At 41.5% G+C, this 142,571-nt stretch overlaps 6 protein-coding genes, 4 long non-coding RNA genes and 8 other non-coding genes across 22 annotated transcripts; 9 read left to right on the plus strand and 9 right to left on the minus strand.

Annotated features, from left to right (window-relative positions):
• Positions 1-3,570: 3,570 nt before the first annotated feature.
• Positions 3,571-16,192, minus strand: LOC131705251 (zinc finger protein 345-like). Of its 4 annotated transcripts, none has more exons than XM_059007616.1 (4): positions 16,076-16,192; positions 14,988-15,251; positions 12,953-13,454; positions 3,571-5,214 (listed from the first exon to the last, which is right to left on the minus strand). In XM_059007616.1, the coding sequence occupies exons 2-4, from the start codon at positions 15,207-15,209 to the stop codon at positions 3,848-3,850; spliced, it is 2,091 nt and encodes a 696-aa protein (XP_058863599.1). In that variant the 5' UTR covers positions 15,210-15,251; positions 16,076-16,192; the 3' UTR covers positions 3,571-3,847. The 4 variants fall into 4 exon arrangements, with proteins under 4 accessions (XP_058863599.1, XP_058863598.1, XP_058863597.1 ...); XM_059007615.1 differs by lacking the exon at positions 16,076-16,192 and adding an exon at positions 15,815-15,939; XM_059007614.1 differs by lacking the exon at positions 16,076-16,192 and adding an exon at positions 15,787-15,939.
• Positions 16,193-17,282: 1,090 nt separating this feature from the next.
• LOC117395705 (5S ribosomal RNA) lies at positions 17,283-17,401 on the plus strand. The gene has a single exon (XR_004543634.3). It is a non-coding gene; the product is annotated as a 5S ribosomal RNA (ribosomal RNA).
• A 3,733-nt stretch (positions 17,402-21,134) lies between these two features.
• trnan-guu (transfer RNA asparagine (anticodon GUU)) lies at positions 21,135-21,208 on the plus strand. The gene has a single exon. It is a non-coding gene; the product is annotated as a tRNA-Asn (tRNA).
• An 861-nt stretch (positions 21,209-22,069) lies between these two features.
• Positions 22,070-22,141, minus strand: trnaw-cca (transfer RNA tryptophan (anticodon CCA)). Its single transcript has one exon. It is a non-coding gene; the product is annotated as a tRNA-Trp (tRNA).
• A 5,841-nt stretch (positions 22,142-27,982) lies between these two features.
• Positions 27,983-29,655, minus strand: LOC131705129 (zona pellucida sperm-binding protein 2-like). The gene is made up of 6 exons (XM_059007377.1): positions 29,616-29,655; positions 28,950-29,130; positions 28,720-28,861; positions 28,406-28,499; positions 28,209-28,313; positions 27,983-28,120 (listed from the first exon to the last, which is right to left on the minus strand). Exons 1-6 carry the CDS (start codon positions 29,653-29,655, stop codon positions 28,056-28,058), a joined length of 627 nt encoding a protein of 208 aa, XP_058863360.1. The 3' UTR covers positions 27,983-28,055.
• Positions 29,656-31,093: 1,438 nt separating this feature from the next.
• Positions 31,094-34,054, minus strand: LOC131705257 (uncharacterized). Its single transcript, XM_059007641.1, has 10 exons — positions 33,972-34,054; positions 33,830-33,888; positions 33,650-33,739; positions 33,094-33,221; positions 32,870-33,016; positions 32,674-32,754; positions 31,837-32,007; positions 31,633-31,729; positions 31,317-31,537; positions 31,094-31,241 (listed from the first exon to the last, which is right to left on the minus strand). Exons 1-9 carry the CDS (start codon positions 33,995-33,997, stop codon positions 31,518-31,520), a joined length of 819 nt encoding a protein of 272 aa, XP_058863624.1. The 5' UTR covers positions 33,998-34,054; the 3' UTR covers positions 31,094-31,241; positions 31,317-31,517.
• A 2,721-nt stretch (positions 34,055-36,775) lies between these two features.
• LOC117968973 (CMRF35-like molecule 5) lies at positions 36,776-61,336 on the minus strand. 2 transcript variants are annotated; one of them, XR_009310269.1, is made up of 5 exons: positions 61,270-61,336; positions 58,202-58,531; positions 54,121-54,244; positions 45,397-45,471; positions 36,776-37,658 (listed from the first exon to the last, which is right to left on the minus strand). XR_009310269.1 is itself a non-coding variant. In XM_059007647.1 (4 exons), the coding sequence occupies exons 1-4, from the start codon at positions 61,307-61,309 to the stop codon at positions 37,586-37,588; spliced, it is 567 nt and encodes a 188-aa protein (XP_058863630.1). In that variant the 5' UTR covers positions 61,310-61,336; the 3' UTR covers positions 36,776-37,585. The 2 variants fall into 2 exon arrangements, 1 of the variants encoding a protein (XP_058863630.1); XM_059007647.1 differs by lacking the exon at positions 45,397-45,471.
• A 15,347-nt stretch (positions 61,337-76,683) lies between these two features.
• On the minus strand, positions 76,684-77,306 carry LOC131705271 (uncharacterized). Its single transcript, XR_009310272.1, has 3 exons — positions 77,091-77,306; positions 76,858-76,975; positions 76,684-76,773 (listed from the first exon to the last, which is right to left on the minus strand). It is a non-coding gene; the product is annotated as an uncharacterized LOC131705271 (long non-coding RNA).
• An 11,003-nt stretch (positions 77,307-88,309) lies between these two features.
• Positions 88,310-88,719, plus strand: LOC117415465 (uncharacterized). Its single transcript, XR_004546418.3, has 3 exons — positions 88,310-88,403; positions 88,487-88,545; positions 88,636-88,719. It is a non-coding gene; the product is annotated as an uncharacterized LOC117415465 (long non-coding RNA).
• Positions 88,720-88,942: 223 nt separating this feature from the next.
• On the plus strand, positions 88,943-90,605 carry LOC117965227 (uncharacterized). Its single transcript, XR_004661342.2, has 5 exons — positions 88,943-89,060; positions 89,174-89,254; positions 89,920-90,089; positions 90,199-90,295; positions 90,391-90,605. It is a non-coding gene; the product is annotated as an uncharacterized LOC117965227 (long non-coding RNA).
• Positions 90,606-90,708: 103 nt separating this feature from the next.
• LOC131705274 (uncharacterized) lies at positions 90,709-91,617 on the plus strand. The gene is made up of 4 exons (XR_009310275.1): positions 90,709-90,837; positions 90,932-91,140; positions 91,255-91,372; positions 91,452-91,617. It is a non-coding gene; the product is annotated as an uncharacterized LOC131705274 (long non-coding RNA).
• Positions 91,618-97,715: 6,098 nt separating this feature from the next.
• On the plus strand, positions 97,716-97,787 carry trnae-uuc (transfer RNA glutamic acid (anticodon UUC)). Its single transcript has one exon. It is a non-coding gene; the product is annotated as a tRNA-Glu (tRNA).
• Positions 97,788-98,338: 551 nt separating this feature from the next.
• On the plus strand, positions 98,339-98,411 carry trnak-cuu (transfer RNA lysine (anticodon CUU)). The gene has a single exon. It is a non-coding gene; the product is annotated as a tRNA-Lys (tRNA).
• A 4,910-nt stretch (positions 98,412-103,321) lies between these two features.
• On the minus strand, positions 103,322-109,780 carry LOC117963001 (uncharacterized). The gene is made up of 22 exons (XM_059007612.1): positions 109,689-109,780; positions 109,547-109,605; positions 109,367-109,456; positions 108,811-108,938; positions 108,587-108,733; positions 108,393-108,473; positions 107,559-107,729; positions 107,366-107,462; positions 107,050-107,270; positions 106,827-106,977; positions 106,524-106,732; positions 106,293-106,410; positions 106,009-106,208; positions 105,817-105,931; positions 105,537-105,706; positions 104,781-104,833; positions 104,579-104,706; positions 104,312-104,501; positions 104,081-104,222; positions 103,739-103,832; positions 103,552-103,656; positions 103,322-103,459 (listed from the first exon to the last, which is right to left on the minus strand). The coding sequence occupies exons 1-22, from the start codon at positions 109,712-109,714 to the stop codon at positions 103,350-103,352; spliced, it is 2,805 nt and encodes a 934-aa protein (XP_058863595.1). The 5' UTR covers positions 109,715-109,780; the 3' UTR covers positions 103,322-103,349.
• Positions 109,781-112,862: 3,082 nt separating this feature from the next.
• trnaf-gaa (transfer RNA phenylalanine (anticodon GAA)) lies at positions 112,863-112,935 on the plus strand. Its single transcript has one exon. It is a non-coding gene; the product is annotated as a tRNA-Phe (tRNA).
• A 135-nt stretch (positions 112,936-113,070) lies between these two features.
• trnan-guu (transfer RNA asparagine (anticodon GUU)) lies at positions 113,071-113,144 on the minus strand. Its single transcript has one exon. It is a non-coding gene; the product is annotated as a tRNA-Asn (tRNA).
• A 3,402-nt stretch (positions 113,145-116,546) lies between these two features.
• On the plus strand, positions 116,547-116,759 carry LOC117969934 (small nucleolar RNA U3). The gene has a single exon (XR_004662711.2). It is a non-coding gene; the product is annotated as a small nucleolar RNA U3 (small nucleolar RNA).
• A 14,453-nt stretch (positions 116,760-131,212) lies between these two features.
• LOC117963020 (uncharacterized) lies at positions 131,213-137,537 on the minus strand. The gene is made up of 22 exons (XM_059007611.1): positions 137,479-137,537; positions 137,338-137,396; positions 137,158-137,247; positions 136,574-136,701; positions 136,350-136,496; positions 136,155-136,235; positions 135,464-135,634; positions 135,260-135,356; positions 134,944-135,164; positions 134,718-134,868; positions 134,420-134,628; positions 134,185-134,302; positions 133,901-134,100; positions 133,709-133,823; positions 133,414-133,583; positions 132,685-132,737; positions 132,482-132,609; positions 132,215-132,404; positions 131,985-132,126; positions 131,644-131,737; positions 131,443-131,547; positions 131,213-131,350 (listed from the first exon to the last, which is right to left on the minus strand). Exons 1-22 carry the CDS (start codon positions 137,502-137,504, stop codon positions 131,238-131,240), a joined length of 2,808 nt encoding a protein of 935 aa, XP_058863594.1. The 5' UTR covers positions 137,505-137,537; the 3' UTR covers positions 131,213-131,237.
• Between the last annotated feature and the right edge of the window lie 5,034 nt (positions 137,538-142,571).

The following is a 142,571-nucleotide window of genomic DNA, read 5'->3' on the forward strand; positions in this document are numbered from 1 at the left end:
GCCATGTGTTTCTCAGTGAGCTGGGATCGCCATGGCAATGGAGTGTGATCAGACACTGTGTGCGCCCTTTCACAAACATCAAACAAAATCAATCAATAAAGAAATCAATACAGGAGTGTGACGGAAATATGAGTTCAGGTTGTAAATCTCCCTCTCGACCTGTGAGGGTACAAAGTAGCGAAAGGGAAAGGCTTTGGACAGGTTGTCCTGACAGTTCATTCCCTGGGTCGGGAAGTCAATCAGCCTGGAAAAAGACGAAACTCCAGTGTGAGAATGTATTGACCTGGAAGGTAAACGAGGTAGCAGCTGCAGGCAATAGAATCAGCTGCAATCGTATACCAAGGGGTCATGCATAACCGCATAAAAAGGGCTGGAGAATTGTAAATCTTTTCCTTCATTTTTGGTTTTGAAATAGACCCGGAAGGACCCGTGCACTGTGTATTAAGAGTATCGTGAGTGTTTGTTTTGTTTGTCTTGTCTATAATTGATACTTGTGTGTTTATAGACGACGAACACGTTCTGGAGCTGTCACTAAGAGCCAGCACTGAACCCGGAACAGCACTGCACTATTTGTCACTCTTTAAACTGTATCACCCACCACAAGCACTACAGCACGCACCCAGGACTGGTGACCGTGGTTGTATATTGTGGGAGAGATACTGTGTTTATTGTTTAGGGCTGCAATCCCTGTTACTGTTCTCCGTGTTTTACACATCGCTTATTATTTGGTCACCAGACCTGGATTATAACTAAAAATAAAATTTATATTTTTCCATACCGGATTACAAATCTCTGTCCGTTTATTCCTGCACTGCATCACCTCTGCACCTGTTCATAATCAGCAACCACTTTGCCACAAGGAGTTTGATACCTTTTCCCCTGGCTTGTTAAATATCATTCTGATTGAAATAATGAAAACGCACTCCTAGCAGCTCGCTTAAGGTACATCTTGAAAAGGCCTGTGAAGACAGTGAAGTAGATGTCCAATTTATAACAGTAAGAAGCAGTCAAAATGTGACCAATGAAAAGAAAAATGACAGGTCCGTTACTTCTACAGCAGCAGCAGCAGCACATGGGAAGGTATACCACGAGGGTTAGGGCACTACATACCCTTTAATTCTCAATAGCATTGAAATGATGACAGAAACAGAAATATTACTGTCAGTTTAGACAAACAGATCAGTTATATTAGACAGCAGTGATATACTGAGAGCTTTGACTGGGGAAAAAATAGAAGAAAACAGTCAAAGTGAACCCGACCCTATCAATCACACTGGTGCTCACTCACGGCTCAGATCTCCTCTATCTGTGACAGCAGCAGCAGCAGGATTTGTATAAAGGAAGCTGCTTTGTATACCGGTGCCTGCCTCACTGCTCCAAACACTTTGAGACACACAGTATTGATGAGTCACTGCTCAGCCTTTCAGAGTCACTGAAACACACAGTACAATGATGCCATTGCTTCTACTGCTGGGGACACGGGGGCTCTTTGCTCAAGGTGATAATTAAATAGTTATTTATAAATCTGAAAGCTTGACTTGAGTTCATTTTAAACAGAACTTTTCATTGAAGTAAATCTGTCTAGCCGCTTCTATACATTTTGTTTGTATTCTAACACAACACTATTTAATTTGACTCTTGCATTATTATTTTATAATAATTTTTTGTTGTATTTTTTTAGTCCAGTGCAGACGTTGTTCTGACTCCGTCTCCAGCAGCTCAGTCTGTTCTCCAGGACACACGGTCTCTATCCACTGTACAGCCAGCAGCTTTGTTAGTACCAGCTCCATCCACTGGTACCTGCAGAAACCTGGAGAAGCTCCTGATTTATTCTACTTCTAACCGTCACTCTGGGACTCCAGCTCCATTCAGTGGCAGTGGATCAGGGACACAGTTTACATTGAGCATCAGTGGAGTGCAGGCTGAAGATGCAGGAGATTATTACTGTCAGCAGGGCAATAGCTACCCATTCACACAGTGATACACGTCCGTACAAAAACCTCCCTCAGCTCTGCAGGAACTGCTCTGGCTCATAGACAGTAACCACAGGGGATGAGGCTGAGAACAGCTGCAGAGCTGCTACAGTCGGACTGCACAGAGCTGGGTTTGATTAGGCTGTGTCAGTGGTATAGCCTGGATTCAAACCAGCGCTCTCCGGGCTATAGGGCACATCCTGCACTCCGGCACAGTGCCTTTGCTGAATGCTCCACTCGGGAGCCCCTGAATTTTATGATTTTTATTAGATTTTTTTATTTTATTAAGTAAGCAATATTAATAAAATAATTTCAGTATGAATGTAAAATGTTGTTTAATGACAGTGATGACATTTGAATGTGTCCAACGTGAAAGGTAATTTAAAGAAAGACCAGGTCAATGATCTAGTCTTAGAGCCCACCATGGGGGACATTAGTGCTGCTATTACTTTACAATGTGAGGAAGTAAACAAGAATCTATTTGCTTTACTTCATTCTTTTCTTGTTTTCATCATTTAAAAACCTGCATACAGAAGAGATGTGTTCATACTCAGAAAAGTAGTCCAAAGAGTTTGATGATAAAAGCAGCATTTTAATGACAAAGAGCAATTAATTTGACCTCCGAGAGACACAGAGCAGATATTAATAGTGACCACAAGAGGGAGCCAGAGCACCACTGCTGTCCATAATGTAACAACACAGTAATAAGACTATTGAAATAGGCCGTAGCAGTGAGCTCCCCAGTCAGCCCAGTTCTCCCATTGTTAACACAAGGCTCCTCACACCCAGTCATCTAAACACTGTGTCTGGAGGAAGGAGCTGCTCACAGTGATGCATGCTGGGAAACACTGACTCTAATATCTCAACATCTGCAACTTCCACCCCTGACACTTCTAGTATATTTGTTGTCTTACATTTGATTTCTATAAGAACCCAGACTGACGCAGATAGTCAAAGTAAACAGCTTTTATTTCCCTAATCAAATACAGCTCATCGCTTAGCTTGTGCCCTGCTTGTTGTGTTATCTGGTTTTACACTTTGAATTTGCACAGGGTGGGGCTAGCAGCAACACACAGTCTAAAAGCGCATCTACATTTACTCTATTACAGCTGCCTTGTGCCATTCTATGCAAAATAATTAACAATAGCAGTTTGTTTCCTCCTTCAAAGGGTTTACCAGGAGAGCTGCTCTGTGATACAGCTGTAGCTCAAAGCAATCGATGGAGCTGAATTCAGCATTCCTGGACTTCCAATAAGAGCATTTACACTGTGTCCTAAATTTGCATTGCGCATTTTACTTTGTAGTTTGGACATATCATTTTTTAATAGCTTTATTTATAAAAAAAAAACAAAAAAAAACACAGTGTTGAACATGAGCACTCAGATTCTGATCCAATCAGAAATGATCTCTTTCGTATTACAATGTGAGTGTGTGTCTCAGTCACTTCAAGTCATAGAAAGAGGATTTCAAGAGGAGCGATAAAGTGGAGCGAAGCGATTTTAAAAAAAAAGGCGCCAAGTTAGAAGCAAGAATTATGTGAATCTTGGGCCCCAGCACCTTTCCAAGTGTGCCTATTTGCATGACAAGATTGGCCTAATTTCTTCTCCTAACTTGGATTTTTGCATTTGAGATCACCCCTTCAAACAGCTGTTTGTCTAACTTGTTTTTGTCATGGGATATATTTAATATAGGGAGGTAATCGCTCCATAGTGGTTGGCTTTGTGCTAAGGGCGAGGTCGTTACACTAGTAAATTCCATTTAAGGATTTGTTCTGACTGTCTCCTCGGCTTGGGCAGCCACACTATTCAGCAGCACACTGCTGTGCTGAAATGCCAGGAAGCAAAATGGATAAAAGTTATTTTTATGCAGGAACATTATTTACATTTTCTTTTTTTTTTCTCTCCTGTGTGAATTTGCTGGTGTGTAACAAGCGATCTTGACTTACTGAAACTCTTCCCACAATCAGAGCAGTGGTACGGTTTCTCTCCTGTGTGAACACGCCGGTGTGAAACAAGGTGTCCCGACCGTCTGAAAGTCTTCCCACAGTCAGAGCAACGGTACGGTTTCTCTCCTGTGTGAATACGCTGGTGTGAAATTAAGTGTCCTAACTGACCGAAACTCTTCCCACAGTGAGAGCAGCGATACGGTTTCTCTCCTGTGTGAATGCGCCGGTGTACAGCAAAGGATGCTGAGTGACGGAAACTTTTCCCACAGTTAGAGCAGTGATACGGTTTCTCTCCTGAGTGAATTCGCTGGTGTGAAACAAGGTTTGCTAACGAACTGAAACTCTTCCCACAGTCAGAGCAATGAAACGGTTTTTCTCCTGTGTGAACCCGCTGATGTTTTCCAAGTTGTCCTGACTGACTGAAACTTTTACCACAGTCGGAGCAGTGATATGGCTTTACTCCTGTGTGAATTCTCTGGTGTTTTTTAAGGTCTGCTGAATCCCTGAAACTCTTCCCACAGTCAGAGCAGTAATATGGTTTCTCTCCTGTGTGAATTCGCTGGTGTGTTACAAGTTGTCCTGATCGACTGAAACTCTTCCCACAGTCAGTGCAGTGATACGGTCTCTCTCCAGTGTGTATTCGCTGATGTATTAATAGGTGTTCTGACCGACTGAAACTCTTCCCACAGTCAGAACAGTGATATGGTTTCTCTCCTTTGTGAGTTCGCTTATGCAATTCAAAATTTCCTGACAGACTGAAACTCTTCCCACAGTGAGAACAGCGATAAGGTTTTTCTCCTGTGTGAATTCGCTGGTGTTTTGAAAGGTCTCCTGAGTTCCTGAAACTCTTTCCACAGTCAGAGCAGCAATGCGGTCTCTCTCCTGTGTGAATTCGCTGGTGTGCTGTACGGTGTCCTGATGAGTTGAACCTCTTTCCACAGTCAGAGCAGCGATAGGGTTTCTCCCCTGTGTGAATTCGCTGGTGTATCACAAGGTCTCCTAAGTTCCTGAAACTCTTTCCACAGTCAGAGCAGCAATGCGGTTTCTCTCCTGTGTGAATTCGCTGGTGTGCTGTACGGTGTCCTGATGACTTGAACCTCTTTCCACAGTCAGAGCAGCGATAGGGTTTCTCTCCTGTGTGAATTCGCTGGTGTATCACAAGGTCTCCTGAGAGACTAAAACTCTTTCCACAGTCAGAGCAGCGATACGGTTTCTCTCCTCTGGTATTTAATTTCTCTCCTCTCAGTATTTTTAAATTCCTTAACTGGGTCCTTGCTTGAACTGCTGGACTGGAACCTGGAAAAAACAAACAGGAGAGAAAAATCAGAGACTGTTTTAAGTAAGAAATGCAGCAAATGTTCCTTCCTCATTATGTCGTTTCATGACCTTTTCTGGGTTAGGTAGTGTAGGTAACTGTAGTGTAGTCCGCACCAGGGAGGCTGCAAAACTGATTTGATTTCATCCATCTGAACGCATGAAGGAACCTTCTAACTTCTCTTTAACTGAACTTTAGAGGACAACTAAGGATGAGTGAGTATACGTTTAATTTATTCATCACAGGAATAGTAACCTACTATACTGTTTTTTCTGGTGTTGTTGATTATTGTTTATTATTTGTCAAAAAGGGTCGCAATAGGTACCTATCTGTTATTAATACTAGCCCGATCAGCTAGATTAGGATAGGGAGATTGTAGGGGGTAACAGAGCTATAAATTTCTAAGAGGAATCTGTGCACTTTGATTCTGGGGCCCTGTGCCGATCTCGGAAGGTTTGATCAGGAGAGTCAGCCTAGAACTTTTAGTCTTTTTCGAAAAACAGATTTAAGGGGCGGTGTAAAGTAGACAGAGATTGGGTGTTTGAAATACTATACCAGAGTTGCCAGGTCCGCGGTTTTCCTTTAAAAAGACAGCCGCGGGAAATATTTAGGAGTCGCTGGTTGCTACTTTTTGGGCTACTTTCAAGAGGTCTCGTGGTTTTTTGGGCTAGTTTACTTTATACATATAAAAAAGAATAACTATTAAAAATGAATAAACTTTTGCAGCCTACCCACCGCAGTGCACACAAACTACGTAAAACTGTGTTTCCCAATAAAATAACATATTGCGCATGACCACAACCACCACTGCGCATGACCATGCGAGTGAACAGGCGTGAGAGACGAACGATTGTGTTAATTGACAGTGAAAAGCAGCCATTTTAAGAAACAGGGTAGAAACATCGAAACCGCTAAAAAGCAGGAAAAATAAAGAAGTAATCTAAATACTGAAAAAATACTGCAAAGACTGAGAAAGAAAAAGGGTTACAAGAATGGATTAGCCGTGTACCTGGCGATGACTCAAAAGCAGCGTGTAGGTACTGTAAATGTGAAGTGTGAGCACATCACAGTGATCTGTTAGCTCACAGTAAGACAGAGAAACATATTAGAAACGCAGCTCCCTATTCAAATACAAGAAGCTTATTTGACACGGGATTTAAGAAACAAGTTGACAATTCCGTTAAAATATGTGAGTTGAAGCTGGCAGCCCATATTGCTTGCCTTTCCAGCATCCTCACCGTAGATCATGTGGGATGCATAGTCAGGGAAGTTGCACAGAAGGATATTAGTCTTCATAGAACAAAATGCTCAGCACTTATAAAATGTGTCATCGGACCCATTGTTCATTAGGAGATGCTTGAAGACATCGCCAAAGAGCCACACTCTCTAATTGTGGACGAAAGCACAGACATCAGTGCAAACAAGCAACTCTGTGTGGTGTTCAGGTACTTCAGCAGAAAACTTGATCGTATCATGACATCGTTTGCCGGGATTGTTAGCTTGCCAGCCGGTGATTCTCACAGCATTGCAACAGCCTTGTTCAAATTCTTAAAGGAAAACAAATTGGAAGTGGAAAGATGCATTGGTCTGGCAACAGACGGTTGCATTACAATGTGTGGGAAAATAATTCAGTACTAACAAAGTTAAGGGAGGTGAATCCAAAAATTGTGTACATCAAGTGTGTTTGTCATTCACTGCAGCTCTGTGCATCAAAAGCAATGGACGTACTTCCTCGAAACATCGAGTACATGGTATCACAGACGTACTCGTGGTTTTCCCACAGCACTCAGCGTCAAAAGAAGTACCGCGATCTCTATGCCACCATTAATGTTGGAGAAGCCCCGCTGAAGATTTTGCAGCTTTCTGACACAAGATGGCTTGCAATTAGCCAGTGTGTTGATCGAGTGCTTTCTCAGTACGAAGAGCTAAAGTTGCACTTTCAGCTTACAAAAGGACACTGAAAGGAATTACAATGCTGAACTGCTGTACCAGATGCATTCAGACCACGTAAACAGAATGTATCTGGTTTTTCTTCAGCCCCTCGTCACCGAGGTCAACAGAATAAACAAGCTGTTTCAGCCTGACAGTGCCAATCCAGCGAAACCTCTTGCTGATTTAATGACATTTTACCGCAGTTTGATCCAACGAATCATGAAACCTCACGATTTTCCGACATGGTCATCTGTAATGGATTTTGACATAACGTCCGACAGAAACAGCTTGCCACTTTCAGCAGTGGACTTCGGGATCAAGTTCCAGTTAGAACTGTCAGAATCAAAGATCGAACCTCAGAAAGCACAGGATATCAAACGCAGATGCAGAGATTCTGAAAGAGATCAAACAAAGATTGCCTCCCAATATCCAGCAACTTGAGTCACTTACCGTTCTCAGCCCAACTGTTGTACTCAGTTCCAAAAAGCCACAGCTGGCAAATTTATCATTTTTGCCACTTTACAATGGAGATCTTGGCAAACTCAAACAGCAACGGCGAGCTTTGAACAATGTACACTGGGAGCACACTGAAGACAGCCAAATTAAAGAGTTCTGGGTTGAAGTGGCTAAACACACCGATGCAGCTGGTGATAAAGATTTCACTGAACTTGGTCTTTTTGCCTTACCTCTTTTAGCCCTACCATTTAGCAATGCATCAGTGGAACGTGCTTTTTCACAAATGGCCCTAATCAAAACCAAACTAAGGACCCGCATGCAAGAGAAATTGTTGGAAAACATTCTTAGGGTCAGAGCATATATGCAGCGTAATAAGTGTTGCTGCAACCAATTTCAGCCATCCAAAGCAATGCTGTCACTGTTTACAGGTGACATCTACGAAGCAAATAATGCAGAAGATGGTGCCGACTCAGAGGAGCTTTTTAGAAACTAAAATATTATATATATATATATATATATATATATATATATATATATATATATATATAAAGTAAAAATGTTTTATTTTGTACATACTTTTTTCTTTTGGACTTTTTTCTTTGTACATTTAAAATTGACTTGAGATACACCTGCGTGATGATAACAGCTGGCCCTTACACAAGGAGTTTGAAGGTAAGAAGTTAAAAATGTTTTTTATGTGTTATTTCAATGCATGGGGCATACTTAACTTTTTTGTGTTTAAAAAAAGGCAAGCTGTTGGCTCTTTTTTGCAATTTGTTAGGTGCATTTAATTAATATGGCTGTTTAATTGATTTAATTGATGTGATCATCTAATTAGATTGGTGGCATAACTTTAAAAGATTGAACTGTTTTCTTCTTTGGGAAACAGTAGCAGCATTAAAGGATAGGGCTACATGTTAATAATAATAAGCTTGGTTTCAGTAAAAAAAAAAAAACAAATTGGGCTAGTTTTGAAGTGACTTTGGGCTATAAACACTGTAGAAATCTGGCAACCCTGTACTATACAGAGTATAATGGTCCTGATCCCATTCTGGTTGCGAAGACCAGGGAGTCAAGTTGTTTATTGCTGATTTCCTGAGAGGGACTGTACATACAGTTAAGCTTGCCTATGTTGGGGGGCTCCCGAGTGGCGCATCTAGTAGAGTGTGCTCTATAGTCTACAAGTCGCGAGTTCGAACCCAGGCTATTCCTTTGCCGATCGAGGACGAGAGCTTCCAAGGGGCGGCGCAGAGTGAAGAGATGGGGAAGACGAAGGGGCTTCCGGGTCGCGTCCGCCACTGAACAGAAAGGAGACGAGAAGGAAGGAGGGGCTTCTGTTCCATTAGCCAGTAAAATGAGAAGAGGCGGAAAAGGCGGCGGGGCTTCTAGTCCGGCAGCCAGTAAGAAGGCAGCTGCCATCCTGTTGGTCAGGAAAGAAGGAGCTCTCAGCCTAGCAGTCTAAAGGGGAGGAGCTACGGCCAGCCCAGTTACCAGAGAAGGAGGCGGAGCTCTCAGCCCAGCATTGTCAGGGGGAGGAGCTACCGCCAGCCCAGTTACCAGAGAAGGAGGCGGAGCTCTCAGCCCAGCATTCTCAGGGGGAGGAGCTTCCGCCAGCCCAGTTACCAGAGAAGGAGGCGGAGCTCTCAGCCCAGCATTGTCAGGGGGAGGAGCTTCCGCCAGCCCAGTTACCAGAGAAGGAGGCGGAGCTCTCAGCCCAGCATTCTCAGGGGGAGGATCTTCCGCCAGCCCAGGAAGGGGGAATGGCAGTCGTGTCAACCAGAGGGGGCGGAGCTATGGTTCCCACGGGGAGAGAAAATGAGCCTGTCGGAGCGTCTGGAGCCGACAACACCCCTGCCTGAGTGGCCGTTTGCCCCAGCAGCAGCAGAGGAGTGGCTGTTGCCACCACTAGCAGCAGTGTGGCCACTGCTACCACCACCGCCAGAGGGGGCATTAATCACCACCAGGAGTGTGGAGGTTGCCACAACCACCAGAGGGGGCGTTGCTGACCCTATGCCCTGCACCGCATGGGTTAGTGCTGCTACATGGGGACATGGGGCTTAAGGGAAAATGTGGGGGTTAAACGGGCGCCTCCTAACAGAAGCCCAGGGGGCAACAATAGGATAAAGTTAGAGACAGCAGGCAGCAGACGGCAGGGCGTCCAGGTTAGAAAAGGCAGCCATGTCCGTCTGGTATTTGACAGGTGTCAGGGTCGGGGTCGGCTGGACTCTAACTCTACCCCCCCCCCCCCCCCGCCCAGATGTTAAACGTTATTAGGAGGGAAGGAAGGTAGCCTTTTCTGTCGGAACGGCTTTCGTGAAAGTGGGAGGAATATGATCAGGCTGTTGTCAAATGATTGGGCTTTTAAAAGAGAACCGAGTGCCAGTCAGTGCCAAAGTCATAGTCTTCAAAGTCAAGTGTCAAAATGCTTGAGTGACGTTATGGGAAACATATAAAAGTTCAAAATATATGTGAATTGCTTTTGAAAAAAAGAAAGAAGAAAGTACCAGAAAACTCTGACTATTCAACAAGGTCGCTGTAAGAGATAGCCGTCTCTTTTAAAGAAGAACATAACATTAAGTTTCATATTGCACACACTATAGCTTCTAGAGGGAGAGTGAATTAGAGGACTGGGAATGTTAATCAAATCTCTTAACTGTTTCATCGATTTTTACCTACATAATTGGGTACAATTTGGTTTCGACAAACAAACCTACAATAAATTGAACTGTGTTTGGGGTCTCAAGCTGTGTTGTACGGACTGTGTGAGAATGGAGAGAAAGAGATGTCCAGCTGCATTCTGGGACTACAGGCTCTCACCACACAGACACTCATTTGAATGCCCACTTTTTAAATAATATACTTTGAATACTTAGAAGTGATTAGGAAGAAAATAACATGAATTTGGTGATTGATTTTGCATAGAATTAATTAACACATAAAGCATTTTGTTGTAAGAATCATTTAAATGGTTTATTTCTTACTTCTGATAAACACTGAAAGACCTTGGCTGTTAACTCAATCTGGTAGTTATGGACATGTTCATTAAATTACATTGAAGTTTTACCCCAATTAGCCAAATTTGATAAACTACTGTGGATGGTCTTTAGGAGCAGGTCCATTACGATGTTTATCTACCAGTTCCATTGAGAAAGATCCATGAGAATAAATGCAATTCATATTACAAAAATTAAAAGTAATCTGAACATTTTAAAAGTAAGACACATTGACATTGTAATAAGAAAACAAGTTTTACTTTAGCCATTAACTAATTAATGGCTTGTAGACTGAGATTATGGAAAAGCTAATGATTAAAAACTTTTTACAAAAGGGGCCTTGGGCAGCAAATTGGACGGGACCACGTGAAATTATAGACACATGTGGCGAGGGGAATATGATGGTTTGTAAAAACAAGGAAACAGCCGACATATAAATGGTTTCATGTGGATTAGTGCAAATTGTTTAAAGGCTGATATTGTCTAGAACACATTCTAAATTAAAGTCTTAGACCTATATTTCAATGGGGAGGTTGGGGCAAAAGTCATGCAATATACATTTAGGGTTTTCAAATATTAACAAAGAATAAATCCTTCACTTGATTTTTCATTTCAGAAGCTGCTGTTCTGTGTGCATTGGTGAGCCTGCTAGCAGTCACCGAAATGCACCCTTGGCCGGATCCCTCAATGAGATATCAACAAGCCGATTACTGCTTTGCTATGAACTAAGATCTAGTGGAAGCAGTGATTAACAAATGAGGAGAACTCCACAGTGATGTTAATAGAGGGGAAGCGAGAACCCGCAATTGATACAGGCAGTACCTCCAGAACAAAATACTGATGAACAAAAACACATAACACCTGCTGGGGGGGGGGGGGATCGGACATTCCCTTTAAGGAGTTGCGAATTCATCCCTTCAATGCAAAACACACTGGAACTTACTGGTTGCAATATACTAGAGAATAAACTTGGACCACTCTCAATGTGTTTCAGCTTTCATTTCTGAAACAAAAACCCATTATTATTGCCACGACCACGACCAAAGCAAGGGGACCGCCTAGGAGGGCCCCACCCCCAAATTGTGTATATGACGTCTTGAAATGAATCCCGATTCAGACTCTTCACAATAATCACCTCCAAAATATATTGATTTCTGCTGACCAATTTACTGTATGCACAGACTGACAAAGTGGATGTATTTCCTCATGTGTGTACTTGTTCTGCCATAACGGCCCTTTTATTGAAGGATGGGTCCTGATCATGGCATGCTTTTTTTAATTAGTAAAAAATATACTTTTTTTTTTTTTTTTTTTTTAAACTCAAGCAAAAAAGCAAACCTACAAAAAGGACCCTTCACTACAGCATTCACACAGCGATATTACAGGCTGAGCTGCAATTTGGCAGCATACCTCCATTTACATAGAAGGTAAGATCATGCAGTGTTAAAACATGCTGCCTGTGTGTCACACTTCAAAAGAATATACTGTATGCTGCACACATTAAATAGGGATTCGTTTTTTAAAAAACAAAAACATTCTGTTCTTTAAATCTGCAAGAGCACAACACATAAAGCCTGCCGGTAACTCACATTTCAGTATGTTACTCAGACAAGTTAAACTGACAGTTTGTTTCAAACTTTTTGTTCCATGTAATGATACACATAAAACAGTAGGCTACAGTATTTGAATTAAAGAATAAACCATTTTAGCCAGAACTCTCTAACTTATTCTAATAAATTAAACTTTGTTTTATAATATAAAGCAGAAATGCTGTTAACATATGGTATTTGTAACAGTATTTGTGTTTTTATCATTTATATTCTGAGGTGAAATTAACTATTTAAGCTATTTATTACCCAACCTGTGACATAAAATATACAATATAGTAGCCTACGCTGGTCAGACAGTTGGTTCGAACTTCAGCCCCCTGTCATCAGCTGCAGATGTGGGCAGGACCAGATTTCAGAACACGAAAAAATAAGGGGAGTTTTAGGACTGTACCAGTAACATCTATTACACACATTATAGGGTGTTACATACTGTCCTATATAAAATGTGGTGTCTGTTCACACTGAGAAAAATCTGCTTCACACCGGCACTGTGCCTCCACTGAACCACCTTGAGAGTGTCGCTGCATTTCCCAGCATTTCCCATTGACACTGAAAGTGATTCCGCATCAGTGCCGCCACAGACACAGTGATTTGCTTCAGTGTAGACAAGTATGCGAAATGAACCTGGATGCTAATGTGGAGCCCTGCTATCTGTTCTCAGCCTCTCAGTCACACTGTGGCCATCACTCAGTGTAGAATGACAATGTCACAGCTAGTCAGTCACTCACCTGCTGGACTGCACTCTGAATGTGAGCTATCATCGTCCTGTCCACCTCCTTGCGTGCTGTTGGGAGAGCCTTCCTCTCCAGAGCCTTGCTTTCTCACATAGATTCTCTCCAGCACCACGCTACACTCCCGCAGGTGTACCGGACCCAGCTCAGTGGGGGCTGCTTTCAAGTCTTCGGATTCTTCCTTCCCTGGTTTCAAGAGCACCTCCTCTTTCAGGGGCTCCAGTTTAATACGCACCATTTCCAGCACCTCTTCTTTCATAGGAACTGGTTCTTCTGTCTGGGAGATCTCCAGTTCGTTGCGCTCAGCTTTAATTCCAGACACCACTGGCTTGATGCTGTCACAGGGCGTCTCACAGAGCTCCTGTTTAATGGGGAGGGAAGCCAGTCCAGTGAACTCCAGTCTAATGGGGACCAGTTCAAGTTTAGGGAGCTCCTCTTTAATCGGGACAGATTCCATCTTCACATTGTCCAAGGCATCAAACGTGGTTCTGCTTGGTAGCTGTCAGAAAAAAAAGAAAAAAAGATTAAGGGCTGGTTTCATATCACAGACCCTGATTAGCACTGATGCTGAGGCATGTCTACACTGAAGCAAATCACTGTGTCTGTGGCGGCACTGATGCGGAATCACTTTCAGTGTCAATGGGAAATGCTGGTAAAATGCAGAGACACTTTATTCTGTCACTGACCCGTCTCTCGAGGTGGTTTAGTGGCGGCACAGTACCGGTTCTGAAGCAGATGTTTCTCAGTGTAAACTGCAATGCCACAACAGACACTGCATTTTACACAGAACAGTACGTAACACCCTATTATATTTGTAATGGACGTTAATGGTACAGTCCTAAAAAAAACATTTTTTTGTGTTTTGAAATAGGGTTCAACCCATCTGCAGCAGGGAGCCGAAGTTCAAAACAAACAAACTGCAGTGTACAAAAATGAGGGTCGATAGAATAAAAGAAGTCATTGTTAAATTACTAAATGATGCTTTAATCATGTCAGACTTTGTGTAGATCAACTTATTTAAAAATGGATTGATTTGATCGATTGCTCAAAGTAGGTGTTAATCCGCAGGGATCCTAGAAATCTGTTTATAACAGAATACTGTGGAAAAATGCGCAATTTGCATTTTGGCAGAGAATTTGTATTTTTTACATTTTGTGAAGAATGCAAAGAACATCTATGAACCCCACCAACTGAATGAGTTGTAAATGTTTTAATGTAAGCACCAGTGACACTTCTGCAATGTGCACATCATCACCCTGTTGTGTTTGATCAGCCGCTACACCTACACTCTACAAGAAGCCTGGGAAAGTACTGGATGTACTTCATTCATCCCGTGGGGATAAAATAAAATAAGGGTTTTGGAGGTTGCCTGTGCTTTGAAGTTTCGGTTAGGATTGTTAGGATTATGGTGAATTATAAAAAAAAAAAAAAAATTCATGTGATGAACGAATAGCAACTGCCCACCAGCATCGAGTATGTGAGACCTCAGCCCCCCTCAGGCAAAGTCAGCATTTTAAAAGGGGGCTCAACCACCCCTGTGTTTTGAGACATGTCAGGGCATCCCTGCTGATCACAAATGAAAAGAAAAATGGTTTCACATTACTAACGTGAAATACATTGAAAGCACTTAGATCAAAATACCTATACAGTTTGTATACACAGCAATGCAGTCGAATACGTTTGCCTAGAGATTTATTGGTATAGAACTTCTGACAGATATATCTTAGTCAGTCTGACATACATAACCAACCCATAAATAATTCTTTAAAAAAGAAAATCTTATAACTGCTGTGACTACATTTTCACCATTCTGGTGTTGTGGTCCCGTTCATGGGTTCTTTGTTAAAGATCACTTAACTCTGTTATTTTACGGTCAAAACTACAGATATATATCTATAGATAGATCTAGAGCTACAATCAGCAGAGTTCAAGTGAGATTTCGGTCCATCATCTTGGGTGATGATAAGAACACGAGAGAGTACACATAGTTCTATATATGTCTCTGGAGGGGTTCCAGTTTAGTAATACACACCATTTCCAGCACCTCTTCATTCACAGGAAGGGGTTCTTCTGTCTGGGAGATCTCCAATTCATTGCGCTCAGCTTTAATCCCAGACACCTCCGACTTGATGCTGTCAGATGGCATCTCACAGAGCTTCTGTTTAATGGGGAGGGAAGACAGTCCAGAGAACTCCAGTCTAATGGGGACCAGTTCAAGTTTAGGGAGCTCCTCTTTAATCGGGACTGATTCCATCTTTAAACTGTCCACAGTATCAAATGGGGTTCTGCTCGGTAGCTGCCAAAAATAAAAAAAGAAAGATTATAAGTCCTGTCAAAGAGGTTTAAGTGGGGGCTCCTGACAGGCACACCCAGTAAAAGCGCTCGCCCGAGTGCAGTGGATTTGTATTTCACTTTCAGACTCCAGAATTTAAGATGGATTTAAAAATACCAGAATTATTCTGATCTGACTCTTAAGGTGGATTTCACTTTTAAATCGCCACAAAACATGAAGATGTTTAATTTAAATTACTGATTGCGCATGCGTCTATTCAAAAACACTCCTGCAAATTCGGCGAGTTTTCGGTTTAACCCTGAAGCAGAAATCGTGTTAACCATTGACATACACACACACACACACACACACACACACACACATATATATATATATATATTAAACATGGATTACATTGTCAACGTGTAGTTTATACTAACGTTTCAGAAAATGCGCAAACATTTGACTACATGTTGTATTCACACACAAACAGGAAACAGGCTGGTCTCGTACAAGCAGTGTTATAGATTGGTGGGTTTCCACAAACGATCAGACTCACACTGTGTATTACTTCTAAATGAACACACTTTATTGAAAATCACACATCCGGTACCACGAACTCAGCTCTTCCCAGAATCCCGCTCTCCAACATCTTCCTACCAGACCCCATCTCCCTGTAACAAAGGTTCCCACCGAGTAAGCGCTACAGTTCATTGAATCACCAGACTGTTACATTTGCTTAGTGGCAGGTTAGTAATATTACGAAAGCACACAATTACTTTAATTGCTTGTTCTTATATCACTGACCAATATAAATCCAGGATTTTATGAAATGGTTAACAACTCACCCGCTACTAATCTTCAAAACTCAAACCCGCCGCAATACTTGCGCTTTAAAATGATGCGTCCGGTTCAATTGAGTTTTGGGAAACCAAGCTTGTTCTGGGGGCAGAACTAATGCTTTACTTCTGATTGGTTACTTGCGAGTCTAAAAATGTTTAATGGAACATTTGATTGGCCAGATTATGTGACAAAAAGCTGGTGGGGAAAGACCGGGAAAAATGTAGGTGTGTCTGACATTGCGGTTAGAACTACCCACTGAAATGCATAGAATTATATAAAATATTGTATAGAAGAACAGAGGCTGTATCGAACTACCGATATTTAATATTTTTTAATTTTGCAAGATTCGTACATATACAATATTTTAATACTAGTGTTTCCAAAGATGGTTTAGTCAAGTTTTTCATGGCAATGCAGTGTTGGTGATACAGAATGAGACTTGAGTTTAAAATATGTCTGCCTTGAGCAAGTGCAGGTCTGTGTCCATCCTGACCGAATCATCTGTCGAGTATAAACAAATGACCACTAAACCTACTGCTGCCCCTCGTCAGCGGAGTCCAATGACACATCTAGCCCTTTACCATTCATTACACAATACAACTGAGATGGGCTGTTTTAATAACGGTGTGTGGATTTGTGGGGGGTCGTCAGAAGGCAGGGTCAGGACACAAGATTTATTTGAATTTGAGCTCATTTCTGTTTCTTTACGTGTTTATTTTCCCTTCAGTATAAAGTTTGCTTTTCAGGTGTGTGTGTGTGTGTGTGTGTGTGTGTGTGTGTGTGTGTGTGTGTGTGTGTGTGTGTGTGTGTGTGTGTGTGTGTGTGTGTGTGTGTGTGTGTGTGTGTGTGTGTGTGTGTGTGTGTGTGTGGTTTTATGGCCGTGCACATGCGTTTCTCTTTTTTATTTGTTCTTATCTCGTGGTCAGTTTTGGTGTCGTTTAAATTTGGTATTTAGGCTACTGAAAGAACAATACAGACGAGAATCTTGCATGAAGTTTGTCCGACCACCCGCAATTATCGAAATAAATAAAGTAATATGTAAATATTGGAATGAATAAATTAATACGTATGGGAATAAATACATTTATGTCGATATTTATGTATTCATTCATTCATTCATTCATTCATTCATTTTAAGCAATGCTTTTTTTCTCGTGTAGCAGTATTCCGGTATTAGTTACTATGAAACATACTAAACCACCACAGCTTTCCGCTTACGGCCATACCACCTTGAGAACGCCCGATCTCGTCTGATCTCGGAAGCTAAGCAAGGTCGGGCCTGGTTAGTACTTGGATGGGAGACCGCCTGGGAATACCAGGTGCTGTAAGCTTTTCTACCTACAGCTTGAAAGGGGGCGCTATTTCCCCACATATTTCGAATAATATTCTCACACTTGCTCCAACTAGAATTTTTTTTTACATTTTATTTTAACATTTAACATGAAACTTTTAACATAAGTAAATGATATGAACTCAATCCATTCCGCCCTTTTCCCATGTGTGTGTGTGTTCGAGTTTGTTAAAACATAAAAAATTACATTATTTTTCAGTTTGATAAATAGACATTGTTGTGGAATTACGTGATTTCAAAGACATTGAGATTCAATGTATTATCAGTATATCAGCCTATATATGTACAGTAAAATGGTACATGCATATTTAAATATGCTTTTTCTATTTTCTAGCTGCCATGAAAACTTACTGGTGTTCCTTAAAAAGAAAAGCAACAAATCCAACATTTGGAACAGACGGCATCTTGAGGAGAGAAGAAGAAAGTCAATAAGAAATGTAAGTGGTTTTACTATACGGTTGCAATTAAGGACAAATATTTTAACACATTGAAATGGTCTTTGTTTTTGTTAACTTTTTTTTAACTCAAATTTTGAAAGATAAAAGTCAAACCATGAGGTAAAATATTACTAATTAACAAACTGTCTTAAGAATTGTATAATTGTTGATGTAGACCTGACTTGGAACCTGGAAAGTTTTGCTGAATGTCTCGGACACTACTTCAAAAATTCCACATTGTATTGGACAGGATTAAGCAATATGAAAATGTCAGACGCATGGAGAGGTGTCATTCAATAGCTGAAATGCTTTGTAAAAGAAAATGTCAAAATGAAATTTGTTTATTGCTAATTTTTCCAGAAACTACAACATCGTCTCCAAGTCCTGTCAACAGCTGAGAACAGTAGTTAGGCCCAGGCGATGGGCATCACCAACATTTAAAGAGGTGAAGAAACACCTTGACTTACAATCCAGGGCGAGAAGCCCACAGGCAAAACCCCCCAAAAATTGGGTCATACTTAATTAGAGAACATCCTGAATTTGAATCAGCCTGGATTACTCGGGAGAAATGAGCAGTATTCACTCAAATATGTCATGATAACAAAAAACTCCAAGTCCCATAAGCAAGTTGATAACTCCTCAGCTCCAAGCTAGTGCCACTGGAAGCAAACCCTGCCACTTGTTTCTCTAGGTCTAACTCCGGACAATGCAAAATTGAAGAAACATGGCAGTTTGATTACAACATAATTTCTCATTTTTTGTTGACCCTTGCAAGGTCATAGGTCGAAGGAGAAATTAAAAAAAAATAACAACCATAGTTTCTGCACTCAGCATATCAGAAAAACCCAGGTGATTTCTTCTAGTAAAATCTGCACTGGTTGACTTGGTATGGAATGCCCCATATATTAACATGGTGTGCACCTCAAATAGATGGAAGAGTGGGTGCTTTAGTCTACTTTTTCTAACTTGGATTATAACTTATAATAATAAAAATGATGTTATCTCAATTTCAGACACATTTTTAAATGAGGAACTCAGAAGTCCCTGAATGAATTTTTATTTTTTATTCAGGATCAGCACATCAACATTATTAAAGTCAGTTTATTCTTCATTGTCTTGCCTCCTGTGTCATCCTTGTTACCCACCTGGTCTCCTTCATTCCTTATGTGTGCAGCAGCTCCCTGGCCAGTTCATTCTGAACAGGCAGATTTCTAATGCCCCTCCTAGAGAGCAGGAAAGCACTGAGAGGCTAAACATAAAACTACAGGAAGGATAATCTAACTGTACTGTGAGTCACCCAACCCTATCAAGTCCCACCTGTGTTCACAGCTCAGATCTCATAGAACTGTCTGTGACACTTATTGAAACAGAAGTGCAGCGCTTAGAACACATATACAAATAGAACTAATCCACTCTTCTATTAAACTGTGAACTTAGCGTTTGATTGAATCCCTCTCTGGAAACAGGCAGCAGTGCCCTGTCAAGCTGCACACACTGCCATCACTCACACTGACCACAAGAGGGAGCCAGAGCACTGCTGCTGCCCCATACTGTAACACAGTAATAAAACAATTGAAATAGGCAGCAGCAGTGAGCTCCCAAGTCAGTCCAGTTCTTCCATTGTTAACACAAGGCTCCTCACACCCAGTAATCTAAACACTCCAGTGTGGTCTGTGTCTGGAGGAAGGAGCTGCTCACCGTGGTGCAGTTTACATGTATGTGTCACGGGTAGGGTGTCCACTGTAACCTGTATGATACCAAGAGATTGTGTTGACTACGCCACCTTGGGTTTCGGAAGGACAAGGACCTTCGTGGCCGAGAGGAAATAGAATTTGCCCCACGCGGCTTGGCAATTTTGAGTGAGTATTTAGGGCGCTGGCCTAAATCTTCTATGACGCTGGTTTGTGGACTGACCATGACCTGCGTTCGCTCTGCCTGCCGGTCGGGCTCGGTTACCTGCTGGTGTGCCCTGAGGGCGATGCCTTAGGTCACCCAGTGGAGCTGTGGAGACTGGGACAGTTCGTGTGACAGTCCGAGTCTGTGGAGCTCATCAGTGGCTCGACCTACCCTATGCAGAGGCACAGGGAGGGAGCAATGCGGCCACCTGACTGGATGCCTCGCGTTCCTGGTGGGATCTTTGCAAAATCTCCTCCACTGCTGGCCCAATGTATGACCTGGGGATATGGGCGCGTCAAGCAGCGCAGCCTTATCCGCATCAGGGACCCTGGCTTGAGACAGCCATAGCTGTCTACGAGCCACCACTAAGCTAGCCAGGCTCCGGCCAAGGGCTTGCCCTTGGAGACTGGAGACTTGCAGCAGTGTGCTGGACAGGAGGCGCAGCTCTGTGGCCACAGGCCCGGGGAGTGGGGCTTCACGCAATACACCATCTAAATACGTGGTCAGCACACTAGCTGTATTAGCCAAGCGAGTTGCCTGCGCTTCTGCTGCGTAGGCTCGCTTCAAATGTGTCTCCGTCACCCTGCATTGGGGGTTCAGGCACGCCGGGTCTTTAATAAGACCACCCACCAGCGGGGCCTTAACCAGGGCTGCAATGGTGGAGTCTACCAGGAGGCGAGCGATGCAGCCTGCTTCAGCACACTGAGTCCCGAGGCCGGGTGGTCCCTGGAGGAGCATACCTCCTCCAAAAAATCTGGGAAGGCTGGGAACCTCTGGGGGCGGGGAACCAGCGCCTGCTTCCGGAAAATGGACTAGCATGGTTCTGATGCTGGCGTCCAGGGGAGCTGCAGGAAAGCTGCAGCACGTCCCACAAGTGCCGAAATGGAGCTGGACAGCGGGGTGGTACTGGCTTCTGAAACACTCTCAGAACCAGGCTCTTCCTTGGCAAGGGTCTCACCCACTTGCATCTCCGAGGAGAAAGAAGCCCCGTCACCCGAGGCCGCTATAGACAGCGTGTCCTCCTGTACCAGCTGAGACGACCAAGCCCACCCCTCCTGCACTCCGTTGGGAGAGGGGGGTATGGCGATTGGGGCTGCAGGACCTGGACAGGACCTGGATCATCTTGGCCTTGAGATCCATAATGTCCGTATAGGGATGAGATCCCGACATAGGCCTGGCCTCGTGCATTAGCACTGAGGCACTGCTTGCACTGTGACGAACACTGGCAAGTGTTAGCATCGTGTATACAAACACTATTGTTGCAGCAAGGGTATTAACCTTGTGCACCTTGTGCCGAGTACCCTGTTTACACTGGGTGCTGCGCAGCACTGTGAGCTATATGCTAGGTTGACCAGTGCCTACGCAATTAGCGCAACGTTGGTCTCTGTGGCGCAATCGGTTAGCGCGTTCGGCTGTTAACCGAAAGGTTGGTGGTTCAAGCCCACCCAGGGACGATGCTTTTTGCATTTCTTAATCACATTAGAAAATGGCACTCTGATACGCTGTTATTTCATCCAATTACGCTGAAGAATAAATGTGCTCTGTTTTTTTAGTTCAAAATAATACAAAACAAATATCGTCTTCTTGTTTGATAAAACCCGGGATCAAACCAGGGACCTTTAGCTCTTCAGTCTAACGCTCTCCCAACTGAGCTATTTCGGCTTGACAAGGCTAGTGTTTCGAGGTAGCATTCTTTTTGGCAATCCAGTAAACCTGTAATGAGAAACGTTCAACAGCTCGGCAACACCATAATAGAATCCGATGCCTTTACAAATGCGTTTCGAAACTGTTAAGTTTTCTCTCAAATGCGGTTCTCAACAAATGTTTTTTTTTTTTTTTTTTTGTATTCCTTCCAGTGTAAGTCCAAAAGGCAAACACTGGAACTGGCTGCCTGAAAGTGCAGCGCTTGAACTGCCTCAACAAACGCTGAGCTCTAAAACGTGAACATTGAAAGTCGTTGTTAATTCTTAAAGGTCTGTTAAGCTTAAAGGTACCAATCATTACTTGCTGTACTTTAAATTTCTTCAAAACTAGTATTTCTATAGCTATGTTCTCTATCTCATGCAAGGAAGTGTTAATATAACTTTATTACCTAACTGTGTCAATGAAGACTGGTCAACAGTAATTTCGGATTCACTTTAGTTTATTGTGCTGTATCAAATGAAACATAAAAATGAATCTCAATACAATAAATCTCTGTTTGATCGCTATACAATCAATATGTTGTGTAGGCTAAATTGTATAAATAAATGTCTGGAAACATTCAAATACGTTAAAAAAAATGAAATAGTGTGGAATAGAAACAAAGACGGCTTTGACCTCGACGTGATTTGAACACGCAACCTTCTGATCTGGAGTCAGACGCGCTACCATTGCGCCACGAAGTCCAGGTGCATTGCCAGCTTGTTATGCAATGCTAGAGTGTACAGCAAGCATGCCAAACACATGGTAATGCCGACGCTGATACTAGGAAAACACTCGGTATCACCAGGGTCATGGGAAACAGCCGACTCAATACGTGTTCGTAGCCAGCAGGGCTATGAAGTTGTCGGAAGTGTGTTTGATTCTCAGCTTTAAAAGTAAAGAAAACATAAAACAATGCGATTTGCTTTTATAAATTTCATTATTTGAAACGTGGGCATAAACACAGTTGTACTGGCTGGGAATCGTCTCTGGTCAATTACTTGGAAAGCAGCTATGCTGACCAATATATCACCAATAGGGAAAAGCTGGCAGTACTGAGTGACACAGAAGACGGATTCTCTCAGCGCGTCTCCTCTGAATGCGCACTGGCACAAAGGGGCTTTTCTCATCTAATGTTTGCACTGTGTTTTTTGCTGTGTTGATTGTTATTTGTCTATTTTGTTTGGTGCACGGGTGAAACGGAGTTCGTAATTAAAGTATTTTTTTTGTTTTGTTTATCACAAGCACGGTGCACACGGACCTCAGGTCCCGCCCCAAACAATTGCAGGTACCTGTACACACCTGGAATTAAAAGGGCTTTGAGGAATAAAAAGGGTGAGGAACTAAGAGACTGTGAGCATGGAACTAGGAGATACCGGAATAGGAAAGAGAGAGAAGCCGAGGGAAGTAAACGAAAATAAAGAGGACGAGATTAGACAGCGAGTGGTTGGGTTTTTTTTTTTTTTTTTGTGCACGGACAGTGTCGGTTTCGTTTTGTTATTTTTTTTCGTGGACTCACTCTGGGAGGACTGCGGAACTTGGTGATTGAAGACATTTGAAAAGAGGTACTGACAAGAACCTTTGCGTTCGTGGTTTATGTCAGGATATCAGGATCTCTCCTGAGGCCTTCAGCTGAAGCGCAGCACCCTATGGAGAGGGCTGTCCAAACAGGCGTCTGGACAGGAGCCCTAAGAGGAGGTCTGGACCAGAGAGTGGATGACGTATGGTTAAGTGAACAAATACACATTAAAATGCATCTAACGCTCAAAAATTAAACAATAATTCAAATAAACAAACTGTGCAAAAAAGGAAAACCAATCCAATTAAAATTCAAAAATCATAAGTGATAATACTGAATAAAATAATAATCAACACATTCGTCACCCGTGACATTACCACCACTGCGATCTTGAAAATGTTTGTATGCCACAGAATTTAAGCTCTGAAACGGAATGTTTGGCATCTACAAAATGTCTAGCTAGTGGTGGATGAATATATTTTCTCCTAATTGAACTTTTATGCTCGCTCATTAATGTGCAATTGTAACTGTCTAGTAGTTTTACCATCATATTGCAAATGGCTTGGACAAGAAATCACATTAATGACATGAGCTGAAGCACAATCACTTGTAAGATACTGTACTCTTTTTTTTCGTTGTATGGCTTGTGCATTTTCTTAGTTTTAAATGTATTATCACAGGCGGTACACTTACGATTTGGAAAAAATCCAGTAGATTTGTCCAGTACACCTAGATCTCTCGAACATGTAAACGAGTCAGCCCTTAATAAAGACCGTCCGTGTTCATTTCGGCGTTTATGACATTGTCTATACACAACAGCTCTTATGTAATCCTATTGGTATCGAATCGATCGCAATTAATGTGTTCCATGTTTCCAGTCAGTTTGATAGTTTTAATACTGTATTACATTCGGAATACGAATAGAGCTGAATTATTAATTGTAGATAATACTTAGAATACCAGATACATATTTAACATTAAAAAGCAATACATGTGATTTATTTAATAGCCTCTAATAATCTAATTTGTAAAAGTTAGTAAAGAATTGCGCTAATATAACGAAGCTAAATTTGAACTCCTAGCTGGAGCAACGAGAGAGGGCGAGAGGGCGGGAGGGCGGGGCAGAGAAGGAGGGGGAGACGCTGCTAGGCAACCGGCTCGTGAACATTCCACTCAGCTGAGCAGAGACCGTTAGGATTTAAAAATGCGAACGTTCCGAGCGGCGTTAGGCGCTTCGTTAAATTAACACACCGTTGCTGGCATTTTAATTTTGAAGATAACCATATTTTAAATACTCAAATAGCACTGTATTTAAAAAAATACTTTACTTCAGTTCCAGACCGTTTTCCAACAAATAAAAGGAGGTACATATATATAATAAGTATATTTGTTATGATATTAAGACTAAACAAATGTGCTACAGTTTGGTGTATAATTTATTTATTAATTTCATTTTAACCCCTTGCTGGTGCCACGGCTTGTCTCTGTATCAATTCACTGATATTTGAGGTTTTGTTTAGTACACACTAGCAGGTGATCTGATAATCTTATTGATGTTATTTTGTGAAAACAATAACACGTTAATACTGTGCTACAAAAAATGACTCGCCGTGTTGTAACTTGTGCGGGTGATGTCATGGGTTGTCATGGCAGCGCCGATCATCACGGGAGGGGTTATCAGTGGTTGTCGGAGAAACGCTGGAGTTCCGCTGGCTTCCGAGGTATCCAACCCGAATATCTAAATCAATACAGTGACAACAAAGGAATGTGACATATAAACCTAATGACTACATTAATGAAGCAGTAACACACGACAGGGTGTGTGTGTTATCATGAGGTAATATCACCACGCCTTGGGTGCGTTGGGAGGCACTAGACGAAGTGGAGTTCTTCAACCGCCCAGGAAGTGGTGATATATCTCATGATAACACACACACCCTGGAGTGTATTATTGCTATTATTAAATGGGTCTAGGAGTGTGTTATTGTTGGTAAATAAAGAAGACTTTAAACCTTATTTTAATAATTTTTATTTGTGTCACCTTCCACTGAGAGAAGTAGTTCCACAGTAACTAAAAATGGTGAGATTAACAATTAAACATTTGATTTTAAACCGTTTTGTAAAATATTTTCTTTTTCGGGGCTTCGCTAATAGTTTCTTGTTTAGTCTTTGTAGATATTGAACTGGATCATTGTTTCAACGTGTATGTTTGGGTTTTGTCCAGTAGATGGAGCTGCTGCTGCTGCTGCTGCTGTGATGTTTTGTTTAGCAGAATGCAGTTCACGTACCGTGTTACAAACGGGACGGCGCTGCACAGAGCGGTACAAACTGTGCAATTAAAATCTCCGGTAGTACTACAGACAGGCCACCGATAGTCATCTCTGATTAACCCAACATGAATATAAATACAAACCCAGTCTGTTTCAAAGAGCACTCAGAGTGACGACGCCAGAGAGTCTGATAGCAGGTTTAATAATATGAATGTGTCTGATCGAGTCTTGCATCAAACTCGCCGTCCTCTGTATAATATAAACACATTACACCCCCCGTACTACACACGGGGTTTTCAGCGGGTGTAGTGAATTCAGTTCCAATAACTCAGCGCTCTCTTTCTCTCTGTATATGTATCTAGTCCTTCTGTTTTACCTTGTCATTTTCTCCAAGCAGCTCAAAGAATGGAACTTCTGGTTCGGGCTGGTGCGCGGATCTAAAGATTCCCCGCATCGGGTGTACCGGTTTGTTACGGAACGTGTTTCGTAAAATGAGTTTATCCAGTAACAGACTATATAAACCACAGTGAAAACAAACATGAAGAGAACGATATGTTGTTAAGTAGTGGTTTGTTGAACCAATTCCTCGAGTAAAATATAAGACTCATTTGTACACACAGTGTTAAAACTGAAAAACTAAACTAATCCCTTACTTTGAGCTCTCACCAGGGATCACTTCCAGTAAAAGACGTATAAACTGCAGTGAACAAAATGAATACAAACTTGCATTCATAACAAAAAACAAACATATTCAGCCCATATAAATCTACACACTTTTTGTGATGCTAGAACAAGGTATATATATAAGGAGTGTTGATAATTTCACCCTAAACTTGCATACTGAAAGCAGCATGTCAAAGCAAGAAGGAATCTAATAAGTAGATTATGCCTGTGTGATCACAACACAGAGGCAGGCAGACCTATGACATCACACATGGGACTACAGAAACTGGCAAGGGATTCTGGGACTTGTAGTTTGTTTGCAGTATTACTGTTTTGCTGTTCTGAACTGTTCTGAACAATAGAGGCTGCATTAGCCACTGTATTTGATTTTCTTTATCTAACGGAAGTAATACAAACTACACTAAGCAAAAATGTAAGAGATATATTTATACCTAATATACATTTTTGTGTACACGATCACCCACAGTACTGTATAATAAAGTTTGTTTCTAGAATTCTGTTCTTTGCATGTGTGTGTTTTATAATATGCATACCTGTCAGCACTGAGCTTTCAAAGTAAGGGAGACTGCATGGGGCAGTACTCTGAAACAGGCCTTCACGGGCATGGTCACCATATGACTTCATGCACACTAGAACACACTGGGATAGTTTAGGCTCTTCAACTCACACCCCAATTCATTGTGGGAAGTGTAGTCCTACTGTGAACAGTGCCCAAGAGGTGTAGAATGTACCAGAATGCATTGCAATTGGAAAAAACTGTGTGCCAATGAACAAGGAGTCACATGGTAACCAGAATGCATGCCTGCCACAGGCTTCCCATGGGCCCTAAAGTATAACCAATACAGACAGGAAGGAACTGCACTGCTGGAAATAGTGATTTTAGAACATGATATGTTAGCAAAAATAATTGCTTTTGCAAAAACATATGTAGGAGCTGAACTGGAATTTTGATTTTTAAAGAAAAGGAATGTATTCTTATTTTAGTTTATTTAGGTATGTGTAATTATTACAGTTTATGCATTGATATGTGCTCCTTTTCTATGCACTGCACCCTCAAGTGGTAGTTTTCTTTATAGCTAATGAATTATAGAATTCAGTGTGGAAAGTAAATAAAAATAAAGAACACAGATGACACAGTGAGGAGGAGGAGGAGCAGCAAATACAGTTCAACTGAAGACAATTAGTTTCTGCTTTTGAAAGGAGTTCCTGCTATAGAACATATTGCTGTATTGGAAGGATTTTCCACTTGTTTTATTATTGGATGTAAGTTAATAAAAGCTTATTGTATTCTGAAGATTGGGAAGTTTACACACCTGGAATTATTCTAGAAGTTAAGAGCTGGAAGTGATGTGAAGCACAGTGACTAGATGAGTCGTAATGTAGAGGATATCTAGCTTACAAAAACTAACAAGTGGGAAAATCATTTATGAAGCCACCACAATGTAAATTTAAAGAGACAAGAGAATCTGGCAGGGAGAAGAGCCCAACATAAGGGAAAGTGGACAGGCCTGCCTTTGGTGGTTAACTTTGCACCAGCTTTTGTTTTCAAATGAAGTTATGTTGAAATGTTTTAAACTGACACCCCCCCCTCATGCATTACTATTTCTACACACGAGGCTTCAAAATAATTAACAGTTAAACATATATTCATAAATGACTGAAGCAGGGCTCTAGTTTATTTCTTGTTGAAGCCTGGTTCATGACAATACCTAATTGTATACTGAAATAGAATTTATATATGAAAATTGTTACCTAATTCATAATTAATAAAAAGGGACAAATGAGGGGGGTGTTGTCTTCCTTAAATTTTATCTTCATGCTAAATAACTGAAGGTATAGTAATTGCCCTGTTACAGTTCAATATAAAAATAGGGTTACAGCTCAATGGAGGAGGAAAGTCTTTGCCCCCAGGTTCACACAGTGAATTAGTGAAGGGTCCTTGAATAACACACCATACTGGAGAATGGTCTGATCAGGGCAAATCAAAGCATTAAATACAGCAAGGAGGAGAAAATCCCATGGACATGGACATTCTGACATATCAAGTGTGGAATTAGTCAAGCACAAAAAAATAAGCTTTTACAAGTAAGATTTTTATTTATCAATACACACTTTTTGGCAGTTTCCAGAAAGATACAACTCCAGCTACAAAGACAACCACTGAACACACACCATTGCAGCTCCAAGAAGGGACCACACATTGACTTGTGCTGCAAGAGAAGAAAGAATAGTTAAGTGGAATAAAAAGACAGTTAATTTTTACTTTAACTGCAATTGTGTTCACATCATGCATATTACCGCTTCTAGGCATAAAGTGAAGGGATCCATCTCTCTTCAGCTCAATTGGGCCAGAAGACACAAATGCCTTTACTGCACCACCATCCATCCCTTCAGCACTGCGACCTACAGGAGGAATTAGGAGGAGTCCATCAAAACACATGGACAAAAATGCATGCAAAATGTCCCCCCCTCCCCCCAACAGACAGAGCTCTTACCAAGCCTCTGTTTCCCTGGAATGCACCATCTGCTACAGAGGCTGTCTGATGGCCGGTTTGAATCACATATCACAACACTGCAGTGGAAGTAAATCTGAAAGACAGTACACCTTGTCAAGTAAAACTAGCATCAATAGATCAGGCAGGACCATCATCCAATGAGGATTACTGAATTGAAAAACAAATATATTGCATCATAGTAAGTGTTTCTTGCAGAAGTGCAGTTACATGTTATCATTCCAACTCACTAAAGAATTGAGCACAGTGATTTGCTGCTTGCAAAGCAAGATCCCCATCCCAACACTCCACTTTACCTGTCCTTTCAGTGCATCCCGGCCGCTTGTGAAGGAAAACATTTTCACTTCAAACCTCTTCAGATGGGAAGGGAACAGCACTCTTGCATTGCTGGAGACTGGGTGAAAGATGGTCAAGTACTCATCTGCAGAGTTCTCACAGCTAGGAAGAGAAAGTAGGTCAGGAGCACATCAGCCACAACTCCAATTCCTAGGTTTTGTAGCAGCAATATCATATTCCAGCATCTTACCTGTCCACAACATCCCACTTGGGAGAGCTATTCCTGTCAGCAGAATAGGTTGCCCAGCAGTTCTCCAAAAACAATTCAGCCTGTGGATCCCTGCTGTACAGGAGCTCTACCTCAAAATACAAGGGTCTTCGCAAGTACTTCACAACAGGGTAATCCCGAGCTCCATAGAAGTCGTTGTAGGTTGAATCTGCAGAGATGCAAGGGAGAATTTTATAGGCGGAAACACACTACTAGAGCATCTATATTATTTCAATTGCCAAATCATACCCAATGCAAGCCGCATGATGACCGCAAGGTCCCCCAAGCCAGGCTGGACTACATGTGCAGGATTATTCTGGTACAAGAACTGTATTACCTTGTTTGTTCCAGTTAATGATACCACAAGTCTGTCTACAGAAACTGCTAGACTAATTTGGTATTGTTTTAGTAACCTCTAGGAGGGCAACAGCAGTTATTTTGGATTTGTTGCAAATACACATTAATACAGCTGGTGACTCGAGCTACAATTGGTATTAACTCAAGTACTAGTTTAGTCCCATCCTACGTACTAACCACAGGATCATCATCAGTTAGTACACTCCTTCCAGTTCACTGCAATTGACCCAAAAGGTCTATAGGCAGCACATGCAATGCCATAACCAATAGTCATGTCATGTGTCACAGCACCTCTCAACTGGACAAGCAGTTCAATACAAAAAGGTGGCATCCTTCAGATGTCCACAATTCATGTAAGTATTTCAGCCGAGAGAAACACCAGTCACCATGGCTCCCCAGATTGATCCAGGGGTGTTGTGGCCAACTTGTCTAGGTTGAACCTCCTCAAAATATGGTTTTAAATGTGTCAATACTAACCCTTCTAGTTGTGCCACAGGAGTTGACATTGAAGTAGAAAACCGCATTGATAGCATCAGACTGAAGAGGCCGGCAACTCGGATCCCTTAGAGTTAGTTGACTTGGAGACAAGCTGGGGACAGATTCCACTTTCACAGCAAGAGCTGCCATAGTGCCATTGGTGAAGCAATCTGAAACACAGCATTTGGATCCAGGTTAAGGAAACAGATTATAGCTTCAATACCACTTCATTCAGTCTTGTGCCATTCCAAAGAATGCTTGGTCTGCAGGAGAGTTACCAATCATCTTTGTAGGGAAACTGCAGGACAGGGAGAAGTCAGCCACCACAACCATGGTCCCAATATCCTTCAAGGTCAAGTCAAGACTGCTTCTGATGCCTGAAGAACTGATCACCTACAGAGACAATACATCAGGTCAGTAATGTGTTGAACCCAAAACAGCTAAACTCATTTTCAAGTTCCATCACTTACTTCATATGTGGCATCAACTGAATTGTATGGGACAGTCATCCAGAAATTGGTAGAGTTGGCATTATACTTGTACAGGGCAAGCAGATTTCCACCAAGCTCTCTTGAGCCCACAAAAGGAATCCAGTTGCGACCCATGTTGCCATATGTTACCATGGTATAGAATGCAGCACCATCACAGTAGCCAGTTACTGTAGGTGGAACTGCAAGAGGAAGAGCAGTTGTCAGGGCAATGGACTGGATTGGTTAGAAAAGGGTAGTTGTAGAACAAATAGTCAGGCACTTACTGATGTCTTTGAGAATGGCTTCGACTACAGCAGGATGAGTAAAGGGTGTATTCTCTGGCACTATATTCAGCAAGTAGGTCAGGGGCAGAATGTAGGTTCTGGTGTCTGGAGGAGTTGCCTGAAAGAAAAGCAAAGGTTTGTAGGATTAAACCCAAAGTCAGACAGCAAGCAACACGTCCACAGGAAGCAAGTGTTTTCAAAGGGCAATTGGATGGTTAAACAGGTGGGATGTTACCTTTTGCTTCACATTGGGGTCCTCAAATGGCACCTGGAGGGTGTAGGTCTTGGATCCATTGGGAAAGACATGCTCCTGGACATTATAACCTTTTAGGTTGGCTTCTGGCACAGTTAACGTCTCTGGTCCAACTATAATTTTGACCAGCTCCACATCAGGCAGGAATGTCCCCAGGGTCACATTGAACACTCTGGCTTTAGGAACAGTATTTGAAATTAAAGCATGCAGTTAAAATGGATATGAAGTGGAACACTGCAACAAATCCCTTTGATTTACTGCATGTGGACAAGTTCTACATACTGTTTGTGACAACTGGTGGCCGAGGCATGAAAGGAGTGGTTATTGGATGAAGTACTGTGTACTTGGTCTTCTCAGGCCCATCTTGCCAGGTATGCTCCAGCATTGGTTCAATAGAGTAAGAGATCACATAGGTGTTGTCCAATACATGGCTCTGAAAGCACAGAAGCATCTTAGGAGGAAAGCTTTTAAAGGAGAAGGATTTAGAAGATGTTGAACTTCTACATACCTTGTAATATCCACCATCAGCTCCCACAGGAATTTTTACAGTGATTAGCTGGGGACCGACATCCAGTTTATAATCTCTATTATGAATCGTTGCAGGGTCAAGCTCGCGGCCATCAACTCCCATTTGAACATCAAGGGTAGTAATTTGTGGTGTCGGAACAAGAGGAGGCAGAACACGAGGAACACTCCATGTAATCATCTGTTATGTGAAGGCTATTCCATCTGATAGAAAGGAACACCATAGACTTGGTATAGAAAATTCACACTTCAGCCTAGAACAGTTCTTGAGCACCGTTGCCATCCATAAGCTTACTCACCAGTAGGACATGTAACTGCAGTGTCCACCATCATGACCATCCATCTTTGCTTATAAAAGGTGGTTGATCTTAGCACAGCCATTGGTACAGTTTGGATCTGTTGGAGGGGAGGGGGAACTTTTACTAAAACAAAAGCAAGACTGTAGTCTACCTTCATAGTCTGGATATACTGTACTAGAGAACAATGAAGCCTAGACTACTTACCACCTGAGGCTGGCTTTCTGTGGAATTGTATGCAGCTCTAACCAGAATTCGAGTTAGTGTAGTGTTTATGCCATAGCCGTTTGTCATGGCCTGAGCAACAGTCATAGTGGTCTTTCTATTTGCTGGGAGATGGAACACAATTTTCCAGATGCTGTTGTCAGCAGCAGTTGCCTAGCAGAAGAAAATCTCATTAGATTAGGAAGTTTGAACACAAAGCATCCCCAGTCTAAAGGATTTGTCATAACAGATGTCATGTTTAATAAACAGGAACTAAAACTGAAAGTTGAAAGTTTAATGACACATCACTGAAACCGTTCTAGGTACAGCGGACATCTAAAAGGGAACAGAGAAAATCCTCAAATACAACTGCGTACGAAAGCCTATGTGAAAGCATGTTGTCTGGTTCCGATACAGGCAGAGTTTACAGCCATTCATTTGTACTGGACCTTAATACATCAGTGTACCAAACTTTAAGAAACCTAAATTGCTCCTATGCAGCAGTCCTCAAAAAGGTAAATCAGGACACATTTATCATGAAGGATTTATAGCCCTGCACATATGAAGCCACTACCTCAGTGGTTGAAATACAAGGCTTACACCGACAAGAAAGGGTTAATTTCTCCACAATCAATTTCTACCAAAGCAATCACAGAATATATGTATGCAAAGCCAATGCCTTAAATGTCACACAAATCCAATATGGCCACCCTCTTGGGAGACAGGTTAAAGTTAAGGGGGCCATTAGATTTTGCTTCCTCTAGATGACAGTAGAGTAGACCTCAATAGGCAAGACCAAGGGGACGTGAATGAAGCAAATTCAAATTCACATGATCCTACCTCAGGGTATGCAAAGGACCAATCAGGATCATCTTGAACAAAGTTTGGCTCAATAAGTGGCACACCTCTTCTCACAGAAACCTAAAAGAGAATTCATATTAGTCATGAGTGAAGCACTTCTGCAGTGACGATTAAAATACCCACACAACCCAAAAAGTTACACTGAACAGCATTACCACATCCTGACAGCCCTTACCTCCATGTAGTTTCTTTCACACAGAATCTCCCTCTCTGCCCATGGAGAATAGCGGCATGTCATGCTCTGAACATAGGAGGAAGCTGAAGTCATAGCACTGTTTGAGAAGACACTGATTTGTACTGTCAGCTTGTAGGTCTCATCATTCTGGAAACAAAGGCTAAAGTTAGTCCCAGCATGTCACCATTAGAAACAAGTTTACAAGAAATAAAATGAGGACTCACTGTGTTCTGAGCAAAGCAGCTCAGCACAGAAGCAAGGAACTTGGCATTTCCCAAGAAGTCAACGGTTAAGCTATATCCACACTGTGCAGCCAGTCTTGGCGAGAGGGACACAAGCACCCCCTTATTGTCTATGGAAAGAAATTCAGTTGGCCTTTCAAGAAACTGTACACGTGATCAAGCAAGGTAGAGATATAACAAAGTGAACACCCCCACCACCCCATTCCATCTACTTATTGCAATTCTTTAAAAACTATTTATTAGTAGAATTATACGCTCATTCGGAACAGTAGGTTTAGAGTAAATGATTTTTATTTCTGCGCACTTGCAGTCAACAAATCTGACTAAGGTTGTAGCAGCACAGGTCTATTTAGTGTGATCAGCAACATGCTTTTAAAGCCAACGCAAGAGCTTTTCATATCCTGAATCTTACAAAAACAAAGCCTGGTTGCTGCCATACAGCGCAGGAGTGCTCTGTACTTAATTCACGTCATTACATTACGAGTTAACAGGCTTTGAACATCAAAATCTTTCCATTCAAGAAAAGATGATCACTCACCAATCACATTGATGCGAAAATACTTTCCAACAAAAGACTTATCCAACATCATCATCATAACACTCCCTTGACATTCTGTCCTCACTGAGCCTGCAGAAGACAACGATACTTGAAAACACACAACCGGCAAATAAACAGGAAGCTGAAAGGACAGCTCTGCTGAAGAGACCGTTATCGTACCTAGAGGGGGGTTCTGCGTCCAAACTTCAGTGACGAACACTGCTAACAGCAATGTTATTCTGCATTGGAAACAAAAAACACGCAAGTGAGAAACACACAATAAAATGAACGTTTCTAAAGTAGAGAAAAGATCAACAATTACCCAAATCTAAGACAACACGGCATCATTAAATCCAAGGCAGCCCCGACCGTAAACTTCTTTCTCCGTTATAAAGAAACAATAATAAAAACAAAACCGTCAGTAGCTGAGTTTGGTGTTCCTTAGAGCGCAATGGGGTTATAAAGAGGTTCAGGTGCTAATGGGAGCTAATTAGCTGCAATTGATGCACGCATCTCTTTCATATTAGTCCTCTAATTTTCAATCAGTACGTTAATTAAAATAAATAAATAAATAAATAAAACTTTTGAAATTATATTACAACCCATTTAGAAGATTGTACTTTGAATTTAAGTTTGGCAGAAGTACGTGCGGATCAAACTGCACTGTCACCTACAAGGACTGTCTGATTAAAGTCTCAGCTATGGAGGCGTGTAGTAAACAAACCCCAATGAATAATAAAAAGCAGGCCGCGCAAATGAAGAAACACATTTATATCATGCAGGAATCCAGGCAGATGTGTTGCCTGCGCCAGTTTGAGGGGACGAGAATGACAGCTCGAGTTCTGATGTGAACATCCACAAGTCAATTACACATTTTTACAATTTCACCAGACTGATAGGTAGGCTAAGCAGACATTAATGTAGACAATTTATTTGAGGCCACTTGATTTAAGAAACAGTGCAAAGCATCTCTTTCGCATGTCAGATTTGCCATGACAGGGGCAGTCCCGGGGAATAGAATGACCAAGTGGCAAATGGAAAGCACAGCGCTTAACCTGAAATACAACGCGCAGTATTGATTTAGAACAGACTAAACACAAATCGGATGGCGTGCTGGAAATTTGAATTGTAATCAATTTATTTAAGATTTGAAGTTCCCATTTCAATTATTGAGCTTAATTACATTCATTATTTTATGTATAATTAATTCAATTAGTGTGTTGATCATTTTCAATTTGGCATATTATCTTCGAGTGTTGAGCTTTGTCTATTTGACAGCTGTTATTTCAATTCAAATGTTGAACTTTGTCGTTGATGTTTGACGCTCTGGCTTTTGCAGTTCACATTTTTGTTACATTCCACCTCTCATAGGGTTGAACACAAACGGGTTTATTTGTGAAATTGTCAAATTGTTTCTTGTGTATCCAGCGATCATCTGAACTAACTGGTTCAGTAGTCTGTTCCCATGAATAGACAGCACATGCCTGAGGGGGGGTGTTCTGTACAGCTGTGCGTTTGAGTAAAGTTTGTCGCGGAGTTTTAAACGTTCCTATGGCAACTGAGTCAACAAAATAAACGTCATCACGCATTGAGACGCAAGCTAAGGGCTAAGAAGTAAATGATAAAAAGTGAAAGCAGTGTGAGTCAGTGGAATTTTTTGATTTTTTGATTTTATCAAATGTTCACGATAATCATGTATTTTCTGTAAATGCGGAATGCAATTAGCTGATATGTAAAAGCATGAATAAATGAATGGTGTCTATTCCTAACGCATCGGTAAAGTTTAGTATAGTGCCGCTTTTGTAGCAGCAAACAGGCTTGTTCCGTCGCTTTGATATTCTTTCTTGTGCGGAACAACCTCAATTCTACTGCGAGGTCCCTTTAGACAGAGCTGTGGACTCGAGTCGGGGACTCGGACTCGACTTGAGACTTGAACGAATTGACTTGAGACTTGAAGGAATTAACTTGAGACTTGAACGAATTGACTTGAGATGTGAAAGAAATGACAACAATAAAAATTCAAACGCTGCACCGGTATGACGGCTCGTGTTACACCCTCGCTCTGCTCGTCCTCGCTCTCTCTCTCTCCCTTCACTCTCGTGCTGCCAGCGGGTGCGTGTGTGTGTGATAAATATTAATAGGAGGCTGTGTGGTCTGGTGGTCAGTGTGTGTGTGTGTGTGTCTGTGTAACACCTCCCCGGTCACGGAAGCGTAAAAAGACACACCACAAACCTGCCTTTAATTACAAAATATCACAAGATGCAGCAAGTGTCTTTTTTTACAAGTGTCATTACATCTTTCATGGATCAACAGTTGGTATGTGCGTAATAAACCCAATCGGGCCTTGATACAATAGACAACCCTAGTCTGTGCTGAAATAAATAATACGGTTTTCTACTGTAACGAACGCAGCTTGTCAGGATTCTATTATGGTGTTTCCGAGCTGTTGAACGTTTCTCATAATACACAGGTTTACTGGATTGACAAAAAGGCGATCGACAAAAAACCACCAACCTTTCGGTTAACAGCCGAACGCGCTAACCGATTGTGCCACAGAGACCAACCTGTTAAACCGTCAAAGCATACGGGAGTGATTAGCAAGGCGAGATGCTGCAGAACGTGATCGAGGGAGCAGAACTCAACTGAACCTGAGACCACATCTAAGATGAAAGCAAGACGGGGCAGGAAAGTCTATATAATCCATTATGGCAGCACAGCATATGTCGTTTTGTTAGATAACACCCTGGGAGCCCAACAGAGCAGTGTGTGTAAATAGCTACAACGGAAACCAAATACTTACGATTCAAATGGGAATCTTCATCAGATTTTAAGAACACGTTTGATATACTTTACACTGCAAAGGAGGAAGGCAGGTGAAACACCTCCGCGGTCATGGAAGAGTAAAAACACACCACAAACCTGCCTTTAATTACAGAATATCACCAGATGCAGCAAGTGTTGAATGTAAAAGTATTAATGTAGCCTGACTACGCCAGTTCAGTGCAATAAGGCACCGAACAGATTACAGAAGATCCTTTAGGTTCTTTTTATTCAGATAACAGATCTAAAAATGTAGGAACAAGGTCACCAAGAAAATCACAGATACATTAACAAGCATTTGTTTATTGTAAACTTCCAATAGCAACACCAAGTTTCAAATGGTACTGATAATAAAACAACAATTCCATTCACCTATTAACAGGTAGCAAGATTTCAAGCAGTTAAACAAGGTTCACATGAATGAGGTCATGGATTAAACAACAAATACAACAACGCTGCTACCCAGCAATACAGTGGAGATACACATTCAAAAACACGGTAAATCTGTCATAATAAAAACAATACCACAGTACAAAAGTACAAATACCCACACCACACACACACACACACAATGTCCATGCAGGGGAGGGAACACACACACAGAGAGAGCGAGAGAGAAACCAGCATCACAATATAACCTATTCTGTGCACTTCTTAAACTCCAATCGACTACCAAATAGGCTAAAAACACTCGATCCGTTCGTGATTATTACTCCACACCGGCATACCATCAGCCCAATACTTGTTGTCGAGATGCTCCATTTACTGGTCCGTTTCAGTCTCTCTCACTCGTCGTTCCCTGCTCCAAACACTGCGTTCCCACTCCTGCACAGACACACAAACCCCAGGATGGCCATCCCGTTTGTAAAAACATGTGTTATTTATATTCAGGTGCGTAAATTGATCAATAATTCAATTACTAGGTGCTCAACAGGGCAAACATAGGGAAGCGGGTGGAGAAGCCAATTATCAAAAAGTGTCAGACAACACAAAGCGTGCACTAATCAAATCACACAATAATTTTATAAAAATAATAACATACAAGTGTAAAATCAATTTGAACAGGGCATTCTTGACCCTGTTACAGGATGAAAAGGGATGTGGAGCAGTAAATAGCTAATGCCAAGTGCTTGTGTGGTCCTGCAGCCTTGAACTCAAGCTGGTCCCTTGGATTCTCTCAAACACCAACCTGGAAATAACAAGATCCAGAATAAAAATCATCATTTGACATTGACCATCACTGTATTATAGCTTCCATGTGTCTTCTAATTTACTGCAGACATTGTGCTCAAGACAAATGAAAAATGGCCATATACTTTCCAGGTTTCCATGGTGTCACCCAGCGTCGTGGAAATGAAGGCAAATGGAGGAGGTTGATATGCAAATGATCCATACGTAGTGTCCTCTTGCTGTTTTCACAGACAGCTCAGGAAAATGTGCTTTCCATTCGCAGAGAGCATTTACACAAGATCATCTCATCTGGAAATCCATGCTTGTCAGGTGACATGTTTGAGTGACACTATTTAAAGCACAGTGTTAAACAAACATACTACAATACAGCTGTGATTTTTAAATGCCTCCTGCTTGTTTGTTTGATCATTTATTCACCGCTCTTGCCCACGTTGCAAGTGCAAAACTCAATTTGTGGAACATTTCTAAGCGGTTCATGCAGATCTGTAAACCAGTGCTGTAGCCAGGCATTGATATTTGGGTGGGCCCCAATTTAAAGTGGATTGGCAGTGGCAGAGGCCACGTTGTTTGTTAACTCAATCAAGATACAGTGCCTTGCATAAGTATTCACCCCCCTTGGACTTTTCCACATTTTGTAGTGTTACAACCTGGAATTAAAATGGATTTCATTAGGATTTTTTGGCACTGATCTACACAAAATAGTCCATACTGTCAAAGTGGGAAAAAAATCTACATATTTTTCAAAATTATTTGCAAATAAAAATCTGAAAAGTTTTGATTGCATAAGTATTCACCCCCTTTGCTGTGACACCCCTAAATAAGCTCTGGTGCAACCAATTGCCTTCAGAAGTCACATAATTAGTTGAATGGAGTCCACCTGTGTGCAATTAAGGTGTCACATGATCTCAGATTAAATACACCTGTTTCTGGAAGGCTCGGGAGTTTGTTAGAGAGCATATCTAAACAAACAGCATCATGAAGACCAATAAGCTATAAAAACAAGTCTGGGATAAAGTTCTGGAGAGGCACCAATCAGGGTTGGGTTATAAAAAAATATCCCAAACTTTGAACATCCCCCGGAGCACCGTTAAATCCATTATTAAAAAATGGAAAGAATATGGCACAACCGCGACTCTGCCTAGAGAAGGCCTTCCACCAAAACTCTGTGACCAGGTAAGGAGGGCATTAGTCAGAAAAGCAACCAAGAGGCGAATGGTAACTCTGAAGGAGCTGGAGAGACCCACAGCTGAGATGGGAGAAACTGTCCATGGGTCAACTATAACCCGGACGCTCCACAAAGCTGGGCTTTATGGAAGAGTGGCGAGAAGAAAGCCATTGCTGAAAAAAAACATATCAAATCCCGTTTGGGTTTTGCCAAAAGGCATGTGGGAGACACAGCAAACATGTGGAAAAAGGTTCTCTGGTCTGATGAGACCAGAATTGAACTTTTTGGCCTTAGCGCAAAACGCTATGTGTGGTGCAAAGCCAACACTGCTCATCACCCTGAGAACACCATCCCCACGGTGAAGCATGGTGGTGGAAGCATCATGTTATGCGGATGCTTTTCATCGGCAGGGACTGGGAAACTGGTCAGGACTGAGGGCAAGATGGATGGAGCCAAATACAGGGAAATTCTAGAGGAAAACCTGTTTCAGTCTGCAAGAGACCTGGCACTGGGGCGGAGGTTCACCTTCCAGCAGGATAATGACCCTAAACACTCAGCCAAAGCTACACTGGAGTGGTTTAAAAACAAGAACCTGAATGTCTTAGAATGGCCCAGTCAAATCCCAGACCTAAATCCGATTGAGAATCTGTGACAAGACTTGAAAATTGCTGTTCACCAACGGTCCCCATCCAACTTGACAGAGCTTGAGCAATTTTGCCAAGAAGAATGGGCAAAAATTGCAGGATCCAGATGTGCAAAGCTGGTAGAGACTTACCCAAAAAGACTCACAGCTGTAATTGCTGCCAAAGGTGCTTCTATCAAGTATTGACTCAGGGGGGTGAATACTTATGTAACCAACAAATGTCTTTTTTTGTTTAATTAACTTTTGTGTCACAATAAAAAAAAAAATATTTTGCACCTTCAAACTGTTAAGTATGTTGTGTAAATCAAATGGTAAAAATCCCAATTAAATCCATTTTAATTCCAGGTTGTAACACTACAAAATGTGGAAAAGTCCAAGGGGGGTGAATACTTATGCAAGGCACTGTATACAAGGGTAAAAACAAGCAAGTTCCTTTGGCAATTAGAGTTTGATTAAGGAAGCTCAAAATAGGTTTAAAGGGACATCACAGGGTGATTAAAAATAAAAACCGAAAAACCAGAAGCCGTAATCATGAATTGCAGACATAGAATTAAAATCCACGAACAGTACAGAAATTAGTATACATCATGAATTCCTATATTATCACGCTGAATACTGCACTGCAGTGTACTCTAAAGGGACATCACATGCTCACAAATAAAAACTGAACACTTGAAGCCCCAGTTCTGGTGTGTCGGGGAACATCTAGAAGCCACTGCTCTCATTCAGCATGTCCCTGACATAGTAACTGAACGCAATGTACAGTACTTCTAGTTCTGCAATTCTGAGTGGACAGCTTTAGATTCATTACAATGACTATTTTACATTTTGATTGGTCTTTTAACCAGAAATAGCATCTTTCTCAACCAACTACTGTATACTGGAGATTTAGGCCTGTATTTACAAAGGGTTTAACACAAAAACACTAAAAGAGAATAAAATACAAACTAGGGCCTGGACCAAATCAAAACTTTGACCCACCCGCTAATCGCAAATTACAAACCTGGTACTGACGGCGTCTTTTTTGTTTGTCAGAAGGTTATTCCTTCTACCCCAGAGGGAACCCGCCATTAATACTGGGCTTCTAATTTGCGATTAGCAGGTGGGTCAAGTTCTGCAAATATGTTGGGATGAAACTGGTGTTTCTTATGGTTCATGATGAGTAAAACTACAAGATAAAGTATACTTCAAACTCACCAGCACAGTTCTTTGTAATAGGGACAGCCTCATCACTGGATTCTTGAATGCATGTGGAGTGCCAAACACCTGCACCCATGGCACACTATCAGTTATTTTTTGTTTCCAGGGAATCATAGTCAAGGATTGATTGGTTCTTGAACTGTCTGGTGGGTGTGCCATTATGACAAGGAGCCATGGACACACCCCCATGGTGAGAGGCTGAACCAAACAGGTTGTTACTACTGTGCGGAAATGACACACTGTGAAAGATTTTTGCAGTAAGCAAACCTAAAACCTTGCATACACAGTACTCCTGCTGGGATTGTTTTCAACCCAGCTCCAGTCTGGAACAGACCTGGTGTTTGAAGTCACCGCTAAATCAACCAATTGGCAGCAACAACAACCAAACGAGCCCCATAGCTTTACTTAACTGCCACATCGTAAAAACATTTTTTTTTTTAAATGACCTTAATGAAGATGTCATTTTTGATGAAAACAGTTGATTTAGTAGAGGCTGTGTTTCTTCAGTTAATAATATTGTTATCAAGTAACATGATGTACACAGAATGAAAAAATATATATGTGAGAGAATGAATTACATGTTTGCATTAAAGGACCACTAATATGTGACTATGGAGATCAATAACAAACCCGCTAGAGCAATGTTACTATGGAGATCAATAACAAACCTGCTAGAGCAATGTTACTATGGAGATCAATAACAAACCTGCTAGAGCAATGTTACTATGCAGATCAATAACAAACCAGGTAGAGCAATGTTACTATGGAGATCAATAACAAACCTGCTAGAGCAATGTTACTATGGAGATCAATAACAAACCCGCTAGAGCAATGTGACTATGGAGATCAATAACAAACCCGCTAGAGCAATGTGACTATGGAGATCAATAACAAACCCGCTAGAGCAATGTTACTATGGCGATCAATAACAAACCTGCTAGGGCAATGTTACTATGGAGATCAATAACAAACCCGCTAGAGCAATGTGACTATGGAGATCAATAACAAACCCGCTAGAGCAATGTTACTATGGAGATCAATAACAAACCTGCTAGAGCAAGAAAGCCTCATTGCACTGAATGCTGCTGCTGTTGCTGCACTTATTATTGCATGAAACTCTGTAAAAGAAACACTGAAATGATCGCCTGAGTTTTCAGAAATCTGCCAGTAAAATGAAGCTAGCAGGAACCGTGCCATCTTCCATAGAAGTCATCACTTGCAAAGTCAGTCTCTCCTGATTGGCCAAAGCAAAAACAATGTAAGCACATAAGTAATTACTCAGTACTTGTAATCCTTATTGTCCACTTCATGTAATGTACAGGGTCCTGCGTTTTACGCAACCTGTTTTTTTTCAATTGTAATTCAACTACTATCCCCTAGATGTCCCTGCAGCCACTCCAGTTATAGTAATCAAATTCACAATTAAGAAATTAACACATTACACTTCGACTAATTAGAAAAAACAGCTAATTATGATGAGTATAAATGGTAATTGAATAAATGGATGCGTTAAAAGAGAAATCGAGAGTCATTTCATTGAGCGAACGCATGCAACAATATCCACCTGGTGTTCTGTTCACCGATGGGTAGAATTTATTTTGCAGAACTTTCCATTTATCTTTGGCCCACACTCGAAAGTCAAAAATAGGCTGCCATTTATCATCAGAAAAACACAGAAAACAAAAGGCTGAGACTGACGGCTATGAGACGGCGTCTTCCAGTAAAAAACGAAAATTCTGAACGCTGACGAGATGTTATTTTCGATTTGACAGAGGGATTTGTTTGTGCTAATATTCCCCTGGAAAAAATGGATAAATGTAAAAAATGGGGGGGCAATTCCTACAGCAGGTCAACTGAGAAGGGAATATCTACCTCAAATTGCTGAGTTGCACAAGATGAAAATTGTACAACTGGTAAAGATGTCTGACAGTGTATCTGTAGTTACTGACGAGAATACAAATACAAAAGAAATACAATTGCTCAAAGATGTGCAAAGTTTAAAATCTCAACTCTCCCTAATTGAGATGCATGCCAAGGGACTAGTGGATCTGATTCAGTGGTTTGAAAGCCATGAAGTGAGAGTCCATCAAACAAATAATAAAGATGCAGAATTAATAAATACATACCGAGCAATGGCACAAGAGGTACACAGCACAGACGCCACAATAAACAAACTATGTGTAAAAACCTTCCATGACGTTTCTGAAAAACTGACTAATTACTACAACCTGGGTCAATGCAAAAAGAAACCACATTTTATTCAACCAGCTCATAACTTTCTGATGGCAGTAAGGATATTCGACCCACAACAAGTGTGTAGTTTGGATCTGGAAGCCCTCCCATTATATTCTATTCCAGGATTTGATGCTGACTGTAAATCAGAAATGGACAAATATCTACCATATGCAAAAGAAAACTGCAGTAGAATGACTTTGAATGAATTTTGGATTAAAGCTGAATAATTATTTCCCAATTTAACACAAAAGGCTAAAATATATTTGTCAGTTGTTCCCAATTCTGTAGATGCTGAAAGAAGTGTTTCTTCTTCTGGCCAAGTTTTTACAGATCAACGTCAATCTGTGAAAGAAGGCAGGGTTAACCAACTGACGATGCTTAAGTTGAATAGCAACACTTAAATGCATGGGACATTTTCTTTCATGAAACAGTTAGAGACACTAAATGTGCTGCTTGCAAACAACCTTGCATTATTACTATTATTATTATTATTATTATTATTATTATTATTATTATTATTATTATTATTATTATTATTACTATTATTATTACTATTATTATTATGTTATATGTGTAATATATATGTTACAGCACTGATGTTATGATTTCAGTATTTTATATAAATTGTTCCGGGAATCAGTGCTGTTTTTTTTTTAATATTTTGTTGACAATAATATTTTGTTGTTCCTACTAGCAAACTGAAACATTTAAATTATTTATTTACACATTCTAAGAAATCATATTGAATAAGATGTATTAGTAATAAAGGGATGCATGACTGAATAAATGTCCGTAGCTGCTGCTGCCGCCTAATCAATGCGCGTTAATAGAATGACTAATTGAGATGATTAAAGGAATCGGGAGATTATTAATCAATAAGTGGTTTAATTAAGCAGACTACATCACCACCTTGTGGTGGGAGGAATGAAGTGCAGCCTAAGAAAGCAGGTTGTGTAAAACGCAGGGCCCTAGTAATGTGAGACCAAAAATAGTTCAAGTTTCCAGTTATGGGTTAGTAGCTCTCAAGTTTTTCAAAGTCAATAACAATAAACTAATAGCCACTGAAGGCAGAAGCTAATCCTACTGCAGGGTCTAGGGTTGCCAAAAAAGTGTTATAATATCGTAATAATAATCATCAAATTGTGGCAACCGACCTGAGCATGCCACACAACACACTGGTGGGTTCTTACAAAAACCAGAAAACACTGCGGCCCACAAGGACTGGACCTGTTACAGACCATTCTTCCTACATTTCCAAGGTGAGGCTGCTTGACATTGTGTCTCACAACACACCAATAAGAGTGGTTCATGCTTTCCTCAAAACTGGGATTTCTACTGCCAGTTCCATCAGTGGAAGAGGCTGATGCAAAAGTGGCATAATAAACCAATTTATTATTATTTATTTCTTATCCAGGGTGACTTCCAATTGTTACAAGATATCATGTTATTTTTACATTCAATTACACATTTATACAGTTTTTTTTTTATCTGGAATCAATCTAGGTAAAGTACCTTGCTCAAGGGTACAGCAGCAGTGTGTCCCCTGCCTGGGTTTGAACACACGACCCTTCGGTCATGAGTCCAGAGTCCTAACCACTACTCCACACTGATGCCCTAATTTAATTGAATACCTGCTTGTTCCGTTGCCTTTTCAGTGGTTTTCTTCCCAGTGGCAGAAGAATGTGTTGTTTCTGAGTGCATGTAAGCTAAGAATAAAAAAGACACATTCTGTGTCCCATTTAACACCAAGTTAAATTTCCGGGCTCCCGAGTGGTGCATCCAGTAAAGGCGCTCCGCGTGGAGTGCAGGATGTGCCCTATAGTCTGGACGTCGCAAGTTCGAGTCCAGGCTATTCCTTTGCCGACCGAGAACGGGAGCTCCCAGGGGGCGGTGCTCAATTGGCAGCGCGCTGCCCAGGGGGATGGAGGGCGAAGTCGGACAGGGTGTCCTCAGCTCACGTGCACCAGCGATCCCTGTAGTCTGGCCGGACGCCTGTGGACTTTCCTGTAAGCTGCCCGAGAGCTGCGTTGTCCTCCGACGCTGTAGCTCTGGGTGAGTCTGCAGTGTGAAAAAAAGCGGTCGGCTGACGGCACACGCTTCGGAGGACAGCGTGTATTTGTCTTCACCCTCCTGAGTCAGCACAGGGGTGGTAGCGGTGAGCTGAGCATAATAAAATAATTGGCCATTTCCAAATTGGGAGAAAGTAATAAAAAATAATTGGCAACGACTAAATTTATAAAAAAATAAAAAATAAAAAAAAATTCTGCAAACATACACTGTGGCCATTAAAAAATCACAAGATAATTTATCTCAGGATCTCAATATTGCCATTCCATTATCTCAGTTTACATAGATACAATACACAGCAGGGTGTGCAGTAAGACAGTTATTACCTCACACCCTTGGAGTGTTGTGAGGCACCAGGCCACAGGCCAAGTACCTTTAACCACCCAGGAACCACCTCAGTAACTCAAAGTAAATCAAATGAAATACCTCTTTCGACTGGAGCCTTTTCAGTGATTTTCTCCTCAGTTGCAGCCTTGGCTGTTGCTTCTGAGTGTGTGTCAGCTAAGAATAAAACAACATGTCTCAATAACGAAACACACAGCATGAAAGTAGTAGCATATGCCAACAAGACAGAATGTGTATATTTAAGGCCAGTCTCCCAGCCCATATTTAGAAGGTTCTTTGACTCAGGCAAGCAAATTACCTTACTTACCTAACAACCCTAATAAAAATTATTCACCTTCAAAGTATTTAATAAAAAAAATGTAATTTGAAATTCTGTTTATTCTATTTTATGAATAATATATTTCATGGCATATTCATTTGCGGGTTTTTAATAAATGCACAATTAGCAAACATTTCTTGCTGGAAAATGATCTTGTTCTAGAGTTCTAGAGCAGGGGTCGGCGACCTCCGCGTATCCAGGGGCCGCTGTGGCTACACGTAAAACGGCTTGTGGGCCGCCACTACAAAACTGAACATTTTATTTTTTTTAAAATCACCTTTGTCGTTCCGCTGGCTCAGCACTTCGCACTGTGGTTACTGCGTAAGCATTGATGATGTACTTCCACGTGACGTTGGCTGCGTGCTCTCTCACGTGCCTTGGAACTGTTGCCTAGCAACCATTGACAGACTGCGATTACTGTGAGAAATCTCCAGCAGCAACAACTCAGAAGTTGGCTGCACAAGTGTTGCGGTTTTATGACGAGGTGGCTGATCTAAATTAATGTTTTATTAAAATTGAAAACATTGATAAAGAAACTCAGAGGGGCCGCCACCAAACCTCAAATGCACATCCATTTGCCCAGGGGCCGCCAGTTGCCGACCCCTGTTCTAGAGGATGAAAAAATAATTTCATCCACATGCACTAATGACTCTGAAGTCCTCAAACAATCTTCAATGCACTCAGTATAAACCACACTGCATAAGAAGTATAAGAGCAATGGGGGCTCTCAAAACTAACAACTCCCCTGCGCCAGATCATCCCCCGAGACCAAATCCATGGGCCAGTCCCATCTCATCCCACGATTGCAAACTTTGAGACTGTCAGTGACCTGTCCGGTTTTGACACCTGGCAAAGAGGAAGAATGTGGCTGTGTGACTTTCCACTAAGAGGATCGGGTGTCAATGGTTCCCTTTCAATTCGAAGACGACCACTAATGACATTACATATGGGATATGCCTGCCCATTGGATAGGTATCGCTGAGCTCTCTATACCAGAGCTGCTGATAGGCCCCTTCCTGGGATGATACACTCGGTCCCACCCACTGAGGGGATAAAACTGCCATCTAAAGGAAGCCATTCCTCTTTTTCCTTCTCAAGACTGTACGGTAAGACCTTTGTGTTGAGCTGAGCGTGTTCATAGAAAAGAGCCTCTCGAGTCAAATAGAGTTGATTGTATTTCGCTTGCATTCGTGCTGAAAACTGGCTTGCCGCTTTGCCGGAATTAACGACTTTGAAAAGACCAAGACTTTTTGCCTTTTTGCCTTTTTGCCTTTTTGCCTTTTTGTCTTTCAGCGGCCTCCTCGCTTGCTTGGTAGGCCGCTCTTTGTTATCTGTCTGTCATGTGTGAGTGGATGTCTATTCTTTCTTGAGTACACGGGGCTAGGCCTTGCCATATCCCCGCTGTTGAGTGACTCTTCCAGCCACACTCTCCTCCACGGGGCTGGGCCTTGCTGCATCCCGCTATTGAGCAGTTAGGTTAGGCACATTTGCATAAGGTCCCCTGGACGCCAGCGGCAGACCGACACCGGTCCGTTTTCCGGACACAGGCGATGGCTCCTCGCCCTCAGAATTTGCCGGCCTTCCCAGATTTCATGGAGGAGGTACGCTCCTCCTGGGATCATCCAGACTCAGGTCCTAGCATGCTGGCTAGCTTGATCATGGCTCATAGACAGCTGTGGCTGTCACAAGCCAGAGTTCCTGATGCTGATAAGGTCGCGCTGCTTGACGCACCTCTGTCCCCAGGACATACCTTTGGGCCAGCTGTGGAGGAGATCTTACAGAGATCCCACCGGTAACGCGAGGCGTCCTGGCAGGTGGTTGCGTTGCTCCCTACCCACGCTCCCCCAGGAGTCCCCTCCCCAACCAGCAGGCAGAGGGAATGCAGGACGTGGCCAGTCCACACACCAGCATCACAGGAGGGGTTTCCAGGGCCAGCACCCTAAACAACCACCCCAAACTGCCCTGTCTCAGCCTCAGGTTGGCGGCCTCAGGTTGGCGGCCTCAGGCCCCCTTTTTGGCACAACAGCTGCAGTACTGGCGTGCTTGCACCTCAGGCTCCTGGGTGCTCGCCACCATGCAAAACGGTTACGTGCTTCAGTTTCGTTTGGGACTTCCTCCCTTTCGAGGCATCACAAATACTTTCGTAACAGACCCTTTCCAGGCCTCGGTACTTCAGAACGAAGTGGCCGCCTTGATGGGCAAGCGAGCCATACATCTCGAAGACCCCACCTCCCATGGAGAGGGATACTTCTCGAGGTATTTTCTAGTACCCAAAAAGTACGGCGGCTTTCACCCCATTTTAGACCTGAGGCTCCTCAAAGGGTTCTAAAAGAAAGGAGGTTCCAAATGCTGACGCACCATCACATTCTCCAGTCCCTCTGGCCGGGTGACTGGTTCACCACTGTGGAATTACAGGACGCGTACTTTCACAATCCCATTCGTCCAGAGCACAGGAATTATCTCTGCTTTTCTTTTCAAGGAAGCATTTACAAGTTTGCTGTGCTGGCACACGGCCTCTCCCTAGCTCCTCGTACGTTTTCAAAGTGCGTGGACGCCATCCTGGCTCCCCTGCGGCTGCAGGGGATCAGAGTAATAAACTATCTCGGCAACTGGTTGATCTGTTCCCAGTCGCGAGAGGGAGCAGTGGCCCACACGGCGGTCGTGACAGAGCATCTGCCGAGGCTGGGCCTCACCATCAACGATGCAAAGAGTCGGCTTACACCGGTGCAGTGCACGACGTACTTGGGGCTCCGGCTGGACTCCAGTACGATGCATGCATACCTGTCAGACAACAGAGATGCAGCTATCTAGGGTTGCCTCTCCCTGTTTCAACAGAGATCACAGTTCACCCTCCTATTGTGCCAGAAACTATTGGGTCTGATGGTCACAGCCATATCGGCCATTCAGCTGGGTCTGCTTCGCATGCGCCCGCTACAAGGGTGGTTCAATGTGTTCCACCTCCATGCCAAACGCGACAGACACCGTCGGCTGACTGTGTCTCATGCGTGCTCAGCAGCCCTACGCTGGTGGCGGATGACCTCTCACCTGCGCGAAGGTGTGTGAATGAGAGTAGTGTTGAGCTGCCAAGTGGTGACAACAGATGCCTCCAACTTGGTATAGCGGTCTGGGAATGCAGAGGAGTACGCGGATCCTAGCCAGACCGCTGGACATCCCTGCACATAAATATGCTGGAGTTGCAAGCGGTCTCCCTTGCTCTCCACCACTTTCTCCCAGTGCTGCATGGTACACATGTGTTGATATGGTTGGACAACACGACAGTATGTCAACCACCAGGGTGCCCTATGATCCCCAGGGTTGCATCACATGCCCTTCATGCTATTGACATGGGCTCAGAGGAACTTGCTGTCCCTATGGACGACACACATTCCCGGAGCAGTGGACTGGACAGCGGACCTCCTCTCCAGGAGCGGTCCCCTTCTGTCAGAGTGGCGACTCCACCCTCAGGTAGTGAAGCACATTTGGGAACGGTTCAGGAAGGCACAGATCGATCTCTTTGCCTCAGCAGAGACGACACATTGCCCCCTATGGTACTCCCTCCACCTTAGGTGGTCCACTCGCCGTAGACGCCCTAGCGCAAGAATGGCCTAGTGTTTTTGTACGCTTTCCCGCCTTTATCGCTGCTCCCGGCCTTTCTTGAAAAGGTCCAGTTAGAGGAAGCATCAGTTCTCCTAGTGGCCCCCAAGTAGCCCAGGAGAATCTGGTTTTCGACCCTGTGCCAGCTGTTGCACAGCCAGCCCTGAGAGATTCAACTGTGCATGGATATCCTCGGTCAGGCGAGAGGCACTCTTTGGCACCCAGAACCGGGCAGGTTCCGGCTATGGGTCTAGCCCCTGACAGGGGCTGCTGGTTAGCACTAGGGCTATCAGATGCGGTTGTGTGTACATTGCAGAGTGCTAGGGCAGACTCCACTAGGTCTTTGTACATGTATAAGTGGAGGTATTTCCAGGCTTGGTGTCTGGCTAGAAGCCATGAGCCTATATCTTGCCCTATGCCAGTCATTTACAGTTTCTGTAAGACCTGCTTGATGCTGGTAGGTCACCTTCCACTTTGAAGGTGTATTTAGCGGCTATCTCTGCTTGCCATGCTCCCATAGATTCAATGTCTCCGGGCACGCATTTTTTGGCTACCCGGTTTCTTAAAGGCGCTCGGTGATTATGCCCTCCCAGGAGGACTGTTCTCCCCGAATGGAGCCTCAATATTGTACTGGAGGCTCTCACGAAAGCCCCGTTTGAGCCCGTACACTCCATAGAGTTGAAGTACCTGTCTATGAAGACATCCTTCCTCGTGGCTATCACCTCTGCTAAGCGGGTCAGTGAGCTGCAGGCACTGTCTGTGCACAGCTCCTGCATGCGTATTTGGGAGGATGGCAGCAGGGTGTCCCTGCTTTCCTCCCCAAGGTGATCACAGCCTTCCACGTTAATTAATCTGTGGAACTGGAGTCCTTCCATCCACCTCTGTTTGCTTCAACGGAGGATGAGAGATTGAATTTCCTCTGCCCAGTGCAGGCATTGAGATGCTACATGCATAGGATAAAGAGCTCTGCGTCAATCTGACCAGCTCTTCATCTGTCACGGACCCTAGGAGAGCCCCTCTCTAAGCAGCGTCTGTCACATTGGATTGTGGATACAGTCTCAACTGCGTATAATGGTGTTGGCTTGCCCCCACCTGGTAGGGTAGCCTCACACTCCACTAGAGGGTTGGCTACATCTTGGGCCCTCTTCAGAGGTGCCTCGATGTCTGATATTTGTATTGCAGCTAGCTGGGCTACGCCGCATACCTTCTCCAGGTTCTACCGTCTTCTTTAGGCACAAGGGTTGTGGAGGGTGTAAGTTCGCACCGCTAACCTCTGGGTTAGACAGTGCTTGTGCATCCCTCATATGCTGCCATTCCTTCTCCCTCGCGACGGCTCTGCTATACATTATCCCATACGTAATGTCATTGGTGGTCGTCTTCGAATTGAAAGGGAACGTTAGGTTACTTACCGTAACCTTGGTTCCCTGAAAGAGAAGACAACCACCAACTGCGAGGTCGCTTCGGTCGCCCTCACGGGTCAACGGAAAAAGAGAAATGGCTTCCTTTGGATGACAGTTTTATCCCCTCGGTGGGTGGACTGAGTGCATCATCCCAGGAAGGGGCGTATCAGCAGCTCTGGTATAGAGAGCTCAGCAATACCTACCCAATGGGCAACATCTTCTCTTTCAGGGAACCAGGGTTACGGTAAGTAACCTAACGTTTTTGGTTCTGTACAGTTTTAGAAGAGTTGTTTTTATCCAAATATATATATATATATATATATATATATATATATATATATATATATATATATATATATATATATATATATTGTAACACAGCAGGGAGGGGGTTAATCCTCCCTGCATAGAAGAAAACATGTGCGAATGCACATTGTGTTAATTGTTAATTATCCCCTGCACCTGGTAATTATTGTTAAATTAGGACCAGGTGCAGGGTATTTAAGAGAGGCAGCTAGTCTGCTCATGGCTGCTGTATAGAAGGAGGCAGATAGTGTGCTCTGTCTCCGAGCAGTCATACTGAAGTAAGTGCCGTGTCTAACCTGTGTGGTTTTAGTTTGTTGGGTTTTGTTTGGTGGGGAAACGGCTTAGCCATCCTACTTGTAGTCAGGGTGTTCCTGAAAGTTCATTTAGTGCTCGTAAAGAGCTAGGTGTTTTTGTTTTTGTATTATTGTTTGTATTATTAAAAGTGAGCGGAAGCGCTGAACCCCCAATTTTCTGTGTCTGGGTCAATTTGTAAAGGGGCAACGAACCTAAGTTCATCACAATATATATATATATATATATATTGCAAAGAGGCCACACTGGTTATGTGTTCACTTTTCTTTTACAACCCTACCTCTAAAATGGCCCGAGCACTAAATACACTGAGGAAAACACAGTGGATTAGACTGTATTTAGTGGCAGGGGCGGATCTAGCCTTGTAACTACATCCCACAAATTATTTTTAGGCAAATTTAAGTAACATTTTGTTCTAGTGTCAGCTACATTAGACTGAGTTTTTGTTTTTACTTTTTATGGTTTAATTTCAGGTTCATAAGTCTTATTAGCTAGATTACCTTAAGGATATAAAGAAGTTTAATATTTCTTGGTGTCTTGTCTGGTGTTTTTGCAGCCATATTTGGCTTGTATTCATGTGCTAATGCTACAATTTAAAAAGTAAATAAATACACGTTCTCATTGCTTGAACTCATTGGTTGTATCAAGCTCAAGTCCAGCTACTTTTAACCAATAAAAGATCGATCTTTTCTACAGCTGCCTAATGAGGTCTAAATCCTCCCCTGAGTGGAGCGTGTAGAATAGAGGTCAGCAGAACGCAGTAAAAGAGCAGAATAGAGTAATACAATGGAAGAAAAATACATCTGAAAAGAATTGCAAGTTGAGACTACACCCTGATGAAGGCTAGTTTTGCTGCTACGCTCTTCTAATTTTTTGTTGTTCTTTTTGTGTATGCCATATTAATAAAGGTTTTTTAACCATCATTCTTCATGTTGAAGGAGTGCCTTGGATTTCAGTGATTTGTGGTTTAAATCCAGACCTTTTGGAGGTCACAGAACAATGGACTTGCAGATACTTTTTTCACCTGTTTCACTTGTAATAAAATGGAGGATTGTGTGTCAGTGGCTTTCTGGCATTAAAACTGAAATATGTTGCTGTCTTTTCACTTACAAACTGAAATGAACAGCTGCTTGTTTTTTTATCAAAAGGAGGAACTTATTTATCACAACTTTACTGCGCTGAACTCAGCCTTTTGTTTCTGCACAGCTTTAGAAGAGCTTTTTTATTATTTTTTTGCAAAGAGTCCACACCAGATGTGTCCACTTTTCTTTTACAACCCTTCCACTAAAATGGCCTGATAGCTTCAGCACTAACTGCAGTCCAAACATCTGATTGCTCGAAGCAGCCAGATCAGCAGTGGGCAATCATGGAGTAAGAGCAGTTTGTAGACTCCCAGACGGAGATGAAAGCACTAAATACACAGAGGATGGATTAGACAGGGAATGGACTGTATTTAGTGGAACCATGTAGAATACAGTTCAGCAGAGGAGAGTCCAGGACCTGCAAACTGGTTTTAGCTTTTGAGTCACAGCATATTACAGAACAGAGTAATATAAGGAGGGGAAATAAATTTGAAAAGAATTGCCAATTGAGAAACTACACCCTGGCTAGTTTTGCTACACGATGGTAGTTTCTTTGTTTTTAAACCTGCTGTTCTCATTTTTAATTTTGTTTTTGGATATGCCATATTAACCTTCCAGCTGCCCTTCATTTTAGAACATAAGAACATAAGAAAGTTTACAAACGAGAGGAGGCCATTTGGCTCATCTTGCTCATTTGGTTGTTAGTAGCTTATTGATCCCAGAATCTCATCAAGCAGCTTCTTGAAGGATCCCAGGGTGTCAGCTTCAACAACATTACCGGGGAGTTGGTTCCAGACCCTCACAATGATCTGTGTAAAAAAGTGCCTCCTATTTTCTGTTCAAAATGCCCCTTTATCTAATCTCCATTTGTGACCCCTGGTCCTTGTTTCTTTTTTCAGGTCGAAAAAGTCCCCTAGAATTTTGAATGCTTGAATCAGATCACCGCGTAATCTTCTTTGTTCAAGACTGAACAGATTCAATTCTTTGAGCCTGTCTGCATATGACATGCCTTTTAAACCCGGGATAATTCTGGTCGCTCTTCTTTGCACTCGTTCTAGTGCAGCAATATCCTTTTTGTAACGAGGTGACCAGAACTGAACACAATATTCTGGGTGAGGTCTTACTAATGCATTATTAAGTTTTAACATTACTTCCCAATTTCCATTACTCAAAAAGGCCATTTTTTTCTTCTTAAGATTTTTCATTCTTAGCGCCCAAGTAAACATTATGGACAGTTTTCAAAACTATTTTTGCTTTACTTTTAACACTACACATGTTTCTGTTGTGGATATGATAGACGCGTATATCTGCTTTCAGTAATGTATTAAATTTAACACAGTCTGCGTGTTTGTTTCTTTCTGGCCTGACGTCACCCCTACAGCCACAGCCTGTCACAGTCGGCCAGGGTGTTCTCGGCTCACCGCCCATTCGAATGATATCGATTCTTTCTTTTGGTTCATTTTGTATTTGCTTAGCTTAAAGTATTTCACAGTTGCAGTTGTTTAGCAATTTCTCACCTGCTCAGTGCATTATTTATTTTTGGTTCATAGAGGTTGAAGAGAAAAAGGGGAAGCAAAAAATGTAACTTGATGTATGACCCTAATCACACTTTATCTAAAGTCTCAGCAACTGGGCTTATTTTAGCTACATCAGAAATAGCAACTGCTCACTTCTGCAAAGTTGCATGCCAACCGCGTGAAGAAAGTTTTCTTGCTTTTCTGCAATGGTGCTCCGATGGGCAGGGATTGGAAGTATAGAGGTCTTACAAAAGGACACTGATTAAATGAATTACCTGCAGGGCTGCTGGATGTACAATCCCTTGTTTGTCCATTGTCTGTGTTCCCCTTCACAGTAGTGGTGGAAGGGGTGGTACTTGAGCGTGTGGCACGAGTTGTGGTTGGGGGGGGGTTTCGGAGCTGAGAAAAGGAAAATAAGTGAAAATTATTACACTGTTTCTACTGCTTAACATTCCTCAAAAGAAATTATACAGATTATACCATTAGTGCAGAACTATGTAAAGTAGTCTGTGGGTTTCAGTAGCGGCTTGTGACAAGTGGGGAGGCTAAACAACCAAACCAAACCCTGAGCAGCCTCTTGCCTTTACTTCATTTGAGGTCTGATTACACTGGGCATGGTAGCGGAAAGTGGAAAAAATGGAATGTATTGTTTTGAATGGGTGCAATTACACTGAGTGCGGAACGGAAAAGCAGCACAGCGGAAAACCGCACGGGATAGAAACCAGAGCGATCTTTTAATAATTTCCATCTAGACCAATCAACTGAAGTTGTGTGACGTTATCTGCACTATATACAGTGAAAGATGGTGAACGAAAGACTGGTTTTCAGGGTGCAAAAGTGCCCTCAACTGTCCCATCCAGATTATAAGGATACGCTAAAGAAGCAAGACACCTGGGACACCATAGCGGCCAAACTAGACATGTCAAGTAAAAATATTTGCATTTGAAGAGCAACAGAAAACATACACTATATAATGTACTGTATGCCATAGACCTCCAAGCAAAACACTTTAAAGCTGAAATAAAGAGGTCTCAATAATGACGGGCTTCTTGCAGTATTTCATGGAGTTTTGTTGTACAGGTTTTTAAATTATATTGTCATAAAACTCTTGGATTAACCTTGCCAGGTAAACAATTCAGTCATGCAATGCACACTATCTTTATGTGGTGTGGAAGCACACATGGCCCTATGGCCACCTTCCTCCTCAGTCTCATAGTCCCGGAAGAGGGGAAAGCAAGATGTTTCTGGGGGCGGCCATGGTGGAATGTCCTCCACCCCCCACTTCTTCGTGGCTAGGAGCTCCCTCTTCCGGGTCACCGGCCACCGTTTTTCCTGCCACAAAAGTGTGGCTGGGGGAGCTGGTCTCCTGACCTCCCCCTCTTCTTCATCGCCGGCAGCTCCGCTTTGTGGGGCTCTGGCCACAGTACTTCCTGCTGCATGGCAGGACTGGCAGCGACCCCAGGCGAAGCGGAGTTGGCAGCGACCCCAGGCGAAGCAGAGCCGGCAGCGACCCCAGGTGAAGCGGAGTTGGCAGCGACCCCAGGCGAAGCAGAGCCGGCAGCGACCCCAGGCGAAGCAGAGCCGGCAGCGACCCCAGGCGAAGCAGAGCCGGCAGCGACCCCAGCGAAGCAGGACCCTCGGTGACCACAGGCGAAGCAGGACAGGCAGCAACACTAGGAGAAGCAAAAGACACAGCAACTCCAGGCGAAGTGGAACCTCCAGGAGCCCCAGGCGATGTGGAGCAGCAGGCAACCCCAGGTGATGCGGAGCAGCAGGCAACCCCAGGCGATGTGGAGCAGCAGGCAACCCCAGGCTATGTGGAGCAGCAGGCAACCCCAGGTGATGCGGAGCAGCAGGCAACCCCAGGTGATGCGGAGCAGCAGGCAACCCCAGGCGATGCGGAGCAGCAGGCAACCCCAGGCGATGTGGAGCAGCAGGCAACCCCAGGTGATGCGGAGCAGCAGGCAACCCCAGGCGATGTGGAGCAGCAGGCAACCCCAGGTGATGCGGAGCAGCAGGCAACCCCAGGCGATGTGGAGCAGCAGGCAACCCCAGGTGATGCGGAGCAGCAGGCAACCCCAGGTGATGCGGAGCAGCAGGCAACCCCAGGTGATGCGGAGCAGCAGGCAACCCCAGGCGATGCGGAGCAGCAGGCAACCCCAGGTGATGCGGAGCAGCAGGCAACCCCAGGCGATGCGGAGCAGCAGGCAACCCCAGGCATCCAAACGTGGCATCCCTGAACGGAGCAGGCGTGGCATCTCTGAACAGTGCAAGGCAGGCATCCTTGGGCGGTGCAAGGCAGGCATCCCCACGCGATGGCGAACTGGCATCCCCAGGCAATGGCGAACTGGCATCCCCAGACGATGTACGACAGGGCAGCGGCGGTCCCTCGGAAGGCGACAGCGGCAGTGGACCCTCGGGAGGCGAGGGTGGCAGCAGACCCTCGGGAGGCGACAGCGGCAGCGGAGCCAGGTCCAGCGGTGGTGCTGGGGTTGGCCCTCTTCTCAGCCGCTGCAACCCGGCGGTTTTCCCCCTTGCTCTGCTCAGCAGCCTATGCAAGGGCTGCTGCGGACCGCCAGCATCTTGTCCCGGTCCGTCCTGTCTTGAAGGGAGAGGCAGCTCCTGCTCCTATTTTTGTTTAAATAAACGGCGCAGGCCGTGACCCTTGCCCTGCAGTACTTGCTTCTTTGTTTTCTTCCTGCATCTGGCCTGACATCACCACACAGCCATCCCTGTCACATCTGCATAGATGCTGTATCTTTGAACAGTAATGAACTGCTGAGGATCTGTCCAAACGCATTACTCATGTCCTGCAGCCATCCTCTTGTGTGTCCTAAAGCTCATTGACAGAGGAAACGCAGCACGACCCAAACTTGTGGTTTATTGATAAATCAACTGAAACACACCTGATACCTGCACAAGCCAAGGTACAGAGAAAGAAGCTCATCTGATAAAGAAAAGCATAGTTAAGAGAGAGAGGGATTGATTGAAACAATATGAAGTTAATAACTAAAGTTCAGGAGGCAGACACCAATCTTCATGTCACCAATTTAAATAATTAAATTTCCACATGAGCAATTCAAACCTGTAGCACTATAAATACTCTGTTCACTTACCCTTCGTCTTCATTTCAATTCATTCGTAATCATAACCCACCACCTTCCCCATCTCCACCTGTTTAAATTTAGGGTTATCTCCTATTGGGAGGTGTCTCTGCCTCGTCCATACGGCCAGCCAGCGAGTCCTCAACCAAGTTAGGTTTGATGCCAAATGAATGTATAACAATGTAATTCTATGTATTGTTACCTCAGTTCATCGCATACTGTATTTGCTTAACTTCCTTACTGTATTTCACAGTTGCAGTTGTTTATCAATTCCTCACCTCCTCAGTGAATTATTTTTTTTTTTGGTTTACACGTATTGAATAGAAAAGGGGGAAGTAAAGTTGTTGCGTGACGGTAATCACACTTTATCTAAAGTCTAAGCAACTGTGCTTGTTTTAACTACATCAGAAATAGCAACTGTGCTCATTTCTGCAAAGCTGCATGCAAAGTGCTTGAAGAAAATGACTGGCTTTTCTGCAATGGTGCTTCTTCAAGTTAAAGTGAATTATAAGAAGCAGTTTAGAGGAGTTGTGAAGTGCAATTTAAAAATGAGGAGAGTGGGGAGAGACAGGAAACGAGAGGAGGGGAGACAAATAATACTGCACATAATAGCAGATAGTTAATGGCAGAACAGTAATTATTAAGCTACTCTACCCTTATATTTAACAAATTTACAGGATTTCTAACAATTAAAAGAAAGCATTATCTGTACATAATGTATATTTAAAGTAAATGACTTATCAATAGTTTACAATATACAGCACAGTAGAGTTCTGACAAACAAAACAAATTAAATGTGTTCCAGAACACTGTAAATAAGAAGTATTGCCATCATGCAGCCAAGATAGCACCTATTCCAAAAGACATGACTGCAAGGTGTGTGGAAGCTTGTAGATTGTTATACTTAAGGTTTGAAATCCTTCAGGGATCGCGTGGGTTAAATCTGTAACCAAGTCTACTCTGTCACTCTAGAGACTGAATACGTGCAGTCATGTACTCGGATGCACCTGCCAACTGAGCATCTCATATCAAAGTGCAGCAGATGAGCTGTCTTGCACATCTGAAACTAACATGTAGTTTTTCATTTTTTTGCTCACTGCTCTCACATGTTTGCTAGATGGGTGATTTTGTGTTCAGCTCCTCTCATTATATTGCTTTCATCTATATTCCAAAAAATGTGTCTCCATCTCTGGATTTTGCTATAACTTAGTCATTAGGGTGAGTTATTATTACAATGATTTTGATTACATACCTTTATTGACAATCACTTCCACTTCAGTGTATTCATCCACATTTATCTTATTATAAATTCCACAGTAATATGTCCCGGCATCTTTTTGTGTCAACTCTGTGATGGTCACAGTGAAGACTCTCGCTGAGCGGTTATCATACAGAGAGAATCTCCCTTTAGTAACGAGGGTCTCAGGCTTGCCACTGCTGATTAGTGCATTATCTGGCATCCAGCGAATACGACACAGGTACTTTTCATTCTTGTTATATTCAGGTTGATATGGGCAATCAATCTTTACATTTCCACCTTCAATCCCATAAAATACTTCAGCTGACTTCACAGAACCTAAAACTGGTATTAAGAGACAACAAATGAGATCCTAATACAAATATTGAAATTCAACAGAATCAGAAACATGTTTAAAATAATATAACAGCCAGACTATAGAAAAGCCCTCAGGTCTTCTAAACCAGTGCTTCTCAACTCCAGTCCTGGAGACCCGCTGTGTCTACTACTTTGTGTTCCAGCCGAGCCCTCAGTTACTTAATTCAACCCTTATTGTAACTATTAATTTGGCTAATTAGAGCTTTTAGAGATTATATATATATATATATATATATATATATATATATATATATATATATATATATATATATATATATATACAGTACTGTGCAAAAGTTTTAGGCAGGTGTGAAAAAATGCTGTAAAGTAAGAATGCTTTCAAAAATAGACATGTTAATAGATTATATTTATCAATTAACTAAATGCAACGTGAGTGAACAGAAGAAAAATCTAAATCAAATCCATATTTGGTGTGACCACCCTTTGCCTTCAAAACAGCATCAATTCTTCTAGGTACACTTGCACAAAGTCAGGGATTTTGTAGGCATATAGTCAGGTGTATGATTAAACAATTATACCAAACAGGTGCTAATGATCATTAATTCAATATGTAAGTTGAAACACAATCATTAACTGAAACAGAAACAGCTGTGTAGGAGGAATAAAACTGGGTGAGGAACAGCCAAACTCAGCTAACAAGGTGAGGTTGCTGAAGACAGTTTACTGTCAAAAGTCATACACCATGGCAAGACTGAGCACAGCAACAAGACACAAGGTAGTTATACTGCATCAGCAAGGTCTCTCCCAGGCAGAAATTTCAAGGCAGACAGGGGTTTCCAGATGTGCTGTCCAAGCTCTTTTGAAGAAGCACAAAGAAACGGGCAACGTTGAGGACCGTAGACGCAGTGGTCGGCCAAGGAAACTTACTGCAGCAGATGAAAGACACATCATGCTTACTTCTCTTCGCAATCGGAAGATGTCCAGCAGTGCCATCAGCTCAGAATTGGCAGAAAACAGTGGGACCCTGGTACACCCATCTACTGTCCAGAGAAGTCTGGTCAGAAGTGGCCTTCATGGAAAACTTGCGGCCAAAAAGCCATACCTCCAACGTGGAAACAAGGCCAAGCGACTCAACTATGCACGAAAACACAGGAACGGGGTGCAGAAAAATGGCAGCAGGTGCTCTGGACTGATGAGTCAAAATTTGAAATATTTGGCTGTAGCAGAAGGCAGTTTGTTCGCCGAAGGGCTGGAGAGCGGTACACGAATGAGTGTCTGCAGGCAACAGTGAAGCATGGTGGAGGTTCCTTGCAAGTTTGGGGCTGCATTTCTGCAAATGGAGTTGGGGATTTGGTCAGAATTAATGGTCTCCTCAATGGTGAAAAGTACAGGCAGATACTTATCCATCATGCAATACCATCAGGGAGGCATCTGATTGGCCCCAAATTTATTCTGCAGCATGACAACGACCCCAAACATACAGCAAAAGTCATTAAGAACTATCTTCAGCGTAAAGAAGAACAAGGAGTCCTGGAAGTGGTGGTATGGCCCCCACAGAGCCCTGATCTCAACATCATCGAGTGTCTGGGATTACATGAAGAGAGAGAAGCAACTGAGGCTGCCTAAATCCACAGAAAAACTATGGTTAGTTCTCCAAGATGTTTGGGCCAACCTACCTGCCGAGTTCCTTCAAAAACTGTGTGCAACTGTACCTAGAAGAATTGATGCTGTTTTGAAGGCAAAGGGTGGTCACACCAAATATTGATTTGATGTAGATTTTTCTTCTGTTCACTCACTTTGCATTTTGTTAATTGATAAATATAAACTATTAACATGTCTATTTTTGAAAGCATTCTTACTTTACAGCATTTTTTCACACCTGCCTAAAACTTTTGCACTGTACTGTATATATATATATATATTTTAACAGTTAAAGATTTTAAATTGGGGGAAAGGCATTGATCAATACACAAAGAAACCCAATCACTGACTATGAATGAGAACAGCATCAAACTGAGCAGGACTCCCTACCTGATACAGGAAATCATCATGAGTGCGGTGTGGAGCATTACAGAAGACATCTATCACAGTAAAGCACTATAAACTCACACTGACACTCACGCGTTCATCTATCACAGTAGAGCACTATAAACTCACACTGACACTCACGCGTTCATCTATCACAGTAAAGCACTATAAACTCACACTGACACACACGCGTTCATCTATCACAGTAGAGCACTATAAACTCACACTGACACTCACGCGTTCATCTATCACAGTAAAGCACTATAAACTCACACTGACACACACGCGTTCATCTATCACAGTAAAGCACTATAAACTCACACTGACACACACGCGTTCATCTATCACAGTAAAGCACTATAAACTCACACTGACACTCACGCGTTCATCTATCACAGTAAAGCACTATAAACTCACACTGACACTCACGCGTTCATCTATCACAGTAAAGCACTATAAACTCACACTGACACGCACGCGTTCATAATAGTGAACATATTCTAAATAGTCAGTGTATACAGTTTAGAGAAGATTGCCAGTTCTGTGTTACTGTATACAGAATCATTCAGAACAGATTACATGTATTCCAGGTTAGAGAATCACAGTGCTGTCATCAGTTTCCTGAAACTCAGACCTGTTCAAAATCAACCTTCTTTAATAAGTAGTTGACAACAATTAAACACTCTTTACTGAATCAGCAAATCACAAAAACATACCTGTAATAAGACAGATGGTGACTTCAACAATGGCTTTCATCTTTAGATACTGAGCAGATCTGCTCCCCCTTTGCTTTTACACTGGGCAAAGATACTTCCCTTTTCAGAATACCACAGGAAATGACTTTTCAGAATACCACAGGAAATGACTGACCTTCTGTATTCTATAAATGGGTATGTGTACAACTTCACCACACCAAAGTGTGAAACACATCAAAACACTGCATGCAAAGCAAACATGTCACTAGAGCAGGGCTGCACAACTCTGCTGCATGATCCCTCGGCTGCATGTACTCTCATTTTAACGGGATTCAGGCATTTGAGGTGAGTAGCTGCACAGGGCTTCAATTAAATATTTTGATCCTGGCTGGGAAAACATAGTATTCTATTATTGTATTTATTGTTGGAAATGTTGAAAACCTCCAGTTTAACCGTGTCTGATGGACTATTTTTTCTTCAAAGCAGAAGAATATACAATAAAATTGTTTGTTTTTTTGAAAAATTAAAAAAGAAACTTGTTTTTTCCACGTTTTATCGTGTCAGTTTTATAAGCGGGATAACACACTCCAGGGCCTGTGGGTTGTGTTGCATTAACACACGGCTTTGCTTCGTGCCTCCAACCCAACCACATGTTAATGCAACACAACCCACGCCCTGTCATGTGCTATCCCTTACTTAATAGGTACTTATCTGGAATGAAAACCTGGAGTGGATCTCGAGGGCCGGAGTTGTGCACCCCTGCATTAGAGCCTCCTGTTGATCCAGTTAAGTAATTTAGGCACAGCTGGAATAGACACCAGCAGACCCCAGGTCCAGGATTGAGAGCCACTGATACACAGCAGTGCTTCTCAACTCCAGCCCCTGTGTCTGCTGGTTTCTCTTCAAACTGAGCTCTCAGAAACAAAGGGTGGAAGTAAACTTTATTTCAAATGTATTTCCCCCCATTGTGACAGGTAATGGTCACTAGTGGCCAGTATTGAGTTTGATTTGTTTTATTTTCTTGTTTCCTAGTTATGGGTAGAGGAATTGGTTAAGACTGCTGGTTCAATTTAGTAATGAGGGACCCAGCTGCAGCCTCTATAAGGAGCAAACTGAAAGACAAAGGCTTGCTGTGTGTTTTCTGGGTAAAGGCTGTGTAGGGAGGATGGGAAATCTCACTTTAAAAGACCTGAGTGCCTTTCTATAGTTTGTTATTATTTGTTTTTTTAAATCTTTCTAATTCTGTTGAATTCAATATTTGTATTAGCATCTAATTTGCTGTCTCTTAATACCAGTTTTATTATTTATTTATTAGCAGACGGCCTTATCCAGGGCGATTTACAATTATTACAAGATACCACATTATTTTACATACAATTACCCATTTATACAGTTGGGTTTTTATTGGAGCAACCTAGGTAAACTACCTTGCTCAAGGGTACAGCAGCAGCATCCTCCACTTGGGATTGAACCCACAACCCTCCGGTCAAGAGTCCAGAACCCTAACCACTACTCCACACTGCTGCCCTTAAGAGCCAACACATTTTAGGTTCTGTGAAGTCAACTGAAGGATTTCTAGTAAATGGGATTGAAGGTGAAAATGTAAAGGTTGAATGCCCATATCAACCTGAATATAAAGAGAATGTAAAGTACCTGTGTCGTGATTCCTGGCTATCATGCAGTGATGTAATCAGAAGTGGCGAGCCTGAGACCCTCGTTACTGAGGGGAGATTCTCTCTGTATGATAACCGGTCAGCGAGAGTCTTCACTGTGACCATCACAGAGCTGACACTAGAAGATGCCGGGATATATCACTGTGGAGTTGATATAAATGGTTTGAAAAAGACAAACACACTGAAGTGAAAGTGACTGTCAGTAAAGGTATGCAATCAAATTATTATAATAAAAATTCACCCCATATCATTTTGATTAAATGGAATTATATATATAAAAAAACTGAAATGTTTTATAATCTACTTTCTTAAACATTATATGTTGCTTAAATATATTTAGATATACTATACAATGTATTTTGTATGCATTTGATTTCTCAAATATATTCAAAATATTGTTTTATTTTTAGTATATGACATGAATATATTTTTTATTAAATGTTTTAAATATAAAGTATGAAGAATCTATTATTTTTGAATGTATTAAATACATTTTATGAATTCTTATTATTTTGTGCACTGAAATGATTTATTATGGTGTTTTCTGATTAGTTTTTCTTTTTGTTGCTGCACTTTGGAATCTGCATGTTTAAATCACAGTTTATTTTTGTGCGCACACTATTTTACCATCTGCATGAGCACTTTCCCTACGTTATCCAGTCCAGCGAATGAGAGTATCCAGGGTGATATAAAAGAGGAAGGACGGGCAGGAGGAGGGGAGCGGTGTAGGGAAGCAGTCTGGTAGAGTTTGCTGAAGGAAAAGGTGTTGCTGGAATCGTTAAATGGATGAATGGATGGATGGATGGATGGATGAAGGAAGAAGGAAGAGAGTCTAGGCTCCCCAGAAAGGAGGATTCTGGCTGTAGGATAATTAACGGATTTGTTTTTGTTTTTTTTCTTTGTTTTTCTTGTTTTCTTTGGGGGGGGGGTTGTTGTTTCGGGACTGTGTTTCAGTTTTTCTGTATTTTTTTGATTTTCTCTTTTTTTTGTTTATGTACCGCACCCTTTTTGTGACTGCTTTTTTCTATCCTGTCTCATTGGGCTGTTTTTTTTTTTTTTAAAGCTACCAGACACTGCGAAACTCATTGGGATTTTAGAAAGATGTTTTTTTGTAACTGTATACATATTTTTATTTTTTGCTTTTGCATGCTTGTGTTTGGCTGGGTTACATTGCAGGGGCTGTCCAGGTTTGAGCAGACGATGCCAGGAGTCCTGTGACCGGTGAAGAGAGAGAGAAGGGAAGTAACGTTCATTATTCTCGTGTGTTTTTTTTTTTCAGTCTTTGATATATTACAAACTGTATCTCTAACTTATATTTACCCACCCTGAGTCGGCTCTGTGTTGTGTCAGGGTACGCCTGGAGCACACCAGGGTGATACTTGCTGGTTCCACGTCGGAGATCGAGAGAAGGGGTTGTAGCATTCTGTGGCCCGTGGTCCGGACCACTCAGCGCTGTGACGTCACAGTGGTCCGGACCACTCAGCGCTGTGACATCACAGTGGTCCGGACCACTCAGCGCTGTGACGTCACAGTGGTCCGGACCACTCCAGCTGTCGCTGTTATGTTATTATTTCAGTTTCATTTTCATTTTCTTTATTGGCAGTTATGTTATTTTCCAAATACGTATCTTTCAGTAATTCATACCAGTGTTTAAGTTTATAATAATGTGCTTGGGACCCGGTACCATTATCATGTGTATTTAGAAAATTGACTTTACACTTCCAGAAACCTTATATTCCCCTGTGCACGCTACTGTGTGTATATATATATTGTGAACTGGTATAGTCCACGTAAGTATGAGATGTGTAAGTAGTGCCTGTTTTTGGTGCAGAAGAACGTGACAGAGACCCAGATCCAAGGAGATTTCGGTTTTAATGATTTTTCTTTTCCTCTTATATTCCACAAATGAACACACAGAAGTTCCAATTATCAAGACAAATAATAACCAAACTCAAATAAACACAGTCCAGGACTTTCTTTGTGGAGAGAGACCCTCAGGTAAGTAATGGCTTGTTGTATCCAAGTTTCTTTGTTGGTGGCTTGGTATTGTGGCTTCTTTCTCTCTTCCAGGTTGTCGCGGACATCCACCAGATGGCGCTGTGGAGTTGTGATAGTCCCCGTCCTACTCACAGGTTTGCACTCCCGACGGCCCCGGAAGCCTGTTTGCGGTAGAGTGCGGCCCCAACACCCGGCCAACCTTTCGTAAAGGTAAGTAATAACACTGCTGTGTAGAATAGAATTAATACAGGTGATAAACAGTGAGCAATGAGCGTTCTCTAACTCTCGCCTCTCTTTTGTTGCAGGTTCCACTGTTCCCCGGACATACAATAAAGTTGTTTTTCATTTAAATCACCCTTCTGTGTCCCTGCGTATTTTTACACCGTTCAACACTTCCAGCCGGACACAGTTCTCCTGGGTTAATCACTTGCCCAGTTCGTGGGCTTTTGATACAGTCTTTAAGCACTCTGTTTGAATACACACAAGTCCCGTACTTCAATAGCTCCCAGCATATCAACAGTACAACACAGCGTACTCACTCTACAGCAATCCGTGTTCTCTGTGTTGCTCCGATGCAGGGAAGCCTGTAGTCCGCCGTGTTGTTTTCAAGGTAAAACCACCGTGCACTGTCCCGCTGTAGAAACAATGGTTGTCTCCGACTGGTGACAATGGTAGTCCGCAAGGTTACTTCAATGTAATGCCCCACTACGCTGTACCATTTTAGAAACAAGTGCCACAATTGTATTCCTCTGGGTTACCACTGGTTAATATCCCAATCTCGCTCCCAATGCAGCTGCCCACTTTCGTCTTGGTTAGGTACTCTCCCGTCCCACGGCTCGTGTGTGCACCTGTTCTCACTCTCCCCTCTAGCTGATTCCCGCAGCTTTTTAAAGCTACCGCTGTTACCCGTCATGCAAGGTGTGTTTGCCCCGTTGTTGGGAATTGTAGTTCCTGGTCGTTCTGTGTCTCTAACCCCTTTTACACTCTTAATCTCACACATCCCTTTCCTCAGCTCTAACCTACTGGTTTGAGCGACTTTATCACCCCAGCAGTGTACCCTCGACAACCCATCGGCATTAGCATTTTGACTACCCCTACGATGTTCAATTTCAAACCTGTAGGGCTGTAATGTTAAAAACCACCTTGTTACCCTGGCATTCCGCTCCTTGTTCTCTTTCATCCACTTAAGGGGGAATGGTCCGTAACCAACAGAAACTTCCTACCCAATAGGTAATACTTAAGTGATTCTATCGCCCACTTCACTGCCAAGTACTCTTTCTCCACCACTGCATACCCTCTTTCTCTTGGCAGCATTTTCCTGCTCAGATACATCAGGGGGTGTTCCACTCCATCCTTCATTTGTTACAGGACTGCCCCTAATCCAACATCCGATGCGTCTGTCTGAACAATAAACCTTTTTGAAAAATCTGGCACCGCTAACACTGGTTCGTTACACAAGATTTTTATAACTGTCTGAAATGCTGTCTCTGCTGCTGCGCTCCACTTGACTTTCACTGGAGCCGATTTTTTTGTTAAATCCGATAAGGGTGCCGTAATAGTGGAGAACTCCGGCACAAACCTCCTATAATACCCTGCCAAACCTAAAAATGCCCTCACTTGTTTTTTGGTTTGCGGGGTGGGCCAGTTTTTTATTGCGTCTATTTTATTAACCTGTGGTTTAATTTTTCCTCCCCCTACTACATACCCCAGATACTTCGCCTCTTTTAAACCGACAAAGCATTTCTCTGGGTTCGCTGTTAACCCTGCTTCTCTTAAACTATTCAGTACTGCCTCTACCTTCTGTACATGCCCTTCCCACGATTCTGAATATATTACAATGTCGTCTATATAGGCCGAAGCGTATTCTACGTGTGGTCTTAAAACCTTGTCCATTAAGCGCTGAAATGTTGCGGGTGCCCCATGAAGCCCAAAAGGCATCACTTTATACTGAAACAGACCCCACGGAGTAGCAAACGCTGTTTTTTCTCGGGATTCTGGAGTTAACGGGATCTGCCAGTATCCCTTGGTGAGGTCTAGGGTGGTTAAGTATTCTGCCTTTCCGAGTTTCTCTATCAGCTCATCTACCCGGGGCATAGGGTATGCATCGAACTTCGATACATTATTTAGCTGTCGAAAGTCATTGCAAAATCGCCACGTACCGTTTGGCTTTGCAATCATAAATATGGGACTACTCCATGGACTGTAAGATTCTTCGATTACGTCCAGTTCTTGCATCAATGTGATCTCTTTCCTAATGTCTACCTTTTTTGCTTCAGGTATACGGTACGGTCGAAGTGTGACTTTGACACCGGGTGGGGTTATGATATGGTGGTGTATGATACTAGTTCGGCCGGGCATCTTGGACAACACATCTTGGTTACGCCGTACCATCTGATGTATTTCCTCTTTCTGCTCCGGCTCTAACTCGGGGTTGATATTGATAGATTATGTTTGATTCTCTTCCCCTATGTGTACTTCATTTATGGACGGCGTTGAGCTACCGTGAGTTGAGTTGATCTCTACCGTTAATGCTTCTCTGTCTACCCACGGTTTTAACAGGTTAATATGATATATCTGTTCCTTTTTTTCGTTTATCGAATTGGTGCACCTTATAGTTTACCTTGCCTACCTGTTCAATAATTTCATATGGTCCTTGCCAGTGAGTGAACAGTTTGCTCTCGGGTGTGGGCACTAGCACCATAACCCGATCGCCTGGGTTAAACTGTCGCAATTTAGCTGTTTTGTTATATTGTTGTGTTTGTCGTTGTTGTGCTTGCTGAAGGTGACTAGTTACAATGGGTGTGACCCTATCTATCCTGTTCTGCATTTGGATGACGTGATCAATTACATTCTTACCTAGGGTGTTCTGTTCCTCCCACGTCTCCTTGGCAATGTCTAGAATTCCCCAGGGTTGGCGTCCATATAGTAGCTCAAAGGGTGAGAAACCTGTAGAAGACTGGGGCACTTCCCGAACAGCAAACATTAGGTAAGGTAGCAACAAGTCCCAGTCCTTCCCATCTTTGGCGATTACTTTTCGGAGCATAGATTTTAGGGTTTTATTAAAACGCTCAACCAGTCCGTCCGTCTGAGGATGGTAAACTGATGTTCGAATTGGTTTAATTTTCAGCAGAATGCATAATTCTTTCATCAATCTACTCGTAAATGGGGTCCCTTGGTCTGTAAGGACCTCCTTGGGTATTCCCACTCTTGAAAACACTTGAAGTAACTCTTTTGCAATGGTTTTAGAGGCCATATTTCGTAAGGGAATCGCTTCTGGGTACCTGGTAGCGTAATCTACAATCACAAGAACATACTCATGCCCTCGAGCAGACTTATTAGGGGTCCTATCAAATCCATGGCCACCCGCTCGAACGGAACTTCAATGATAGGCATGGATTGGAGGGGAGCTCTAAAATGTGGTCTGGGACTGGCTTTCTGACACTTAGGGCAGGATTTACAAAAGTTTTCCACCATCTTGTTAATACCGACCCAATAAAACCGTTGGCAAATCCTTTGTAACGTTTTCTCACTACCTAAATGTGCTCCAAACAAATGATTGTGGGCTAACCTTAAGACTGTCAGACGATATGCTTGGGGCACCAAGAGCTGCTCCACCTGTGAGCCATTAACCATAGTAATGCGATACAGTAAATCATTCTTAATAATGAAGTGTTCCCTAGGATTCACAACAGCACCCTCTACTGGCACCCCATTCACCGATATAACCCTGTCCCGGATATTTACTAAGGTACTGTCTTGGGCTTGTTCCCTTCCGAAATTCTGGGCTGAGGGTTGAAAAGGTTCATACCAGTTTTCTGGTTCATCACTCTCCCCTATATCCATTATTTCCTCCTCCGTGGTATCCATAATATCACTGACGGTACACTGGGTGCCTGTTTCTCTCCTTTGCCTCCTCCTTTGTTCCCCCACTAGGACTGGTGCACCTTGCGGTCCATACCCCTTTTCTAACCGTCTTTGTCGTCGCGACTTATAAATCTTACTGGGTCTCGTTCCTTCAAACAGGCTGCTGTCTGTAAAGGGAAATAAGGTTAATAGACTCTCAGGGGTGGTATTGCCCACCTCAGTGTTTAACTCGGGAGGACTCAATTTCCCGTTAATGTCCAACAGGGTTTTAAACCTGGGATAATCTCTGCCCAGGATTACTGAGTGCGGCAAACTTTTAACCACGCCCACTCTCATGCTACACACGTGGTCTTGGTAAGTTATATCAACCAGAGCAGTGGGGTAAGGTTTAGTATCGCCATGTATACACATAATCCCTGTACTGAGATCATAATTCAATCGGAAAGTAGGTACCAAATTGGACACTACCAAGGTAATTGCACTGCCTGTATCAATGAGAGCCATGACCTCACGTCCATTTACTTCTACTGGGGCGAGGTAGGGCGCCCCTCTTTCTATTTTCCCTGGAACTATTATACTACCACACAAATAATCCCCCATATTACACTGCATAGGCTCGCCTTGTGTGCAAAACCTGGCTATATGACCCACTTGATTACACTTATAACAGCGGTAAAAAGAATAATCGATCCCCTCCCGGCTGCTGTTGACCCCCTGTCCCTTCACCACAGGTACTCGCTCTTCATTTCCTGTGGACTGCGGCTTACTCCTCGGGTCTAGGACACGTGGTTTCCAACTGTCTGGTCCGGTCGTCACTTTATGACCCGAGGCCCCAGGGCGCACTAGCTCTTCAGCCGCTAGTTGGCGCTCTACTAAGGCAATGAAGTCGTCCAATGTGCTAGGGTTCCCCTGGCCAACCCATTTCCTCATCGTTGGGGGTAGCGCTCTGAGATAACGATCCATTACCAACCATTCCACGACCGTGTGACTGTCGTTCACTTCGGGTTTTAACCATCTATTGGCCAGATGGACCAAATTGAACAGCTGGGACCTGGGAGGTAAGGACCCGCTGTAACTCCAGCTGTGGTACTTTTGTGCTCGGAGAGCGGTAGAAATCCCGGCCCGGGCCAGGATTTAAGCCTTGAGTACATCGTAATTGGTGGCATTCTCGGTGGCCAAATCAAAGTATGCTTTCTGGGCATCTCCAATTAAAAAGGTTGATAATATACCGGCCCACTGCACCCGTGGCCAGCCTTCTCTAATTGCCGTCCTTTCGAAGGCCAGGAGATATGCTTCAATGTCATCGCCGTTGGTCATTTTATTCAGTACGTGCGTTGACCGTATAGAAGCGGTGGCCGCCGAGGGAGCCGGAGTGCTCACCAGTTCTTCCATCCGTTGCAAAATGGCTACCCTTTCCTTCTTTGCTTCCTGTATCTGCTCGTTCTGCAACCGGTTGGTTTCCTGTTGGATGGCTGCGAGGTTCTGTTGTGCGGCCGTGGCATTCATGATCACACGGACCAGGGCTTCTAGATCAGCCATTTTCTGCAATCAGGTAACAGACAAGTGGGTGCTGTAATGGATACTACAGGCTTAGCACATCCCACTCTGACACCACATGTGAACTGGTATAGTCCACGTAAGTATGAGATGTGCAAGTAGTGCCTGTTTTTGGTGCAGAAGAACGTGACAGAGACCCCTTTGACACTCTTAATCTCACAATATATATATATATATATATATATATATATATATATATATATATATATATATATAATGATGTGTAAATTAAAATATGTTAGCATTGTCTATTAGTAAATGTCTGTTTTGCACTGTATTTGTGTCGTTTTTGTTTCTTAATGTTAATTAATTGGAGGAAGATACCCTGATTATTAATCATTTGAAAGAGTATTTATGATTCCAGGTCTAGTTAAAACGTGTTCTATTAGCTCTGCCGCCCCTCCATTCTGACAACCTGTGCAACTGAAATTAACTCCTTTGCCTGACGCGGGAGTATTTTATGATGTGACATCACTGACCTTGTTTAAATTTTCAGTATGTAGCGTATGAGGTTTCACTGTGTACCGCATGCAATTTCAGTGTGTAGTGTATGAGGTGTCGGTTTGAATTTTGTCCCTAACGGCGCCTCATACTAATAGCTAATTTCTAAATTAGTAAAGAATTGCGCTAATATAACGAAGCTAAATTTGAACTCCTAGCTGGAGCAACGAGAGAGGGCGAGAGGGCGGGGCAGAGAAGGAGGGGGAGACGCTGCTAGGCAACCGGCTCGTGAACATTCCACTCAGCTGAGCAGAGACCGTTAGGATTTAAAAACGTTCCGAGCGGCGTTAGGCGCTTCGTTAAATTAACACACCGTTGCTGGCATTTGAATATAACCATATTTTAAATACTCAAATAGCACTGTATTAAAAAAAAAAAAAAAAAAAAAAACACTTTACTTCAGTTCCAGACCGTTTTCCAACAAATAAAAGGAAGTGCGTATTTATAATAAGTATATTTGTTATGATATTAAGACTAAACAAATGTGCTACAGTTTGGTGTATAATTTATTTATTTATTAAATGTTGTAGTATTTCTTTTTTTAATATTGTATTTTTTTCACAAAGTAACATCCATACATTATCAGTTCATCTGCTAGAGTAATCAAATCATAAATATTACTCGTCAGTAATTCATACATAGACACGCTGTGGTAACTTCAAGAAGTTAAAATGTAAGGCTGGATTCAAGTTTAACCAGATAAATAAGTAAATACATTAATAACGACATGAAACAAAAATATGTTTTGGTAGCTCATACGCAGGCCTATTTAAATTACAAAATGGACCTGTTTTAGAAATTGATTTATATACTACCTGCCATTTAAATCAAAATTATATTTAAAACTGTTTGAGGGGCAGACTAGTATAGATGATTTCTAAAATCCGTTAATATGTTAAACTATAACACCACAGTAGCACTCCGAGAAATATAGAAATTATTCATTTGTAAAGAATTAGCTGTGAGATTATTTAGATAATCAGAATTATGGATGCATGGATTTTTGATTAAATATAACCACATGTATTTTTCTTTCATGTCGTAATTTATTTATTAATTTCATTTTAACCTCTTGCTGGTGCCACGGCTTGTCTCTGTATCAATTCACTGATATTTGAGGTTTTGTTTAGTACACACTAGCAGGTGATCTGATAATCTTATTGATGTTATTTTGTGAAAACAATAACACGTTAATACTGTGCTACAAAAAATGACTCGCCGTGTTGTAACTTGTGCGGGTGATGTCATGGGTTGTCATGGCAGCGCCGATCATCACGGGAGGGGTTATCAGTGGTTGTCGGAGAAACGCTGGAGTTCCGCTGGCTTCCGAGGGATCCAACCCGAATATCTAAAACAATACAGTGACAACAAAGGAATGTGACATATAAACCTAATGACTACATTAATGAAGCAGTAATACACGACAGGGTGTGTGTGTTATCATGAGGTAATATCACCATGCCTTGGGTGCGTTGGGAGGCACTAGACGAAGTCGAGTTCTTCAACCGCCCAGGAAGTGGTGATATATCTCATGATAACACACAGACCCTGGAGTGTATTATTGCTATTATTAAATGGGTCTGGGAGTGTGTTGTTGTTGGTAAATAAAGAAGACTTTAAACTTTATTTTAACAATTGCTATTTGTGTCACCTTCCACTGAGAGAAGTAGTTCCACAGTAACTAAAATGGTTAGATTAACAATTAAACATTTGATTTTAAACTGTTTTGTATAATATTTTCTTTTTCGGGGCTTCGCTAATAGTTTCTTGTTCATTCTTTGTAGATATTGAACTGGATCATTGTTTCAATGTGTATGTCTGGGTTTTGTCCAGTAGATGGCGCTGCTGCTGCTGTTGTGATGTTTTGTTTAGCAGAATGCAGTTCACGTACCGTGTTACAAACGGGACGGTGCTGCACAGAGTGGTACAAACTGTGCAATTAAAATCTCCGGTAGTACTACAGACGGGCAGCCGATAATCATCTCTGATTAACCCATCATGAATATAAATACAAACCCAGTCTGTTTCAAAGAGCACTCAGAGTGACGGCACCGGAGAGTCTGCAAGCAGGTTTAATAATATGAATGTGTCTGCACGAGAGTCTTGCATCAAACTCAGCGTCCTCTATATAGTATAAACACATTACACAAGGGGTTGCCAGCGGATGTAGTGAATTCAGTTCTTTTTACTCAGCTCTCTCTATATTTTATTATATATATAAAAAAAATCTAGTCCTCCTGTTTTACCGAACAGCTCAAAGAATGGAACTTCTGGTTCGGACTGGTGCGCAGATCTAAAGATTCCCCGCATCGGGTGTACCGGTTTGTTACGGAACGTGTTTCATAAAATGAGTTTATCCAGTAACAGACTATATAAACCAGTCAAAACAAACATGAAAACATGTTGCCAAGTAGTGGTTTGTTTGACCAGTAACTCAAATTACTTAAAAAAAAAAAAAAAAAAAAAAAGAAAAAACACACAACCTCATTTCTATAGTGTTAAAACTGAAACAGTTAAACTAATACCTTACTTGGAGCTCTCACCAGGGACCACTTCCAGTAAAAGACGTATTAATCTCAGTGAACAAAATGAATACAAACTTTTATTCATAACAAAAAAAAAAAACAAAAAAACAACAAGCAATCAGCCCATTTAAATCTACACACTTTTTGTGATGCTAGAACAAGGTTTATATATATATATGAGCGTTGATAATTTCACCCTAAACTTTCATACTGAAAGCAGCATGTCAAAGCAAAAAGGAACATAAAAAGAGGGTTACAGTTCAATGGAGAAGGAAAGTCTTTGCCCCCAGGTTCACTCAGTGAAGTAGTGAAGAGTCCTTGAGTAACACTCCATATTGAGAATGGCCTGATCAGGAAACAAGCAAAGCATTCAATGCAGTAAGAAGAGAGAATCCCATTAACATGGCCATTCTGACACACACCAATATATAATCTATGTAGAATTAGTCAAGCACCCACCAAAAAAATAAATAAAAAACCAACACACAATCCAAAACAGTCTTTAAAAGCAAGATTTTTATTTATCAATACACACTTTTGGGCATTTTCCAAAAATATACAACTCCAGCTACAAAGACAATCACTGAACACACACCCATTGCAGCTCCCAGAAGGGACCACACATTGAAGTGGCCTGCAAGAGAAGAAAGAAATAGTTAGTGGAATATAAAGAGATAGTTGTATATTTTACTTGAACTGCAATTGTGTTCACATCATGCATATTACCGCTTCTAGGCATAAAGCGAAGGGATCCATCTCTCTTCAGCTCAATTGGGCCAGAAGACACAAATGCCTTTACTGCACCACCATCCATCCCTTCAGCACTGCGACCTACAGGAGGAATTAGGAGGAGTCCATCAAAACAAATGGACAAAAATGCATGCAAAATGTCCCCCCTCCCCCCAACAGACAGAGCTCTTACCAAGCCTCTGTTTCCCTGGAATGCACCGTCTGCTACAGAGGCTGTCTGATGGCCGGTTTGAATCACATATCACAACACTGCAGTGGAAGTAAATCTGAAAGACAGCACACCTTGTCAAGTAAAACAAGCATCAATAGATCAGGCAGTACCATCAGCCAATGAGGATTACTGAATTGAAAAACAAATATATTGCATCATAGTAAGCGTTTCTTGCAAATGTGCAGTTATAGGTTTTCATTCCAACTCACTAAAGATTTGAGCACAGTGACCATTTGCTGCTTGCAAAGCAATCCAAACCATGCATTGTGGTACAAGACCCCCATCCCAACACTCCACTTTACCTGTCCTTTCAGTGCATCCCGGCCGCTTGTGAAGGAAAACATTTTCACTTCAAACCTCTTCAGATGGGATGGGAACAGCACTATTGCATTGCTGGAGACTGGGTGAAAGATGGTCAAGTACTCATCTGCAGAGTTCTCACAGCTAGAAAGAGAAAGTAGGTCAGGAGCACATCAGCCACAACTCCAATTCCTAGGTTTTGTAGCAGCAATATCATATTCCAGCATCTTACCTGTCCACAACAACATCCCACTTTGGAGAGCTATTCCTGTCAGCAGAATAGGTTGCCCAGCAGTTCTCCAAAAACAATTCAGCCTGTGGATCCCTGCTGTACAGGAGCTCTACCTCAAAATACAAGGGTCTTCGCAAGTAATTCACAACAGGGTAATCCTGAGCTCCATAGAAGTCATTGTAGGTTGAATCTGCAGAGATGCAAGGGAGAATTTTATAGGTGGAAACACGCTACTAGAGCATCTATATTATTTAAATTGCCAAGTCCTACCCAATGCAAGCCGCATGATGACCGCAAGGTCCCCCAAGCCAGGCTGGACTACAGGTGCAGGATTATTCTGGTACAAGAACTGTACTACCTTGCTGTCATTGACCAGATAGTGACAGGCAACTCTCAACCTGGAAAGAGGAGATGGGGTTAGCAGAGTTTCAGCCTCAACCACAAGGATACTCAATTTGATTGCAATCCTTACCGGTAAGATGTGAACAGCACTTCATTCCCATAAGTCAGGAGGTTGTTGTCAAACTGGAAGAGAAATCAAAGACCCAGGTTGCAATGAACTTGTAGATTTAGTATGGAGCTGCATACCAAGTTGCAGACTAGCTAATATGGTACTCTGGATCATCCCCAGCTGTGTACTAACCTAGTACCAATTAAACAATTTAAAAAATAAAAATGGTAATGAATATTGCAATTTCATAATTGAACACTTTTTTGGGACCTCATGATTGTTACAGTTAGTATGATACCACAAGTCTGTCTACAGAAACTGCTAGACTAATATGGTATTGTTTTAGTAACCTCTAGGAGGGCAACAGCAGTTATTTTGGATTTGTTGCAAATACACATTTGAATACACAGCTGGTGACTCTTGAGCTGCAATTGGTATCAACTTGTGTATTAGTTTAGTCCCGGCCTCACCACGGGATCATCCCCAGTAAGTACGCTCCTTCCAGTTCACTGCAATTGACCCAAAAGGTCTCTAGGCAGCACATGCAATGCCATAACCAAGAGTCATGTCATGTGTCACAACGCCTTTGTCAACTGGACAAGCAGTTCAATACAAAAGGTGGCATCCTTCAGATGTCCACAATTCATGCAAGTAATTCAGCGGATAGAAACACAGGTCACCATGGCTCCCCAGATTGATCCAGGGGTGTTGGAGCCAACTTGTCAATATGTTGAACCTCCTCAAAATATGGTTTTAAATGTGGTCAATACCAACCCTTCTAGTTGTGCCACAGGAGTTGACATTGAAGTAGAAAAGCGCATTGATAGCATCAGACTGAAGAGGCCGGCAAATTGGATCCCTTAGAGTTAGTTGACTAGGAGACAAGCTGGGGACAGATTCCACTTTCACAGCAAGAGCTGCCATAGTGCCATTGGTGAAGCAATCTGAAAACACAGCATTTGGAGCGAGGTTAAGGAAACAGATTATAGCTTCAATACCAATTCATGCAGCCTTGTGCCAATCTCAAAAGCAGCTATTCTAAAGAATGCTTTGTTCACAGGAGAGTTACCAATCATCTTTGTAGGGAAACTGCAGGACAGGGAGAAGTCAGCCACCACAACCATGGTCCCAATATCCTTCAAGGTCAAGTCAAGCCTGCTTCTGATGCCTGAAGAACTGATCACCTACAGAGACAATACATCAGGTCAGTAATGTGTTGAACCCAAAACAGCTAAACACATTTTAAAGTTCCATCACTTACTTCATATGTGGCATCAACTGAATTGTATGGCACACAGTCACCCAGAAATTGGTAGAGTTGGCATTATACTTGTACAGGGCAAGCAGACTTCCACCAAGTTCTCTTGAGCCCACAAAAGGAATCCAGTTGCGACCCATGTTGCCATATGTTACCATGGTATAGAATGCAGCACCATCACAGTAGCCAGTTACTGTAGGTGGAACTGCAAGAGGAAGAGCAGTTGTCAGGGCAATGGACTGGATTGGTTAGAAAAGGGTAGTTGTAGACCAAATAGTCAGGCACTTACTGATGTCTTTGAGAATGGCTTCGACTACAGCAGGATGAGTAAAGGGTGTATTCTCTGGCACTATATTCAGCAAGTAGGTCAGGGGCAGAATGTAGGTTCTGGTGTCTGGAGGAGTTACCTGAAAGAGAAAGGGTTTGTAGTATTAAACCCAAAGTCAAACAGCAAGCAACACGTCCACAGGAAGCAAGTGTTTTCAAAAGGGCAATTGGATGGTTGAACAGGTGGGATGTTACCTTTTGCTTCACATTGGGGTCCTCAAATGGCACCTGGAGAGTGTAGGTCTTTGATCCATTGGGAAAGACATGCTCCTGGACATGATAACCTTTTAGGTTGGCTTCTGGCACAGTTAACTTCTCTGGTCCAACTATAAATTTGACCAGCTCCACATCAGGCAGGAATGTCCCCAGGGTCACATTGAACACTCTGGCTTTAGGAACAGTGTCTGAAATTAAAACATGCAGTTAAACCTGCTTGCAGACTCTCCGGCACCGTCACTCTGAGTGCTCTTTGAAACAGACTGGGTTTGTATTTATATTCATGTTGGGTTAATCAGAGATGACTATCGGCGGCCCGTCTGTAGTACTACCGGAGATTTTAATTGCACAGTTTGTACCACTCTGTGCAGCACCGTCCCGTTTGTAACACGGTACGTGAACTGCATTCTGCTAAACAAAACATCACAACAGCAGCAGCTCCATCTACTGGACAAAACCCAGACATGCACGTTGAAACAATGATCCAGTTCAATATCTACAAAGCCTAAACAAGACACTATTAGCGAAGCCCCGAAAAAGAAAATATTCTACAAAACAGTTTAAAATCAAATATTTAATTGTTAATCTAACCATTTTAGTTACTGTGGAACTACTTCTCTCAGTGGAAGGTGACACAAATAACAATTATTAAAATAAAGTTTAAAGTCTTCTTTATTTACCAACAACACACTCCCAGACCCATTTAATAATAGCAATAATACATTCCAGGGTCTGTGTGTTATCATGAGATATATCACCACTTCCTGGGCGGTTGAAGAACTCGACTTCGTCTAGTGCCTCCCAACGCACCCAAGGCGTGGTGATATTACCTCATGATAACACACACACCCTGTCGTGTATTACTGCTTCATTAATGTAGTCATTAGGTTTATATGTCACATTCCTTTGTTGTCACTGTATTGATTTAGATATTCGGTTTGGATACCTCGGAAGCCAGCGGAACTCCAGCGTTTCTCCGACAACCACTGATAACCCCTCCCGTGATGATCGGCGCTGCCATGACAACCCATGACATCACCCGCACAAGTTACAACACGGCGAGTCATTTTTTGTAGCACAGTATTAACGTGTTATTGTTTTCACAAAATAACATCAATAAGATTATCAGATCACCTGCTAGTGTGTACTAAACAAAACCTCAAATATCAGTGAATAGATACAGAGACAAGCCGTGGCACCAGCAAGGGGTTAAAATGAAATTAATAAATAAATTATGACATGAAACAAAAATACATGTGGGTGTATTTTAATCAAAAATCCATGCATCCATGATTCTGATTATTTATCTAAATAATCTCACAGCTAATTATTTACAATGATCAATTTCTATGTTTCTCGGAGTGCTAATGTGGTGTATAGTTTAACATATTAATGGATTTTAGAAATCATCTATGCTAGTCTGCCCCTCAAACAGTTTTAAATATAATTTAGATTTAAATGGCAGGTAGTATATAAATCAATTTCTAAAACAGGTCGCATTTTGTAATTTAAATAGGCCTACGTATGAGCTACCAAAACGTATTTTTGTTTCATGTCGTTATTAATGTATTTACTTATTTATTTGGTTAAACTTGAATCCAGCCTTACATTTTAACTTCTTGAAGTTACCACAGCATGTCTGTGTATGAATTACTGACGAGTAATATTAGTGATTTGATTACTCTAGCAGATGAACTGATAATGTATGGATGTTATTTTGTGAAAACAATACAAAATTAAAAAAAGAATTACCACAACATTTAATAAATGAATAAATTATACACCAAACTGTAGCACATTTGTTTAGTCTGAATATCATATCTTAATATCATATTATTATAAATACGTAACTCCTTTTATTTGTTGGAAAACGGTCTGGAACTGAAGTAAAGTATTTTTAATACTGTGCTATTTCAGTATTTAAAATATGGTTTTCTTCAAAATTAAAATGCCAGCAACGGTGTGTTAATTTAACGAAGTGCCTAACGCCGCTCGGAACGTTCGCATTTTTAAATCCTAACGGTCTCTGCTCAGCTGAGTGGAATGTTCACGAGCCGGTTGCCTAGCAGCGTCTCCCCCTCCTTCTCTGCCCCGCCCTCTCGCCCTCTCTCGTTGCTCCAGCTAGGAGTTCAAATGTAGCTTCGTTATATTAGCGCAATTCTTTACTAACTTTTACAAATTAGCTTATTAGGGGCTTCGTGTTTTTAAGATGGTTCAGGTGCAGTCTGGACAGACTGACTGGAGCATCATTACAGTATACCGCACTGCTCTTTTTAATGCTAAATATGTATCTGGTATTCTAAGTATTATCTACAATTAATAATTCAGCTCTATTTATATTCAGAATGTAATACAGTATTAAGACAGGGTCCAGTATTATAAATAAATAAACACGCTTTAAGAGAAACAGCAGTGATGTTTATTATCCCATACATTCTCTATATGTTTCTACATTGTGGTTGCACAGGGACAAGGGACTCAGTGAAGTTAAAAAAACCAAAAAACTACAGCATACAATTAATCAATATAGAAAGGAAGGGGGGAAGAAATGTATTGCCTGTGTGCAGTACCTTACACTTTTCTCTATTAAATGTCATTTGCCATGTGTCTGTCCAGTTCTGAATGCTGTCTAGATCATTTTGAATGACATTTGCTGTTGCATTCAGGGCGACTTATAGTCGTAAACCAAAATACATTTCAAGAATCACAGTACAAGTATTAATACAATTAAGAGTAAGATAAATACTATGACTTTGGTTCTAGCAAGTACAAATATGACAAAATACGATTCAATAACGGAGCAGATAACAGTGTCAGTGATAGTTACATCAGGATATAATTAAATACAAAATACTACAGATTAAATAACACTTGACAGATTAGAGTACTCTAAAGTACAGGATTAGATGCAGTAAAATAGGGGGCAGATAAGAGCAAGTAAAGCGCATTTAAGGAAGAGTGATAAGTATCCAGAGGGAAAAACAGAGGAGTTCTACAGGTGCTGTCTGAAGAGGTGAGTCTTGAGGAGGCTCCGGAAGGTGGTCAGGGACTGGGCAGTCCTGACATCTGTAGGAAGGTCATTCCACCACTGCGGAGCGAGGGTGGAGAAGGAGCGGGCTCTGGAGGCAGGGGAGCGTAGTGGAGGTAGAGCCAGTCTTCTAGTGCAGGAGGAGCGGAGAGGTCGAGTGGGGGTGTAGGGAGAGATGAGGGTCTGGAGGTAGCTGGGTGCAGTCTGGTCAAGGCATCTGTAGGCTAGTACAAGAGTCTTGAAATGGATGCGAGCGGTGATCGGGAGCCAGTGGAGTGAGCGGAGCAGTGGGGTTGCATAGGAGAAGCGAGGCAGAGAGAACACCAGGTGAGCAGCAGAGTTTTGGATGAGCTGGAGCGGACAGGTGGCGGACGCAGGGAGGCCAGCCAGGAGGGAGTTGAAGTTGTCTAGGTGGGAGAGTACCAGGGCCTGGACCAGGAGCTGGGTGGCGTAGTTGGTGAGGAAGGCTCGGATTCTTCATATGTTGCTCAGGAAGAATCGGCAAGTGCGTGCCTGAGTGGAAATGTGCTGGTAATAAGAGAGGCAGGGGTCCAGGGTGACTCTGAGTTTCTTAGCTGAGGAGGAGGGAGAGAGTGTGGTAGATTCCAGAGGAATGGAGATAGAGAGATCAGAAGAGGAGGAGGATTGAAAGAAAAGGAGGTCAGATTTAGAGAGAATCTGATCATCATCAGCATAGAAATGGTGTGAGAAACCATAGGATGCGATGAGTGGGCCCAGGGAGCGGGTGTAGAGAGAGAAAAGGAGAGGACCCAAGACTGACCCTTGGGGGACTCCTGTTGTGAGAGGGCGAGGTGTGGAAGTTGCTCCACGTCAGGTTACTTGGTAAGTGCAGTTGGAGAGTTAGGGGAGAACCAGGCCAGAACAGTGCCAAAGATTCCCAGGTCAGCGAGAGAGGATAGTAGAATTGAGTGATCGACAGTGTCAAAGGCAGCAGAGAGGTCGAGGAGAATTAGGACAGAGAACAGAGAGGCAGCTCTGGCAGAGTTTAGTGAGTTGGTGGTTTCAGTGGAGTGAGCAGAGCGGAAGCCAGATTGGAGAGGGTCAAGCAGAGAGTGGTTGGAGAGGAAAGCAGAGAGCTGGCGGTGTACAGCCCACTCAAGGGTTTTGGAGAGGAAGGGTAGGAGGGAGACAGGATGGTAGCTCTGGAGGGTGGTGGAGTCAAGGGTGTTTTTTGAGGAGGGGAGTGATAGAGGCTTGTTTGAAGGCAGAGGGAAAGAGACCAGAAAGGAGAGAGTTGTTGAGAAGGGAGGAGATGAAGGGAAGTAGAGCAGGAGCAGCAGCTTGAAAGAGGTGAGTGGGGAGGGGGTCCAAGGCACGTGTGGTGGGTTTGTGACCCTGGAGCAGGGAGGAGAGGTCAGAGTCTGAGAGGGGAGAGAAGCTGGAGATGGAGGGTGAGTTAGTAGGGGATGCAGTGGGTGTAGGGGTTGGAGTAGGAGAGGGTGAGGGGGGAGGAGAGGTGTTAAAGAGTTTGCGGATATCTGAGATTTTAGAAGAGAAGAAAGGCAAAGTCATCAGAGGAGACAGAGGAGGGAGGAGGAGGGGGAGGGTTTAGGAGGGAGGAGAAGGTAGAGAATAGTTTACGTGGGTTGTTAGTGGAGGCTTGGATTACAGATTGGAAATAAGTACATTTAGCAGAGGAGAGAGTAGAGGAGAAGGAGGAGAGGAGAGTGCGGTAAAGGTCTAGGGCAGCAGGGAGTTTGGTTCTCTTCCATTTCTTTTCAGCAGATGTGATTCTTGCTGAGCGGATCACAGAGGAGAGCCAGGGTTGGGGAGAGGAGGGGCGAGCAGGTCGGGAGGTGAGGGGACAGAGGGAGTCGAGGGAGGAGGTGAGGGAGGAGAAGAGGGTGGAGGTAGCAGAGTCTACGGAGAGTTGTGAGAAGGAGTCGATAGGAGAGAGGTGAGAGAGAGCAGTGGAGGCAAGGACAGAAGGGGAGAGAGAGCGGAGGTTACGACAAGAGGTGACAGTGGGGGTAGGAGGAGCAGGGAGAGAGGGGAGAGACAGAGAAAAAGAGAGGGTGAGGTCCAGCTTTGTGGGTAGGGGGGGATGGAGAGAGACAGAAGTCGAAGGAGTGAAGGAGAGGGAGGAATCCAGCAGAGTGGCTGGGGTTGGAGAGATGGATATTGAAGTCACCTAACAGGACAGTTGGGGTAGACAGAGAGGGGAGGGAGGAGAGTAGATAGTCGAGTTCACCTAGAAAGTGAGCGAGAGGACCAGGGGGACGGTACAGTACAATTAACAGGAGTTCACAGGGGGAGTTTATTTGGACAGCATGCAATTCAAAGGTATTAAAAGAGAGTGAGGAGAGTGAGGAGGGGTCCGAAAAGAGTAAGGAGGGTGAGAGGAGAAGACCAGTTCCACCTCCCTGTCCAGTGAGACGCGGAGTATGGGACAGGACGTAGAGAGAGGACAGGGCAGCAGGAGTAACAGTGTTATCAGGGGACAGCCAGGTTTCAGTGAGAGCAAGGAAATCGAGACAGAGGTGGGAGGCAAAGGCAGAGATGAAATCAGCTTTGTTAGCAGAAGAGTGACAGTTCCAGAGTGCACCAGAGAGTGTGCGGGAGGGGGGGGGAGAGGCAGAGGGATGAGGTTAGAGGGGTTGGAGGAGCAGCGGCGGAGAGAGGGCAGAGGACGAGGACGAGAGGACAGAACAGGGATGTGAGAGACAGTCATAGCAGGACAGGCAAAACAAATATGCACAGTGGGAGCAGTGGGGTGGAGGGTACAGACCTGACTAGTAGATGGCTTCTTCCAGAGCGCTGTTAGGTTCTGATCTATTCGAACAGCGTCTCGGTGCAGGCCTGCCCTCACTGGATTTTCACAGCTAGACTCCCAGCTCTTTTGTTGAGGCTCTTCTGTTTGCTGGCGCTTCTTGCTGGCGTGGAAATAGGCTGCCTAATATATATATATATATATATATATATATATATATATATATATATATATATATATAACAACTGCGTGGCAAAAGAACCAACTAAACTGTGTGGAAACCAATCAAATAGCAAATCAACTTCTAATCAATTTAACCACTCACCTGGTACTAATCACACACTAACTCAGCTAATTCAAACACCACCTTATAATGGAACTGAATGGAGTTAATTTAAAAATTACTTGAAGCAGGAACTTACCTCTCTGCCTCAGTCCCTGGTTCCTGTAGACTAAATACATGTCATTCGATTTTTCATTTGGTATTATTTGTATTGAGGCAGGGAGGCTGCAGTTGTTTCTAAGCGACAATGAATCTGGAATAACATTCTTAGGGTTCGTGTCATACGACATTGTGTCATCAAAGCTGTTTCTGGTGACATTCAGTGGATTATATTTGGAATCTTTTTTCAGTATTCTGAGATGACAAATTAATAGCTCAGTTGGTTAGAGTGAAAGAATTTGCCCTACGTCAGCCCGGCTAGCTCAGTCGGTAGAGGATGAGACTCTTAATCTCAGGGTCGTGGGTTCGAGCCCCACGTTGGGCGTCCTTTTTAAACACAAATTGTAGATGTTTCTTCGAGGCAACTGATCAATGTCTGATTCTGTTCACATTGTATACAGGATTGCAACAAAATTAGTTATTGGTCACTGTCATATAGCAATTGCTATTGTAAAATGAGTGCATCGTTTATAGCTATAACGAAATTGAAATAAATAATCTTACTTTTTTGGGTTGACTTCAATCCGTTTCTTTTTTTTCCAGTTGTCATTACATCTTTCATGGAGCAATAGTTGGTATGTGCGTAATAAACCCAATTGGGCCTTGATACAATAGACAACCCTAGACTGTGCTGAAATAAATAATGTGGTTTTCTACTGTAACAAACGCAGCTTGTCAGGATTCTATTATGGTGTTTCCGAGCTGTTGAACGTTTCTCATAATACACAGGTTCACTGGACTGACAAACAGAGCATATTTTTTTCTTCACTGTAAATGGAAGAAATAACAGCATATCAGAGTGCCATTTTCTAATGTGATTAAGAAATGCAAAAAGCATCGTCCCTGGGTGAGCTTGAACCACCAACCTTTCGGTTAACAGCCGAACGCGCTAACCGATTGCGCCACAGAGACCAACCTGTTAAACCACCAAAGCATACGGTAGGGATCATCCTAGCATGTTAAACGAGGGCATTTCTCATGTAAGCTACTTCCAGTAATAGATCGTTTATACTGTTCTCAATGGTCCACATCCCAGCCTGAGACCACGATCCAGTGGTAGACGATGTTTTTCAAGTAATATGTTATTTGGAATATTAAAACAATCAAGTTAAATAACATGTTTAGACACAAAATATTTTTGAGTGACTTTAACAAGTAGTCTGTTTACAACAAAAATGCAATCTGTGTTAGGAACACTATTTTAGTCTGATTTAAAATGGAAATTAAAATGGTATTGAGTGCTGACAAGAGTTTGGTATCAGCTGTTGATTTTCTTAAAACAATCTTTTATAGTAAAATAAAGAAATGTATTCTTTTTAAAAATAAGTAAAATTGAACTGTCAAAAGTGGGATTTGAACCCACTCGTCCATTCAGAAACCAGAACACACAATTCTTTGGAAAGACCAGAGACCTTGAGTCTGGCGCCTTAGACCACTCGGCATTCTGACAAGCTGTGTTTGTTATTGTAGAAAACCGCATTATTTATTTCAGCACACACTAGGGTTCTCGTATCAAGGCCCGATTGGGTTTATTACGCACATACCAACTGTTGCTCCATGAATGATGTTATGACAAGTGTAAAAAAAAGAAACGGATTGAAGTCAACCCAAAAAAGTAAGATTATTTATTTCAATATCGTTATAGCTATAAACGATGCATGCATTTTACAATAGCAATTGCTATTTGACAATGACCAATAAGTAATTTTGTTGCAATACTGTATACAATGTGAACAGAATCAGACATTGCTCCGTTGCCTCGAAGAAACATCTTCAATTTGTATTTAAAAAGGATGCCCACCATGGAGCTCGAACCCACGACCCTGAGATTAAGAGTCTCATGCTCTACCGACTGAGCTAGCCGGGCTGACTGGTGGAACTTTCTTTCACTGTAACCAACTGAGCTATTAATTTGTCGTCTTATTTGAGAAAATACTGAACGACAGAACCAAAGATTCCAAATATAATCCACTGGACGTCACCGGAAACAGCTTTGATGACACAAAGTCGTATGACACGAACCCTAAGAATGTTCTTCCAGATTCATTGTCGCTTAGAAACAACTGCAGCCTCCCTGCCTCAATACAAATAATACCAAATGAAAAATCAAATTACATGTATTTAAAAATGAATGGTCTCATCCATCTGGAACGATTGGTTCTGCATTTATACAGTATCAACCTTAATCTGAGTTGAGAGGCTCCCAACCTGTGGAGGATTTTAAATGTGAGGGGATGTGAATAGAGTCAAATACATTTGCATCATTGTTTATTCCATTATTCCTATATTTTTAGTGGTAATACTGACAATCCTTTATCAAGTTCACTGTACCTGTGTATTTGCATGGTCCAGTGTAAGAAGGTACGATTTTTCTGGAGTTCTTGGTTGCTCAGTTCAGCACCAGTCATCAGAGCTGAAAAACAACAGCAATAGGTACCTGGTATGGTAACTGGACCACATATCATTTATATCAACTGACTGTTTTCCTCCAAATATTATAATGCCAGTATTTGATATGTGTATACTAAAACATTGATTATATAGCACCCAAGTTCAAATCACACCATCAGTTATAAAAATGCATTGTAATAGATAATGAAATTAGCACTGAAAGGGAGACCTATAAAGTAGTTATAATGTGAAGATCATTATTTTTATAAGCATTGATTCAAATTCGAACTTACATGGTTGAACCTTCTGGGGCGATACCAGCTTATGGATCACTTCGTATCAGTCAGGTTGAGTCTGCCATCAGCCTTTCTTCTAAACAAGGGTTCCATCTGAACCTGAAAAAAGAGCATTTGTGACAGAATAGCAAGGATGCAGTTAAACAAAAGACTTCAATTAAACAAATAGCCTAAACACAAAATAGTCACAATGGCCAAATAAAAGGTTTCTACACAAAACAACAAGAAATCAAAAAGGGGTTCACTGGGTGAAAACAAATAAACACTACTATACAATGACAAAAGGGACTTACTGTTGAAAAAAGAGAGATTATTAAAAAAAAAAAGCATGGAGTACCCATGTTCAAGTTTTTTAAGTATTGCTTTCAAAACAAGATCATTTTTCAATGAAAACTAAATTAAAAACCTAAAGTTAAATACAGTACTATAACGTTCATGGATACATAATTAAAAATAAATGATAGAAAAACACAATGTATCCGATACTATCAATGTACAATGCACTATTCTGGTACTATAATGCAGTACCACCATGATAATACGATTGTACTTTTTATTTCTAAGAAGTATCCTGGTATCTACAGTATAATGCAACACTACACCACGGTACTATATGGTACTATTTATTTTACCATGGTACGATTTCTGTTGTCCCGGATACAAGTATTACAGCACCATTATAACGGACAAATATATTAAATATAATTGCGCTTTGGATAAAACAGTCCCTCAAACAAGTTTCTAGCTGTCGTAAATATTACATGTTTTAACACTCAGAACTGACACCTATTGTAAAAATGTCAATCGTGTATTTTTATTGATAATATTACAAAACATAGAGTTTACTATCCACGCATTTCTACAGCTGACATTTGTAATACGAACATATATTATTATTGGCATTTTTAATTTTTTTAGTTACTATACGTACAGTACTAGTGACAATTAAAATAATACTGTAATAAAATTCTTCCCTTCAGATGATTGTATTTCGAAATAAACCAAAAGTCTTCACGATTCAATAATCTCCCGCCGTTGAGAACGCGCAGGATTCTTAAGAGTTCTACGAGATCTGATTGGCTCGCTCCTGGTCAATTCTTGGAAGTGACACGGGCTATGATTGGTCAAAGCTACCAAGATCTTCCCAAGATTGCAGATCGGGTGGGAGGGAGAGCTGGCCGGGCTGGGGGGCGCACAGAAATGCACAGCTGAACAGAACACCCCCCCTCAGACATGTGCTGTCTATTCACGGGAACACACCACTGAACCAGTTAGTTCAGATGAGCGCTGGATACACAAGAAACAATCTGACAATTTCACAAATAAAACCGTTTGTGTTCAAACCTATGAGAGGTGGAATGTAACAAAAATGTGAACTGCAAAAGCCAGAGCGTCAAACATCAACGACAAAGTTCAACATTTGAATTGAAATAACAGCTGTCAAATAGACAAAGCTCAACACTCGAAGATAATATGCCAAATTGAAAATGCTCAACACACTAATTGAATTAATTATACATAAAATAATGAATGTACTTAAGCTCAGTAATTGAAATGGGAACTTGAAATCTTAAATAAATTGATTACAATTCAAATTTCCAGCACGCCATCCGATTTGTGTTTAGTCTGTTCTAAATCAATACTGCGCGTTGTATTTCAGGTTAAGCGCTGTGCTTTCCATTTGCCACTTGGTCATTCTATTCCCCGGGACTGCCCCTGTCATGGCAAATCTGACATGCTAAAGAGATGCTTTGCACTGTTTCTTAAATCAAGTGGCCTCAAATAAACTGTCTACATTAATGTCTGCTTAGCCTACCTATCAGTCTGGTGAAATTGTAAAAATGTGTAATTGACTTGTGGACGTTAACATCAGAACTCGAGCTGTCATTCTCGTCCCCTCAAACTGGCGCAGGCAACACATCTGCCTGGATTCCTGCATGATATAAATGTGTTTCTTCATTTGCGCGGCCTGCTTTTTATTATTCATTGGGGTTTGTTTACTACATGCCTCCATAGCTGAGCCTTTAATCAGACAGTCCTTGTAGGTGACAGTCCAGTTTGATCCGCACGTACTTCTGACAAACTTAAATTCAAAGTACAATCTTCTAAATGTGTTATTATTATTATTATTATTATTATTATTATTATTATTATTATTATTATTTATTTTAATTAACGTACTGACTGACAATCAGAGGACTAATATGAAAGAGGTGCGTGCATCAATTGCAGCTAATTAGCTCCCATTAGCACCTGAACCTCTTTATAATCCCATTGCGCTCTAAGGAACATCAAACTCACCTACTGACGGGTTTGTTTTTATTATTATTTCTTTATAACGGAGAAAGAAGTTCACGGTCGGGGCTGCCTTGGATTTAATGATGCCGTGTTGTCTTAGATTTGGGTAATTGTTGATCTTTTCTCTGCTTTAGAAACGTTCATTTTATTGTGTGTTTCTCACTTGCGTGTTTTTTTTTTTCAATGCAGAATAACATTGCTGTTAGCAGTGTTAGTCACTGAAGTTTGGACGCAGAACCCCCCTCTAGGTACGATAACGGTCGCTTCAGCAGAGCTGTTCTTTCAGCTTCCTGTTTATTTTCCGGTTGTGTGTTTTCAAGTATCGTTGTCTTCTGCAGGCTCGGTGAGGACAGAATGTCAAGGGAGTGTTATGATGATGATGTTGGATAAGTCTTTTGTTGGAAAGTATTTTCGCATCAATGTGATTGGTGAGTGATCATTTTTCTTGAATGGAAAGCTTTTGATGTGCAAAGCCTGTTGACTCGTAATGAATAACCTGAATTAAGTACAGAGTACTCCTGCGCTGTATGGCATCAACCAGGCTTCGTCTTTGTAAGATGCAGGGTATGAAAGGCCTTGGGTTATCTTTAAAAGCATTTTGCTGATCACACTAAATAAGACCTGTGCTGCTACAACCTTAGTACAAATCAGTGTCTTCTCAAACAGTGCTATGACTTCAGCTTCCTCTTATGTTCAGAGCATGACATGCCGCTATTCTCCATGGGCAGAGAGGGAGATTCTGTGTGAAAGAAACTACATGGAGGTAAGGGCTGTCAGGATGTGATAATGCTGTTCAGTATAACTTGTTGGGTTGTGTGGGTATTTAATTGTCACTGCAGAAGTGCTTCACTCATGACTAATGTGAATTCTCTTTAGGTTTCTGTGAGAAGAGGTGTGCCACTTATTGAGCCAAACTTTGTTCAAGATGATCCTGATTGGTCACTTGCATACCCTGAGGTAGAATCATGTGACTTTGAATTTGCTTCATTCATGTCCCCTTGGTCTTGCCTATTGAGATCTACTCTACTGTCTCATCTAGAGGAAGCAAAATCTAATGGCCCCCTTAACTTTAACCTGTCTCCCAAGAGGGTGGCTATATTGGAATTGTGTGACATTTAAGGCATTGGCTTTGCATGTATTCTTTGGTAATTTGATTGTGAAGAAGTTAACCCTTTCTTGTCGGTGTGTTTAAGCCTTGTATTTCAACCACTGAGGTAGTGGCTTCATATGTGCTGGGTTATAAACCCTTCATGCTTAAATATGTCCTGATTTACCTTTTTAAAATCTGCTGCATAAGAGCAATTTCAGGTATTGTCCTAAAGTTTGGTACACTGATATATTAAGGTCCAGTACAAATGAATGTCTATAAACTCTGCCTGTATCGGATACAGTCCACATGCTTTCATGTAGGCTCTTTCGTACGCAGTTGTATTTGAGGATTTACTCTGTTCCATTAGAGATGCCCGGTGAACATAGACCGGTTTGAGTGACACATTGTTAAACTTTCACCTTTCAGTTTTGGTTCCTGTTTTATTAAACATGACATCTGCTATGACAAATCCTTTAGACTGGGGATGCTTTGTGTTCAAACTCCCTAATCTAATGAGATTTTCTTCTGCTAGGCAACTGCTGCTGACAACAGCATCTGGAAAATTGTGTTCCATCTCCCAGCAAATAGAAAGACAACTATGATTGTTGCTCAGGCTATGACAAATGGCTTGGCATAAACACTACACCAACTCGAATTCTGATTAGAGCTGCATACAACACCACAGAAAGCCAGCCTCAGGTGGTAAGTAGTCTAGGCTTCATTGTTCTCTAGTACAGTATATCCAGACTATGAAGGTAGATTTAGTCTTGCTTTTGTTTTTTAGTAAAAGTCCCCCCCTCCCCTCCAACAGATCCAAACTGTACCAATGGCTGTGCTAAGATCAACCACCTTTTATAAGCAAAGATGGATGGTCATGATGGTGGACACTGCAGTTACATGTCCTACTGGTGAGTAAGCTTATGGAGGGCAACGGTGCTCAAGAACTGTTCTAGGTTTATGTATGAATTTTCTATATCAAGTCTATGGTGTTCCTTTCTGTCAGATGGAACAGCCTTCACAGAACAGATGATTACATGGAATGTTCCCCGTGTTCTACCTCCTCTTGTTCCGACACCACAAATTCCTACCCTTGATGTTCAAATGGGAGTTGATGGCTGCAAGCTTGACCCTGCAACGATTCATAATAGAGATTATAAACTGGATGTCGGTCCCCAGCTAATCACTGTAAAAATTCCTGTGGGAGCTGATGGTGGATATTACAAGGTATGTAGAAGTTCAACATCTTCTAAATCCTTCTCATTTTAAAGCTTGCTTCCCAAGATGCTTATATGATTTCAGAGCCATGTATTCTACAACAACTATGTGATCTTTTGCTCTATTGAACCAATGCTGGAGCATACCTGGCAAGATGGGCCTGAGAAGACCAAGTACATAGTGCTTCATCCAATAACCACTCCTTTCATGCCTCTGCCACCAGTTGTCACAAACAGTATGTAGAACTTGTCCACATGCAGTAAATCAAAGGGATTTGTTGCAGTGCTCCACTTCATATCCTTCATTTTAACTGCATGCTTTAATTTCAGATACTGTTCCTAAAGCCAGAGTGTTCAATGTGACCCTGGGGACATTCCTGCCTGATGTGGAGCTGGTCAAAATTATAGTTGGACCAGAGACGTTAACTGTGCCAGAAGCCAACCTAAAAGATTATAATGTCCAGGAGCATGTCTTTCCCAATGGATCCAAGACCTACACCCTCCAGGTGCCATTTGAGGACCCCAATCTGAAGCAAAAGGTAACATCCCACCTGTTCAACCATCCAGTTGCCCTTTGAAAACACTTGCTTCCTGTGGATGTGTTGCTTGCTGTCTGACTTTGGGTTTAATCCTACAAACCCTTGCTCTTTCAGGTAACTCCTCCAGACACCAGAACCTACATTCTGCCCCTGACCTACTTGCTGAATATAGTGCCAGAGAATACACCCTTTACTCATCCTGCTGTAGTCTAAGCCATTCTCAAAGACATCAGTAAGTGCCTGACTATTTGGTCTACAACTACCCTTTTCTAACCAATCCATTGTCCTGACAACTGCTCTTCCTCTTGCAGTTCCACCTACAGTAACTGGCTACTGTGATGGTGCTGCATTCTATACCATGGTAACATATGGCAACATGGGTCGCAACTGGATTCCTTTTGTGGGCTCAAGAGAACTTGGTGGAAGTCTGCTTGCCCTGTACAAGTATAATGCCAACTCTACCAATTTCTGGATGACTGTGCCATACTTCATATGTGGAATCAAATGAATTGTAAGTGATGGAACTTTAAAATGTGTTTAGCTGTTTTGGGTGCAACACATTACTGACCTGATGTATTGTCTCTGTAGGTGATCAGTTCTTCAGGCATCAGAAGCAGTCTTGACTTGACTTGACCTTGAAGGATATTGGGACCACGGTTGTGGTGGCTGACTTCTCTCTGTCCTGCAGTTTCCCTACAAAGATGATTGGTAACTCTCCTGCAGACCAAGCATTCTGTATAATAGCTGCATAAATTGGTATTGAAGCTAATTTGTTTCCTTAACCTGGATCCAAATGCTGTGTTTCAGATTGCTTCACTAATGGAACTATGGCAGCTCTTGCTGTGAAAGTGGAATCTGTCCCCAGCTTGTCTCGAAGTCAACTAACTTTAAGGGATCAGAGTTGCCGGCCTCTTCAGTCTGATGCTATCAATGCGGTTTTCTACTTCAATGTCAACTCCTGTGGCATAACTAGAAGGGTTAGTATTGAAGCGGTGAGCCGCGGATACAGATAATAATTGGGCATGCTAAATTGGGGTGAAAACCGGGGTCAAAATATTTGGCGACGACTAAATTTATAAAAAAAAAAAAACTTTATTATTTTGAAGCCTCGTGTGTAGAAATAGTAATGCATGAGGGGGGTGTCGTGTTGAAATGTTTTAAACTAACTTCATTTGAAAACAAAAGCTGGTGCAAAGTTAACCACCAAAGCCAGGCCTGTCCACTTTCCCTTATGTTGGGCTCTTCTCCCTTACGGATTCTCTTGTCTCTTTAAATTTACATTGTGGTGGCTTCATAAATGATTTTCCCACTTGTAAGTTTTTGTAAGCTAGGTATCCTCTACATTACGACTCATCACCCAGTCACTGTGCTTCACATCACTTCCAGCTCTTAACTTCTACAATAATTCCAGGTGTGTAAACTTTCCAATCTTCAGAATACAATAAGCTTTTATTAACTTGCATCCAATAATAAAACAAGTGGAAAATCCTTCCAATACAGCAGTGTGTTCCGTGGCAGGCATTTCATTCAAAAGCAGAAACGAATTGTCTTCAGTTGAACTGTATTTGCTGCTGCTCCTCCTCCTCAGTGTGTCATCTGTGTTCTTTATTTTTATTTACTTTCCACACTGAATTCTATATTTCATTAGCTATTAAGAAAACTACCACTTGAGGGTGCAGTGCATAGAAAAGGAGCACATACCAATCCATAAACCCTAATAATTACACACACCTAAATAAACTAAAATAAAAATACATTCCTTTTTTGAATAATCAAAATTCCAGTTCGGCTCCTAAATAATTGCTTTTGAAAAAAAAACTTCTTTGCTAACATTTCAGGTTCTAAAATCACTATTTCCAGCAGGCAGTTCCTTCCTGTCTGTATTGGTCATACTATAGGGCCCATGGGAAGCCTGTGGCAGGCATGCATTCTGGTTACCATGTGACTCCTTGTTCATTGGCACACAGTTTTTTCCAATTGCAATGCATTCTGGTACATTCTACACCTCTTGGGCACTGTTCACAGCAGGACTACACTTCCCACAATGTATTGGGGTGTGAGTTGAAGAGTCTAAACTATTCCAGTGTGTTCTAGTGTGCATGAAGTCGTATGGTGACCATGCCCGTGAAGGCCTGTTTCAGAGTACTGCCCCATGCAGTCTCCCTTATTTTGAAAGCTCAGTGCTGACAGGTATGCATATTATAAAACACACACATGCAAATAACAGAATTCTAGAAACAAACTTTATTATACAGTTCTGTGGGTGATCGTGTTCACAAAAACTAATAATATTAAGTATTAATCCAAACACATGCAAAAAATAAATAAAACATTAATATATCTTACATTTTTGCTTAGTGTAGTTTGTATTACTCCTGTTAGATGATGTAAAACTAAAAAAATCGAATACAGTGGCTAATGCAGCCTCCAGTGTTCAGTCGCAAAACGGTAATACTGCAAACAAACTACAATTCCCAGAATCCCTTGCCAGTTTCTGTAGTCCCATGTGTGATGTCATAGGTCTGCCTGCCTCTGAGTTGTGATCACACAGGCATAATCTACTTATTAGATTCCTTCTTGCTTTGACATGCTACTTTCAGTATGCAAGTTTAGGGTGAAATTATCAACACTCCTTTTATATATACCTTGTTCTAGCATCACAAAAAGTGTGTAGATTTATATGGGTCGAATATGTTTGTTTTTTGTAGTCATTAGGTTTATATGTCACATTCCTTTGTTGTCACTGTATTGATTTAGATATTCGGGTTGGATACCTCGGAAGCCAGCGGAACTCCAGCGTTTCTCCGACAACCACTGATAACCCCTCCCGTGATGATCGGCGCTGCCATGACAACCCATGACATCACCCGCACAAGTTACAACACGGCGAGTCATTTTCTGTAGCACAGTATTAACGTGTTATTGTTTTCACAAAATAACATCAATAAGATTATCAGATCACCTGCTAGTGTGTACTAAACAAAACCTCAAATATCAGTGAATTGATACAGAGACAAGCCGTGGCACCAGCAAGAGGTTAAAATGAAATTAATAAATAAATTATACACCAAACTGTAGCACATTTGTTTAGTCTTAATATCATAACAAATATACTTATTATAAATATGTACCTCCTTTTATTTGTTGGAAAACGGTAATGAACTGAAGTAAAGTATTTTTTTTTTAATACAGTGCTATTTGAGTATTTAAAATATGGTTTTCTTCAAAATTAAAATGCCAGCAACGGTGTGTTAATTTAACGAAGCGCCTAACGCCGCTCGGGACGTTCGCATTTTTAAATCCTAACGGTCTCTGCTCAGCTGAGTGGAATGTTCACGAGCCGGTTGCCTAGCAGCGTCTCCCCCTCCTTCTCTGCCCCGCCCTCTCGCCCTCTCTCGTTGCTCCAGCTAGGAGTTCAAATTTAGCTTCGTTATATTAGTGCAACTCTTTACTAACTTTTACAAATTAGCTTATTAGGGGCTTCGTGTTTTTAAGATGGTTCAGGTGCAGTCCGGGCAGACTGACTGGAGCATCATTACAGTATACCGCACTGCACTCAGCTTTGTGTGGCGGCTGATACACAAAATAATGAACGACTATTAAATAAATCACATGTATTGCTTTTTAATGCTAAATATGTATCTGCTATTCTTGTGTTATCAACAATTAATAATTCAGCTCTATTCATATTCAGAATGTAATACAGTATTAAGACAGGGTCTAATATTATAAATAAATAAATAAATAAACACGCTTTAAGAGAAACAGCATTGGTGCTTTAACAGGTTGATCTCTGTGGCGCAATCGGTTAGCGCGTTCGGCTGTTAACTGAAAGGTTGGTGGTTCAAGCTCACCCAGGGACGGTGCTTTATGCATTTCTTAATCACATTAGAAAATGGCACTCTGCTATGTTATTATTTCCTCCAATTACACTGAAGAAGAAAATGTGTTGTGTTTTTTAGTTCAAAATACTACAAAACAAAAATATTCTTGCTGTTTGCTGAAACCCGGGATCGAACCAGGGACCTTTAGATCTTCAATCTAACGCTCTCCTAGCTGAGCTATTTCGGCTTGACAAGCCTCCTTTCTCAACATAACATTCTTTTTTAGAAAAGTTGTAATATAATTAAGTACATTTCTAAACAGTCCGCTAGTAACATATATAATCTCAAAGCGCTATAATTTATTTCAGCTCTTATGAAAGACAAGTATCTTTGCGCATTACATCATCCTTGATTGCGAAATGTAATATTAATTAATTGCCTTCAGGGGTAACCAGTTGAGAGAGAGAGAGAGAGAGAGAGAGAGAGAGAGAGAGAGAGAGAGAGAAAAAAAACACACCTGGGAAATGTTTGAGCTAATGTTTTTTTTAGTAACCCAGCTAGCTAGCACAGGACAGCTAGTCGATCTGCTAGTGGAGCTTAGCATAGCTATACATAGCTGACTAGATCTCAAAAAGTGACTAACGTTACAAATATTGGTGCAGCCGTTTTATAAAAGCAATAAGTCACAGCCAAGGCGTTATTAGGTACGAGGCGCAGCCCAGTCTTTAATCTATTTTAATGCAACCATAAACTCTATTGCTTGTACCTGCTGTGCTCGACCCTGCCACAGCGTCATCTTCTTCAGTGGGCTCCCTAGGCTGAGTCGGCTGATTAACACTGGCATCCTGACCTCCCTCGCTCTCCCTACTACCAGCCGGCCTGCGGAACATGTCCGTTGCCGTTTGTCTCTATTCTTTTCTGCCCCACCTTTTCTTTTTCTCTTCATTTTTTACACTGACACTCATCCACTAGTGATGTGCAGTTCACGAACGAATCGTTCTTTCCGGTTCAAATAAACCTACGTAAACAATCTTAATGCGATCTACATTCATTGGTTTTGTGTCATTGAATCAGTGAATCAAATGAACGAAATAAATCGATTCACCAAACTGAACTGAATCCAATGAATCGAGACACTAAAAAGAATCAAACTGCCCATCACTATCGTCCACTATCAATACAAGAGGTTCAAACGAAAGACTAAATCTGGCTGACCAATCACGTTCTAAGAAAATCCGGGCAAGTCCAATCAGGGAGTGGCCACTCCTCGCCCCCCCTTAGATATTGCGATATTGGATCTACCCAAGAGATGACTGGTGTGGTGATGTGTGCGCGAGAGAGCGAGACTGCCACATTAATAACAGCGTATTAATGTGGCAGTATGTAATGGGAAGAAAAAAATATATATTATAAATCAAACCTAGACCAGCGGCCCACGCAGGTCCAAACAGACCGGCCCGCCGGGGATTCTCCCGCACTTCCCGATGACCAGTCCACGCCTGCTCCTCCTGGATATGTTGCCTCAGTCTCAGGACGCTCGCACGCACAATCTAAAATTTGTAAAAAATAAGACACTACAGATTGGGTTCAGTGCAGGATTAAATACAGTAAAATAGGGAGCAGATAAGTGCAAGTTAAAGTGCATTAAAGGCAGTGCTATATTGTCCAGAAGGGGAGAGTTGAGTTTTACAGGTCCTGTCTGAAGAGGTGTGTCTTGAGGAGGCTCCGGAAGGTGGTCAGGGACTGGGCAGTCCTGACATCCGTAGGAAGGTCGCTCCTCCACTGCGGGGCGAGGGTGGAATCTGCAGTATCAGTAGTGTATATACTAATATTAGTTACTATGAAAGACACTAAACCAGAGTTTAAAGCATTCGTTATTTAAACCAAAACCAGAGTATAAAGTGTTTTTGTAAGACAAATATAACACAAATGCACCGAGATTTGAACTCAGCTCGCTGGATTCAGAGTGCTAGCCATTACACCATGGAACCACCCATACAGGACCTCCATTGCAGGGACTCTCGTCAATGTTTCATCAAAACACCAAACAGAACTAACTGCACTACACTCTGTAACCACAAGAGGGAGAAAGAGAGCGAGTAATAAAATGATGCTCTTTAATCCAGAGCAGTGGTTCTAAACCTGGGGTCCTCAGAGACAGACAGTCCAGGGGGTCCACAGGAAAAAAACTGGAAACTTTTCACTCAACTTTAAGAATGTGGAAAATCAAAATGTTTTCTTCTTGAATGTATTTGATTTCACAAAGTTTATGATGGATCTGTTAACCTGCAGGTCTGATTTTAATATTTTACAATTAATAATTATTTATACTGTGTAACAAAGCTACATAATCACAGCTGTGGCTAAGATTGTAGATGTTGTAAATTGTAGATGTTTCTTCGAGGCAACGGAGCAAAGTCTGATTATGTTCACATTGTATACAGTATTGCAACAAAATTACTTATTGGTCATTGTCAAGTAGCAATTGCTATTGTAAAATGCGTGCATCGTTTATAGCTATAACGACATTGAAATAAATACATTTATTTTTTTGGGGTTGGCTTAATTCGTTTCTTTTTTTACACTTGTCATTACATCATTCATGGAGTAACAGTTGCTATGTGCGGATCTACTTTTTGAAGAAACTGAAAACATACCTGGTCGAAATATTTGCAATTTTTTTTTTTTTTTTTTTTGAATTTGCAAATGGCAGACTACATTGCCAATAAAAAATATCTTTGCAAATTAGCTTCCCATATGGTCTAGCGGTTAGGATTCCTGGTTCTCACCCAGGCGGCCCGGGTTCGACTCCCGGTATGGGAACATCTTTGTTATTGTCATTTTGTTACAGAACTGTGGTCATGTGTAATGTGTTTTCATTATGATAATAAAGCTACAGTTATAAAATAAAAAAAGTATTAAACAAAATTAAAAAATAAAGCTACAGCTAGTTGAAATATGAATAATATTTATATATATATATATATATATATACACAAATATATATACAGAATGATGCAAATGTATTTGACTCTATTCACATCTCCTTACATTTTAAATCCTCCACCGGTTGGGTGCCTCTCAACTCAGATTATGGTTCCAGATGGATGAGACCGTTCATTCTTAAATACATGTAATTTGATTTTTGTATTGGTATTATTTGTATTGAGGCAGGGAGGCTGCAGTTGTTTCTAAGCGACAATGAATCTGGTATAAAATCCTTAGGGTTCGTGTCAAACGACTTTGTCTCATCAAAGCTGTTTCTGGTGACGTTCAGTTCATTATATTTGGAATCTTTTGTTGTGTTTTTTTTAATTCTGAGACTACAAATTAATAGCTCAGTTGGTTACAGTGAAAGAAGCTTTTTCCAGTCAGCCCGGCTAGCTCAGTCGGTAGAGCATGAGACTCTTAATCTCAGGGTCGTGGGTTCGAGCCCCACGTTGGGCGTCCTTTTTAAATACAAATTGAAGATGTTTCTTCGAGACAACGGAGCAATGTCTGATTCTGTTCACATTGTATACAGTATTGCAACAAAATTACTTATTGGTCATTGTCAAATAGCAATTGCTATTGTAAAATGTGTGGATCGTTTATAGCTATAACGATATTGAAATATATAATCCTACTTTTTTGGGTTGGCTTCAATCCATTTTTTTTACACTTGTCATTACATCATTCATGGAGCAACAGTTGGTATGTGCGTTGATACAATAGACAACACTAGTCTGTGCTGAAATAAATAATGCGGTTTTCTACTGTAGCTCCTACCCCCAACTGTCACCTCTCGCCGTAACCTCCACTCTCTCTCCCCCTCTGTCCTTGCCTCCACTGCTCTCTCTCACCTCCCTCCTATCGACTCCTTCTCACAACTCTCTGTAGACTCTGCTACCTCCACCCTCTTCTCCTCCCTCCCCTCCCCAACCCTGGCTCTCCTCTCCGCTCCGCTCAGCAAGAATCACACTGCGATCTGCTGAAAAGAAATGGAAGAGAACCAAACTCCCTGCTGCCTTAGCCCTCTACTGCACTCTTCTCTCCTCCTTCTCATCTACTCTCTCCTCTGCTAAATGTACTTATTTCCAATCTGTAATCTAAGCCTCCACTAACAACCCACGTAAACTATTCTCTACCTTCTCCCCCCTCCTCTATCTCCTCTGATGACTTCTTTTTTGACCTATGTTTTCTCTTTTAAAATCTCAAATATCCGCAAACTCTTTAACACCTCTCCTTCCCCCGTACCCCCTCCTGCTCCAACCCCTACACCACTGCATCCCCTACTAACTCACCCTCCTTCTCAGACTCTGACCTCTCCTCCCTGCTCCAGGGTCACAAACCCACCCCATGTGCTGCATTTAATCCTGTATTTCAGAGTACTGTAATCTGCCAAGTGTTTAATCTGTAGTATTTTGTATTTAATCAGATCCTGATGTAACTATCACTGACACTGTTATCTGCTGTATTATTGAATTGTATTTTGTCACAATTGTACTTGCTTGAACCAAAAGTATTATTACTTGTACTGTGATACTTGAAATGTATTTGCTTACGATTGTAAGTCGCCCTGGATAAGGGCGTCTGCTAATAAATAAATAAATAATAATAATGTTGTCCGTATCCTCCTTTGTAAAAACTTGTGAAAAGTGATCATTTCATATATTTGCTATTTTTGTTTTCTTCGTCTATGATTTTGCCATTTGTATCTCTTAGACATTTAACCTCCTCTTTGAATGTTCTCTTGCTGTTATAATATTGGACAAACATTTTGGAATTGGTTTTAGCCCCCTAAGCAATGTTCATTTATATCTATCTCTCTTGGCCTTTCTAACTTCCTTTTTGACTTGTGTTTGCAGTTCCAATTAGGAGGAGTGGCAAACAGTGTTGCAGCAGCAAATGTCATTCAAAATGTTCTAGACAGCATTCAGAACTGGGCAGACACATGGCAAATGACATTTAATAGAGGTGTAAGGTACTGCAAACAGGCAATACATTTCTTCCCCCTTTCTATATTTGTTAATTGTGGGCTCTAGTTTTTATTCTTTTTTAACATCACTGAGTCCCTTGTCCCTGTGCAACCACAATGTAGAAACATATAGAGAATGTATGGGATTGGTCAATAAACATCACTGCTGTTTCTCTTAAAGCGTGTTTATTTATTTCTAATACTGGACCCTGTCTTAATACTGTATTACATTCTGAATATGAATATAACTGAATTATTAATTGTTGATAATACTTAGAATACCAGATACATATTAACATTAAAAAGCAATACATGTGATTTATTTAACAGTCGTTCATTATTTTGTGTATCAGCCGCCACACAAAGCTGAGCACAGTGCGGTATACTGTAATGATGCTGCAGTCAGTCTGCCCGGACTGCACCTGAACCATCTTAAAAACACGAAGCCTCTAATAAGCTAATTTGTAAAAGTTAGTAAAGAATTGCGCTAATATAACGAAGCTAAATTTGAACTCCTAGCTGGAGCAACGAGAGAGGGCGAGAGGGGGCGGGGCAGAGAAGGAGGCGGAGACGCTGCTAGGCAACCGGCTCGTGAACATTCCACTCAGCTGAGCAGAGACCGTTAGGATTTAAAAATGCGAACGTTCCGAGGGGCGTTAGGCGCTTCGTTAAATTAACACACCGTTGCTGGCATTTTAATTTTGAAGAAAACCATATTTTAAATACTCAAATAGCACAGTATTAAAAAAAAGAACCACTTTACTTCACTTCCAGACCGTTTTCCAACAAATAAAAGAAAGTGCGTATTTATAATAAGTATATTTGTTATGATATTAAGACTAAACAAATGTGCTTCAGTTTAGTATATCATTTATTTATTTATTAAATGTTGTAGTATTTCTTTTTTTAATATTGTATTGTTTTCACAAAATAACATCCATACATTATCAGTTTATCTGCTAGAGTAATCAAATCACAAATATTACTCGTCAGTAATTCATACATAGACACGCTGTGGTAACTTCAAGAAGTTAAAATGTAAGGCTGGATTAAAGTTTAACCAAATAAATAAGTAAATACATTAATAACGACATGAAACAAAAATACGTTTTGGCAGCTCATACGTAGGCCTATTTAAATTACAAAATGCGACCTGTTTTAGAAATTGATTTATATACTACCTGCCATTTAAATCAAAATTATATTTAAAACTGTTTGAGGGGCAGACTAGCATAGATGATTTCTAAAATCCATTAATATGTTAAACTATAACACCACATTAGCACTCCAAGAAATATAGAAAATGATCATTTGTAAAGAATTAGCTGTGAGATTATTTAGATAATCAGAATTATGGATGCATGGATTTTTGATTAAATATACCCACATGTATTTTTCTTTCATGTCGTAATTTATTTATTAATTTCATTTTAACCTCTTGCTGGTGCCACGGCTTGTCTCTGTATCAATTCACTGATATTTGAGGTTTTGTTTAGTACACACTAGCAGGTGATCTGATAATCTTATTGATGTTATTTTGTGAAAACAATAACACGTTAATACTGTGCTACAAAAAATGACTCGCCGTGTTGTAACTTGTGCGGGTGATGTCATGGGTTGTCATGGCAGCGCCGATCATCACGGGAGGGGTTATCAGTGGTTGTCGGAGAAACGCTGGAGTTCCGCTGGCTTCCGAGGTATCCAACCCGAATATCTAAATCAATACAGTGACAACAAAGGAATGTGACATATAAACCTAATGACTACATTAATGAAGCAGTAATACACGACAGGGTGTGTGTGTTATCATGAGGTAATATCACCACGCCTTGGGTGCGTTGGGAGGCACTAGACGAAGTGGAGTTCTTCAACCGCCCAGGAAGTGGTGATATATCTCATGATAACACACAGACCCTGGAGTGTATTATTGCTATTATTAAATGGGTCTAGGAGTGTGTTGTTGTTGGTAAAGAAGACTTTAAACCTTATTTTAATAATTGTTATTTTTGTCACCTTCCACTGAGAGAAGTAGTTCCACAGTAACTAAAAATGGTTAGATTAACAATTAAACATTTGATTTTAAACCGTTTTGTATAATATTTTCTTTTTCAGGGCTTCGCCAATAGTTTCTTGTTCATTCTTTGTAGATATTGAACTGGATCATTGTTTCAACGTGCATGTCTGGGTTTTGTCCAGTAGATGGCGCTGCTGCTGCTGCTGTTATGTTTTGTTCAGCAGAATGCAGTTCACGTACCGTGTTACAAACGGGACGGTGCTGCACAGAGCGGTACAAACTGTGCAATTAAAATCTCCGGTAGTACTACAGACGGGCCGCCGATAATCATCTCCGATTAACCCAACATGAATATAAATACGATCTCAGTCCGTTTCAAAGAGCACTCAGAGTGACGGCGCCGGAGAGTCTGCGAGCAGGTTTAATAATATGAATGTCTGCTCGAGTCTTGCATCAAACTCAGCGTCCTCTATATAGTATAAACACATTACACAAGGGGTTGCCAGCGGGTGTACTGAATTCAGTTCTTTTTACTCAGCTAACTCTATTATATATATATATATATATATATATAGATAGAGTCCTCCTGTTTTACCGAACAGCTCAAAGAATGGAACTTCTGGTTCAGACTGGTGCGCGGATCTAAAGATTCCCCGCATCGGGTGTACCGGTTTGTTACGGAACGTGTTTCGTAAAATGAGTTTATCCAGTAACAGACTATATAAACCACAGTGAAAACAAACATGAAGAGAACATGTTGCCAAGTAGTTGTTTGTTTAACCAGTAACTCAAATTACTAAAAAAAACAAACAAACAAAAAAAAAAAAAAAAAAACACAACCTCATTTGTACACAGTGTTAAAACTGAAAAAGTTAAACTAATACCTTACTTGGAGCTCTCACCAGGGACCACTTCCAGTAAAAGACGTATTAACCTCAGTGAACAAAATGAATACAAACTTGTATTCATAACAAAAAAACAAGCAATCAGCCCATATAAATCTACACACTTTTTGTGATGCTAGAACAAGGTTTATATACAGGAGTGTTGATAATTTCACCCTAAACTTGCATACTGAAAGCAGCATGTCAAAGCAAGAAGGAACAAAGAGGGTTACAACTCAATGAGAAGGAAAGTCTTTGCCCCCGCGTTCACTCAGTGAATTAGTGAAGAATCCTTGAGTAACACACCATATTGAGAATGGCCTGATCAGGAAACAAGCAAAGCATTCAATGCAGTAAGAGGAGAGAATACCATTAACATGGCCATTCTGACACACCAATATATAATCTATGTAGAATTAGTCAAGCACCCACCAAAAAAAAAAAAAAAAAAAAAAAAAAAAAAAAAACCACACACACCACACACACACCACACAATCCAAAACAGTCTTTACAAGCAATATTTTTATTTATCAATACACACTTTTGGGCATTTTCCAAAAATATACAACTCCAGCTACAAAGACAATCACTGAACACACACCCATTGCAGCTCCCAGAAGGGACCACACATTGAATTGGGCTGCAAGAGAAGAAAGAAATAGTTAGTGGAATATAAAGAGATAGTTATATATTTTACTTGAACTGCAATTGTGTTCACATCATGCATATTACCGCTTCTAGGCATAAAGTGAAGGGATCCATCTCTCTTCAGCTCAATTGGGCCAGAAGACACAAATGCCTTTACTGCACCACCATCCATCCCTTCAGCACTGCGACCTACAGGAGGAGTCCATCAAAACAAATGGACAAAAATGCATGCAAAATGTCACCCCCTCCCCCCAACAGACAGAGCTCTTACCAAGCCTCTGTTTCCCTGGAATGCACCGTCTGCTACAGAGGCTGTCTGATGGCCGGTTTGAATCACATATCACAACACTGCAGTGGAAGTAAATCTGAAAAGACAGCACACCTTGTCAAGTAAAACAAGCATCAATAGATCAGGCAGGACCATCATCCAATGAGGATTACTGAATTGAAAAACAAATATATTGCATCATAGTAAGTGTTTCTTGCAAATGTGCAGTTATATGTTTTCATTCCAACTCACTAAAGATTTGAGCACAGTGACTATTTGCTGCTTGCAAAGCAATCCAAACCACACATTGTGGTACAAGACCCCCATCCCAACACTCCACTTTACCTGTCCTTTCAGTGCATCCCGGCCGCTTGTGAAGGAAAACATTTTCACTTCAAACCTCTTCAGATGGGATGGGAACAGCACTCTTGCATTGCTGGAGACTGGGTGAAAGATGGTCAAGTACTCATCTGCAGAGTTCTCACAGCTAGAAAGAGAAAGTAGGTCAGGAGCACATCAGCCACAACTCCAATTCCTAGGTTTTTGTAGGAGCAATATCATATTCCAGCATCTTACCTGTCCACAACAACATCCCACTTTGGAGAGCTATTCCTGTCAGCAGAATAGGTTGCCCAGCAGTTCTCCAAAAACAATTCAGCCTGTGGATCCCTGCTGTACAGGAGCTCTACCTCAAAATACAAGGGTCTTCGCAAGTACTTCACAACAGGGTAATCCTGAGCTCCATAGAAGTCGTTGTAGGTAGAATCTGCAGAGATGCAAGGGAGAATTTTATAGGTGGAAACACGCTAGAGCATCTATATTATTTCAATTGCCAAGTCCTACCCAATGCAAGCCGCATGATGACTGCAAGGTCCCCCAAGCCAGGCTGGACTACAGGTGCAGGATTATTCTGGTACAAGAACTGTACTACCTTGGTGTCATTGACCAGATAGTGACAGGCAACTCTCAACCTGGAAAGAGGAGATGAGGTTAGGAGAGTTTCAGGCTCAACCACAAGGATACTCAATTTGATTGCAATCCTTACCGGTAAGATGTGAACAGCACTTCATTCTCATAAGTCAGGAGGTTGTTGTCAAACTGGAAGAGAAATCAAAAGACCCAGGTTGCAATGAACTTGTAGATTTAGTATGGAGCTGCATACCAAGTTGCAGACTAGCTAATATGGTACTCTGGATCATCCCCAGCTCTGTACTAACGTAGTACCAATTTCACAATTAAAAAAAAAAAAAAAAAAAAATCATTGGTAATGAATATTGCAATTTCATAATTGAACAATTTTGGGACCTCATGATTGTTACAGTTAGTATGATACCACAAGTCTGTCTACAGAAACTGCTAGACTAATATGGTATTGTTTTAGTAACCTCTAGGAGGGCAACAGTTATTTTGGATTTGTTCCAAATACACGTTTGAATACACAGCTGGTGACTCTTGAGCTGCAATTGGTATCAACTCATGTATTAGTTTAGTCCCGGCCTCACCACGGGATCATCCCCAGTTAGTACGCACCTTCCAGTTCACTGCAATTGACCCAAAAGGTCTCTAGGCAGCACAATCAATGCCATAACCAATAGTCATGTGTCACCACCTTTGTCAACTGGACAAGCAGTTCAATACAAAAAGGTGGCATCCTTCAGATGTCCACAATTCATGCAAGTAATTCAGCATATAGAAATTTTTGGTCACCATGGCTCCCCAGATTGATCCAGGGGTGTTGTGGCCAACTTGTCAATGTTGAACCTGCTCAAAAAATATAGTTTTAAATGTGGTCAATACTAACCCTTCTAGTTGTTCCACAGGAGTTGACATTGAAGTAGAAAACTGCATTGATAGCATCAGACTGAAGAGGCCGGCAACTTGGATCCCTTAGAGTTAGTTGACTTGGAGACAAACTGGGGACAGATTCCACTTTCACAGCAAGAGCTGCCATAGTTCCATTGGTAAAGCAATCTGAAACATAGCATTGAGCCAGGTTAAGGAAACAGATTATTGCTTCAATACCACTTCATGCTAATCTCAAAAGCAGCTATTCTAAAGAATGCTTTGTTTCCAGGAGTTACCAATCATCTTTGTAGGGAAACTGCAGGACAGGGAGAAGTCAGCCACCACAACCATGGTCCCAATATCCTTCAAGGTCAAGTCAAGCCTGCTTCTGATGCCTGAAGAACTGATCACCTACAGAGACAATACATCAGGTCAATAATGTGTTGAACCCAAAACAGCTAAACGCATTTTAAAGTTCCATCACTTACTTCATATGTGGCATCAACTGAATTGTATGGCACAGTCATCCAGAAATTGGTAGAGTTGGCATTATACTTGTACAGGGCAAGCAGACTTCCACCAAGTTCTCTTGAGCCCACAAAAGGAATCCAGTTGCGACCCATGTTGCCATATGTTACCATGGTATAGAATGAAGCACCATCACAGTAGCCAGTTACTGTAGGTGGAACTGCAAGAGGAAGAGCAGTTGTCAGGGCAATGGACTGGATTGGTTAGAAAAGAGTAGTTTTAGACCAAATAGTCAGGCACTTACTGATGTCTTTGAGAATGGCTTCCACTACAGCAGGATGAGTAAAGGGTGTATTCTCTGGCACTATATTCAGCAAGTAGGTCAGGGGCAGAATGTAGGTTCTGGTGTCTGGAGGAGTTACCTGAAAAGAAAACGTTTGTAGGATTAAACCCAAAGTCAGACAGCAAGCAACATGTCCACAGGAAGCAAATGTTTTCAAAGGACAATTGAATGGTTGAACAGGTGGGATGTTACCTTTTGCTTCACATTGGGGTCCTCAAATGGCACCTGGAGAGTGTAGGTCTTTGATCCATTGGGAAAGACATGCTCCTGGACATTATAACCTTTTAGGTTGGCTTCTGGCACAGTTAACGTCTCTGGTCCAACTATAATTTTGACCAGCTCCACATCAGGCAGGAATGTCCCCAGGGTCACATTGAACACTCTGGCTTTAGGAACAGTGTCTGAAATTAAAGCATGCAGTTGAAATGAAGCATATGAAGTGGAGCACTGCAACAAATCCCTTTGATTTACTGCATGTGGACAAGTTCTACATACTGTTTGTGACAACTGGTGGCCGAGGCATGAAAGGAGTGGTTATTGGATGAAGTACTGTGTACTTGGTCTTCTCAGGCCCATCTTGCCAGGTATGCTCCAGCATTGGTTCAATAGAGTAAGAGATCACATAGGTGTTGTCCAATACATGGCTCTGAAAGCACAGAAGCATCTTAGGAGGAAAGCTTTAAAATGAGAAGGATTTAGATGTTGAACTTCTACATACCTTGTAATATCCACCATCAGCTCCCACAGGAATTTTTACAGTGATTAGCTGGGGACCGACATCCAGTTTGTAATTTCTATTCTGAATCATTGCAGGGTCAAGCTTGCGGCCATCAACTCCCATTTGAACATCAAGGGTAGTAATTTGTGGTGTCGGAACAAGAGGAGGTAGAACACGGGGAACATTCCATGTAATCATCTGTTCTGTGAAGGCTGTTCCATCTGACAGAAAGGAACACCATAGACTTGATATAGAAAATTCATACAAAAACCTAGAACAGTTTTTGAGCACCGTTGCCCTCCATAAGCTTACTCACCAGTAGGACATGTAACTGCAGTGTCCACCATCATGACCATCCATCTTTGCTTATAAAAGGTGGTTGATCTTAGCACAGCCATTGGTACAGTTTGGATCTGTTGGAGGGGACTTTTACTAAAATAAAAGCAAGACTAAATCTACCTTCATAGTCTGGATATACTGTACTAGACAATGAAGCCTAGACTACTTACCCCCTGAGGCTGGCTTTCTGTGGAGTTGTATGCAGCTCTAACCAGAATTCGAGTTGGTGTAGTGTTTATGCCATAGCCATTTGTCATGGCCTGAGCAACAGTCATGGTTGTCTTTCTATTTGCTGGGAGATGGAACACAATTTTCCAGATGCTGTTGTCAGCAGCAGTTGCCTAGCAGAAGAAAATCTCTTTAGATTAGGGAGTTTGAACACAAAGCATCCCCAGGATAAAGGATTTGTCATAACAGATGTTATGTTTAATAAACAGGAACTAAAACTGAAAGTTGAAAGTTTGACACATCACTGAAACCGTTCTAGGTTCAGCGGGCATCTAAGGGAACAGAGAAAATCCTCAAATACAACTTCGTACGAAAGCCTATGTGAAAGCATGTTGTCTGGATCCGATACAGGCAGAGTTTACAGCCATTCGTTTGTACTGGACCTTAATACATCAGTGTACCAAACTTTAGGACACCTAAACTGCCCCTATGCAGCAGTCCTCAAAAAAGATAAATCAGGACACATTTATCATGAAGGATTTATAGCCCTGCACATATGAAGCCACTACCTCAGTCGTTGAAATACAAGGCTTACACTGACAAGAAAGGGTTAATTTCTCCACAATCAATTTCTATCAAAGCAATCACAGAATACATGTATGCAAAGACAATGCCTTAAATGTCACACAATTCGTATATGGCCACCTAATTGGGAGACAGGTTAAAGTTAAGGGGCCGTTAGATTTTGCTTCCTCTAGATGAGACAGTAGAGTAGATCTCAATAGGCAAGACCAAGGGGACATGAATGATGCAAATGCAAAGTCACATGATTCTACCTCAGGGTATGCAAGGGACCAATCAGGATCATCTTGAACAAAGTTCGGCTCAATAAGTGGCACACCTCTTCTCACAGAAACCTAAAGAGAATTCACATTAGTCATGAGTGAAGCACTTCTGTAATGACAATTAAATACCCACAAAACCCAACAAGTTATACTGAACAGCATTATCACATCCTGACAGCCCTTACCTCCATGTAGTTTCTTTCACACAGAATCTCCCTCTCTGCCCATGGAGAATAGCGGCATGTCATGCTCTGAACATAGGAGGAAGCTGAAGTCATAGCACTGTTTGAGAAGACACTGATTTGTACTGTCAGCTTGTAGGTCTCATCATTCTGGAAACAAAGGCTAAAGTTAGTCCCAGCATGTCACCATTAGAAACAAGTTTACAAGAAATAAAATGAGGACTCACTGTGTTCTGAGCAAAGCAGCTCAGCACAGAAGCAAGGAACTTGGCATTTCCCAAGAAGTCAACAGTTAAGCTATATCCACACTGTGCAGCCAGTCTTGGAGAGAGGGACACAAGCACCCCCTTATTGTCTATGGAAAAGAAATTCAGTTGGCTTTAAGAAACTGTACACGTGATCAAGCAAGGTAGAGATATAACAAAGTGAACACCCCCACCGCCCCATTCCATCTACTTACTGCAATTCTTTAAAAACTATTTATATTAATAGAATTATACTCTCGTTCAAAACAGTAAGTTTAGAGTAAATGATTTCTATTTCTGCGCACTTGCAGTCAACAAATCTGAATAAGGTTGTAGCAGCACAGGTCTATTTAGTGTGATCAGCAACATGCTTTTAAATCCAAGGCAAGAGCTTTTCATACCCTGCATCTTACAAAAACAAAGCCTGGTTGCTGCCATACAGCGCGGGAGTGCTCTGTACTTAATTCACGTCATTACATTACGAGTCAACAGGCTTTATACATCAAAAGCTTTCCATTCAAGAAAAATGATCACTCACCAATAACACTGATGCGAAAATACTTTCCAACAAACGACTTATCCAACATCATCATCATAACACTCCCTTGACATTCTGTCCTCACCGAGCCTGCAGAAGACAACGATACTTGAAAACACACAACCGGCAAATAAACAGGAATCTGAAAGAACAGCTCTGCTGAAGCGACCGTTATCGTACCTAGAGGGGGGTTCTGCGTCCAAACTTCAGTGACTAACACTGCTAACAGCAATGTTATTCTGCATTGAAAAAAAAAAACACGCAAGTGAGAAACACACAATAAAATGAACGTTTCTAAAGAAGAGAAAAGATCAACAATTACCCAAATCTAAGACAACACGGCATCATTAAATCCAAGGCAGACCCGACCGTGAATTTCTTTCACCGTTATAAAGAAACAATAATAAAAACAAAACCGTCAGTAGCTGAGTTTGGTGTTCCTTAGAGCGCAATAGGTTTATAAAGAGGTTCAGGTGCTAATGGGAGCTGATTAGCTGCAATTGATGCACGCACCTCTTTCATATTAGTCCTCTGATTGTCAGTCAGTACGTTAATTAAAATAAATAATAATAATAATAATAATAATAATAATAATAATAATAATAACCCATTTCGAAGATTGTACTTTGAATTTAAGTTTGGCAGAAGTACGTGCGGATCAAACTGGACTGTCACCTACAAGGACTGTCTGATTAAAGGCTCAGCTATGGAGGCATGTAGTAAACAAACCCCAATGAATAATAAAAAGCAGGCCGCGCAAATGAAGAAACACATTTATATCATGCAGGAATCCAGGCAGATGTGTTGCCTGCGCCAGTTTGAGGGGACGAGAATGACAGCTCGAGTTCTGATGTGAACATCCACAAGTCAATTACACATTTTCACAATTTCACCAGACTGATAGGTAGGCTAAGCAGACATTAAAGTAGACAATTTATTTGAGGCCACTCGATTTAAGAAACAGTGCAAAGCATCTCTTTAGCATGTCAGATTTGCCATGACAGGGGCAGTCCCGGGGAATAGAGTGACCAAGTGGCAAATGGAAAGCACAGCGCTTAACCTGAAATACAACGCGCAGTATTGATTTAGAACAGACTAAACACAAATCGGAGGGCGTGCTGGAAATTTGAATTGTAATCAATTTATTTAAGATTTGACGTTCCCATTTTAATTATGGAGCTTAATTACATTCATTATTTTCTGTATAATTCATTCAATTAGTGTGTTGAGCATTTTCAATTTGGCATATTATCTTCGAGTGTTGAGCTTTGTCTATTTGACAGCTGTTATTTCAATTCAAATGTTGAACTTTGTCGTTGATGTTTGACGCTCTGGCTTTTGCAGTTCACATTTTTGTTTCATTCCACCTCTCATAGGTTTGAACACAAACGGGTTTATTTGTGAAATTGTCAGATTGTTTCTTGTGTATCCAGCGCTCATCTGAACTAACTGGTTCAGTGGTGTGTTCCCGTGAATAGACAGCACATGTCTGAGGGGGGGTGTTCTGTTCAGCTGTGCATTTCTGTGCGCCCCCCAGCCCGGCCAGCTCTCCCTCCCACCCGATCTGCAATCTTGGGAAGATCTTGGTAGCTTTGACCAATCAAAGCCCGTGTCACTACCAAGAATTCACCAGGAAAGAGCCAATCAGATTTCGCAGAGCTACCAAGAATGAAGTGACGGAATTATCCAATCAGATCTCGTAGAACTCCCAAGAATCCTGCGCGTTCTCAACGGCGGGAGATTATTGAATCGTGAAGACTTTTGGTTTATTTCGAAATACAATCATCTGAAGGGAAGAATTTTATTACACTATTATTTTAATTGTCACTAGTACTGTACGTATAGTCACCAAAAATTAAAAAAATGCCAATAATAATATATGTTCGTATTACAAATGTCAGCTGTAGAAATGCGTGGATAGTAAACTCTATGTTTTGTAATATTATCAATAAAAATACACGATTGACATTTTTACAATAGGTGTCAGTTCTGAGTGTTAAAAAATGTAATATTTACAACAGCTAGAAACTTGTTTGAGGGACTGTTTTATCCAAAGCGCAATTATATTTAATATATTTGTCCGTTATAATGGTGCTGTAATACTTGTATCCGGGACAACAGAAATCGTACCATGGTAAAATAAATAGTACCATATAGTACCGTGGTGTAGTGTTGCATTATACTGTAGATACCAGGATACTTCTTAGAAATAAAAAGTACAATCGTATTATCATGGTGGTACTGCATTATAGTACCAGAATAGTGCATTGTACATTGATAGTATCGGATACATTGTGTTTTTCTATCATTTACTTTTAATTATGTATCCATGAACGTTATAGTACTGTATTTAAATTTAGGTTTTTAAGTTTAATTTAGTTTTCATTGAAAAATGATCTTGTTTTGAAAGCAATACTTAAAAAAAACGTGAACATGGGTACTCCATGCTTTTAAAAAAAAAAAATCTCTGTTTTTCAACAGTAAGTCCCTTTTGTCATTGTATAGTAGTGTTTATTTGTTTTCACCCAGTGAACCCCTTTTTGATTTCTTGTTGTTTTGTGTAGAAACCTTTTATTTGGCCATTGTGACTATTTTGTGTTTAGGCTATTTGTTTAATTGAAGTCTTTTGTTTAACTGCAACCTTGCTATTCTGTCACAAATGCTCTTTTTTCAGGTTCAGATGGAACCCTTGTTTAGATGAAAGGCTGATGGCAGCTCAACCTGACTGATACAAAGTGATCCATAAGCTGGTATCGCCCCAGAAGGTTCAACCATGTAAGTTCGAATTTGAATCAATGCTTATAAAAATAATGATCTTCACATTATAACTACTTTATAGGTCTCCCTTTCAGTGCTAATTTCATTATCTATTACAATGCATTTTTATAAATGATGGTGTGATTTGAACTTGGGTGCTATATAATGAATGTTTTAGTATACACATATCACATACTGGCATTATTATATTTGGAGGAAAACAGTCAGTTGATATAAGTGATATGTGATCCAGTTACCATACCAGGTACCTATTGCTGTTGTTTTTCAGCTCTGATGACTGGTGCTGAACTGAGCAACCAAGAACTCCAGAAAAATCGTACCTTCTTATACTGGACCATGCAAATACACAGGTACAGTGAACTTGATAAAGGATTGTCAGTATTACCATTAAAAATGTAGGAATAAAGCTTCTAAATTATTAGTGCAATTTTCTATGAAATTCCACACAGGAGTTGGTAGCAGTGTTTGATTTTTATAATCTTTCATAAATAATTATAAGGTAGCTGCATTTCTTAATTACAAATACACAATTAATTAATATTACATTTCGCAATCAAGGATGATATAATGCGCAAGGATACTTGTCTTTCATAAGAGTTGAAATAAATTATAGCGCTTTGAGATTATATATGTTACTAGCGGATTGTTTAGAAATGTACTTAATTATATTACAACTTTTCTAAAAAAGAATGTTATCTCGAGAAAGGAGGCTTGTCAAGCCGAAATAGCTCAGCTGGGAGAGCGTTAGACTGAAGATCTAAAGGTCCCTGGTTCGATCCCGGGTTTCGGCAAACAGCAAGAATTTTTTTGTTTTATATTATTTTGAACTAAAAAACAGAACACATTTTCATCTTCAGTGTAATTGGAGGAAATAATAACATAGCAGAGTGCCGTTTTCTAATGTGATTAAGAAATGCATAAAGCACCGTCCCTGGGTGGGCTTGAACCACCAACCTTTCGGTTAACAGCCGAACGCGCTAACCGATTGCGCCACAGAGACCATCCTGCTCAGCCGAACCCGAGACCACATCTAAGAAGAAAGCAACACTGGGCAGGAAAGTCTGTAATCACAATTACATGTATTCAAACCAATGCAAGAAAACCAAGCCATTTATATTTATTCCCAAATAACACAAATTCTTTCATTGCTAAAAAAAATATAAAAAATCTCCGCTTCTCGGAAGGCATACGATGGAGGGCGCACTGCAGTTTGTCAGCCTGGGGAATATTACAAATTAGGAGACTTTGATTTAAAATACACATGTAGGGCAGGCGACTCTGTTAAAAATAATTGTCACAATTTGTAATTATCTCCATAATGCGTTGAGACTAAATACGCAGATACATTAAAACTATTTGTAGAATGCGGGCATCGATCCCGCTACTTCTCGTATGCTAAGCGAGCGCTCTACCATTTGAGCTCATTCCCCTTGAATCATGCCCGTGATTCTCATAGGCTACATCGCAGCTTAATATGAGCAATTCAGATTGTCTTATTGGCAATGTAGTCTGCCATTTGAAAATTCAAAAAATAAATTAATTAACTAAATAGCAGATATTTCGACTACAGGTATGTTTTCAATTTCTTCAAAAAGTAGTCTCAGCTCATTGATTCAGTCGCTTTAAAATCCCCCTCTGTGTCCCGATGCAGCAGCGCTGTGTGCTGTGGCTCGAGCTTGTTTGACGAGGCAGGCAATGCAAAAATGCCAAAACTTGCTTTTGTATCACACGACAAACTTAAGGTATGCTTTAACGGGTTGGCTGTCTCAAGTTAGTTTGTATTGTTAATGGAACACCTCGTTGTTGCCCAGTCATTGTATCATATGAAGTAGAGCTTGCCAGTTGGGGCCGACGGTCTGCCAATAAAAGTTAAGTCTATATTTGAAAGGGTCATTTCTAGAGAACATAAGAACATTTTAAATAGGCCTTGACTAATATTTCACTGGTTGCCTAAGAGGGCTTGAGAGGCGAAAATTGGGAGTGAAATATTAAGAATGATTTCTCCGGTTGCTTAGAAGGCTTGAGAGGGGCGAGACATTTGAGAGTTTAAGAGTGAGAGGAGTTTGAGAGGGATGGCGAGATTGAGAGCTGGAGTTTGGGAATGGTGCTTAGTAACATTGAGGTTAGATACTGATAGCAGGACAAGATAGGGGAACGAAGAGTTTTCCCTTCTCGTCGGGTCAGGCAGCATGCTCTGGCCGCTAGGTGATGTAGAGAGGGAGACACAAGAAGAGCAAAGGATTAGATATAAACACTTTCTGCTGGGTCAGGCAGCATCCTCCGACTGCTGGGTGGGGAACGGAGGAGGAACTGGTGCTGTATACCTGAGATAACTGTATAATTCCTGATGGAGGAAGGGGCCAGGTTAAGGGATTAGCCTGAGGTCTGTCATAAAGGCAAGGAGGTGCTGAAGGTTATAGGAGGTGAGAGAGATTCGAATCTGGGCACAGAATGTGGTGAAGAAAGACCAGGCAGTAGAATAAGAAGAGCAAGTGGAAGGGGCGAAGGCAATGCTCCCTGAAGCTGCAGGCCGACTCGGGGAGGCTAAAGAGTGTGGAGTTTAATGGAACACCAGCTGATTGAAAGGAGGAACTTGCCGCGGGTTGGGGTCTGCTTCTGGGACCGGGCTGTGAAACTTGTGGACCATCACACAACCTCCACCATGTTTAACACTGGGCATGGTTAACTTTTTTTTTTTTTACTCAAGGTGTAGTATTCTGTAGTAAAATTACTACAGCTGGCCAGTATCTGGGTGCACGGAATGGTTCACAAGACCTCATGGTTGAAATGGCTTAACACTCCGAGTCTATTCATTGTATTTCCCTTGATGTCTTGGTAACTGCTGCCTTTTTTTTAAGTCGGTAAATCACTGATGCTGTCATGATAAATTCACAGGGTGCACTCTGTTCCTTCAGGAGTCCTGCAGAGGAAGTGCTTCACAAGAACAGTTAAACATAGTACTTCCATGGTCAGGTCATTGAATAGACAGAGCAGCCTTTTCTGAGGGTAGAGATTAAAGAGTGAAGGATGTCTATTGATATAGGGAGCCAGGAGGGAGCAGCAGAGGGGGGGGCTCTTGAGGATCTCTCTGAGTGTCAGCAAACTGATGGGATGGATAGGAGTGTTGGAGAAGGGACGGAGATGAGACGGCAGAAATACTGAATTCCAGAGATGTAGGCTTTAACGGTAGTGACGGCAAAGTGAAGAGAATCCCTTGCATGGGCGATGGAGGCTACAATCCGCTGTTCATTAAATCGGAATGGGATGTATTTTGATTTGAGTGCAGAAAGTTGTAAATGTTTTCCATCCAGTGGTAAATGAAGATTTGGTCGCTGGGGCTAAGGGTGTGGCCATGTAGTGATGAGCAGATTGCAGAAGACTGGAGAGTGTTGTGTTTAGTTGAACAGCAGACGTTGGTGATGCAATTATTAACCTGGTCGAACAAAATAAGTCTTCAGTGTAATTTTAAACAAAGAGCGCTTTCCACGATTTAAGATGCTTTACAGACTGAATATTGGAATTGGCAGCCGAAACTGGGGGATAAAACTGCTTGTGATCAGTGGGCAGGTTGCATACTTTGCATACCGTATTTGGGAGAAAAGAAAACGGATCATCTCAACTGCAGCAGCTGTAGCAGAGTGGCATAGCAGAGTGGCGCAGTGGAAGCGTGCTGGACCCATAACCCAGAGGTCGATGGATCAAAACCATTCTCTGCTAGCTTGTTTTTCTTCTGTTGGCAAAGTAGATTTTCTAAAATTTTACATTTCAGTTTAGTGTGTGTATTTCATAAATGTTAATGAGTAGAAACAGCAGGTACGCAGCTTATCTGTCTCTACCCATAGAGGACGCATACATTTAAAAAAAAAAAAACTGAACACAAGGTGTGTTTATGTAATCTGATACGTTACATCTAGACTTAACTGTTACGGTTAACACAATTAGAGTAAGTTATCATAACAATAGAGTTAAAAGAACATTCAAATAAGATGCCAGTTAAAAATGCACCAAAAATGACAAAGTAGCCTCAGATTAGGACAATGGCACTTAAAGGGTAAGAAACACATTTGCAGCAAAACCCTTGAAATGACCAGAGCCTTCCTCCTCCTGAATACTATGCAGGTGGGCGGGGACTGAAACCTCCCCCAGCTAGAGAGATTGGTGATTGGTTGTTTCTTTAAATTATTCATAGAGAGGTGCACCCTGGGTATTACTTATCTTCTCTTTTTTACATTATACTTTAAATGAGTGGTTATTTCATTATGTGAATTTTGTGTTTGAAACGCATTGGCAATTATTAACATTACTATGAACAAGTGTTATACTAGAAAGGACCCTGAATCAGACACCGTCACTGCAGTGATACATGCCGGGAGTAGGGAAGGTGTTTTCCCCTGTATTTGTTAAGACTATACTTTCAGGGATCATTTCTATAGTTTGTTTCTAGTGAAATGCGTTTCTAAAGTGTCTGGTCTCGCTAACCATGATGAGGAGTTACAGTGTTTTCTTCTGAGCGTGAAGCGGGTCTTGAATGCTGCTTCACTGTAGCTGTTCTTGATCATTGATGACTGTTCTGCTCTCTTTTGAGGGTGGAGGAAGAAAACACAGTCTGAGTGGTTTGTGACATTTTATAAATGGTAAATAAAAAGTAAAAAGGTGTTTTATATTTGTTAGCATCGTGATATATGATATGTATTACAAAAGAAAGTTTCTTTAAGATAGGATATATTATCTAGTTTAAGTGTGGAGTGTTTGGAAAGCGGGTTATTAATATTAAATAACAGTGGATTCTTGTGTTTTAAGCGACGCCTAGTGGAAGAGAAGTTCATTACATGCATTTGCAGTCCGAAACTGGAGCAGAATAATCTATGTTACACTCACATTTTGGTGCCTGTGTCGGTTTAGCTGGAAACAGTATTTTCTCATTAGAAATGACTTTTAGTATATCAAGGAAACTGCAAGCAAGGACTAAAAACACCAGAATGAGTATGAGCTGGCTGAGGTTGAAGATGAAGGGCGTCCTTTGTTGAGGGTAAAGTGGATAAATGTCATTGTAGAATGTCATCTTTCAATGAGCTGAAAACAAACACGGAACAGTGCAAACAGTTATTCAGTACTTCTCGCTGACCAGAACACTAACATGCTGTCTGCAAACGTCATTGTCTTTGTTAAAAATAAAGACAGGAAAATCAAATCATGGTTTTTAGCTGGTTGACTAGTCATTAAAATGTGCGTCCTTGAACAGCTTCTAATGTGTTTAAACTGTATACTACTTTATCTTTATAATATTTTTTAAAATATTATATTTAATATTATTCTAGGCAAAATATGATTAAACCATTGTGTTTATATATATATATATATATATATATATATATATATATATATATATATGTATATATAAAATAACACAACTAAAAACTTACCTGACTTTTATCCAGTGATCTCGGTATATTGAGCAATTGGAATTTATTAAGATCTCTCCGGGGAGCAGTGATGTGCATGAAAAGAGGGTGAGTTTTGATCCTTCCTCTTTTTATAGCCCCCTCCAAGATATCATAAAGGATGATGTTATATTTACTTAGCTTGTCAGGAAATATCTGGGGAATTTTGGTTGCAAGATTTATGTAAATACTTTGTGCCCACCCCAGTGTCTCTGTACCCGCTTCTTCAGGAAATCCACGATTCACTCTGAAGCAAGAACTCTGCTCAAAGTGTTCTTTGTCTTCTTCTCGGTGGGAGCTTAAGGCTCGTCTCCATATAAATCCTATTGGTATGCATTGTGCTGTAGTGTCTGGTGCTGTTTTATCCAGTTGTCTTAAAGCAATACTGTATTCCTGAATAGATGAAGTATATGCTATTTTGTTTTTAGGATTTACTAAAAAAAAAATAGAAACACTCAAGAATTTTGACTCCATTAACCGACCAGCCGGAGTAACGCACTTAAAGGTATTTTATTTATAAATGCCGTTTGCTAATAATTTGCATTAAATGCAAAAGTAATGATAGGTATGTTTTCAAATAGGAATTACAATCTGATACTGGCATGCTATTTTTGGGCTGCTGGGCGACTGGGGGAGGCTGGAGAGTGTGGAGTTTAGTGGAACACCAGCTGATTGAAAGGAGGAACTTGCCGCGGGTTGGGGTCTGCTTCTGGGACCGGGCTGTTAAACTTGTGGACCATCACACAACCGCCACCATGTTTAACACTGGCCATGGTTCACTTTTTTTTATACCGCAAGGTGTAGTATTCTGTAGTAAAAACTTGAGGATCTCTCTGAGTGTCAGCAAACTGATGGGATGGATAGGAGTGTTGGAGAAGGGACGGAGATGAGGCGGCAGAAATACTGAATTCCAGAGATGTAGGCTTTAACGGTAGTGGGGGCTAAGTGAAGAGAATCCCTTGCATGGGCGATGGAGGCTACAATCCGCTGTTCATTAAATCGGAATGGGATGTATTTTGATTTGAGTGCAGAAAGTTGTAAATGTTTTCCATCCAGTGGTAAATGAAGATTTGGTCGCTGGAGCAGCAGGACCTGAACAAATATATGAAATCGACTGCTGAGTTGTTTCTAAAAAAGAAGGCAGAGAGATGAGATGCCGACCATCCTGTTAGTTAATACGGGATTGATCGGCGGTCTGTTTGGAATGGAAAAGATGAACTTTTAATCAGAGGTTTGGGTTTCACAACTCCAGTCAGTCATTCTCCTAATAGTGGAACTCCTTAATTCATAAATCAAACACATTTCCAGTCTTGTACCATGTATTAAAGCTTGTAGTATCTGAGAGGATGAGCGGACATGTGACTAAATTGCGATAGAAAGTTTGGAGTGTGTGAGATTCGCAGCGATAGCAAATCAGCTTAAATTATGTAGAGCTTGTGGTGTTATGCTGCCATCTAGAGGTTGCGATTGGAATTGAAACTATTGGCTTCAGTGAAGCAGGGTAGCATATATTTTGTTAATGCGATTAAAATCCTCGTCTATGTATAAAACATTTGCTTTATAACAGTTAGTGATAATATAAGTAAGTAAGTAAGTAAGTAAGTAAGTAATTAAGTATGGAAGAGGAGCCTGCAATATTTAGATGTCACAATTCGGCGAGTTGAAGCTCTCATGTTGCAAAAGCGCAGCAGCAGGAGCCAGAAGATTGCAGTAGTGAGGCACAGGCTCGCATTGCCTGTTAAAGCTGCCTGGTCGCCATGGCAACTTACCACTCCCAGTAGTGAGGCGCCGGTGTGAAAGAGTTGAAGAGAAACGGCCTGCAGTGAAAGGAACGAACAAAAAACAAACACAGACAAGGAAGCGGAAACAGTGCTGGGTTAAAGAAGAAAGAGAGAGATAGACAGGATGGGCAGCCAATAATATACATGGAGCAGCGCTGGCCATGCCCGAATAATTGACGAGGCGAGCGCTGCATTGTGTGATTGGCTGGAAATACTACAAGAGGCTGAACTGGGATCAGCTTCCACCCGGAAGAGATCGTGGGCGCTACCGGGCAGGACGCCACGGAGGGAAGGAAAGACAGGCTAAAGAAAAGGATAAAGGATAAAAAAAAAGCAGCGCAAAGAGCGAGAGAGCCCTCTACGTCATCCAACGAATTACACCTAAACGCTAACATTTATTTAAACGAGGAACTACAATTAATTAGAGTTCAGAGATTTAGACAAAGAAGCTACATTCCACTCTTGTGTGCAATTCCATTCTAAAACATAAATAATGTGTTTAATATAAATGGTGTGGATATCAAACTGCTTGCACACCCTGGTATGTTTTGACGTTGACCAACATGTGGAATCACATGATTGGTAGAGGTCCAGTTATTTAGCTTTTCTGTTTGAATAGTCGCTACACACCCTTAAAGTAGACGGAAGAGGAAGAAGAAGGAGGAGAATAACAATTTCACCTTAGTTTGACGACTTATACCTCATTGTGTATAAGAGGTATGTAAATTTGTTTCACATTTGAGGTAAGAAAGTTTCAGTCTTTTGATACGGATACAGATGGTAATTCTTAGTGATTTAGTTTTGCCGCTGCAACATGGTAAAAACAGCTAAACTCTTTGAGCTGTATGGAGACTCTCGGTAGTTTCAAACAAGTTCTTCTAACTTGTGCGAGGAACTACCGTTCCTCTCAATTGCAACAAAATTACTTATTGGTCATTGTCAAATAGCAATTGCTATTGTAAAAAGCGTGCATCGTTTGTAGCTACAACGATATTGAAATAAATAATATTACCTTTTTGGGTTGCCTTCAATCCGTTTCTTTTTTACCCTTGTCATAACATCTTTCATGGAGCAACAGTTGGTATGTGCGTAAACCCAATCGGGCCTTGATACGAGAACCCTAGTGTGTGCTGAAATAAATAATGCGGTTTTACTACATTAACAAATGCAGCTTATCAGAATGCCGAGTGGTCTAAGGCGCCAGATTCAAGGACTCTGTCTTTCCAAAGAATTTTGTGTTCTGGTCTCTGAATGGAGGCTTGGGTTCAAATCCCACTTTTGACAGTTCAATTTTACGTATTTTTAAATAGAATACATTTCTTTATTTTACTAGAAAAGATTGTTTTAAGGAAATCAACAGCTGATACCAAACTGTTGTCAGCACTCAATACCATTTTAATTTCCATTTTAAATCCGAATAAAATAGTGTTCCTAACACAAATTGCATTTTTGTTGTAAACAGACTACTTGTTAACCTCACTGAAAATATTTTGTGTCCAAACATGTTATTTAACTTGATTGTTTTAATATTCCAAATAACATATTACTTGAAAAACATCGTCTACCACTGGATCGTGGTCTCAGGCTGGGATGCGAACCATTGAGAACAGTATAAACAATCTATTACTAGACGCAGCTTACAGGAGAAATCCCCTCGTTTAACATGCTAGGATGATCCCTACCGTATGCTTTGGCGGCTTAACAGGGTGGTCTCTGTGGCGCAATCGGTTAGCGCGTTCGGCTGTTAACCGGAAGGTTGGTGGTTCAAGCCCACCCAGGGATGGTGCTGTCTGTATTTCTTAATCACATTAGAAAATGGCATTCTGATAAGTTGTTATTTCTTCCATTTACACTGAAGAAAAAAATATGCTTTGTTTGTTAGTTCAAAATAAAAACAGTTTTGCTGTTTGCCAAAACCCGGGATTGAACCAGGGACCTTTAGATCTTCAGTTTTACGCGGTGCCAACTGCGCTATTTCGACTTGACAAAGCTAGTGTTTCGAGATAGCATTCTTTTTGTCGATCGCCTTTTTGTCAGTCCAGTAAACCTGTGTATTATGAGAAACGTTCAACAGCTCAGCAACACCATAATAGAATCCTGACAAGCTGCGTTTGTTACAGTAGAAAACCGCATTATTTATTTCAGCACAGTCTAGGGTTGTCTATTGTATCAAGGCCCAATTGGGTTTATTACGCACATACAAACTGTTGCTCCATGAAAGATGTAATGACAATTGTAAAAAAAGAGACGGATTGAGCCAACCCAAAAAAGTAAGATTATTTATTTCAATATCGTTATAGGTGTAAATGATGCACTCATTTTACAATAGCAATTGCTATATGACAGTGACCAATAACTAATTTTGTTGCAATCCTGTATACAATGTGAACAGAATCAGACATTGATCAGTTGCCTCGAAGAAACTTCTACAATTTGTGTTTAAAAAGGATGCCCAACGTGGGGCTCGAACCAACTACCCTGAGCTTGAGAGTCTCACGCACTACTGACTGAGCTAGCCAGGCTGACTGATGGCAAATTCTTTCACTCTAACCAACTGAGCTATTAATTTGTCGTCTCAGAATACTGAAAACAGATTCCAAATATAATCCACTGAACGTCACCAGAAACAGCTTTGATGACACAAAGTCGTATGACACGAACCCTAAGAATGTTATTCCAGATTCATTGTCGCTTAGAAACAACTGCAGCCTCCCTGCCTCAATACAAATAATACCAATACAAAAATCGAATTACATGTATTTAGTCTACAGGAACCAGGGACCGAGGCAGATAGGTAAGTTCCTGCTTCAAGTAATTTTTAAATTAACTCCATTCAGTTCCATTATAAGGTGGTGTTTGAATTAGCTGAGTTAGTGTGTGATTAGTACCAGGTGAGTGGTTAAATTGATTAGAAGTTGATTTGCTATTTGATTGGTTTCCACACAGTTTAGTTGGTTCTTTTGCCACGCAGTTGTTTATATATATATATATATATATATATATATATATATATATATATATATATATATATATATATATATATATACTACCGGTCAAAAGTTTTAGAACACCTCAATTTTTCCAGTTTTTATTGAAATTTACGCAGTTTAATGTCTCAATGTACTCTGAAATTAAAGCATAGAACAAATAAGCAATTGGAAATAACAAAGAAATCATGGAATCGTTTTGTTTAACAAAATTTAATCTAAATTTTTGACTCATCAAAGTAGCCACCTTTTGCAGATATAACAGCCGAACACACTCGTGGCATTCTTTCTACAATGGAAATCAAATATTGTTCGGAAAGTTCTTCCCAACACTGTTGCAGAAGTTCCCACAAATGTGTTGCACTTGTAGGTTGCTTTGCTTTCACCCTTCTGTCCAGTTCATCTCAAACCAGCTCGATGGGGTTTAAGTCTGGAGACTGTGCTGGCCATTCCATGATTTGAAGCCTACCGTCTTGTTCTTTTCTTCTAAGGTAGTTCTGATATAGCCTGGAGGTATGTTTTGGGTCATTATCTTGCTGTAGGATGAACCCCTGACCAACTAGGCGTATACCAGAGGGTATTGCATGGCGCTGCAAAATGCTGTGGTAGCAGTTTTGGTTCAGGGTGCCACTCACTCTGTGCAAGTCGCCGACTCTGGATCCAGCACAAGAGCCCCAGACCATCACACTTCCTCCTCCATGTTTGACAGTTGGTGTCACACACCGCGGAACCATCCTTTCGCCTACTCGACGGCGTACAAAAACCCTGCATGATGAACCGAAGATTTCAAATTTTGATTCATCGGTACATAAGACCATCTTCCAGTCTTCAATATTATTATTATTTATTTCTTAGCAGACGCCCTTATCCAGGGCGACTTACAATTGTTACAAGATATCACATTATACATTATTTCACATTATACAGATATCACATTATTTTATATACAATTACCCATTTATACAGTTGGGTTTTTACTGGAGCAATCTAGGTAAAGTACCTTGCTCAAGGGTACAACAGCAGTGTCCCCCACTGGGGATTGAACCCACAACCCTCCGGTCTAGAGTCCAGAACCCTAACCACTACTCCACACTGCTGCCCAGTAGTCCACTGGCGGTGCTTCATGGCCCAGGCAAGCCTCTTTTCTTATTTTGCCATCTTAGCAATGGCTTTCTTACTGCCACTCGACCTGTCAAGCTGTGCTTGAAGCTGTTGTCCTGTGAGCCGCCTATCACGCAAGCTGTTGACTCTCAGAAACTTGTCTTCTGATTCTGTTGTGGCTTTGGGTCTGCCAGACCTCTTCCTGTCAGAGTTTCCTCCAGTTTCCAAGTGCCTTTTGATGGTGTAGGAAACTGTACTCACTGACACCTTGGCTTTCTTTGCAATTTCTCTAAAGGAAAGACCTACAATTTTAAGGGTTATAATGGTCTGTCTGAAGTATACTACTTCCTGCAGTACAATACTGTCCAAATAATGCTTAAGAGGGTGTAGTAACACAGTCTGTTCCAACACTGCTTTTATACAGACAGAGGGTTTGTAAGTAATCAACAAAAGTTGGGACACCTGTAGGAATTGTTAGCATCAACTTTCAAGGCTTAATTTACTTCCATTGCTGCAGAACAGCAGTAAGTTGTTAACCCATTACTTGTTCCCTGAAAAAGGCCTTTTTGTATAACTCTGAAATGTACATTATTTTTCAGTTTTTGGTAACCTAAACTTTTTTTTTTTAACCTCTGGCAGTTTACCGCTTACCTTTGTACCATTTCAGGTTATTCACTGGACTTGAACTGCTTAAATTTCAATAAAAACTGGAAAAATGGGGGTGTTCTAAAACATTTGACCGGTAGTGTGTATATATATATATATATATATATATATATATATATATATATATATATATATATATATATATTAGGCAGCCTATTTCCACGCCAGCAAGAAGTGCCAGCAAACAGAAGAGCCTCAACAAAAGAGCTGGGAGTCTAGCTGTGGGAGTCTAGCTGTGGGAGTCTAGCTGTGGGAATGCAGCGAGGGGAGGCCTGCGCTGAGATGCTGTTCGAATAGATCCGAACCTAACAGCACTCTGGAAGAAGCCATCTACTAGTCAGGTCTGTACCCTCCACCCCACCGCTCCCACTGTGCCTATTTGTCTTACCTGTCCTGCTGTGACTGTCTCTCACATCCCTGTTCTGTCCTCTCGTCCTCGTCCTCTGCCCTCTCTCCGCCGATGCTCCTCCAACCCCTCTAACCTCATCCCTCTGCCTCTCCCCCCCCTCCCGCACACTCTCTGGTGCACTCTGGAACTGTCACTCTTCTGCTAACAAAGCTGATTTCATCTCTGCCTTTGCCTCCCACCTGTCTCTCTCGATTTCCTTGCTCTCACTGAAAACTGGCTGTCCCCTGATAACACTGTAACTCCTGCTGCCCTGTCCTCTCTCTACGTCCTGTCCCATACTGTCACTGGACAGGGAGGTGGGACTGGTCTTCTCCTCTCACCCTCCTTACTCTTTTCGGTCCCCTCCGACCTCTCCTCACTCTCTTTTAATACCTTTGAATTTCATACTGTCCAACTAACCTCTCCCTGTGAACTCCTGTTAATTGTACTGTACCGTCCCACTGAACCTCTCGCTCACTTTCTAGATGAACTTGACTATCTACTCTCCTCTGTCCTCTCTGTCTACCCCAACTGTCCTGTTAGGTGACTTCAGTATCCATCTCTCCAACCCCAGCCACTCTGCCGGATTCCTCCCTCTCCTTCACTCCTTCGACTTCTGTCTCTCTCCACCCCCCCTACCCACAAAGCTGGCTGTCAACTGGACCTCACCCTCTCTTTTTCTCTGTCTCTCCCCTCTCTCCCTGCTCCTCCTACCCCCACTGTCACCTCTTGTTGTAACCTCCGCTCTCTCTCCCCCTGTGTCCTTGCCTCCACTGCTCTCTCTCACCTCCCTCCTATCGACTCCTTCACACAACTCTCCGTAGACTCTGCTACCTCCACCCTCTTCTCCCTCCTCCCTCGACTCCCTCTGTCCCCTCACCTCCCGACCTGCTCGCCCCTCCTCTCCCCAACCCTGGCTCTCCTCTGCGCTCCGCTCAGCAAGAATCACATCTGCTGAAAAGAAATGGAAGAGAACCAACTCCCTGCTGCCCTAGACCTTTACCGCACTCTCCTCTCCTCCTTCTCCTCTACCCTCTCCTCTGCTAAATGTACTTATTTCCAATCTGTAATCCAAGCCTCCACTAACAACCCAAGTAAACTATTCTCTACCTTCTCCTCCCTCCTAAACCCTCCCCCTCCTCTATCTCCTCTGATGACTTTGCCTCTTTCTTCTCTTCTAAAATCTCAGATATCCGCAAACTCTTTAACACCACTTCCTCCCCCGCACCCCCTCCTACTCCAACCCCTACACCAACTGCATCCTCTACTAACTCACCCTCCTTCTCCAGCTTCTCTCCCCTCTCAGACTCTGACCTCTCCTCCCTGCTCCAGGGTCACAAACCCACCACGTGTGCCCTGGACCCCCTCCTTACTCACCTCTTTCAAGCTGCTGCTCCTGCTCTACTTCTCTTCATCTCCTCCCTTCTCAACACATTATTATTTTATTATTATTATTATTTGTTTATTTAGCAGACACCTTTATCCAAGGCGACTTACAGAGACTATGGTGTGTGAACTATGCATCAGCAGAGTCACTTACAGTTACGTCTCACTCGAAAGACGGAGCACAAGGAGGTTAAGTGACTTATTCAGGTTCACACAATGAGTCAGTGGCTGAGGTGGGAGTTGAACTGGGGACGTCCTAGTTACAAGCCCCTTTCTTTAACCACTGGACCACACAGCATCTTATCTCTCCTTTCTGGTCTCTTTCCCTCTGCCTTCAAACAAGCCTCTATCACTTCCCTCCTCAAAAAACCTTCCCTCAACCCCACCTCCCTCCAGAGCTACCGTCCTCTCCAAAACCCTCTAGCAGACTGTACACCGCCAGCTCTCTACTTTCATGTCCAAACACTCTCTGCTCGACCCTCTCCAATATGGCTTCCACTCTGCTCACTCCACTAAAACCACCCTCCTGTCTGTCACCAACTCACTAAAGTCTGCCCGAGCTGCCTCTCTCTCCTCTGTCCTAATTCTCCTCGACCTCTCTGCTGCCTTTGACACTGTTGATCACACTATTCTACTATCCTGTCTCGCTAACCTGGGGATCTCTGGCACTGTTCTGGCCTGGTTCTCCTCCTACCTCTCCAACCGCACTTAGCAGGTAACCTGACGTGGAGCAACATCCACACCTCGCCCTCTCTGAACAGGAGTCCCCCAAGGGTCAGTCGGGTCCTCTCCTGTTCTCTCTCTACACCCGCTCCCTGGGTCCCCTCATTGCATCCTATGGTTTCTCATACCATTGCTATGCTGATGATGCTCAGATTTTCCTCTCCTCCCCACCTCTGACTCCACCATCCCCTCCTGTATCTCTTCCTGTCTGTCTGTTATCTCCTCCTGGATGCACCTGCATCACCTCAAACTCAACCTGTCTAAATCTGACCTCCTGTACTTTCCCAACTTTCATTGGCTCATGATCACCGTTCTCATCCAGTTCAAGACTCTTGTACTAGCCTACAGATGCCTTGACCAGACTGCACCCAGCTACCTCCAGACCCTCATCTCTCCCTACACCCCCACTCGACCTCTCCGCTCCGCCTGCACTAGAAGACTTGCTCTACCTCCTCTACGATCCCCTGCCTCCAGAGCCCACTCCTTCTCCACCCTCGCCCTGCAGTGGTGGAATGACCTTCCTACAGATGTCAGGACTGCCCAGTCCCTTACCACATTCCGGTGCCTCCTTAAGACTCACCTATTCAGACAGCACCTGTAGAACTCCTCTGTTTTTCGCCTGGGACACTATCACCCTTCCTTAAATGCACTTTACTTGCTCCCTATTTTACTGCATTTAATCCTGTATTTCAGAGTACTGTAATCTGCCAAGTGTTTAATCTGTAGTATTTTGTATTTAATCAGATCCTGATGTAACTATCACTGACACTGTTATCTGCTGTATTATTGAATTGGATTTTGTCACAATTGTACTTGCTTGAACCAAAAGTATTATTACTTGTACTGTGATACTTGAAATGTATTTGCTTACGATTGTAAGTCGCCCTGGATAAGGGTGTCTGCTAATAAATAATAATAATAATAATAATAATAATAATAATAATAATAATAATAATAATAATAATAATAATAATGGTAATGTTGTCCGTATCCTCCTTTGTAAAAACTTGTGAAAAGTGATCATTTCATATATTTGCTATTTTTGTTTTCTTTGTCTATGATTTTGCCATTTGTATCTCTTAGACATTTAACCTCCTCTTTGAATGTTCTCTTGCTGTTATAATATTGGACAAACATTTTGGAATTGGTTTTAGCCCCCTAAGCAATGTTCATTTGTATCTATCTCTCTTGGCCTTTCTAACTTCCTTTTTGAATTGTGTTTGCAGTTCCAATTAGGAGGAGTGGCAAACACTGTTGCAGCAGCAAAGGTCATTCAAAATGATCTAGACAGCATTCAGAACTGGGCAGACACATTGCAAATGACATTTAATAGAGGTGTAAGGTACTGCAAACAGGCAATACATTTCTTCCCCCTTCCTTTCTATATTGGTTAATTGGGGGCTCTAGTTTTTTTTTTCTTTTTTAACATCACTGAGTCCCTTGTCCCTGTGCAACCACAATGTAGAAACATATAGAGAATGTATGGGATTGGTCAATAAACATCACTGCTGTTTCTCTTAAAGCATGTTTATTTATTTCTAATACTGGACCTACCCTGTCTTAATACTGTATTACATTCTGAATATGAATATAGCTGAATTATTAATTAATACTTAGAATACCAGATACATATTAACATTAAAAAGCAATACATGTGATTTATTTAACAGTTGTTCATTATTTTGTGTATCAGCCGCCACACAAAGCTGAGCGCAGTGCGGTATACTGTAATGATGTTCCAGTCAGTCTGCCCGGACTGCACCTGAACCAACTTAAAAACATGAAGCCCCTAATAAGCTAATTTGTAAAAGTTAGTAAAGAGTTGCGCTAATATAACGAAGCTAAATTTGAACTCCTAGATGGAGCAACGAGAGAGGGCGAGAGGGCGGGGCAGAGAAGGAGGGGGAGACGCTGCTAGGCAACCGGCTCGTGAACATTCCACTCAGCTGAGCAGAGACCGTTAGGATTTAAAAATGCGAACGTTCCGAGCGGCGTTAGGCGCTTCGTTAAATTAACACACCGTTGCTGGCATTTTAAATTTAGAAGAAAACCATATTTTAAATACTGAAATAGCACTGTAAAAAAACACTTTACTTCACTTCCATACCGTTTTCCAACAAATAAAAAGAAGTGCGTATTTATAATAAGTATATTTGTTATGATATTAAGACTAAACAAATGTGCTACAGTTTGGTGTATAATTTATTTATTTATTAAATGTTGTAGTATTTCTTTTTTAATATAGTATTGTTTTCACAAAATAACATCCATACATTATCAGTTCATCTAGAGTAATCAAATCACAAATATTACTCGTCAGTAATTCATACATAGACACGCTGTGGTAACTTCAAGAAGTTAAAATGTAAGGCTGGATTCAAGTTTAACCAAATAAATAAGTAAATACATTAATAACGACATGAAACAAAAATACGTTTTGGTAGCTCATACGTAGGCCTATTTAAATTACAAAATGCGACCTGTTTTAGAAATTGATTTATATACTACCTGCCATTTAAATCTAAATTATATTTAAAACTGTTTGAGGGGCAGACTAGCATAGATGATTTCTAAAATCCATTAATATGTTAAACTATAACACCACATTAGCACTCTGAGAAATATAGAAATTATTCATTTGTAAAGAATTAGCTGTGGGATTATAATCAGAATTATGGATGCATGGATTTTTGATTAAAATATACCCACATGTATTTTTCTTTCATGTCGTAATTTATTTATTAATTTCATTTTAACCTCTTGCTGGTGTCACGGCTTGTCTCTGTATCAATTCACTGATATTTGAGGTTTTGTTTAGTACACACTAGCAGGTGATCTGATAATCTTATTGATGTTATTTTGTGAAAACAATAACACGTTAATACTGTGCTACAAAAAATGACTCGCCGTGTTGTAACTTGTGCGGGTGATGTCATGGGTTGTCATGGCAGCGCCGATCATCACGGGAGGGGTTATCAGTGGTTGTCGGAGAAACGCTGGAGTTCCGCTGGCTTCCGAGGTATCCAACCCGAATATCTAAATCAATACAGTGACAACAAAGGAATGTGACATATAAACCTAATGACTACATTAATGAAGCAGTAATACACGACAGGGTGTGTGTGTTATCATGAGGTAATATCACCATGCCTTGGGTGCGTTGGGAGGCACGAGACGAAGTCGAGTTCTTCAACCGCCCAGGAAGTGGTGATATATCTCATGATAACACACAGACCCTGGAGTGTATTATTGCTATTATTAAATGGGCCTAGGAGTGTGTTGTTGACAAATAAAGACTTTAAACCTTAGTTTAATAATTTTTATTTGTGAAACCATCCACTGAGAGAAGTAGTTCTACAGTAACTAAAAATGGTTATAGTAACAATTAAATATTTGATTTTAAACTTTTGTAGAATATTTTCTTTTTCAGGGCTTCTCTAATAGTTTTTTGTTCATTCTTTGTAGATATTGAACTGGATCATTTTTTCAAAGTGTATTGTGGGTTTTGTCCAGTAGATGGAGCTGCTGCTGCTGTGATGTTTTGTTTAGCAGAATGCAGTTCACGTACCGTGTTATAAACGGGACGGCGCTGCACAGAGTGGTACAAACTGTGCAATTAAAATCTCCGGTAGTACTACAGACGGGCCGCCGATAGTCATCTCTGATTAACCCAACATGAATATAAATACAAACCCAGTGTGACGGCGCCGGAGAGTCTGACAGCAGGTTTAATAATATGAATGTGTCTGAACGAGAGTCTTGCATCAAACTCCGCGTCCTATATATAATATAAACACAAGGGGTTGCCAGCGGGTGTAGTGAATTCAGCTCTAATAACTCAGCTCTCTCTCTATAGATATTTCTAGTCTTCCTGTTTTACCAAACAGCTCAAAGAATGGAACTTCTGGTTCGGACTGGTGTGCAGATCTAAAGATTCCCTGCATCGGGTGTACCGGTTTGTTATGGAATGTGTTTTGTAAAATGAGTTTAACCAGTAACAGACTATAAACCACAGTGAAAACAAACATGAAGAGAAGATGTTGCCAAGTAGTGGTTTGTTTAACCAATTCCTCATAAAAGTAAGACTCTGTTGTACACACAGTATTAAAAGCTGAAAAGTTAAACTAATACCTTAGTTGGAGCTCTCACCACTTCCAGTAAGAGACGTATAAACTGCAGTGAACAAAATGAAAACTTGCATTCATAACAGAAAAAAAAACCCAAATAAGTCTACACACTTTCTGTGATGCTAGAACATGATAAATTTATATATATATATATATATTATATAGATAATTTCACCCTAAACTTTGCATACTGAAGGTAGCATATCAAAAGCAAGAAGGAATATAAAAATAGGGTTACAGCTCCATGGAGGAGGAAAGTCTTTGCCCCGGGTTCACAATGAATTAATGAAGGGTCCCTGAATAACACACCATATTGAGAATGGCCTGATCAGGAAACAAGCAAAGCATTCAATGCAGTAAAGAGGAGAGAATCTCATTAACATAACCATTCTGACACACACCAATATATAATCTATGTAGAATTAATCAAGCACCCACCAAAAATAAAAAAAATAAATACAAACCAAAAAGTCTTTACAAGCAAGATTTTTATTTATGAACACACACTTTTGGGCATTTTCCAAAAATATACAACTCCAGCTACAAAGACAACCACTGAACACACACCCATTGCAGCTCCCAGAAGGGACCACACATTGAATTGGCCTGCAAGAGAAGAAAGAAATAGTTAGTGGAATATAAAGAGATAGTTATATATTTTACTTGAACTGCAATTGTGTTCACATCATGCATATTACCGCTTCTAGGCATAAAGTGAAGGGATCCATCTCTCTTTAGCTCAATTGGGCCAGAAGACACAAACACCTTTACTGCACCACCATCCATCCCTTCAGCACTGCGACCTACAGGAGGAATTAGGAGGAGTCCATCAAAACAAATGGACAAAAATGCATGCAAAAATGTACCCCCCTCCCCCCCCCAACAGACAGAGCTCTTACCAAGCCTCTGTTTCCCTGGAATGCACCGTCTGCTACAGAGGCTGTCTGATGGCCGGTTTGAATCACATATCACAACACTGCAGTGGAAGTAAATCTGAAAGACAGCACACCTTGTCAAGCAAAACTAGCATCAATAGATCAGGCAGGACCATCATCCAATGAGGATTACTGAATTGAAAAACAAATATATTGCATCATAGTAAGTGTTTCTTGCAAAAGTGCAGTTATATGTTTTCATTCCAACTCACTAAAGATTTGAGCACAGTGACCATTTGCTGCTTGCAAAGCAATCCAAACCATGCATTGTGGTACAAGATCCCCATACCAACACTCCACTTTACCTGTCCTTTCAGTGCATCCCGGCCGCTTGTGAAGGAAAACATTTTCACTTCAAACCTCTTCAGATGGGAAGGGAACAGCACTCTTGCATTGCTGGAGACTGGGTGAAAGATGGTCAAGTACTCATCTGCAGAGTTCTCACAGCTAGAAAGAGAAAGTAGGTCAGGAGCACATCAGCCACAACTCCAATTCCTAGGTTTTGTAGCAGCAATACCATATTCCAGCATCTTACCTGTCCACAACAACATCCCACTTTGGAGAGCTATTCCTGTCAGCAGAATAGGTTGCCCAGCAGTTCTCCAAAAACAATTCAGCCTGTGGATCCCTGCTGTACAGGAGCTCTACCTCAAAATACAAGGGTCTTCGCAAGTACTTCACAACAGGGTAATCCCGAGCTCCATAGAAGTCATTGTAGGTTGAATCTGCAGAGATGCAAGGGAGAATTCTATAGGTGGAAACACGCTAGAGCATCTATATTATTTCAATTGCCAAGTCATACCCAATGCAAGCCGCATGATGACTGCAAGGTCCCCCAAGCCAGGCTGGACTACAGGTGCAGGATTATTCTGGTACAAGAACTGTACTACCTTGGTGTCATTGACCAGATAGTGACAGGCAACTCTCAACCTGGAAAGAGGAGATGGGGGTTAGTAGAGTTTCAGCCTCAACCACAAGGATACTCAATTTGATTGCAATCCTTACCGGTAAGATGTGAACAGCACTTCATTCTCGTAAGTCAGGAGGTTGTTGTCAAACTGGAAGAGAAATCACAAAGGCTCAGGTTGCAATGAACTTGTAGATTTAGTATGGAGCTGTATATCAAGTTGCAGACTAGCTAATATGGTACTCAGGAACATCCCCAGCTGTGTACTAACTTAGTATCAAATTCACAATTTAAAAATAAAAAGCGTTGGTCATGAATTTTTGGGAGCTCATGTTTGTTCCAGTTAATATGATACCACAAGTCTGTCTACAGAAACTGCTAGACTAATTTCGTATTGTTTTAGTAACCTGTAGGAGGGCAACAGCAGTTATTTTGGATTTGTTGCAAATACACATTAATACAGCTGGAGACTCGAGCTACAATTGGTATTAACTCATGTACTAGTTAGTCCCATCCTACGTACTAACCACAGGATCATCCCCAGTTAGTACACTCCTTCCAGTTCACTGCAATTGACCCAAAAGGTCTATAGACAGCACATGCAATGCCATAACCAAGAGTCATGTCATGTGTCACAGCACCTTTCTCAACTGGACAAGCAGTTCAATACAAAGGTGGCATCCTTCAGATGTCCACAATTCATGCAAGTAATTCAGCCAAGAGAAACACCAGTCACCATGGTTCCCCAGAATGATCCAGGGGTGTTGTGGCCAACTTGTCTAGGTTGAACCTCCTCAAAATATGGTTTTAAATGTGTCAATACTAACCCTTCTAGTTGTGCCACAGGAGTTGACATTGAAGTAGAAAACCGCATTGATAGCATCAGACTGAAGAGGTCGGCAACTTGGATCCCTTAGAGTTAGTTGACTTGGAGACAAGCTGGGGACAGATTCCACTTTCACAGCAAGAGCTGCCATAGTTCCATTGGTGAAGCAATCTGAAACACAGCATTTGGATCCAGGTTAAGGAAACAGATTATAGCTTCAATACCAATTCATGCAACCTTTGGCCAATCTCAAAAAGCAGCTATTCTAAAGAATGCTTGGTCTGCAGGAGAGTTACCAATCATCTTTGTAGGGAAACTGCAGGACAGGGAGAAGTCAGCCACCACAACCATGGTCCCAATATCCTTCAAGGTCAAGTCAAGTCTGCTTCTGATGCCTGAAGAACTGATCACCTACAGAGACAATACATCAGGTCAGTAATGTGTTGAACCCAAAACAGCTAAACTCATTTTCAAGTTCCATCACTTACTTCATATGTGGCATCAACTGAATTGTATGGGACAGTCATCCAGAAATTGGTAGAGTTGGCATTATACTTGTACAGGGCAAGCAGATTTCCACCAAGTTCTCTTGAGCCCACAAAAGGAATCCAGTTGCGACCCATGTTGCCATATGTTACCATGGTATAGAATGCAGCACCATCACAGTAGCCAGTTACTGTAGGTGGAACTGCAAGAGGAAGAGCAGTTGTCAGGGCAATGGACTGGATTGGTTAGAAAAGGGTAGTTGTAGAACAAATAGTCAGGCACTTACTGATGTCTTTGAGAATGGCTTCGACTACAGCAGGATGAGTAAAGGGTGTATTCTCTGGCACTATATTCAGCAAGTAGGTCAGGGGCAGAATGTAGGTTCTGGTGTCTGGAGGAGTTACCTGAAAGAAAAGCAAAGGTTTGTAGGATTAAACCTAAAGTCAGACAGCAAGCAACACGTCCACAGGAAGCAAGTGTTTTCAAAGGGCAATTGGATGGTTGAACAGGTGGGATGTTACCTTTTGCTTCACATTGGGGTCCTCAAATGGCACCTGGAGGGTGTAGGTCTTGGATCCATTGGGAAAGACATGCTCCTGGACATTATAACCTTTTAGGTTGGCTTCTGGCACAGTTAACGTCTCTGGTCCAACTATAATTTTGACTAGCTGCACATCAGGCAGGAATGTCCCCAGGGTCACATTAAACACTCTGGCTTTAGGAACAGTATCTGAAATTAAAGCATGCAGTTAAAATGGATATGAAGTGGAACACTGCAACAAATCCTTGATTTACTGCATGTGGACAAGTTCTACATACTGTTTGTGACAACTGGTGGCCGAGGCATGAAAGGAGTGGTTATTGGATGAAGTACTGTGTACTTGGTCTTCTCAGGCCCATCTTGCCAGGTATGCTCCAGCATTGGTTCAATAGAGTAAGAGATCACATAGGTGTTGTCCAATACATGGCTCTGAAAGCACAGAAGCATCTTAGGAGGAAAGCTTTTAAATGAGAAGGATTTAGAAGATGTTGAACTTCTACATACCTTGTAATATCCACCATCAGCTCCCACAGGAATTTTTACAGTGATTAGCTGGGGACCTACATCCAGTTTATAATCTCTATTATGAATCGTTGCAGGGTCAAGCTTGCGGCCATCAACTCCCATTTGAACATCAAGGGTAGTAATTTGTGGTGTCGGAACAAGAGGAGGCAGAACACGAGGAACACTCCATGTAATCGTCTGTTCTGTGAAGGCTGTTCCATCTGATAGAAAGGAACACCATAGACTTGGTATAGAAAATTCACACTTCAGCCTAGAACAGTTCTTGAGCACCGTTGCCCTCCATAAGCTTACTCACCAGTAGGACATGTAACTGCAGTGTCCACCATCATGACCATCCATCTTTGCTTATAAAAGGTGGTTGATCTTAGCACAGCCATTGGTACAGTTTGGATCTGTTGGAGGGGAGGGGGAACTTTTACTAAAACAAAAGCAAGACTGTAGTCTACCTTCATAGTCTGGATATACTGTACTAGAGAACAATGAAGCCTAGACTACTTACCAACTGAGGCTGGCTTTCTGTGGAATTGTATGCAGCTCTAACCAGAATTCGAGTTGGTGTAGTGTTTATGCCATATCCGTTTGTCATGGCCTGAGCAACAGTCATAGTGGTCTTTCTATTTGCTGGGAGATGGAACACAATTTTCCAGATGCTGTTGTCAGCAGCAGTTGCCTAGCAGAAGAAAATCCCATTAGATTAGGGAGTTTGAACACAAAGCATCCCCAGTCTAAAGGATTTGTCATAACAGATTTCATTTTTAATAAACAGGAACTAAAACTGAAAAGGTGAAAGTTTAAGAACGTATCACTGAAACAGTTCTAGGTTCACCGGGCATCTCTAATGGAACAGAGTAAATCCTCAAATGCAACTGCGTACGAAAACCTACGTGAAAGCATGTGGTCTGTATCCGATACAGGCAGAGTTTACAGCCATTCATTTGTACTAGACATTAATATATCAGTGTACCAAACTTTAGGACAAAGCAATTTTACCAAAGCAATCACAGAATACATGCATGCAAAGCCAATGCCTTAATGTCACACAATTCCAATATGGCCACCCTCATGGGAGACAGGTTAAAGTTAAGGGGGCAGTTAGATTTTGCTTCCTCTAGATGAGACAGTAGAGTAGACCTCAATAGGCAAGACCAAGGGGACATGAATGAAGCAAATGCAAAGTCACATGATTCTACCTCAGGGTATGCAAGGGACCAATCAGGATCATCTTGAACAAAGTTGGGCTCAATAAGTGGCACCCCTCTTCTCACAGAAACCTAAAAGAGAATTCACATTAGTCATGAGTGAAGCACTTCTGTAGTGACAATTAAATACCCACACAACCCAACAAGTTACACTGAACAGCATTATCACATCCTGACAGCCCTTACCTCCATGTAGTTTCTTTCACACAGAATCTCCCTCTCTGCCCATGGAGAATAGCGGCATGTCATGCTCTGAACATAGGAGGAAGCTGAAGTCATAGCACTGTTTGAGAAGACACTGATTTGTACTGTCAGCTTGTAGGTCTCATCATCCTGGAAACAAAGGCTAAAGTTAGTCCCAGCATGTCACCATTAGAAACAAGCTCACAAGAAATAAAATGAGGACTCACTGTGTTCTGAGCAAAGCAACTCAGCACAGAAGCAAGGACCTTGGCATTTCCCAAGAAGTCAACGGTTAAGCTATATCCACACTGTGCAGCCAGTCTTGGAGAGAGGGACACAAGCGCCCCCTTATTGTCTATGGAAAGAAATTCAGTTGGCCTTAAACTGTACACGTGATCAAGCAAGGTAGAGATATAACAAAGTGAACACCCCCACCGCCCCATTCCATCTACTTATTGAAATTGTCATAACTATTCCATCTACTAAATGCAATTTTATAAAAACGATTCATACAAGTAGAATTATACGCCCATTTGGAACAGTGGGTTTAGAGTAAATGATGTCTATTTCTGCGCACTTGCAGTCAACAAATCTGACTAAGGTTGTAGCAGCATAGGTCTGTTTAGTGTGATCAGCAACATGCTTCTAAAACTAACGCAAGAGCTTTTCATACCCTGCATCTTACAAAAACAAAGCCTGGCTGATGTCATACAGCACAGGAGTGCTCTGTACTTAATTCAGGTTATTACATTACGAGTCAACAGGCTTTGTACATCAAAAGCTTTCCATTCAAGAAAAGATGATCACTCACCAATCACATTGATGCGAAAATACTTTCCAACAAAAGACTTATCCAACATCATCATCATAACACTCCCTTGACATTCTGTCCTCACCGAGCCTGCAGAAGACAACGATACTTGAAAACACACAACCGGCAAATAAACAGGAAACTAAAAGAACAGCTCTGCTGAAGCGACCGTTATCGTACCTAGAGGGGGGTTCTGCGTCCAAACTTCAGTGACTAACACTGCTAACAGCAATGTTATTCTGCATTGAAAAAAAAAACACGCAAGTGAGAAACACACAATAAAATGAACGTTTCTAAAGAAGAGAAAAGATCAACAATTACCCAAATCTAAGACAACACGGCATCATTAAATCCAAGGCAGCCCCAACCGTGAACTTCTTTCTCCGTTATAAAGACACAATAATAAAAACAAAACCGCCAGTAGCTGAGTTTGGTGTTCCTTAGTGCGCAATGGGTTTATAAAGAGGTTCAGGTGTTAATGGGAGCTGATTTGCTGCAATTGATGCGCGCACCTCTTTCATATTAGTCCTCTAATTTTAAATCAGTACGTTAATTAAAATAAATAAATAAATAAATAAATAATACTTTTGAAATTATATTACAACCCATTTAGATTGTACTTTGAATTTAAGTTCGTCAGAAGTACGTGCGGATCAAACTGGACTGTCACCTACAAGGACTGTCTGATTAAAGGCTCAGCTATGGAGGCATGTAGTAAACAAACCCCAATGAATAATAAAAAGCAGGCCGCGCAAATGAAGAAACACATTTATATCATGCAGGAATCCAGGCAGATGTGTTGCCTGCGCCAGTTTGACGGGACGAGAATGACAGCTCGAGTTCTGATGTGAACATCCACAAGTCAATTACACATTTTTACAATTTCACCAGACTGATAGGTAGGCTAAGCAGACATTAATGTAGACAATTTATTTGAGGCCACTTGATTTAAGAAACAGTGCAAAGCATCTCTTTAGCATGTCAGATTTGCCATGACAGGGGCAGTCCCGGGGAATAGAATGACCAAGTGGCAAATGGAAAGCACAGCGCTTAACCTGAAATACAACGCGCAGTATTGATTTAGAACAGACTAAACACAAATCGGATGGCGTGCTGGAAATTTGAATTGTAATCAATTTATTTAAGATTTGAAGTTCCCATTTCAATTTTTGAGCTTAATTACATTCATTATTTTATGTATAATTAATTCAATTAGTGTGTTGAGCATTTTCAATTTGGCACATTATATTCGAGTGTTGTGCTTTGTCTATTTGACAGCTGTTATTTCAATTCAAATGTTGAACTTTGTCGTTGATGTTTGACGCTCCGGCTTTTGCAGTTAACATTTTTGTTACATTCCACCTCTCATAGGTTTGAACACAAACGGGTTTATTTGTGAAATTGTCAGATTGTTTCTTGTGTATCCAGCGCTCATCTGAACTAACTGGTTCAGTGGTGTGTTCCCGTGAATAGACAGCACATGTCTGAGGGGGGGTGTTCTGTTCAGCGGTGCATTTCAGTAAAGTTTGTCGCAGAGTTTTAAACGTTCCTATGGCAACCGAGTCAACAAAACAAACGTCATCACGCATTGAGACGCAAGCTAAGGGCGAGAAGTAAATGGTAAAAAGTGAAAGCAGTGTGAGTCAGTGGAATTTTTTGATTTTTTGATTTTATCAAATGTTCACGATAATCATGTATTTTCTGTAAATGCGCAATGGAATTAGCTGATATGTAAAAGCATGAATAAATGAATGGTGTCTATTCCTAACGCATCGGTAAAGTTTAGTATAGCGCCGCTTTTGTAGCAACAAGCAGGCTTGTTCCGTCGCCTTGATATTCTTTCTTGTGCTGAACAACCTCGATTCTACTGCGAGGTCCCTTTAGGCAGAGCTGTGCACTCGAGTCACATTTTTGTGAACTTGAGACGACTTGAGATGTGAATGAATTAACTTGAGACTTGACTTGGGACTTGATTAAAATGAATTGACAACAATAAAAATTCAAACGCTGCACCGGTATGACGGCTCGTGTTGCACCCTCGCTCTGCTCGTCCTCTCGCGCGCTCTCTCTACCTTCCCTCTCGTGCTGCCAACGCGTGCGTGTGTGTGTGTGTGTGTGTATGTGTGTGTCAGTGTGTGTGTGTGTGTCAGTGTGTGTGTGTGTGTCAGAGTGTTTGTGTGTGTGTGTGTATGTGTGTATGTGTGTCAGTGCGTGTGTGTCTGTGTGTGTGTGTGTATTATTGTTATTATTTATTTCTTAGCAGAAGCCCTTATCCAGGGCGACTTACAGTCGTAAACAAAAATACATTTCAAGAATCACAGTACAAGTATTAATACAATTAAGAGCAAGATAAAAAATACAATGACTTTGGTTCTAGCAAGTACAAGTATATGACAAAATACGATTCAATAACGGAGCAGATAACAGTGTCAGTGATAGTTACATCAGGATATAATTAAATACAAAATACTACAGATTAAATAACACTTGTGACATCTTACAGTACTCAAAAGTACAGAATTAATTGCAGTAAACTAGGGTGTAGATAAGAGCAAGTAAACATTATGGACAGCAGTGGTGCTCTGGCTCCCTCTTGTGGCCAGTGTGAATGATGGCAGTGTGTGAGCTTGGCAGGGCACTGATGCCTGTTTCCAGGCTATACAAACACAGAGAGGGATTCAATCAAACACTAAGTTCACAGTTTAATAGAAGAGTGGATTAGTTCTCTTTGTATCTGTGTTCTAAGCGCTGCACTTGTGTTTCAATAAGACAGTTCTATGAGATGTGAGCTGTGAACACAGGTGGGACTTGATAGGGTTGGGTGACTCACAGTACAGTTAGATTATCCTTCCTGTAGTTTTATGTTTAGCCTCTCAGTGCTTTCCTGCTGTCTAGGAGGGGCATTAGAAATCTGCCTGTTCACAATGAACTGGCCCATAAGTGTTGAGACATGTGTGCCAGGGAGCTGCTGCACACATAAGGAATGAAGGAGACCAGGTGGGTAACAAGGATGACACAGGAGGAAAGACAATGAACAATAAACTGCCTTCAATAACGCTGATGTGCTGCTCCTTAATAAAAAATAAGAATTCACTCAGAAATGTATGAATTGCTTATTTAAAAAATGTGTCTTAAATTGAGATAACTTTATCTTTATTATAAGTTAATTATAATTTATTATAAGTTCCGGCGCCTCCTTAAGACTCACCTCTTCAAACAGCACCTGTAGAACTCCTCTGTTGTATCCTGGGACACTATCACCCTTCATTTAAATATGCTTTATTTTGCTCTTATCTGCCCCCTATTTTACTGCATTTAATCCTGTACCTCAGAATATTGTAATCTGCCAAGTGATTAATCTGTAGTATTTTGTACTTAATCATATCCTGATGTAACTATCACTATTTAATCATATCCTGATGTAACTTTCACTATTATCTGCTGTATTATTGAATTGTGGTTTGTCACACTTGAGAATTATTGTATTTCTTGTTCTTATTGTATGACTTATATTGTAACACTTGAATGTATTTGTATTTGCTTGCGATTGTAAGTCGCCCTGGATAAGGGCGTCTGCTAAGAAATAAATAATAATAATAAGTTAAAACCTGAGTTAGATAAAGAAGCCTCACAAACTCAATCTTCCATCTATTTGAGGTGCATACCATGTTAATATATACAATTGAATTTAAAGAATGGTTGCACAATCAGAAGTACTTTCCTTTCATTTTATTTCAAGCAAGATAAAAAGTCAGTTCTCTCAATCCAGTGTGTGAGAAGTGTGTGTTTCACAGCGGTTTAGACAGGCAGGCAGGCAGGTGAGAGGCAGAGAGGGAGGCACAGAGACACAGGCACTCAGGATTTATTCACACACACACTCACGTGACGCTACCAGCTATGGGAACTCATGGAGGACATACAGTGTACAAAAAGCAAAGCAAAACATCCAGAAACTCCAAATCAAAGTTCCAGTGAAGGCGGCGTGCGCTGCTCCTCTAAACGGAGGCCCCGCTCACACAAGTCCTGTGGCTTTGCACAGTCAAAAATATAAAGACTCCACACAGACACAAACAGACTGATTTTAAAAGAGGCACAATAAGAACTACAGTAGGTCCCGCAGTGATTTCCAAAAGCTGATGTGGGGCACTGAGTTTATGGCTTTCAATGGGTTTCTATTAAACGAGTCGTGTAAACACTTAGTGAACCTTCAACACATCGAAATAAAGGGATCTGGAAACATTGAAATCACTTTGTGATTTAATTATTAGTTTGCTGCTTTTGAACATCAGGCTGAAAGTGTATATAATACACATATCTGCAATATTGTGATTCAGGCTTTACTGTTCTTGTTTAATATGTTGTCTAGTCGATCATAACATATACAACAACACTGCCATCAATACTGTATTAAACAAAGCATCGATCACCTTTCATTGGTTATCAATAACTCATTCTAAATGCATCACTATTAGTGAAATAGATTATAAATAACTGAACAAAATATTACATACATTAATGAAAAAACAACCAAATTATAAAGGAGGCCAAATTCTAAATGATAAAAAGCTGCCAAATCCAGTTCCTTGCTCATCCCAATTGGTGACGGTGTATTCAGGGGGTGTGTCCAAAAAGACTCCCATTGAAGTCATTTTGTATGTAGGTCTCCACCTCTACGATTCACAATCACTTTTTCAATGCCAATCCATCTGAAAGCAGGGATGTTATGGCTTCTCTCCATGAAATGTTTTGCTGCAGGTGAAGTTTCATCTTTTTGTCTAATTGCACTCTTGTGCTCACTTAGATGCATTTTTAATTGTTGAAGTTTTCCCCACATATCCTTTCCCACACGGGCATGACAACAAGTAAAGCACATTAGTACTGGTGCATGTAATACGAGATTTAATCTTGAAACGTTTACCTGTAGTGGGATGAACGCAGAATCACATCGAGTCAAATTCTCTGCATTATTTATTTATTTATTTCCTTTAAGGGAAATACAGTGTGTGATTTTCTTTATTTTCACTTTGTATTTTAGTTTCAGTACCTTTATCTTTTCCATCCTGCAGATAAATCAATAATTATATTTTCATTTTCATTTGAAACTAAATTAGTAAATATAAATCCAATGACAGCCCTTCAGCCTCTGCAATGTATTAGAATACATGAATAATGAAGATATTTACCAGATTGATCTTGTCTTTTATTTGGAGCCCTTGTTATTGAGCTCAGTGTGTTTGTGTGCAGTTGAGCTCCTCCACAGGCCGTGTCCCGTTTCATTGCCTTCACCCTCAGCACCTGCAGTAGGTCCCAGCTGCAGCAGTGCAGTCGCTGTGCAGTCCTGCTGAGGGAGGTTTTTGTACGGGTGTGTAGCACTGTGTGAACACATATCTACTGCTGGGGTAGTGTTCACTCTG

Source organism: Acipenser ruthenus, chromosome 35 (assembly GCF_902713425.1).
Source record: "Acipenser ruthenus chromosome 35, fAciRut3.2 maternal haplotype, whole genome shotgun sequence".
Taxonomy (NCBI): Eukaryota; Metazoa; Chordata; class Actinopteri; order Acipenseriformes; family Acipenseridae; genus Acipenser; species Acipenser ruthenus.

Bases quoted from the DNA above. Each gene is read 5' to 3' on its own strand.
- LOC131705251 (XM_059007616.1), bottom strand. From the start codon at position 15,209: ATGGAATCAGTCCCGATTAAAGAGGAGCTCCCTAAACTTGAACTGGTC. The intron at 13,455-14,987 runs GTGTGTATTACT...TTTTTCTGACAG, and splicing joins ATGAAGAGGTGCTGGAAATG to CTACCAAGCAGAACCACGTT. The intron at 5,215-12,952 runs GTGAGTGACTGA...TGTTTTTTCCAG, and splicing joins TTCAGAGTGCAGTCCAGCAG to GTTCCAGTCCAGCAGTTCAA.
- LOC131705129 (XM_059007377.1), bottom strand. From the start codon at position 29,655: ATGCCACCTTTTTGTATTGAACTGCTTGTCCAGTTGAGAG. The intron at 28,862-28,949 runs GTAAGATGCTGG...TTCTCTTCCTAG, and splicing joins AAGTGGGATGTTGTGGACAG to CTGTGAGAACTCTGCAGATG. The intron at 28,121-28,208 runs GTAATATGCATG...CTTCTCTTGCAG, and splicing joins TCACTTTATGCCTAGAAGCG to CACAAGTCAATGTGTGGTCC.
- LOC131705257 (XM_059007641.1), bottom strand. From the start codon at position 33,997: ATGATGCCGTGTTGTCTTAGATTTGG. The intron at 32,755-32,869 runs GTAAGGGCTGTC...ATTCTCTTTTAG, and splicing joins GTGAAAGAAACTACATGGAG to GTTTCTGTGAGAAGAGGTGT. The intron at 32,008-32,673 runs GTAGGATCATGT...TTCTTCTGCTAG, and splicing joins GGTCCTTTGCATACCCTGAG to GCAACTGCTGCTGACAACAG.
- LOC117968973 (XM_059007647.1), bottom strand. From the start codon at position 61,309: ATGAAAGCCATTGTTGAAGTCACCATCTGTCTTATTACAG. The intron at 58,532-61,269 runs GTATGTTTTTGT...TCTTAATACCAG, and splicing joins CACCATCTGTCTTATTACAG to TTTTAGGTTCTGTGAAGTCA. The intron at 54,245-58,201 runs GTATGTAATCAA...TCCTTTTCTCAG, and splicing joins GGAAGTGATTGTCAATAAAG to CTCCGAAACCCCCCCCCAAC.
- LOC117963001 (XM_059007612.1), bottom strand. From the start codon at position 109,714: ATGATGCCGTGTTGTCTTAGATTTGG. The intron at 109,606-109,688 runs GTAATTGTTGAT...TTTTCAATGCAG, and splicing joins CCGTGTTGTCTTAGATTTGG to AATAACATTGCTGTTAGCAG. The intron at 103,460-103,551 runs GTAATATGCATG...CTTCTCTTGCAG, and splicing joins TCACTTTATGCCTAGAAGCG to CCCAATTCAATGTGTGGTCC.
- LOC117963020 (XM_059007611.1), bottom strand. From the start codon at position 137,504: ATGATGCCGTGTTGTCTTAGATTTGG. The intron at 133,824-133,900 runs GTAAGTGATGGA...TTGTCTCTGTAG, and splicing joins CAGTTGATGCCACATATGAA to GTGATCAGTTCTTCAGGCAT. The intron at 131,738-131,984 runs GTAAAGTGGAGT...GCTGTCTTTCAG, and splicing joins GGGATGCACTGAAAGGACAG to ATTTACTTCCACTGCAGTGT.